This window comes from Hibiscus syriacus, unplaced genomic scaffold, assembly GCF_006381635.1.
Source record: "Hibiscus syriacus cultivar Baekdansim isolate YM2019G1 unplaced genomic scaffold, ASM638163v2 tig00011718_pilon, whole genome shotgun sequence".
Classification (NCBI taxonomy): domain Eukaryota; kingdom Viridiplantae; phylum Streptophyta; class Magnoliopsida; order Malvales; family Malvaceae; genus Hibiscus; species Hibiscus syriacus.
The window spans coordinates 626,865-767,188 of NW_024062254.1; the positions used below are offsets into that span (position 1 = coordinate 626,865).

The window sequence follows — 140,324 nt, forward strand, 5'->3', positions numbered from 1 at the left end:
AATAAATATATATATATTTAAAAAAATATAAATTTGAAAAACTTTTTAAAAAACTCAAAACGTTGAAAAACTCCAATTTCAATCCCTAAACCCATGCTGGCCGTCGAACCTCCACCAAAACCTCCACCCTACGACAAGTCAAACCTGACCATAAACGTCGCGTCTCTGACGAAGGAAATGACAAAATCGTGACCCGAAACCACGTCTTCGGTGAACTCAAACCCCCAAATTCGTGACACCCAGATGATCCAACGATGCGCACGACCGACCTGAGAGATGGCAAGGACGGTGCGGTGACGGCTATCGTGGCCGAAAAGGGAGGTTAAGGTTAGGGAAAGAAGTAGAGATTTGAGATTTTTATGGATTTTGAGATTTTTTTTTGTAATATTAGAAAAAAAATAGAGTTTTTAAATAAATATAATATATATTTTTTCTTTTAAAAAATTCAAAATTACCAGTGCATGAAACCTGCCACTTAACGAATTTTTTTTAACGGTCGTTATATCTCGGACACCTAAATTTATAACAATTGTAACGTTAGACAATTGGATAATTAAAAAAAAATTTGGACACCTATTTAAGAAATGCGATATAATTTTGACACTTATTGTATAATCAAACCTAATTATTTTGATGATTAGAAGCATCGATTTGATTACTTACTAAAAAAATAAAAGAATCCAAAAACTTTGATGTTTGCTGTCGGTTCTTTATCGTTTATGGAAGCTATCGACACTTTGGAACGAGGTGTCTCTTTATTGCTCATAGCATTGAAATTTTAGCATGTTTGGTGAAACGTTGTCTTCACTCTTCTCATTCATGTCTCAAAATTACATCAATTAATTTGTAAATTCAATTTAATAAAATATAAAAAATTCGGAATTTAAAAAAAATTGAGAGTAAAAAAAATATTAATTTTTTATTTTTATATAGTATTCATATCGAATTATCATATCGTGTTTGGTATTTTAAAGTTAAATGATAATCTAGAATTTTATTTTTTAGCTTTTGAACTTATTTATATCTTAATATTAATCTTTGCTGATGGGATCAAATGACTTTTAACGGTTATTGTCGGTTCACTTTTTTTGATTTAGACGAAGAATTATAGACTGTGGTAGATCGATTATAAGTTAATGTCCAAATACTCTGTCCCCATGAGGAGGTAGAAATTGAAGAATTAAGACAGATAATTTCATTGAGCTTGCAACTCGTCTCTCAGTCATACTCGAGAAGTTTTATAGTGGGTCTTTAATGCGTGTTAGACGTAGCATCATAATTGTTACCTACATGTTAGAAGGCCGAGCGGATAAAATCAGGTGATAGTGAACCTGATTCTATTAGGTCAAGTGGGTTTATAAGAAATTATATCAACTAGTTACGACTTCGCGAGAGGTGTTAAATATTTGAGATCTTTTTCCTGGAGATTTTTTTCCACGTCCTCTAAAGTTTTAGAGTTGGTCGGAACGAATCAAATGAATGTATAATTTTTATATTAATTAACCCAAAAAATTCAATAATAAAGGATAAAATTTGATTTAACCTCTTAATAACCGTGAAATGATTATAAAGTAGTATATGTTTATAATCTCCCTTAACCTATTAATAATGTACATATGTTCCGCACACGTAACTGTTCGTATTTAGGCCATCTAAGGAAAATAATATTTTCTTTTATCACTGACATTGCATAATAAGTGTATGATAATTAGGGGTGTTCATTCGGTTAAAATGGTGGCCGACCGAACCGAATTAACCATAACCGAATTAACCAAACTTTTTTTTTTCTTTAACCGTTAACCGAAACGAATTTTTTTTTCGAACATATTAACCGAACCGAATAAATTTCGGTTAATTCGGTTAATTTCGAATTAACCGAATTTTTTTTAAAATTTTCTAATTTATATAAAAATTAAATATTTTTTAATTCAAAAAAAGTTTATAATTAATTTAAGTAATATATAATTATAAAATAAAAATTTAGATAAATTTTTTAATTAATTAATATTGATTTAAGTTTAAAAGTTATTGGATTTTAAATTATTAATTGGGTTTTAAATGGTTTGGGCTTAACCCATATGTTATATATAATATATTTAATATTTTTTAATTAAAAAAATAGTTTACAAATAATTTAAATAATATATAATTATAAAATAAAAAATTTATATAATTTTTTAATTAATTAATATTGATTTAAGTTTAAAAATTATTGGATCTTAAATTATTAATTAGGTTTTAAATGATTTGGGTTGAGCCCATATGTTATATATAATATATTTAAAATTTAAAATTTAATTTCGGTTAATTAACCGAATTCGAACCGAATTAACCGTTAACCGAATTCTAAAAAATTTTTTAACCGTTAACCGACCGAACTAATTCGATAACCGAACTAATTCGGTTCGGTCGGTTAACCGAATTAGTTCGGTTATTTGAACACCCTTAATGATAATGATACCAGAGATGATAAAGCCGGACTATAAAATCAAAACGAGACAAGACGAACGTATTAGATCTGCAACTTCAAATTCGTTTTCATGCTTAGAGACGAAGATGGAGACCTAAAACAAGTGGCCCAAGGTGGGAAGTGGGAAATGGACAGCAAAGGTGGAGTCTTTGTCTTAATGGAACCAAATTTGTTGTCGATTGATGTGTGCTCGGCCATGTGGGTTGTTTTTTTTTTTTTTTTGACTAGCTAACAACCTGGGAAACCGGAGGGGGTTCCATTTGTTCTTTCAACTCTATGTATCATTTACTACTATTGTCAGTATGCTTTGTACTTTACGACAGGGAATGTTATTTTGTACCCATGGTGGAATGCTATTACTAGGGTTGTAAACGAGTCGAGTGGAGTTCGAGTATTGTCGAGTTCGACTCTACTAAAAAAATTCTAAAATGGAGCTCGACTCAAACTTGAAACCATGAATTGAGTCTCGTAAAAGCTCGGAAAGAAAAAAAAATCTCAAACTTAACTAGATTGAAGTTCAAACTCGAACCTGAATCTTAAATACATAAAAACCTTATAATATATTTAAAAAAATCAACACATAAATGTTAATATTATTAATAATTTATTTATTTTTAAATAAAATCTTAATATATTATATTTTTGAGTTGCTCGCGAGCTTTTCGAGTCGAGTATCAAACAGCTCGTTTTGGCTCATTAAGAGCTCGAGTCGAGTATTTATTGAGCTTTGACCGATTCGATCTCTAGTAGCTCACAATCTGTCTCGTCTTATTTATAGTCCTAGGTATTACGACGATCAGCAAACGAGATTAAGTGAACATCAAGTTCTGTCGTCTGCGGATTTACAATTGATACTATCTTGTAATTATTTTGAACCTGTTTTGTTTGACTTTCATTGAATTCATTTTATTTTAAATAATATTTTGTAATCACTCCGTATTATTAAAAAAATCTATATGTAAAATTTTATCCACTATAAATTAAATATTATAATTGATTCAGTGTTAAGTGCAACTTTGATGGCTTGCAGTAGTAGAAGTCATAGTTTTTCACCTGTAACCTTGTTTCTACTTCTCTTCTATTTTCTTTTCTTTTCTTTTCTTTTCTTATATTTTTGAGTTCCTCGCAAACTTTTCGAGTCGAGTATCAAGCAGCTCGTTAAGAGCTTGAGTCGAGTATTTATTGAGCTTTGACCGATTCAATCTCTAGTAGCTCACAATCTGTCTCGTCTTATTTATAGCCCTAGGTATTACGACGATTAGCAAACGAATTATGTGAAAACACGAATTATGTGGCATACGTATTCATATACTATTGGGATTTGAGTTCGAGCAGTTGCGTGTGCCTAGTTAATAGTTTAGCTATTAACTTGTAATCATCGTAGGCTATTCGGTAAGAAAAATGATTATGGGATATAATCCTCTCAATTCTCATTAGTCATTACAATTCATGAAGAACTTGGAAAACACGTGTTCTTGTACTCGAATTCGAGTCCGATTAACGTAGGCTACCACCACTCTTGTGTAAATGGTTCGAACTATGTACATTGGTTCTTGATTTCTGCTTGTTAGTTAGTCCCCATTTGCTTGGATTGGATGACAAAATGGGTGGTTTTACTTCTTTGAGAATCGATTTGAATTGTCTTTTGCTAGTGCAATTGAGAAGCTTTAACTTCTCTCGCACCAAGCCATCACATCTCACGCTTTGCCATAATCAAAGTGAGTTTCAACATAAATCATCTACTGGATTCAGATGCTTTGAAATAAATAACCATAAAGAAAAGTACCAGTAAAGAGGTGGGAAAAGCGAAAATGGCGAGCTATCTATGGAGAAAATATGCAGATTATGTTTACAGAAATTGGGAAAGAACGCTTCTTTGGGACATGTTAGAGCCTTACTCAAGACCCAAATCTGTTACGCCTCTTGTTACTCTTTATATTGCAGCTTTTTACACAGGCGTCGTTGGTGCCGCCATTGCCGAGCAACTCTACAAGGTATTTCCTTTCTGTTGTTTCCCTGGATTTCCTTGCACTATTATGGTAAAGGGTTTGCCTTTCTTTTTCCTTAAGTGTTGGAAATACATGTTTATTTGAATGAGTTTATCGAGACATTTGAAATGCTTGTGATTTGGAGGTCATACATGTAAACTGGAAATTTATGTATTGGGGATGACCTCTAATGATATCCTCCAAATACATAGAAAAACTTTGGAAAATCTAGCTATACCCTTGTCGGATACATTCCCATGTATGACACTTACACCCGAGTCACAGTAACTGAATTCTCAGCTTTGAGATTCTCTTTTATATATGGTAACTGAATTTCAGCAAGCTACAATTAGGCACAGTGACCCTAATGTATAGGATGTATAGCAATCTGTGGTTGAAAAATCCGATCAACCGGTTTATATTCGGGCAGGCTGCCTTGTCCGGTGTAATATTTCAACCTGGGGAGACATTGAACTGGCCTAATTAAAACCGGGCTATTTTTTATTTTCAGAATATACAACAAGATCAGTATGTTCATCCAATTCATGAATGAAGAGTGAAACATACAACACAAGCTCATTGAATCCTTGTTGGACTTGATCTTAGCTACAAAAACCTTTCAGGCAACTTTCACTCGATTTTCGATCTCCATCATCCTCTACGCCTTAACCTTGCTGGAAACAACTTCAACACCACTCTGCTTTCGTATGGGTTTGATAAACTCCAAAATCTAACTCATCTCAACCTTTCAAGCTCATGTTTCCATGGCCAAATTCCAGTGGAGATCTCGTTCTTAACAAGGTTAGTTTCTCTTGATCTCTCTTATCAAGATGGTTGCTATAGGAGAAATGGTGATGGCTATGATCATTTACTTACTCTGAGACTAGAGAACCCTAATTTGTTTCTCAAGGAGCTTTATTTGGATGGTGTGGACATGTCAACTCACAGTACTAAATGGTGTGAAACCACATCTCTATCACTTTCCAACCTGCGAGTGTTGAGTCTATCAAACTACCTAAATCAATTGGGAATCTTATGTTCTTGGAGGATTTAACTCTTGATGATTGTAATCTTTTTGGATTCATTCCATGGTCAATTGCAAATCAAAGTCACCTGGTGAACCAGGATCTATCGTACAACAATTTCAATGGTCTAATCCCTCCCTGTCATAGATTTGGAGTTCCAAATCTTACATATCTCCATTTGGAAGGGAACAAGCTCTATGGATCAATACCTTCTTTTTATTTACTCTTCATTCATTGCGGGAACTTTGTCTCGAAAGAAATCAACTGGTTGGGAAAATCGACGAGTTTCCGGATGCATCTTCTTCATCGATTGAGAAATTGGGACCGAAGAACAATTATTTATCAGGACCAATCCACAAGTCAATCCTTCAACTTCCAAGACTTGAATGGCTTTCTTTTGAAGACGATAGCTCCACATCCATGAAGCTTGACATGTTCTTCAAACTCAATAGCTCGAGGGGTCTTTACCTATTCGATATAAGCTTGTTAACTGAAAGTGACGACAAAAGTTTCACTTTTCCTCAACTAAGGATCCTAATCCTAAGCTCATGCAACCTTACTGAATTTCCAGAATTCATCAAAACACAAGACAAACTGGCCGTTCTTGATCTTTCTAACAACCTTGTTTGCCATCCCCTAAATTTGCCAGACATTTGCGCTAAGCTGTAGAATATTAAGCATGTTACAAAGGTTCGAGGAAAACTATGCTACAGATTTTGTCATTCTTAGCAGTTAATAATAAATAATAAACAAGTATTTGTCCTTAAGAAATAAAATAAAATATTCGTTCTATAAAAGAAAGGGTAAAGTATAGTAATGGTAACTGAATTTTTCTAAAGCTTTCATTTAGTTCCCCCAACTTTTAAAATTTGCAATACAGTCCCCAATCATTTAGTTCGTTTGCAATACAGTCCCTCAACATTTAGTTCGTTTGCAATATGGTCCCCGACGTAACCGGCCGTTTGACGCCGTTACACTGCCGTTAGTACATTTGCAATATGGTCACTGAATTTTTCAGGCGCTTGCATTTAGGTCCCCCAACTTTTAAAACTTGCAACACAATCCTTAAATTTCATTCTAAACCCCAAATTCCTTTTCGATATCGAATTTCCTTTTTTGCTTCTCTCTTCTCATTTGCAGCGTAACTTTTCAGTCGGGGATGCATGGGAAATTCTAATCTAACTTTGAATTATGTAGAGGTATTGACTTGAATAAGGGTCAATTGAGAGAAGACTCGAATAAGGGACTATCGGGACCATCAACGATTCGAGGTGTAATGTTAGATACATGTCATCTCAGGTGAAGTATAGATGTTTGATGAAATGCTTGTGAGAAAAAATGAGGTTAGAAATGCAGAGTTGACAAATACTACTAAGATAAACTAAGTACCATTGTTGAAAGTCACCAACAAAGCTAAAATTATTTTGTATAAATGACAAATAATAATTTCTTCGTTTAATCCTTATGGTTAAAGATTTTCCAACAGATGATAAAATATAATGAAATCCCAAACACCGCATTCACCTCTAGGGATGGCAAAAAAACCCGAACCCGACGGGAAAAACCGAAAACCGAATTAAACGGGTCGGGTTCGGGGATGATAAACCGGGACGGGGAAAACCCATTTATTTTAAACGGGGACGGGGACGGGTTTGGTAATCCCCGCCCCGATACCCGACCCGATAAATATTAAAAATAATTATATATATATATATAATATTAATAAATTTAATTTAAATAAAATATATATTTATATATTTAATTTAAATATATATATATACCCGGCCCGATTCTCGGCCCAATACCCGACCCAATACCCAGCCTAATACCCGTTTAAATAACCGTTTATGCTAAACGGGGATACCCGTTTCCCCACGGTTTTCCCCGATTACCCAACGGGGATCCCCGTTTAAATCCCCGCGATTTTTTAAACGGGGACGAGTACCGATTTTTTAAACGGAGACGAGGACGGGGGGACCAATACCCGGCCCGAACCCGGCCCGTTGCCATCCCTATTCACCTCTCACTCTGGTCGTTTGATTCGTGCTACTAAAAGAATAGTTGAATGACCAGAACGGTATCATCTTAATGATAGTCGAGTACTAAACCTCTAGCTTACCTAAAATATTTTTATAGGTCAAGGCTCTTTATGGTAATATTGAAATTATTCTCTTTTTTATAACGCATCGTGTGTGTAATCAAATCATTTTATGGCGTTACAATCATTTCAAACTATTTTATTATTTGTATATAATTCATATAGCTTTCACCAGCTATACCTATCATACTTCTCTTTAAATTATATGCCTGGGAGATCGACGTAGAACAAAGAAATATCAATGACAAGACAAGTTATAACCATGTCCCTTTGCCTTAAACATTATCTTAGGATTGTAGCCGTGTTGGCCTGAAATGTTTAAATAGTGGTCCGATCGTAATAGCGATCGTTATATAGTGATAACGGTGTTGTCTGATATTATTATTGAATGATTGCGATACCCATAATCAGTGACGAAGTTACAATTTGGTTTCATCGGTTAGTTAATTTACTAATGGTGTCTACCCTGAATTTTTTTTGCCCATCCTAAAATCTGAGTTTTCTTTGATTAGTTACTTATTTTATTAACGGTGTCAACCCTGAAATTTTATTTGTACTCACCCGATTTAAAAATATTGTGATGAACATTTGTGTGCTCACCCTCAAAAATATTTTTGAATCCTCCACTGCACGGGTTGCGACCGTAATTTAAATAACGCGGTTTAATGTAACAACATATTACAGAAGAAACAGGCGACGACATTGTTGTCAAAGTCCATTGATTTTCCAGGAAATAATCGAAGGAATACAAAAGGGTATATGCCGTTTGATACCCGAAGCTCCTCCTAGGAGTTAAATACCTTGGATTACTGATCACCAGACAAACTGGTTCTTCTTGTCTTCGAAAAGGTCAGATATTTCTGAAACTTTAAGACCAACTGTTCAACTGTTTGTTTTAATGTCTTTTTTGGTGTTGTTTCAGGTAAAACGTCTGCGATGTCGAACAACCAGCTCGGAGTCCTTCATGCCTTGGATGCTGCAAAGACTCAATGGTACCATTTCACTGCGATTGTGATAGCGGGGATGGGGTTTTTCACCGATGCTTATGACCTTTTTTGCATCTCTCTTATTACCAAACTGCTCGGTCGGATTTATTACCACGATGAGAAGGATCACAAGCCCGGAACATTGCCGCCGAATGTCGCGGCTGCCGTTAATGGCGTCGCCTTTGTTGGGACTTTAACCGGTCAGCTTTTCTTTGGGTGGCTCGGTGATAAATTAGGCCGGAAACGGGTTTATGGACTTACGTTGATGCTAATGGTGGTATGTTCCATTGGCTCTGGACTTTCATTTGGAGATAACCCTAATGGTGTCATGGCAACACTTTGTTTCTTCCGGTTCTGGCTCGGTTTCGGAATCGGTGGCGATTATCCCTTATCGGCCACGATCATGTCGGAATACGCCAACAAGAAGACTCGCGGCGCATTTATCGCTGCGGTGTTCGCGATGCAGGGGTTCGGGATTTTAGCCGGTGGGATTGTTGCTCTGATTGTGTCATTCACATTTGATCATGCCTATAAGGCAGATCCATATTGGCTTATTGGGCAAAAATCGACTGTACCTCAAGCCGACTATATTTGGCGGATCATAGTGATGTTCGGGGCAGTTCCGGCTCTTCTCACCTACTACTGGCGAATGAAGATGCCGGAAACAGCCCGGTACACCGCCTTGATTGCCCGAAACAGCAAACAGGCCGCCGCAGACATGTCAAAAGTACTAAACGTCGAGCTCAAACCCGACGAAGAGAAGATAGAGAAGATAATCACAGCACCATCGAATTCTTTCGGTCTATTCAGTAAAGAATTCGCCAAACGCCATGGATTACACTTGCTCGGAACAACTTCCACTTGGTTCTTATTAGACATAGCATTTTACAGCTCCAATCTGTTCCAAAAAGACATCTTCACCGCAATCGGGTGGCTCCCGAAAGCCGAAAAAATGAGTGCGACACACGAGGTTTATCGAGTCGCGAGGGCTCAAACGCTCATCGCACTCTGTGGCACGGTACCGGGGTACTGGTTCACCGTAGCGTTGATCGATCACATCGGTCGGTTCACGATCCAATTGATCGGATTCTTCTTCATGACCGTGTTCATGTTTGCACTAGCCATCCCATACAATCACTGGAAATCCCACAATGCAGGCTTCCTCGTCATGTACTCATTGACCTTCTTCTTCGCAAACTTCGGACCGAACGCGACGACGTTCGTCGTCCCGGCTGAAATCTTCCCCGCCAGGTTGCGATCGACCTGCCACGGGATATCGGCCGCGGCCGGAAAGGCCGGTGCGATCGTCGGCGCGTTCGGGTTCTTGTATGCTTCACAAAGCCAAACGAAACCCGATGCAGGATACCCTCATGGTATAGGAGTTGGAAAGACACTAATGGTGCTCGGTGCAGTCAACTGTCTCGGTTTTCTTTGCACTTTTATGGTGCCGGAATCCAAGGGGAAATCGCTGGAAGAGCTGACGGGTGAAAACGAAGAAGACGATGAGCACAAGCAGACAACTTCGATCGAGAAAGTTTCTGCTGCCTGACCTATGACAAATTCAACTAGGATGTTTCGGATCAAAAACAAACAGGAGAAGGAATTCAAGCAGTAAAATAATGTGAGCTGTGTTCATGTGATGATAATCATATAGTACTTTAATTACCGGATTATGTGTTTTTTTTAAAGTCTAAAGTGTGATTTGTGAGGGATCATCCCCAAATCAAAATAATAATGTGTTATTAGTATCTGTAATTGTGCTTAAAGCTTGTCTGTACAGTCACCATTAAAGCTTGAATAAGAAAATAATAAGAATACCAACAATGTCTAGTGGGATGAGACACTAGGTCTTTTAACCAAGGTCAGGGGTTCGAATACTGACGTTTGAGAATGGAGCAAACTGGTTTGGGAGGGTCGCCCTTACCTTTGCAATATCCGATCTGAATTAGTCGGTCAATAGATCGGATACCAGTGATTAATTAAAAAAAATAAAATAATAAGAATTATAAAATAGAATTGTAAGATTTTATCTGAAAAAATTTAACCAAAAAGTGTCATTGATAAAATAGAAAAAATATATATATACATATTAAGATTGGGCAACTTACCTTTTGAAAAACATACATCTCCAATTTTTTATTTCTTTTATTTTTATATAAAAATATTAAAAGTAAAATATGTAACATTAAAAATTAAAAAATTAGCTGACCCTATTCTCATATGTAATGGGGTAAGGGAGAGGTAGGGTAGTAGGTTGCCCCCAACGTCAGAATGAGAGCAGCTTCCGTGAAAGACCTTCAGAATTATAAATTGCCTACCGTGGGACTTGATCCCACGACCACAAGATTAAGAACCTTGTGATCTACCAACTGAGGTGGACACCCAATTCAAAATATGTAACATTAAAATTTACTCTAAATGTTTGCTATTAAGTATTCTACGTGAAAATTATGGATTAGTTAACGATCAATTTTTATATATTATTTTTCATCAAAATAATTACTCCTTTGTCCCATAAAAATTGTTTATTATTAATTTTTTTAAAATTTTGATTAATTATTATTTAAAACTTATAATTGATAAAAATATGTAAAAATATATTTTAAAAACTTTCAGTAGTTTTTAAATATATATTTTGTAAAAATTAATTATTTAAAATATTTAAAATAATCAAGGTCAAAGTTTAAAAATTTTGACTTTTTAAAAGTCAATGAGAGAGAGTTTTTATGAGACGGAGATAGTAATATATACCAAAATAAATTGATTTAAGTAGTAAGTAGTTTGATATCACATGTCTTTAGTTTAAGTCCATGTGTATGCAAAAAATTCCAGTTGAAAGACTCATATACTAAAGTTAGGTGTGCGACATGGGTCGATCCGGATTAATTAAGCGAAGTCTTGAAATCGAGAGAGCAATAAAATAATTACTAATATATATATAATTATTTATTTATTTATTTATTTATTTATTTATTGACCATTTGAGGTTTAAGCCTTATACTTCTGACAATCCCGATGTCTGGGCCATATATTGGAAAGTCCAATTAAATAAACGGGAATCCTAATTCGATTTGAGGAATTTTAAACCCTAAATTGGAGGGTGGAATCCACAGAATTCCAGGTAAAAACCAGAAATCAATTCTTCAAAAACAACAAGAAGAAGAAGATTCATTGCAGAGCGATGTCGGAGGCCTACGAGAGGGTGAAAGGAGGTAGATTAACCTTCAAAGGAGGAAGCTTAGCCACTCGCAAATCAATCGACAAAAGCAAGAAGAAGCACAAGAAGAAAAAGAACGCCGACGGTGATGATTCCCAGCCTGCCCTCGACGCTTCTGCCGCCGCCGATGTCGAAGGTTCCGGAGCTGGTGGAAGCGATATCTACACCATCGACGCCGCTAAAAAGATGAAGTACGAGGAGTTGTTCCCCGTCGAGACTAAGAAATTCGGCTACGATCCCAAAAACCCTAAAGCCCTGTCCGTGGAACAAGCCCTCGATGATCGTGTTAAGAAGAAAGCCGATCGTTACTGTAAATGAGGTGCCATTGTTGTTAATTTACTAATGTTTTGTATTTTCATACAATTTTAATAGAATTTAATTAAATGATCATGGTCTGGGTTTCAGCTAAATCTGGTGGTTTTAAGTGCTTTTTAGGATAAAATTGGCTTAATTGGTCATTATTTGTTAACTTTGCAGCATTTAGATTCATCTGATGAACTGGTATGCGTTGGTATCTGTTTTTAATTGTTCTTTTAGCTAAGAATGTCAATTTGGTTGCTTCAAGTGCTTTTTGAAACTACTAATCTTCAGAAGCTAGTAATTTAGCTTTCTTGCTTTTCTATGATTAGTTGATGGCAGGTTTCAAATCGGTTTCAAATCGCGGTCGCAATCGCGTTTTCGTTCATTTCGGGTTTACCGTGATTGTGGCCGTCGCGGGCGTTAATGTGGTCGTCGCGAGCGCTATTGCGGGGTAGCGGGTAACTCGGATAGCGGCGAAACTGTTATTTCTCGGACGAAATCACGTTTTCGACTGTGATTTGAAACCCTGGATAGTCGAGATCACCGCCACCAAGTTCTTCAACCATTAGGTTCATCTGTTGAACGTGCACTGTTATTTCTATTCGAATAAGAATCATTTTGAACAAAATTGAAATGTTGAAAATTAAAATAATTTAAAATAATAAATAAGGACCAAAGTGATTGCAATATAAAATTTGAGGGTAAGTTACAAATTTCTTCATTGAATTTTACTCTCATATTTTGCTCACTGAACTTTAAAAGTTTTCAATTTTATCATTGAACTTAATACATTGAGTTTTCTTGGTCATTAAACTTTACCCTCTTTCTTATTTTGGTCACTCTGTCGTTAAACAATTAACGAAGTTAAAAATGATGTCGTTTTAAAAACAAATAAAATTTTTACCAAAAAGGCGTCGTTCTGCATCTATATAAACTGTCAATTTTTAGCGCTGTTAGCTATTTGATGGTCGAGTGACAAAAAAAACCCAATGTTCAATGAATAAATTGTTAAGATTTAAAGTAGTTGATGAGTGAAATAAGGGAAAGAGTAAAGTTCAATTACCAAATTTGTAATTTATCCAAAATTTAAAGGTGAATTTTGATATTATCCCAAGAAAAGAAAAGAAACTATTATCATCGGTCAATACGTAATCTACTTGCAATTTAGAAACGAAAATTCTTCTTGCTAGGGAATTTTGATATTATCCCAAAATTCTTCCTGCAATTTACCCAAAATTTAAAGGTGAATTTTGATTTTGCCATTTGGAGTTGTGACGATTCCAAAGCAACTGGTCCGATGGATTCAATATGAAATTTTATAAACAGTGCAGGGAAAAGGTAAAAGGTGGATTAGCAGAATTGATGAACAACTTTCATAGCTCGGGGAGGCTGTCTTCAAGCGTAAACCCATCATTTATCGCCCTAATTCCAAAAATCAGCAACCCGGTGGGAAATTTAGATTTTAGGCCGATAAGCTTAGTAAGTTCAATTTATAAGATTGTTGCTAAAGTGCTTTCTAGACGTGTGTGCACGGTGCTGGACAAAGTAATAAGTGATGAACAATGTGCATTTGTGAGAGGAAGACAATCTTAGATGGGGTTTTGGTCGCAAGTGAAGTGATTCACACAATGGAACAAGGAGGAGGCGAGAACGGGGGAGTGGTCTTAAAGCAAGACTTCTCAAAGGCATATGATTGTGTGAGGTGGGAGTTTCTGGATTTAGTTATGTTGAAGATGGGATTTAGATTGAAATGGAGAAGTTGGATTCTAGAGTGCATTTCTTCTGCGAGGGTTTCGGTACTGGTAAACGGTCTCCGACTAGGGTGTTTAGATGAAAAGGGTCTTCGGCAAGGAGATCCTTTATCACCCTTTTTGTTCATCATGGTCACAGAGGTTCTCCATCTTTTACTGTATTCGGCAGAGGAGGGTGAGCTGATTGAAGGGGTGGGTGTTGATTCCATTCAGTGCAGCTGGTGTGATTCAGCACTGGAAGATGTGAATCATCTTTTAATACGAAATTGCGGGCGTTAATTTGGATCAAGGCGTCTAAGGAAGAGGTGTTGGTGAATGTTGATGGATGGTGGGACAATCCTACAGCGTGTTGCTCGGAGGTGAATAAGCAAATTTCGAACTCTCAGTCGCAGGAGGGTACTAGGTTTATAGTTTGTGGGTTCTTCACTGATGCCATTTCAGGATATGGAGGCTTATTAACAACGCCAGAGGGTGCAATCCGTGCTTTATTTGTAGGGTCGTGCCATGGAGGCAACTCGAATTATGCCACTGTACTGGCAATCAAATCTGCTTTGGCGACGTTTATTGAGGCAAACTGGATAGGAAGGTCAGGACTACGAGTGGTGTTGGATTCTAGGGTGGTGCTAAATTGGATTAGTAACCCTTTAGTTCGGCCGTGGAGGTGGTGGACAATATTTAAGGATGACAAACGGGCGGGTTGGATGCGGATACCCCCTCTCCTATCCCCGTGTCCACCTAATATTTTCAAATCCACCACCCGCTCACCACCCATGATGGGTAAATTTTTTAAATCCGCACCCGCCCACACGAGTACATTCTCAAATCCATCCTCACACCCACTACCCAATTGGAGAAGTACTCGGCTAGACCCGCCTGACAGCAACCATAAGTTATACATAAGCAACAAATATAAAACAAACACGTCCATTAAGAAACACAATATTAGTCTCTAAAATTATACCTAATATTTGGTTAAATTATAAGTTATATCTTATACAATATTAAGATTTATAAATTAGTATCTAAAATTATACCTAAATTCATAATGATCCAAAATTTAATATGTATTTAGTGGGCGGACGGATGCGGGGCGGGTAAGGTCTCAAACCCATCACCCGCCCACTACCCGCGACGGGTACCACTTTCTAAATCCACACCCTTCCACTACCCACTAAAATTATATCCATCCCCGCCCTAATCGGAGCGGATAAAGTACGAAGTCCACGAAATTGTATCAATTTGCGATCCCTAACATTATTCCTTGAGATTGACAGTTTATCGAGGATGATTTACAAAGTTCCTTGAGATGAGTGTTTGCGAGGCTATTTGGAGGGGGTGCATATGTTTTATGTGTATTTGGCGAGGTCTTCCTGTTGTATTTTATTTTTCGTGAACACTCTTTTTCTCCAATTAAGTTTAGAGAGGTTTTTAACGAGATTCTCGGTTTAACAGTTCCTAATTAATAAAATTGCTTCCTGAGAAAATAATAATAATAATAATTATTATTCAATCGTTTGATGTTTTTGATTTTTCCTTATGAAGGGTCTTGAACCAACACCGTTGGTGGTTTTCAGAAGAGTGGTTTGCTTTTGAATCAAGCAAACCTAGGTAGGGTTCATAAATCTTTTTCTCTCCGGTCAATCAAGCCGGTGTTGAAAATGGCAAGCAGTCAACCTCTCTTTCAAGTGACGGTGGATTACTCTCTAACTCCGACCAAGGCTCCTAGCAATTCCTAGATCGTGGCAAGTAGTCAATCTTTTGACCTTTCATTAATTTTACTTTTATTAATAAAATTATATTTACCGCGCCAGGGCTACAAACGAGTCAAGTCGAGTTCAAGTATCGCTGAACTCTACTCGACTCGAAAACTCGCAGACCTAAAATTTTCAAGTTCGACTCGAACTCAAAATCATGAACTGAAGCTCGTAAAATCTCAAAAAGGCTAGAAACGAAAAAAAAAAAATTTGACTCGATTGAAACCTCAAACTTAAATTCGAACATAAACCTTAAATACATGAAAACTTTATACTATAATTTTTTTAAAAAAAACTCAACATATAAATATTAATATTTTAATAATTTATTTTTTTAAAATAATTTTTTTAATATATTATACTTTCGAGATGCTCACGAGATTTTCGAGTCAAGTGTCAAGTAACTTGTTTCGGCTCGTTAAAAATATGAGTTGAGCTCGAGTGGAGTCCATTTGAATCGGCTGTTTATCGAGCTTTGATTAATCAATCTTGAATAAATCACAATCTATCTCGTCTCATTTACGGTCTTTATACCGTGCCGAAAAGATAACAGGCATTCTATAAATTTGTTTTCAAGGCCACACGTTTATTTGAGCTTCAAAATCTTTTTTTCATATATATTTAGGTATTTTGAACCGGCAAAGAAAATGATAGTATGAGATATTATTGGCCTTACTCTTAGTCTACGGCAAATGCATGTAAATGTCAAGTCTTTTTGCCCGATCACCGCTGCATGAGAATAATATTTTTATTTGTGCTTGACACCTGTATTTCCTTTTCTTTTTCGATGGTAGTTTGAGTTGGACATTAACTTCATGACTCGGATATGATAATCTTTCGAGATTCTGTAACATAATGAAAAGGACGAGTCTGGAACATAATGAGTAGTCAGATGATCATTTTGTAACTTTTAATAGTCGAGGGACTCATCAAAGCAACACCCTCTGATTGGGGGATCATTTTGTAACTTTTGATAGTCGAGTGACTCAATAAAATAATACCTTATGTCGGGGACAATTTATGTACTTTACCCTAAAAATTAAAGCCAAAGGTTTTGTTCCAGTATTCGCACCTAATGCTACTGCTATAAGAACGTATAAGAAATTTCACTGCCATTTTCATTTTCCCCTTCGTATCTCCAGAAAGAACTTATAACAAAATCCACTGAGTCAAACTCCACCGTCAATCGTTTATTTTTCCATCATCTTCTTAAAAAGATTTGATCTTTGTTTCTCTTCACTGGGTAATCAAAACCTTCCATTTTCTTTCAATGGCTGAAACAGAGCTGAAGAAGGAGCTGCAGACGGTGGTGAAGAAGATTGTCGAAGATGATGACTATGGATTTGAGACAACAATCGAAGCTATCAAAATCTTGTCTTCTTTAGCAGATTTTAAGATTAAGAAACCTCTTTTAGGTGAATTCATGGGCGACATTGTTGCTTTGGCCTCAACCCAGGTTAGATTTCAATGCTTCAAATCCTTTTAGTTTATTCTTCTCAATCGTTGACCTTGATATCTTAATTGACTTCCAGACTTATTCCAGGCCACACATGAAGAAGTGGTTGAAAGAATGTAACATAACATGGCCTCAATCGCAGAAAGAACTCTACCAGGGTGTCGATGGAAAAGCGGGCACCGAGGTCGACCCAATTTACTTAAACTCATTGCTCGGATTGATGACGTCGTCGTCGGATTCCGATCGAAAACGAGCTGCGAAGGAGCTTCGGAGACTAACAAAGAACTCGAAATCATACAGGGCAGCGATTTGCGAGTTTAAGGATGCCATCCCCAGGTTGCTAAGTCCACTATCGGAAACCAAGACCGAGTCCGATCCCGATCCCGATCTGTGTGAGGATCTGATAACCACGGTGTTCAACGCTTCACTCCATGCCAACAATAAGAAACAACTAGCGGAAAACCCTGCGGTCATCCCTCTGCTTATCGAGTACACGATGCTCGGGACCATCGAAACAAGAAGAAACGCCGCAGCAACACTCGGAAGCTTATCGGCGCTCGATTCGAACAAGTTCATCATCGGGGATTCGGGCGCCGTTGCACCTCTAATCGAACTCTTACGCGGAGGGCATCCATCGGCAATCAGAGACGCTGCCTCGACGATATACACTCTTTGTAAGGTACGCGCGAATAATGCGAAGTTTGTCGAGCAAGGAGCAGTGGAAGTGGTCCTGGAGAAGATCAATGACGGCATATTGGTAGACGAGTTGTTGGTCATCCTCGCAATGTTATCGACGAACCGAACGGCCATCGACGAACTCGGGGACTGTAAAACGTTGCAGAGCCTGCTTCGGATCATAAGGCATAGTAGTTCGGAATGTAGCAAGGAGAACTGCGTTGCGATCCTGTACAACGTGTGTTCAAAAGATCTGACTCTGCTGATGGTGATCAGAGGTGAAGAAATTAAAAAGCAGACTCTTGCAAAACTTGCAGATACAGGGACGACAAGAGCTAGAAGGAAGGCCATTAGCATCATTTTGAAAATACATAAAGCTTTTCCAGCATTATCTATAGGAAAGTACTTTTGACTAATTGAAATTCTTTTTAGTGAACTTGAAATAATTTTTAGGTTAACCAACTTCAATAACACATTTGTATTAAAATTCATGGATTTATATGTTGACCAATTTCAAATACAATTCATAAGATTTAAGTAATTGCATTTACGAATGTGTATGTGTTATCAATTCAATATGATGAATGTTGAAAAAATTAAATATTAAATTTATTGGACGTGAACCAATTTATCTCAGTAGTTAAAAAAATCGTTATTGTTCCTAGAGGTCACAGGTTGGAGCACCATCGACTGCAACATGGTAATTGAGCGTTTATTATCAAATGGATGAGAGCATTTAGAATAGATATACTTTCTAATCCCACATATTGTAATTGGGCTAATACTTAATTTTGTAATTTCATATTTTTTAAATTAATTATTGGTATTCAATCTATTGACCGACTAATTCAGATAGAGATTTGCAGAGACCCATTATGGGGGCAACCCGCCCAACCCAGTTTGCTCCATACACAAACGTCATGATTTGAACCTCTGACCTTGTTTAAGGAATCTAGTAATTCATCCCACTAGACCAATTGGTTGTTGGTTGTAAATTTCATCATATTGATCTAGTAATTTCCATGATTTCTATTTATACGTTTCTGTCATTGGAATCTATGAAGGCTTAGAACTATGATAGCGGATTAGTGTTGTCTTAGTTTAGGTTTTAATCCATTTGATTTTATTCCTTCTCGTAACTTGCTATCGATGACTTCTGTGTATCATTCTCTTTATGTTTTCTCTTTTTAAATTTAGTCGGGTCTTACGTTTTCTGTCTATATGCAGAGATTTTTTTTACGCAGGGATTTATTTGCAGGGAATACTTCCCATTATAGACGCGCATATGAAGACTGCATAAGAAGACTGTTCAACTATGTATGTATTTATTTATTTATTTATACATGCATTGTATTTTATCTTTATTTTTAATTTTCTAATTGTCGGAGATCTTCCACGGAAGCTGCTCTTAACATGGAATTGGGGGCAGCCTACTACCCTACCTCCCCCTAACCCCATTACATATGGGAATAGAGTTTTGTTGTTGTTGTTGTTGATCTAGTAAAACAAGTTTTATCTCTTCTTTGTAAATTGGGCCAAATATTTAGTTTATTTTTAAAATCTCAAAACAATAGGCTTAATAATAATTGACATTTTAATGAAATATTAGGGTTTAATAAAGTATTTTTGTCACACCCCCAAAATTGGGGCAAAATGTTTCTTAAAGTTTTAAGGGACTAAATTGTCGTTTTGTAAGAAATACTCATTCGTAATAATGGAAAAAATTTGGGGGTTAAAGTTTATTTTACCCTTTCTGGGTTAAGCCAACAGAATATAAATAAAGAAACTATTAAAAATTTAGGATTCTAAGGTTTGAAACCGTGGCCTTTTGACTTGCATAGACAGGTCTTCACCAGGTTCCCAAAATCACGCCCTTCTCCCCATTTTTCCGTTGAAGCTTTGATCTACACCGTGCGACCGTACGTGCACCATCATTACCGGTGTGATCATCGTCAATCCACGATCAAAACCTCGTTGACCCCTCACTGAGAATCGCTATCAAAAGCCGTGAATCGTCGTTCAAAGGTTCGTCGGAGTTCAATTTCCCCCCACTATTTTCGTTGTTTCGTCGCCGATGAGTTAGCAGTGTTCAACACCGCCGACACTACCATTCTCCTTGTGTTGTTTCACTTCGTCTACTCGCGATGTTATCGTCACCACCGTCGTGGTGGAGCGTGGTGGTTGTGACATTTGACCGTTTGAAGAAGTTGATTATCGTCGATTTTCGTTGCTCCCCATCGTGAACCAAGCCTACCAACTGACGTAAAATCACGAGATCTAGTAATCTAAAAATTTATGGGATGTTGAATTAAAGTTCGAGAGCGATCGAATAGGCTTTAAATGGTCGATCAATGTGGCTGAAAAATCGAGTAATACATTGTACTTTTTGTATGCTTTACGAAACACGTTGATAATGGTCATTGCATGTTTGAATATCATTGGTTAATAATATATAGATAATTATAGCTGAACTCAACTTGAATACGATAAAAAGTTCAGTAAACTAAGTAAGACTTCGATGACTCGTATAAGATATTAGAAAACTGTTATGAAATAAATCTTTGTTCAGCAATTAATTGGTATAGCAATTAACCCTTAAATACTTAAATTATGATATTCCTCGTTAATGGTTTTAATGTCTGAAATGTTTGGAAGAAATATGACGATGATATTCCTCGTTAATGGTTCTAATGTATGAAATACTTAGATGAGAAATGACAAAAATACCATTGTAATGAAAAAAGACAAGAATTGTCCCTAAAAGTAAAAATAACCTTGAAAAGTCATACTTGATCCCATGAAACCACTGATTCAAATGTTTGTTTTGTTTAGAAAAAAATCGATTGACCTCCGGGATCGCAAAGGACTTAGGATTCAGATTCTTGAATAATCACATGAGGATTATTTACCGGAAGTAATGCATATGATAGACTTGGATGAAATGATTTGAAATACCCTTGAGATGAAAAATGACATGGATCTTCCCTAAAAGTGGAAATGACCAAATAATTCATTCTTGACACGATATAACTACGGATTAATAGATTAAATTCATGATTTAATTGGAAAATTCTGAAATTGATTTCTAGACTTCGAGATCGCTACATACTCGGATATTCTGATTTCAGAATAAATACCTGATGACTAAGTTATCGGAAGTATATTATGAATTCGAATTGTTTGAAACGATCAAAATACTTTGTAACTCCGAAATGACTAAGATAATCTCGAGTACTGAAATGACCTAAATAACATCATAACATAGAAATAAGTGGTTGCCAGTCATTTGGATAAACTCTTAAAACACCAATAAACCTAAGTGTTGTGCCGTCCTTAAAGGTTTTGGAGCATGACCCAAGCACGTCGATCATTCTAGGCACCGTTACAATAACATAATTAAATAATATCATCGGAATTCATGTTCATCCTCTCGAGATCCGTTTAGTGGTGATTTTGATTGTGATCAATTCAACTAGTCCAATCAGTATTAAGAAGTGAATATTTTGAAGGATATCGGTCCGAATGATTGTTGAGTATCGCAATGTTGAGATATGTTTAATTTGATTTGATGTAAAATCTTGATAATTCAATATAAATCCTGAATACTACAAATCGTCGTTTTACACTTATTAGAGTAAGTTACTAAGAAGTCTTCAGGAATCGTAATGATTAAAATGCCCTTGATTTGCTTGAGTAACGATAACACTCTTGTTACATCCGAATCTTAAATAATTCTAATGTAAGGTTCCTGAATGTCTTTCTGATGTGCCCAAAATCATAAATGGTTTCGAAGTATAAATATTTAAATGTCTGATTTGATATGTTAATAGTTGAACCCTTTTAATAAGGATCTTGTTTCCGAAATCCGATCAATTTACAGAAGTTTCATGTTTCCCTTCCTGATAACTACCAAGCGCCTCACGAAAGATATCTGAATCCTCTAGTGTGTTCCTCAGGCATATTAATATTTTCTCTGATTTTAGAAGTATACTTTGATATTTGAAATAAAAACATTTTTTGATCTCTGGATTTTGCTCTCTGGTTTTTTTTATCTCTGGTATATAATACTAGATACATTTGGCTCCGATTTTAATATTACTATTAACATGTTTTATACTAGGATAATATCTTGGATCTGTTATGGAATTCTGCAGGTTCATCTCCGATTAAGTTGGTAATTCCTTATGAATTTAAGGCAACCCTTGGGTGGGTTCCTAGGCTCAATAGGCTAAGTGGTAAGACCTTATGGACCCCAAAGGCAATCCCTTAGGGTGACTCCTTTTCTTAGGGCAAGTCCTTATGGACCTACATTTCGGCTAGGGTAAGTCCTTATGGACCCAAGGTGTTCCCTTAGGTTGGCTCTTAGGCCCAATGCTCCTAGGGTAAGTCCTTACAGATATAGTTCTGTGGAACTGTATATCGGTGTTCGGTTGGATGGTATTTACAATGATTTTAAAAATATGTTTCCCTGAAATTAAACTACAATTATTTTTTAACTATATGTACATTATTTATGTTTTTATGGGAACACACTAGACATCTGTTTTCAATCTCCTGAACCTGACCCTCCGAACATTTCCTATGAACTGTAAGATTACCTGAAGATTTAATAGTGAAATCTCAACTCATCACTAAGACATGTATTTGCCTAGATAACTAAGGAAATTTTATGCTTTACCACATACATGCTTGTCCTTTAGCATTATCTGGTAGTTTTGTATTACTGACCTTCCCAAAGCTCACTCTATCATTCACCATTTTAGGTTAAAGGAATTGACACTGTGTAGTTGTCAACATCAGTGCAAGAGTTCCTTTGAAGTTGTTTGTAGAGTATGGTACAATTGTAATTAAAGGGCATGTAAGTCACATTGTTTTCATATGGAATCTGTAACTTGATTTGACGTACGACATTATTGAATTATGTATTGATATACAAATGTTTTTCAAAAATTGTTTTTTTATTTATAAATTGTTTTACATTTTAAAATAGTTTAACAAAAAAAATTATTTTTTTCCGGATTTTTATTGTGGGTCGCTTCGGTTGCCCTAATGCGACACATCGGATTGGATCGGGTCACCCGTATCGGTAAAAGGGTGTTCCAATTATTAACGAGCACGAATTGAGTACTATTCAACTCTTGATTGACTCGCTCGATAAATTCCTCAAATAATAACATATGTGCTATCTTATCCGAATAAAAGTGAAGAACATATAATTGTAAACGAGGATTTTTCATATGTGTTATCTTCAGTATACGGTTCCAAAAAAAAAACACACTTATGATCAGATTCCATGATCATTACCTTTTGATTCGATCCAAAAATTCGAGATTTGATCTTTGTTTCTCTTCAATGGGTAATCAAAACCTTCCATTTTCTTTCAATGGGTGAAACAGTTGAAGAAACAGAGTTGAAGAAGGAGCTGCAGACAGTGGTGAATAAGATTCTCAAAGATGAAGACTATGGATTCGAGACAACAATCGAAGCTATCAAAATCTTGTCTTCTTTAGCAGATCTTAAGATTAAGAAACCTCTTTTAGGTGAAATCATGGGTGACATTGTTGCTTTGGCCTCAACCCAGGTTAGGTTTCAATGCTTCAAATCCTTTTAGTTTATTCTTGTATTTGTTGTTTATCAAAATTTAATCATAACACCTTATATTAAGTTATAGATTTGGTATAGCTAATTGAATGCTCTCGATGGTTAAAGGGAACGTGATTCTCCGTCATTAGTTCAAATAACTACGATTACGAACATATATTATCTTATAATAACCCTAGGCTATTAACAAATTTAATCTTTTTAACTTTTCAGATTGAAATAATAATCGAATGACTAAAATGAAACAAATGTGATGGTTATAGTACTAATATGTAGTTTACCCTTAGTAGTATAATCAAAATTTAACATTTATTTTTTGGATTGGAACTAAAATTTTTAAATTTTAAAAGGTGGAATGGCTAAAAATAATTATCAAAATTGATGCTAAAAAATAGGGACAAGCACAAGGTTTTTTATTAGGGACGAACTTTTAAATTTTAGGAAGAGACGAACTTATAAAATTCCAAAGGTGTAAGAATTGTTCATATTATTTCGTAATCATTAACAACACACATCTTATAGAGACAATTGCTCGTACCCAGGACTTCTTTAACCACTAAAATCACCATATACGTCCATTTATAACTCTAATTTGAGGAGAGAAGGCACTGTGTGTTGGCTGTTGATTGCTACATGGAGCTCCAGAAAAAGATGCACGAAGAAGCAAGTGACATTTAAATAAATAAAATAAGGAAAGTGTAGTTCAATCAAGTTCGTAGACAAAGCAATACAATGACAGATTTTTTTTTTTTTTAGTTTGGCGTCTAAAAAATGTCCGAAACAACTATGGGTGTTGTGTATCCCTTTTAATAGTGAATGTTCGTATCCCTACCTACACAGTATTCGAATCCGAGACCTCAATAAATAATAATAAGTGTTTTAACCATCAAAATCATTTGGTTTGTACCCATTTCATATTATTTAATAGGCTATATAAGCCCACATATTGTAATTGGGTTAATACTTAGTTTTATAATTTCATATTCATTTAATAAAATAAATTTTATCTCCTTTATAAGTCGGTTAAATACTTAAATATTTAATTTATTTTTGAAAATTTAATATAAACTTCTTAATAATGATTGACTTATTCATTAAGTATTAGGGTTTAGTTTTCGATCGAGCAAATTTATGTGTATAAATATAGTTGTATTTTCATAAGAGTGGTTTACTTTTCAAGCAAGCAAACTTAGGGTTCATAAATCTTTTTCTTTTCCATCGATCAAGCCAGTGTAGATAATGGCAAGCAGTCTACCTTGGTTACTGTTGGGAAATTAAACGAGTAATTTCCCTATAATCATATTAGTGAGAATGCGAAATAAAAACGGAATAATAACACATGAAATTGATAACGGAGTTCAATCAATTATGTCACGTCTCCAGACTGTTGCAGATTTATTACTAAAGGGAGAAAATTTTACAGGTATTTACAAAAAACACTCACAAACTCACAAACTCAATTACACCATGAAAATTGCTCTCAATTTTCTCTCACTAAAGCTTTTCTCTCTAAACTTTTCTTTTGTGTTTCTCACTTGGATTTAATAAAGAACCTGTTGGGGTGAGCTATTTATAGATGCAGAATCCCCCTGGTTCTATTTCTACCAACTAATTCATTTAATTGGCTTTCCTTATTTTCAGCAAAGGATGCACCGTCAATTGGGTTGTTGGCTTGGCAACCAATTTCAACAAAGGATGCACTGTCAATTGGGTTGTTGGCTTGGCAACCAATTTCAACAAATGATGCACCGTCAATTGGTTTGTTGGCTTGGCAACCAATTTCAATAAAGGATGCACCTGCAAATTTGACCAACAATCTCCCACTTGATGATTGATTTTAATCTATCTTCACACCTTGATCAATGCATCAACATTTCTGATCTTGTTACTCTAGCATGCCAACTGAAGCTGAACACAACTTCAGTTTGTCCGTAGTCACCGTCTTTGTTAACATGTATACCGGATTTTGAGCTCCACTAATCTTTTCAAGTTTCAAAATCCCTTCTTTCAGAAGAGACTGGATAAAATGATACCGCAATTGTATGTGCTTCGTCCTGGAATGAAAAGACTGATTCTTCGCTAGATGGATATCACTTTGACTGTCGCAATACAAGACATTGTTTTCTTGTTTCTTGCCTAACTCTTCCAAGAAACTTTGGAGCCAAACCATCCCCTTACTGGCTTCCATAACAACGACATATTCTGCTTCAGTGTTGGAGATAGCAACTATTTTCTGTAGTTGAGAAACCCAACTCACTGTGGTATCTCCTAGAGTATAGACATACTATGTAGTTCTCCTTCTGATGTCAACATTTCTGACTAAGTCAGCATCTACATAGCTTGTCAGTATCGTATCTCTACCTTTGAAACAAAAAGATTTGTTTGTGGTACCCCACAAATATCTGAGGATTCATTTGACTACTTCCTAGTGTACCTTGCCCGGATTATTCATGTACTTGCTAATAGCTCCCACTGCTTGAGCAATATCTGGTCTAGTACAAACCATGGTATACATCAGACTTCCAATTGCTGAGGCATACATCATCTTCACCATGTATGCATGTTCTTCCTCCGTCTTTGTTGACTGTTCTTTTGAGAGTCTAAAATGAACACCTAAAGGTGTACTTATTGGTTTAGCATATTGCATGTTGAACTTGGAGAGTACTTTGTTGATGTACTCAGCCTGTGATAACATCAAAGTCCCCGACTTTATGTCTCTCTTAATCGTCATCCCAAGAATTTGCTTTGTAGCACCCAGATCTTTCATTGCGAACTGCTTCGACAATTTTTGCTTCAAGTTTATAATCTCTTGCATGTCTGAGCCTACAACGAGCATGTCATCAATGTATAACAATAAAATAATGAAGTTATTGTCGAACTTCTTGATGTAGCAACAATGATCTACTTGACATCTGGTAAAACCACTACTACCCATGAAGCTATCGAAATTCTTGTACCACTGTCTATGAGCTTGTTTTAAACCATACAAGCTATTCTTCAACCTGCATACCAGGTTTTTCTTGTCTGCCTCTATGAAGCCTTCTGGCTACCTCATATAGATTTCTTCCTCCATCACCATGAAGGAAAGTTGTCTTTATATCTAACTGCTCAAGATGTAGATTCTCTGTAGCTACAATTTTCAACACCAGTCTGATTGTAAATAGCTTCACGACTGGAGAGAATGACGATTCGACCAATATATTTCAATTTAAGGTTTATCATACGATTGAAGATGGAGATCGGAGGATGAAGAAGTCGAAGAGTTCATCATCGATTTGGGGAGATTGAGGCATTTTTCGGTGAAATGAAGGTCAGAATCACGTTCAGGGGTATAAAAGGTGCAGGCTGAAAAGTTTAGAATTCATCGGTGGACGGATGTGACAGTTGGCGAGCACGTCCGTTAAATTTTTAACAACGGGTTACTAAAATGAACAAAAAAAACTAAACATCAGGCATGGTTTTAAAAAAAATGTTTATATACTAAAATAGAACAAAATTGATAATTTAGATACTAACGCATAATTACCCTTAAAATTTTAATATAATTTTATATATTTGTATTTTTTACATAAAATCTTACGTCTCTTTCCGACAAAAAAAAAAAAGTAATAGGAGATTTTTATTAGTTAGAATTTTAGTCCAAGTCTTTACAAGCTTGCAAATGCCCTAAGTCTATTTTCTCGGCTATATCATTAATGGTGCATTAAAGTAATATCTAGCCACTTTGTTTAGGTCAACTCTTTAAGAAAAATACAGTAATTTTCTCAACTTTCTGATACAGATTGATGACACAAGGACTGAATTTTTTTTATAATATTGAGATTTTTCAATTCTTTATAACAATTATTTTTAATTTCAAATATTTTCTTTTTAAATTTTATCACATGAATCAAGATAAAGTGAAATTAAATAAAATCAATGCACAAATTAAATTATTTCAGTAGTTAAATAAATAATTGTTATTCATAAAGATTACGCGTTAGAACACCAGCAACTGCAATAGGATGATTGAGCGTTCATTGTCAGATATTTTAAAAATATTTAAAACATATATCACTTTGTAATCATTTTAATTTAATAAAAAAAAGAATAGTCAACCTCTGAAAATGTTGTCATCCGTATTGAAAACTAAAATGTCAACAAAATTAAAGATAAAAATACAACAATGAATAGATGAGTTTTTTTAAATATTATTTATAATATTTACGATAATTAAGAGTGTTTGATGAGTTGAGCAACTTATGATTTATTTGAATTCGATTCGGTTAAAATGCGTTCAACGTTTAATCTAAATTGACTCGATTCGAACTCAAACTGGACTCAATAAATTTGCGAACAGTTCGTTAAATTTTTTATAATTCTTAGTAGTTACCTTAAAAATTTGTTCTACTGAAAATAAGAAAGTATAATTGATAATTACTAATTTGTTAATAGATAATAAGAAATATCCTAAATTACAACTAATTTATTGATTTTCTAATAAACAATAAGAAAAATGCTAAATTATTAGTTAATATTAATTTACTATATTTTACATACAGTTAAAAAAAATAAGGTAAAAATCCTGGTCAATTTAACGAGCAACGACTCGAGTCAAGCAAAATTTTATCAAGCCTAAAGAGCAATGAGTCGAGTGGAGCAACAATTTTTTTTAACGAGCATGAGTCGAGCATTACTCAACCCATGATCGACTCGATCGATAAGCACCTCTAATAATAACCTATGTCGTTATCTTATCCGAATAAACGTCAAGAACATAGAATTGTAAACGATTATTTTTTTATATTAGGGATAATAAACTGAGAAGCTGATTAGAAAAGTCGTTGGTTGATAGTATATATATATATATATATGCATATATCTCTTCAGGATGACATTCAGTAAAAAAGCATGGCGTCTTTAATTTTGTTAGTGAAAGCGCTTATGATCAGATCCCAGGTCGACAAAGAAGCTGATAATGAAGCTGAACATCATGTAAGAAATCAAGGGTTCCATGGCTGCATTAGGAAGACTACGACCAAGGAGCTCGACGACGAAGATGACAACGGCGACGACGATTATATCCACAGTTGGAAAATAGCTCATTATCGTTTCATTTATGTTCGTTTGTGAGGTTGTTTTTCGTACTAGGATGTTAAGAATTTTGTGTTGTGTTTTGTCGTAGTCAGGTGTTGTGAGGTTATGTTTGTGTAGATTATATCTCTGTAACTTTGATTACTTACGCTCCAAAATGGTACGTGCTGTGTGATTATTAATGTTTATGCTCCATGTGTTGAATCCTATCAAGAAGATCTCTCGAATGAATTGTGCCTCCTGCGTGGGATAGAGCACTCAAATTGGTCAGTGGGAGGGGATGTTAACGTTGTAAGATCCCGAAGTAGGGATGGCAAACGGGCGGGTCGGATGCGGATATCCCCTCCCCTATTCTCGTACCCACCTAATATTTTTAAATTCACCATCCACCCACCACTCATGATAGGTAAAAAAATTTAAATCCACACCCGCTCACGTTAGTACATTCTCAAATTAATCCCCACACCCACTATTAACTGGAGACATACTCGGTTAGACCTGCCTGACAGCAACATGAAGTTATACATAAGCAATAAACATAAAACAAACACGTCTATTAAGAAGCATAATATTAGTCTCTAAAATTATAGATAATATTTGGTTAAATTATAAATTATATCATATACAATATTTAAATTTATAAATTAATCTCTAAAATTATACCTAAATTCATAATGGTCCAAACTCATCACCCGCCCACTACCCGCGACGAGTATAACTTTTTAAATTTACACCCGCCCACTACCCGCGACGGGTACAACTTTTTAAATTTACACCCGTCCACTACCCACTAAAGTTATACCCATCCCCGCCCCAATTGGAGCGGATACGGTGCAGAATCCACGAAATTATACCCGTTTGCCATCCTATCCCGAAGCGAAAGGAGTGGGTGTGTCGGGAAGCAGTCGGGTTCTATTCTATTCCATAAATTCATATCAAGCTGTAATTTGTTAGATTTACCAATGGTGGGCAAGAAGTTTACATGGTTCGGTCCTCAAAAGTAAAGGTTAGCGTGGTTATTAAAGATGGAGGGTTGGGTTTTTGCGGGAGTATTGTGTTCAAACGACGGTGCTGCTTTGGTTTCGATTTTTTTTTCTCTCGTCAAGATGAATTTTATTAATTAAACAAACCTACATTAAAAGCCTCGTTAAAAACCTCCTTAAACCCAATTAGAGGAAAAGAGTACTTTTAACAAGGTACAAAATACAAGTCCACTGACGCTCATAAAACGAAAACATCAAAACGGACACTAACCCCTCCACGACAATCCCAAGAACTAATTTCACAACATATCCGAACATAAAGCAAGACTAAGCATGCACTAAAAATAGCATACTAATAACAATCCTGTGTGAGGAAAAACCATCTGATGACATTGAAATAATCGAGCAGCATCCAATAATCACAAAACAAGAAATCACCCGAACTAGTCCAAATAAAAGCAAACATCGCTATGTTACAGAACAAAAACAAACAACATCCATTGTGATGTTACAGAACAAAAGCAAATTTATTTGTGTATATATATACACTTGTATTTTCAGAAGAGTAGTTTACTTTTCAATCAAGCAAACCTAGGGTTCATAACTCTGTTTCTTTCCAGTCAATCAAGCCGGTGTTGAAAATGGCAAGCAGTCAACCTCTCTTTCAAGTGACGGTTGATTACTCTCTGACTCCGACCAAGGCTCCTCGCAATTCCCAGACCGTGGCAAGTAGTCAATCTTTTGACCTTTCACTAATTTTACTTTTATTAATAAAATTATATTTACCGTGCCAGAGCTGTAAACGAGCTGAGTCAAGTTCGAGTATTATTGAGTTCGACTCGATTCGGAAACTCGAAAACCTAAAGTTTTCAAGCTCGACTCGAACTCAAAATCATGAATTCAAGCTCGTAAAAACTCAAAAAAGCTCGAAATGAAATTTTTTTTTTAAACTTTACTTGATTGAAACCTCGAACTCAAACTCGAACATAAACCTTAAATGCATGAAAATATTATACTGTAATTTTAAAAAAATCAACAAATAAATATTAATATTTTAATAATTTATTTTTTTAAAAATAAAACTTTGATATATTATATTTTGGAGCCGCTCACGAGCTTTTCGAATAGAGTATAAAGTAACTCGTTTCGGCCCAACTCGAACCCATTTTTTTTTAAAAAAAATCGACCCGATTGGTTCGAGTCTCATGTTCATCTCTAGCCACACCACTCTTAAAATGATGATTTAGCATGTGTCGCGTCATCCAAAATGACTATGTAACATATGTTATATTGTCCAAAGTGATCATATGATATTATCATATCGACAATTGAACATATATAAAAACATCATGTCGATAATATGAACTATTATTAATCAATTAATAATTTTTATCCAATTATGACTATTTTGATCGATAATTTAAACGTTATAAATAAAAAATACCAAAAAAACATGAGACTAAATGATTATTTGTGTGAATGTCGTATGAGGACACAATATTTCTTCGAATAAGTTCATCGATCCATATTTAAATAGACTTACAATGATATTAATTAAAATAAATTTAATTAAATTATTTCTTTCAATGAAGTAAATTGTAATTACTAATAAAAAGTAAAAAATATATAGGAAAAATTACACATTTAGTACTCAATTTATAAGTTTTGATTCGTTTTAATACATAAATTTTTTTTAAAAAAATCAAAAGCATACATAAAGTTTAATTTTGAAAAAATTTAAATTTAAATTTTGAAAAGATTGAAAATTTAGATACTAAATGTGTTAAGTTTTTAACGACGAGTACTAAAATGAAAACTAAAATTTAAATATAATTAAAAAAAAAAGTAAAAGTTTAAATACTAAAACATAGTATAATTTATAATTTAGGTTCTCTCCCCTAGTCGTCTTCTTTCCTTTCTTGCTGGGGATGTCTCCCGTGTCTTTTCTTTATGTTTTTTCTCCTTTAGTTTTCCTTTTCTTTAACAATAAGACGGAAAGATCCCTAAATAAATAAGTGGGAGACTGTCGTTCAATCGGTTTTGTTGAAACCCCAAGATCTGATTTGTTCTAAAGGGTTAGTTTCTAATTCACTTTCCTTTCTTTTCTTTTCTTTTCTTTTCTATTTTTTATGTAATTTGTTTCATTGTTTAACGGTAAAATATGGGCAGTTTCGTTATGGAAAATCCGTTTGATTTACTTTTTGAGGAATGGTTCTTAAGGGATTTGGTCAAATTTCAATGGGATGTTTGCTTCTTGTTGTGGGCTTTTTAAGGTTGCTACATTATGGTGTTTTTATTTCCTCAAATTTATAATTTTTATACTAATTTGCTGCCAAATTTTATTTGTTTAATGATAGAAAAATGAAATAGAAAGAAATCTAAGGTATTGGCCAGTGTCATGTTGTTTAAAGAGAGGGATTTAGTGCTATAATTTTAGGGTATCTTCCCCGAGGATTAGTTTGGATTTTTTTGGGTGGGTGGGTGAGTGATCTTATGAGATATTCACAGTTTGTACTAAGACTCAAGGCATTGATTGAGGATTGGATGGAAATTTAGGGCGCTTGATCTTTAAGAATATAGCATTGGCCAAATTCTTTTGGTAAAATGGGTTTAGGGAGGTTTGAAAGTGGTTAAATGGGATTTCGGTCTGTAAATGGATTGATTAGTTAATGACCTATTTTTCTTTATTTGCTGGAGGTTTAATGCGTTATATTCTATGAGTTAATTTCTAGAATAGACAGGTTTCGATAGGCGGTGATTCTTACTGGTACCTCGATCTCGGGATTCACTTCGAAACTCTTTAACTAGAATAAGAGGCTGCTAAATTTTTGGAATAAATCGGTTCAAATAGGTAAATGGATTGATTAGTTAATTACTTATTTCTCAGCATTCACATGGGACCTTTTAACTGAAGTTTGCTGCAGTTTCTGTTGCCGTTGTAGTATTAATAGTTCATCAAATTTGATAAGATTGGTGTGATATAGGACAAGAATTTAAAGTAAAATGATTTTATTGTTCATTCCATCTTTAGAAAATTCTATAGGGAGAATAAGTAATTTTACCTTTAGTTCGAAACTGCTCTGGAGTGTGAAGTCGTCTTCAATTGGAGAGAGATCAGTGGACCTAAATAGAGATGGAGAGCTAGAAACTTGGTTAAAATAATGTCCTTGGATTCTAGGTTTTACGGGGACTTTTACTTGGATGGATTCTAGGTATTTATTCCGGATCGCTGTTTTTGGCTTATTGTCTAGAGCTACGCCTTCTTTTGGATTCAAGTGTGTTGGTGATTTCTGTAAAACAAAAGAGCATGCCATTGGATAAGTTGAAAACGATTTAAAATACATGAATAACTGGAAAATTGCATCAGATAAATTCAGGGAATTCGGAATATAGCTGACATGAAAGATTTTTCAAGTTTCTTAACGTGGAGTTTCTGCATAAGCTGATGTCAAAGAATTTACCTTATATTGAGAGTTTTTGATAACACTTTGCTCTTATGATACTGAAGGCTAGATCCTAGGATATCAACAACTTTTATTCTTTCTATTCTTATTTTTTCCCCTTTTGGCTAGGTATGCCCCAGGGGTGGGGGTCCTTTGACCAACTAGTAAAAGGGTTTGCTTTATGTGCCTATCTCAATTGTCGTGCATATGTTGTAGTTTAATGTATTGTGGCATTTTTCTTTTAATTAGTGCCTGTTTTTTCTTGTATTGATAAAAAGGACATCTATCAGCGACATAGTTCTTGTTTATATGGTTGTCATTCTTATGGGATCTCATTATCATAGTTCTCTTGGACATTATTGCAGGGTTTGTGACAGTTGCAAAACATTTTTCCGAAAAGTGCCTTAGTTGAGGATTCAGATTTTTTTTGCAATATTCAGTATAAAATGGAAGATGGATTGTCAAGCTTTTGGGGTCCTGTCACATCCACCGACTGGTGTGAGAAAAATTATGTTCACTCGTCTTACATTGCTGAGTTTTTTAACACGACATCCAATGTCCCAGGCATTCTTTTGGCACTCATTGGCCTTGTAAATGCCTTGAGACAACGATTCGAGAAGAGGTTTAGTGTCCTTCACATATCTAACATGATACTTGCCATTGGGAGCATGATATACCATGCCACATTACAGCGCGTGTAAGTGTTTTTTTCACTTCTTACACTTGCATTTTCATTCCCCTGAAAGATTCAGATATTAGATGAATGTTGCTAACAAAAGATCCAATTTTAGGAGATATTGTTACGGTGTGTCTGTTCGAATTTCATTTGTTTGTTATTTGCTTGGGCTTTGGAGTTAGTTATTTTACCTGCAACAGCAGGCTGACACCACAACTAACAAACACAACAATTAGTTGATCCCCCTCAGGCCATCACCAAAAATAAAATAAAACAAAATAAGTGTTCTTATTACACTTTACATTATTTTGGAAGTCGCTAGAAATGGTGTGTAACTCCTTTTGTTCTACGGTTCTTTAGCACATCTTTTCAAGGAGATGTATTGGATAAATGCCTAATATTTTACCTTAACTTGAATGGGTCATGTAGATGATATATAATCAAATGGAAGGTGTTAATTAATAATGTTAAGCTTTTTCCTTTGCTATGAATCATGTATTGGTCAAATTCCAAGTATTGTTGTAAGTTCATTGCGCTCGGGAATTGCTAATTTGACTTGAAACGTGAAATTTTCGGTTTATTTTCAGGAAACAGCAAGGTGATGAAACACCAATGGTGTGGGAAATGCTTCTATACTTTTACATCCTCTACTCACCCGATTGGCACTATCGGAGTACAATGCCTACATTCCTGTTCTTTTATGGAGCTTTGTGTGCAGTGGTCCATGCCGTCTTCCGCTTTGGATTTGGCTTCAAGGTGCATTACGTCGTTCTCTGCCTTATCTGCATCCCTCGCGCATACAAGTACTACATCTACTCTAAAGACGTCAATGCAAAGTGACTGGCGAAGTTATACGTAGCGACTTTGTTCCTGGCGAGTCTTTGTTGGCTATCTGACAGGGTGTTCTGCAAGGAGATATCTCATTGGTACTTCAACCCCCAGGGTCATGCTTTGTGGCACATCCTCATGGGCTTCAATTCGTATTTTGCCAACACGTTCCTGATGTTTTGTCGTGCCCAGCAACGGGAATGGGATCCGAAAGTCGTCCGCTTCTTGGGTGTTTTCCCTTACGTTAAGATACAAAAACCAAAGAGCCAATGAAAGCTTTGGTGCATGCTGGTGGGGTAACCCTCTCTTCAACCTTGTTAACTCGGCCTGATTTTGGAACTAGATGTTTTTGGCAGGTCATAGGCATAGGAATCACAATTCTTTTCTACTTAGTGTCTTCAAAAGGAATATATATATATATATATTTGATGTAAATGATGATTTAATGTTGATATTATTGGTGGGATATTGTCTTTTATTTGTTTTTTTTGTTTACTGTAACAGTAGTCTTTTTTGGCTAACAATGGAGGATGAAAAGTAGTTGTTTGTCCCTTTTTTGACACCAAAATTTAGGAAAATAAAAGTAAATCCAGATGGACAAAGAACAATGGGTGTCCATTCGTACATAGTTCGGCTACGTGTCGTAATATGAGTGGTTAACTTTTGTTGACAGGGGTACTAAAACAGTGTAACGAAGTAAAATTATAGGTACTTATTTTGATAAATAAAAAAACTTTAGGTATCTAAAGGAAAAAAATGATATAGTTCGGCTACTTATGTTTCAAATAAGCTAATTATATAAACCTAGTATGCAAAAACCAAAAGGAAATGGTTAAGGGCTGGGGTGAAAATCTAAATTACTGGTGGCTAAAGTTTCTAATTTGGTACCTAAACAAAACTTTTTGGTTCAAATTAGTACATGAACTTCATTTCTTTATTCAATTAATTAAAATTGCAAGTACCAATTTGAAATGAAAACCAATTTCAGATGCCAATTTGAAACAACAAATCAAATTCAAGTATGTAGTTGAATAAGAGAAGTTTAGGTACCAAATTGAACATTAAAGCCAAGCTTATGTACCAAAATATATATCTATCCTATGATAAAAGCAAAAGCCTAATAGAACCCAAAAACATAATCACTGCTATTGTTCGTTTTTGGGCTAAAAGCTTGTAAAACAAATTGGAATTCAAAGAATAGCCCTAATCAAATTCACTTCAGCTTTCACTCTCTTCGTTCTTCCTCATCTTCCAGGCTTAAAGCTGCCGATTGCCGGTACCGGGCTAGCTCCTTCGCCGCCATCTCAAAGCGCCGCCGAGTTCATGTAATATAGAACAATGGCCAAGGAAAAGCCAAATAAATCTGGGCCTCCTAAAATAATTACGCTTAATAACGCATCGAAATTGGTAAATATATCTTTCTCTTTCGCATTTGATCGTAATGCATTCGATAAATTTTCATGGTTTTTGGTAAACTGGATACGAATGATGATCCGGGTCTCTACTTTTCACTATGTTAAAGTCTTTTTCATCGTTGATTAAATTATCTTCGGTGATTAGCTTACTAAAAGATTTTTTTTCAGTGTTTGGGTCTGAACAGTTGTCATTGTATGGTATAGTGCCTGGTTACTCATATATGACATGGAGATGTGGAGATTTTGTTATATTATTCATGTTTGAAGGAGATTTGGTTACTGAATGTAATAGTTTGCTGGAGACAAAAAGGCATAGAGGCCCCTTTTGAAAAGAAATCAACGTGACCCCGTATTATTTCTTATGTGGCCTCCACCTCAGAAAACAAATCCAACATAGCCTTTTGACTAATAATTTTTGTTGTTGACTGTTACGGTATTGGAGTGTCAGTTCGTGCTGATGCGGTAATCTACAGTACTGATGTGGTAGTCAATCTTCCATGTTTATCAATTTAGTCAATTTATTATGTCATCCACGTTAATTTGCCACTTTGGATTGCTATGTCAGTATCTTAAATTGTCGTGTCAACACCGTGAACTGTCATATCAGTACCGTAACGGTCAACGACGAAAAAAAGTTGGTCAAAGGGTCTATTGTATTTATTTTCTGAGTTGGAGGGCCACATTGAGAGAGAACAAATAATACGAGGGCTAATTGTTTTTTTTTTCAAAAGCACAGGGAAACTCCGATGCTTTTGTTGTATTTATTGAGGATTGTTAAGTTTTGATCATAGTTCTACTTGTAGATGTTAAGATAATGACAAAGAAAACAGCTTTGCTTATAATAACGTCATGATCAGTGTTGTTAAAGCACCTAGACGCAGTTAGGCATTGCACTCGGGCATTATCGTGCACTCTTTTTGTAAGATGATAGGTATATGGGAAGAAAGGAGATAATTGTATAGGTTGCATTTATGTTTTTCATGGTCGTATTTCACTAGTAAGAAAGGATATAATATCAAATTCTTTACTTCTCAATATTGGGATCATGATAAAATCATGCATGTTGGCCAACAGAAAGAAAATGAAACTTGTTAGCACTTTTTGTGGGATTTAATTGGGTTACTATTCATAGTTTATTATCTTATTATTCATCTTAATCTTATTCCATTTATATGTATAAACTTGCATGCAAAAAGACTTGAATACGCATACTACGCTTCACTGATTCACTCAAGTGACCGCTCTTTTTGTACCTCGTGTATCATGCAGTATAAGAGTTGTAGTGTCTGGATTGCATCTAGTGCTCTGGGCAGTTCCGGTTATGGTGGAGTTCTGGAGTCATAGATTGTTCTTTCTTCTTGGGAACCATTGACCAGTTTATTAGTTTATTATTGACACAAGTGATATGCAGGCTGAACAATGGCTAAATAAAATGAATGGGTCCGGACAAGATGAAGTAGTGGAAGCAGAACCAGAGGCTCGGCCAGAGAGGTCAGTGTGACTATCTTCTTTCATAGCCGTGTCATTTATTCATACACCATTCTGATAGGCTTTTAACAGGCTTGGACTTGGAGCAAAGGTTCCGCGGCAATCAAATGTCGGACTCTCTAATGACCCTGTCGTGAGAAAACTATCTGCCAAGTTGGGTGCTGGAAAAAGAAAAGCTTCCAAGAACCAGGACTCATCCACCCTTTCTGGTCAAGACATGGTCAATGAAGATGATGGCGATGAAGATTTAGATAGCAGAAGTAGTGCATTTTCTAGGAAGAGAGCCGTTCCGCCGACTTCACAGTTTCAGGTAAAGAAAAAACTGAAGTAGCTAAATGCTGTGTACTTTCTAGTGTATTTAATGACTTGTAGACGCTTTTCCATGATGGAAATATGCAAAAAAAAAACTAGTTCTTTTGTTATTCAGCTTAGTATATTAGTATAAACAAGATTCTTTTGTGAAGTTAATTATCATGGTCCATATGTTTCCTTTTGTCCTCATTTTTGGGAAAATGCCCTATGGTGCTTCATTAGAACAGGGCATTAGGTGACATTTGACTTCAATGGTGCCCTTCAGTGAGTTTCCAAATGAATGGTTCTGTTTGAAAAACGTTTCAGATGCCCCTTTTTTCCCCATTAATGGCTTGAATTTCATGAGTTTTAGATGCCGACAATGGGTAGATAAAGACTCGGCCACAAGGCTGTGGTGGTTGTGACAGTTCCTAATAAATGATGGGACTGTACTTGTATTTGACAGCCTTTAGGTAACATGTGCATGATGGCATGATGATGAGTTAGGTAACATATCAAAAATAGACTTATTTAGGTAATAAATGATGTCATGATGATGAATTGGGTAACATGGTAATGATAATAGGTGTCACAATCTTATTGGAAGAAAAATTAAATTAATTAAAATTATTGAATTAATTTAAAATGCGATTGGAAATTGATAAAAAAATGTGCAAGTAGTGAGGTTTAAATGTGTAATTATAACAATTTCATTAACAGTCACGTTACTTCCGTTGAATTTTTAACATCAAGTATTTTTATTAAACGAAATGAAAAAAGAACAATAGTTAAGTGGTCATACAAGTAGATTACCCTATTATTTTTAGCAATCATAGGTTCTACATGCATATACAGGTACATGCATATATTTTTGTGTGTGTGTATATATATACCCAAAGGTATATAACAAAGAAAACCAGTAAGCAAACCCTAGGAATGAATGAAATCTATCAACACCATTCACACAATCAAATCCACACCAAGCCCTAAATTCTACCAATAAGAAACAGCAGTTTTCATCACCTTGCACCAGGAGAAATGACACTGTGATGTGGTTATTGATTAAACTAAACCTAGAAAGGCCTCTGAAATCTGGTGTTGCTTTGCAATGGATCTCTGCACATGAAACATGATGCTTCGAAGTCACTAGAAAGATCTCCGGGTTGACCCGGTTACTAAAGTGTCGTCGCAGCATCCGACAAAACACGTAGGGGTGTTAAATGAAGCCCTTCTTGCTTGTTGGGACTTGATTAGCTTGCTTTGCTCCCACTCTGACCCATTGAGAGGTGCATTATTGGAATGAAGTATGAACAAAACCGAGTTGATTGCCTTCTACGAGTTGATGTCACTCTTCTAGTCCTTCGTCACGATATTCACATTCGGGACTTACATTTATGTAGCTTGTTATAGTGTCTTCGACCAAGTCTTTGAGGATGGCTTCACCAATCTCGACACTGATAAAATCTGCATCGAGTCGAAGATCCATCCATGTCCCTGTTTTGGCCAAGTCTTTTCGTACTACCCGGTCTAAAGTACGAGGTAGCGGCAATGGGAGCACATGCCAATAAACTCTTTGCTGAATCTCTTCAATGGTATTTTTCAAGTTAGGAAGAGGACAGATATTCATTTTAACGAATGACATGCCGGGGGAACCAAAATAGTACACACAAACCTCGATGAAAACTTCGTTAATGCAGTCGAAGAGCAGTTTCTTGTCGTGACAAAGTTGGTTGGGCAAGTATTCTACCTCATCAAGCAACAGAGGGTCAAGAAGCTGGTCCGAAGAAAGCGACCTAAAGTAGAGTTTATCCCAGTCGAAACTCGAGGCTTGCAGCACAGCCTTTATGTGCTCAAATATTGATTCCTTATCATCCATGCAAGTTTTAAAACCACCACTGTGATTTGCTGATGAACCATTTTCTTTGAATCGAATTCTTAGCGGTTGTATGGATGTTTCACCTGAAGATCAGTGCAAAAATCGGCATTATCCGGAATGTAGCACAACAAAGTTAAAACAAATGCAGAACATGAAAAAGGAAAAACAAAAGGATTTCTCATGTCTACCAGAAATAGATCTGATGCTAGCGGGGCTGATAACATCATCTGCGAATATCGGCTCAAGAACAGATATGGGACTCGGCCTCTCCTGTATATCACTAACACTCTCTACACCTTCAACCTTTTTGGTGACCGGTGAATTCGATGGAGATGCTAATGGAGAAAATGACTGTTGGTCCCCTTCAGATAACTCCTAGAGATCGGGAAAAAAAACGAAATATCGGTCGGATGAGATATAACATATATAATGCATACTTATTTCATTGTGTGTGTGTGTGTATATATATATATATATATATACGAGGAAGTGGCATTAGTCTACTTGTTTCGAGCAATGTGGATATTGTTTTTCATAATAAACTTCAGATACATCAACAATTTTATCTGTTGTAATGGAAGTCTTAGAAGAAGCATCCAAGACCTTAGTTTCTTCCTGAACCATAATACCTCCGGAACTCGTTACATCTTTGATAGAACAATCATCTTGATCCACTTTGTCATCATTCACAAAAGCATCGAGTTTCTCCAAAACTACATTATCACCTTGGATTTCATCGCCGGTTTTATTATCGGAAATGCAAAGCCGGGTCTCTATTTCCTCTGCTGCTCGACTACGACGGCTGACATTGTCGAGTTTATCAGAGCCACCCAATCTCATCTGTGTAGTTATAAAAGTAGGCTCCAAGCTCCTCCCATGGCTGCCAACAGGGTAAGAGTTATGATCAAGGAGAGAAAGAATCCTCCCTAACGTTTTCGGAACTTGTCTGCTTGAAAGATCCACATTGTCATCACCATCAGTTAGCATCTCGGAGAGATGTTTCTTCGCCTCGATATAGATGTTCGAATCCCTGGAGAAATTAGTCTCAAGATCAGTACCCGTTTCGGAGCCCTTTAGCTTGCTGATCCTTTCTCCTCTTTTGGCACCAGTGGAAGGTTTGGCAACTCTTTCAATAAAGAAATTATCTTTAGTTGGAGAATTCATTGTGATATATTCCTTGAACCCTCCGGTGTCCCCCAGATTTTTCGGCTCGCCTGAAACTCTTTTCGAAATTTCATTGGTGGGAATTCTACGTTGCTCTCTTCCCATAGCATGTTTCCACTTTCTTTTTATTTCAGCAAGAAAAAAGTGAGGCTCTCTATGTCTGATGATGTGCTTAGGCTCCGGCGATGAGCCTCGGCCGCTTCCGGTTTCAGGTGTTTGCAAACATGTCGTCAATCCAGGCTGCAAAACAACGATTCTAGTGGAAGCTTCGGAAATATTATTTCCGTTCGAAGAGTCTCGTTCCTGAGACTTGGACCTTCTTCTAAAAAGTTCCGCTGTTTCCTATTAACAGGTTCATTCGATTGTCTTAAACCAACAGGCACCTGCTCTGAGAAGTTGGATCCAACAAGAGGCTTCGACTCTATGTCGCGATCATCCGGCAAGTCTTTAACATATTTCACCAACATCGAGTTCGGATCTCGTAGAAGTTTCAGAAACAATTCCTCATCTAAACTCAAAACTTGAAGTGCATCCATGACTTCTTTCGAGGCTTGGAGTTCCCCACCTTCCATAAGTTGGTTCCTGTTAATAAGCTTCTGACTCACTAAGAACTTGATAGCCTCACTCAATCTTTCTTCAAAACCGGAGCTCTTCGGTTCGGCAGACCAATCATGATGCACACAATCGATTCTTTTCCGATCGTATTCATGACGAAACTCCTCTACAAGATTGTCTACATCAAGACTGCCTGGTGTTCGTTGATCAGATTTATGCTGACATGATACTTGCAATACCAAGTTCTTGGCAGCATCGACGACCAGACTGTTCCCGGAACTTTTCTTGCGAACTTTGTTACTTCTTTTCCGGCTCTTCCTTCCGCTGTCTCCTTCCCCCGAACTGAACTCTTTCGCTTCGTGTTCGGTATTGTTTACCTCTATATTAGCAACTTGCTCTCTCGACATTTCTTCTTCGAGGAGTTTCTTCACGCTTGGCTTACACGTATCCATTGCCATTGCTTTCTCTTCAACCAGACTAGCTGAACTTCCGATACCTGCACAATTAAACAAGTTCTTAGAACCGATGTACATAGCAGGGTCCGACAAGCACCGATATCCGAACAAACCAAATGATCTCTCCATGCTACAAGGACAATGACAAAGGCTAAACAAAGTAAAAATTCACTTGCAGTGGAAAATGCTTCAAAGTTTCTTAACAGAACCTACCAACAGCATCACACCTTCGATCCGAAAGCAGTCTCTGAGTCGTTCGACCATGGCGGAAATCAAACATAGTTATCAATCCCCACATACATCCCAACTGATCCTTTTCATATCGAACGGGGCGTCTATTCGATCTCTTCCCCATGATAAATGCAGTCCTTGTACGAGATTATAACGCTTCCGGATCGGAAATTTTTCGACTCCGAATCTGATAAACAGATAGAATCAACAGTTAGGACATAACAAAGAGATACAATTTCACAAGTTTTCACTACTTTAGTTCATAAATTATTACAACAATTTCACAGATGACGTGACAGTTGGGAGTTTTTCTTAGGATAAATTATACATTTTGTATATAATTTATTAGTTTTGATATATTTTAATATCTAAATTTTAATTTTTTTTAAATTATACTTAAAGTTTAGTTTTTGTTTTATTTTAGTATCTGTTGTTAAAAATTTTAATTTTTATTTCATTTTAGTATCTACCGTTAAAATTTTAGTTTTTGTTTCAATTTAGTATCCGTTTCAAAATTAATAGTTTAGGTACTAAGCGCGTTAAATTTTTAACAACATGTACTAAAATAAAATGAAAACTAAATGTTATGTATGATTTTAAAAAATTTAAAAATTTAGGTATTAAATGGATTAAAACTTATAGTTTATGTACTATATGCATAGTTTACCCATTTTATAGAATTGATTAAGGCAAAATTGAGAAAATAAAAATATAATAACATGATATATTATTAAAAATAATTTATTTATTTATTTTTATAAATAAAATCTATAATTATAATTTTGGGTAAACAGCACCTTTAGTACCTAAACTAGCAATTTTGGTATGTTTTAGCGCCTAAACTTTCAATTTTTTCAAAACCATACATAACGTTTTTTTGTTTCATTATAGTATCTTGCTGTTAAAAACTTAACGCTTTTCGTGCCTAAACTATCTATTTTGGTCCATTTTAGTACCTAAACTTTTAATTTTTTTCAAAACTTAACGTTAAATTTTGAACAATAGTACTAAAATGAAACAAAAACTAAATTTTAGGTATGGTTTTGAAAAAATTGAAAGCTTAGGTACTAAAATGGACCAAAACTGATAGTTTATGTACCAAAATTGTTATATTTTATTTTCGATAGTCATGACTGTATTTGTTCAGTATGTATTTAGCAAGACATTTGTTGATACAACTTTCAATAAATGAAATAGCATGGTTATTTAAAAAAACTAGTTAGATTTGAAATATCCAAATTTAATAAGGGTAAAGCACATAATGGTCCCCGACTATAGCATATTATTTTATTGAGTCCCTTGACTATACGAAGTTGCTTTGTTGAGTCCCTTAACTATAAAAAGTTATAAAATGGTTAATCAACTATTCATTATGTTCCAAACTCGTCTTTTTTGTTAAAAAAATTAGATGTCGTCTGAGTTATACGTTAACATGTTGACTTAGATATGGTAGTCATTTGAGAGTATGGGATCGTAGTTTACAATGTCTCAGCCAGTAGGCTAACGTACAACTCAGAATGTCGTCAAGTTTTTAACGAAAAATGACGGTTTATAACATAATGAATAGTCAAGCGACCATTTTGTAACTTTTAATAGTCGAGGGACTCAACAAAGCAACTCCTTATAGTCGGTGGACCATTTTGTAACATTTAATAGTCAAGGGACTCAATTAAGCATCATCCTATAGTCGAGGGACCAATTGTGTACTTTACCCATTTAATAATAAGGCCAATTATTTCTACAGCATTAAAACATCATCGGAGTCACTGTTATATTCTCTGTTTCTCTGTTGATTTTCATACGCGTATTATATGGTATTTTATTATAACAAATTCGAAATTTTATATAATTTATTGTTTTTTACACACAAGGTAAATTTTTAACTCTAATTTCATAAGTTTATAATTAAAAATTAAAAATTTACGTTGTCATTTTTTTACTGTGAGCGTATGAAATGATATAATTTATAATTAATATTATTAATATTAAAACAATTAAATACTATTATCTTTTAATATATAATAGATTTTATAACTTAAATAAAATGCGATTTTATATTTTATATTTTATATTTATAATGGAAAAGTTAAAAGACCACTGGGATGCTGAAATTTGTCTAAAAATACAAAAAATGATGTGACTATATGTGTATGTAGATGCCCGTTTTAGTACTTAAATTATAAGTTTTGATTCGTTTTAGTATTTAATTTTTTTATTTTTTTAAAATTATATCTAAAGTTTAGTTTTTTTTTTCATTTTAATACTCACAGTTAAAAATTCTAGTTTTTGTTTCATTTTAGTACACTCGTTCAGAATTTAACGTTAATGTTTAAGAAGATTAATAATTTAGGTAGTAAAACGGACCAAACTTGTAGTATAAGTACTAAATACGTTGTGTTTTTAATAGCGAATACTAAAATAAAATGAAAACTAAACATTATGTGTGATTTTAAAAAAACAAAAGTTTAAGTACTAAAACAGATAAAAACTGATAGTTTAAGTACTAAATGCATAATTTACCCTAAATTTTATTTAATTGTGTGTTGTTTATTAAAATTTTGAGTAAACTACATAAATGATTCTCTCACTATATAATATTACTTTGTCGAGTCTCTCTACTATTAAAAGTAACAAAATAACCTCCAACTATAAGCGTAAGCTTTTTTGTACCTTGTAGCCCCAGGTGCTCAAACCCGAAATCACAGGGACGAAGCCATAATTAAATATCGGCAGGGGCTGAAATATTAGACTATTTAAGAAAAATATAAAGACTTATTAGGTATTTAAACTAGAAATTCAGCATGAACCAAGCGACCTTAGTGATTAAGAGATTGTTGTTATCCTTGAGGTCCCGAGTTCAAATACGTATGTAGGAGTATGAGCGTTCATTGTCAAATAGTTGAAAGTCTTTATATAGATATTACCTTGTATTCACCCTACATTAAAAAAAACTCAAAAGACAACTTCTAATTTGTATAATATTTAAACTTACAATGACTTAAATTGTAATTAGACCAAAAATTGTGAACATAGACTTATTATTCCTTAGTTCGACCCCTACTTCATTAAAAATTTAATAAACTTTTATAGTTTTTAAATTTAAATATTTATTTTTACATGAACCAAAATATCATTAAACCAAAATTATATCGAATATATAAATTTTAACAGGGGTCGGGCCCCCTTGGGCCCTAAGGGAGCTTCTTTCTTGCAAAACCCCTACGAATAACATTCGTCCCTTCAATAATTGAGATCGTTTGATTCGTGCTATATACAATTTTTTTATACATGGTATAATATAATAAAATAAAATTTGTACAAGTAGAGTATTAATGCGAAATTTACAATATGATTATGGCGGTGCATGTCAATAACCATAATGATGTAAATGGTAAAGATCTCAATTTTGAATTTAAAATTGCTATAAGCACGAATCGAACTACCTCACTGATTAAATAGATTATTATTATACTACGGTCTTTGATTCGAACACTAACGACTGCATGATATTTAGCTATCAAGGCTATGTTATTACAATATTATCAGTGTTTTCATCTCCGTATTCTTTGTTCGCTCGCCTATCGATAGCTAGGAGATCATTCATGACTTAGTTTTAAGGTTAAGAAACGACGAGAAATTGGTGTAACCGAAAATATGATAAAAAAAATTTATCGTTCTTTTTAAAACCTAAAAATTTATTATAAAATCATGCGTTGGTTCCTAGACCGAACCCATGAATATAATTACCATCCCGAGGATGCAAATGCAAAAGCAACATTATTTTTTAAAAGCAAAGAGCTTTAATGGTTGACCATGGCGCATGTGATGTGAGGAGCCGGCGAGGAACATCTCGGCCGCCACCGGCTGCGCCACCCTCCCCCACTCTTATCTAATTTTATATTAGTAGGATGTTTTTCTATAGCACATTTATATGAATTATTATAAAACAATAGCTTATGTTATACCACATATTTTGAAATGTCAGTTTAGCTATGTTGTGTTTTTTATTTTATTTTATCTGATAATATTTATAGTTGTTTTGAGTTTAATATTGATTAGTAATTATATTTTTCTATCTTAATTCATGTTATTTATTTTCGACCAATGGGTTGGTTTAAGTGGTAAGCAACTTGATATCATTTAAGCAAGTCTCGAATTCGAGTCTTTGTGTATGCAGAAAATCCCCATTAGAAGACTCACCCACCAAAATCATATGTGCGACCCGAATCGGTTCAGATTAATCAAGACAAAGCTTTAGGAATCGTAAGGGCAACAAAAAAAATGTTATTACATTGCATAATTGAAGTAGTCATTACATTGCATAATTGAAGTAATAATTGAAATATATCTGGACAAGATCACACATAGAACTTATATGAAAATAAATTTTTTAAGTGAGAATCCACATTATGATAAAATTTAGATTTGAAATTCTTATATTTAAGATGATAATATAATTCAAAATTGATATATTCTAATATGATTAAACAGGGTTGAGGGTTTTTTAATTGAGTTTTGTTCGGGTGGGGTTGAATTTTATAGAGGGTGAAATCGGGTCGAGTTTGACTTTAGGGTTTTTTTTTTTAAAAAAATTAGAGATAATTGTTATAATGAGCCACGTCTTTATAGGTTTTTCAATTAGACTCATATATTTATTATATATATATATCATATTAGATTGGGTCGGATGTAGATTTTTACCTTAAAATTTTGAGTTGGGTCAGGTTCAGGTGAAGGGAATATACTTCCAAGTCGGGTGGAGAATGTATGTTTCTTGGTTCAGGTGAAGGGAATATACTTCCAAGTCGGGTGGAGAATGTATGTTTCTTGGTTCCAGTTGGATCTTAGTTGATAGTGTATGATTACCGGGTCGGATCGAATTCAGATGGAAGATATATAATTCTTAAGTCGAATCGAATTGACTAAAAATCTGACTCAACCTAACTTCTTGTCATCTCTACATATATTCTCAATACTCAAATTTACCCTTAAATCAAAGTCACATCGTTTAGAAAATATTATCTATTTTTTAGTATATCCATCTATATTTAATCTATTGATTGATTAATTTACATAAAATATTATTAGAGACTCATTATGAGATGATCCTACCTACCTAATTTTCTCCCTTTACAATATCAAATTTTAAACATTTTTATCTTATTTAATAAATCTAACCCATCGTCTTAATAGATCAATTAGTAGTTGATTTTATTTTATTTTATTTTTAAAATAAAAAATATGGTAAATTATACATTTAGTACCTAAACTATCGGTTTTGGTCCATTTTAGTACCCAAACTTTCATTTATTTTTCAAAATCATACCTAAAATTTAGTTTTTATTTCATTTTAGTACCCCATTCAAAATTTAACGTTACGTTTTGAAAAAAATTGAAAGTTTAGGTACTAAAATGGACCAAACTGATTGTTTAGGTACTAAATACGTTAAGTTTTTAACGAAGGGTACTAAAATGAAATAAAAACTAAATATTAGGTATGATTTTGAAAAAAAAATGAAAATTTAAATACTAAAACGGATCAAAACTAATAATTTAAGTACTAAATGCATAGTTTACCCTTAAAATAAAAATGAGAAAGATGGGTCCACCTATATTCACCTACTTAAACCATAACTCGCCTCAATGCAATATGTTATGAGACCAAGAAGCTGCCCCCCGGCAAGTTTTCACCCCACGTTTCTTAATTTGATATTTTTTATACTTATATCACGTGTTTATATTTTATCATATTATTGTTATTATATTTAAAATATATTTTATAAAATCTACATTAATAATTATATTATATATTTAAATCATTTAGTTATATTAATAATTCATTTATATTAAAAATAACAAGAGTAAAAAAGAAAGGATACTTGCTAAATTATGAATATTAATAGAAATAGTAGTTATGATAATGTTAATAATAACCTAATCATAAGTGTGAATTATAATACTAATACATTACTATGTGGAGGTAGACCATCACTAATGAATTATTAAGTGGTTTCGGTGGTAAAAAATAGCGTTATTCATCTTATAGGTCTTAGATTCAAGTAGGTGTTTCTGTAGGGTGTATCCGCGTTGTCAATTGTTAAGAAATATTCTGAACAGATACTACATTATAGTCATCATAGACTATTAAAAAAGGATAAATTACTCATTTAGTACTTAAACTATCAATTTTAATTTGTTTTAGTACCTAAACTTTTATTTTTTTCAAAATCATACCTAAAATTTAGATTTTGTTTCATTTTAATATCCATGTGTGGAATTTCACATTAAATTTTGAAAATAAATTGAAAATTTAGGTACTAAAATGAACCAAAATTGATAGTTTAGGTACTAAATGCATTAACTTTTTAACGACGGGTACTAAAATGAAAAAAACTAAACTATAGATATGATTTTAAAAAAATTGAAAGTTTAGGTACTAAAACATACCAAAACTGATAGTTTAGGTACTAAGTGTGTAATTTACCCTTTTTTAATAGTAACCTTATATATGAACAACTCTTGATCTAATGCGAACTTCATGATTTCATGTTTGGTATGAAATTAACTTTTTGGACTTAAGTGAAAGAAAAGTAAATTACTTTCTCGTTAGGGGACCATTAATGCCAACATTCTTAATTATGTTCACTTGGACATGCATATATTAGATACTTTCTCCTAACGTTTAGTTTTTGTTTCATTTTAGTACACCAGTCGTTAAAAACTTAAAACGTGTAGTACCTACCTAACTATCAATTTTGGTCCGTTTTAGTGCCTGAACTTTTAATTTTTTTAGAAATTTAACGTTAAATTTTTAAAGGGCACTAAAATGAAACAAAAACTAAACGTTAGGTATAATTTTGAAAAAATTAAAAGTTTAGGTACTAAAACGGACCAAAACTGATAGTTTATGTACTAAATGCATATAATTTAATTTAATTTCAGAAATATATTATACTTGAACGGATTTAATTTTTTTTAATAAAATAGCACGCACACATATATATATATATATATATATATATTATTACTTTAGGATAATTATAAAGTAATATTTGTTCAGAGTCTTTCTTAGTTATTAACAACGTATTTACACCCGCATACGTAACTGTTAAACTCAAAATTTCTAAAAAATATAATAACATTTTTTTAACCACCGAGACATTTTCACAATTATATATACTTAAAAGATTATTAAAGGATGTTGGTGGGAATAAGATCCACTAGAACCGGCAAAAATTCTCATATAATACTACAGGGAATTTTTAATTCTCAAATTAAAGTGTTCATCCGATTAATTCCTCAAATGGTGTATTTTCTACAGTAAATTTGGGATATCTCGACGTCTTCAGGGTTAACCAATTTTTTAGTGGGATCTCCCGGCGTCTTCAGGGTGTTGGATTATTTGTGTTTTCTACGATATATTTAGGATTTCTCGGCGTCTTCAGGGTGAACCAGATTTTTTTTACTCCTTGCTTGGATCTCTAGGCGTCTTTACTTTAAATCCATGAAAAAATTTGGCCTTTTTACACAAATCACCTTAACATAAATTAATTACTTGTTAGGCACTGTTTAAGAATATTTTACAGATCAAGCAAATTTTTAAATAATTTCTATAAAATTAATCATATTTTGTTAGTATTTTATTTAATTATTGTATTATTTAATTATTTAAATTTTTTATTATTTTATTTAATTATTTTATTTTTTACAGTTATAAATAGAAAGTGGTCCTTGAATAATTTATTCGGATTTCTCGGCTTTTAAACTTTCTCTCGGCTATAAATACGCTCTCAACACGTGGATATCTATACTGAAGCAACGACATTCTTCTAGTTTAGAGGATTGATGTGAATGTTTACAGGTTGAGAGCGTATTTACAGCCGAGAGAAAAGTTTAAAAGCCGAGAAATTCGAATATATTATTCAAGGAACACTTTCTATTTTATAACTGTAAAAAAATAAAATAATTAAATAAAATAATAAAAAAATTAAATAATACAATAATTAAATAAAATACTAACAAAATATGATTAATTTTATAGAAATTATTTAAAAATTTGCTTGATCTGTAAAATATTCTTAAACAGTGCCTAACAAGTAATTAATTTATGTTAAGGTGATATTTGTGTAAAAAGGCCAAATTTTTTCATGGATTTAAAGTAAAGACGCCTAGAGATCCAAGCAAGGAGTAAAAAAAATCTGGTTCACCCTGAAGACGCCGAGAAATCCTAAATATACCGTAGAAAACACAAATAATCCAATACCTTGAAGACGCCGGGAGATCCCACTAAAAAATTGGTTAACCCTGAAGACGCCGAGATATCCCAAATTTACTGTAGAAAATACCCCATTTGAGGAATTAATCGGATGAACACTTTAATTTGGGAATTAAAAATTCCCTGTAGCATTATATGGGAACTTTTGCCCACTAGAACCACATTTATATATACATAAAAGTCATTAAAATATCATTAAAAGATTACTAAAGGATGTTGGTGGGAATAAAAGTGTTTTTAAATGATCTTTCAAATGTTATAAAATAGTTATTAACCTTTCTAAATAGTTATAAAAGTCATTAAATTTCTTAAATAGTTACAAAATGGTCTTCTACAACGTTAAAATATCAATAAATTTTAAAAAGTTCAATGACCACTTTGTAATAATTAAATAAGGTTAAAGACCGTTTTGTAACCGTTTAAAAAGTTTAATGGTTATTTTGTAACATTTAAAATATTCTTAAACAAAAAGATCATTTCTATATATTTCAATGACTTTTAGTGTACTTTACCCTTTAAAACGAAAGAAAAGGCGAATTGTAAACTAAAATCTTAGGCCTAAATTTTAAATTTTGAATAAGGATGGGTATAGATCGGGCCAGGTTTTGGTCTACATAAACCCGACTTGAGAATTCAATCTATTCGACCCAACACAAATATATAATTCTCATTTTTATTAGGTAAAAAAAGACCTAATTGAATATATATATATATATATATATATATATAATATATATATATATATGAATTATTACAATTATTTTTAAACAGATAAAGAATAATTATATTATTCTCTCATATCGATGATTTTTCACCATAACTTAACTCAAATTTAAATTTTCAAAAAAAAAACCGGACCTTATAAGATTAAATCAAATTTTGTTGAATTAAAATATTAAATTATTTATTATTTTAATGTAGGTGGATGTCTAGTAAGTACTGATATTAAAGCATATTTGTCTAAACAACCCCTCATTTTTATTATTTATTATTTTACCTAGTCCAATTTTGCTTTTAGATTTTAGCATAAGAAAGTAATGCGAGGCTCCATCTAAATTGCTTTTTTGAATAATTGAAGATAAAAAAAATAATGAAATTATTTAATTTTATTTTTAATGATGTAAAATCATATGGGAGCTGATAATGTATAAAAAAATATATCGTTGTTTATATAACGGGGAAGATGTGAATGAAGAAGGAGAAGAGAGTGGAAAGGATTCCCTTCTCCGTCGTGACTGAGAGATATTTATAGTGATTTTAACCGATGATGTCAAACATGGGATAATTATGGCTACTTGTAGGTAAGCGGGATAAATAGATTTGGTTATCATAGCTTAGATTTCACTCTCGTAGATCACGTGGGCCTGTCAGAGGTCTTGTATATGCACTATAGTTGGTTCGGAAGCTATGATACTCTTGTGCCTGGAGGATATGGACTCTTTGAAAGCTCTACAAAGCGAATGAGGTTATCTAGAGTCTCGACTGGTAGAGAACTGGTAGTTTCTAGAGGTGACCTCCGGAGGTGTAACAAGTTGCCCACCTTAACCGAGGGAATGTTGATATTCACCTCTTCTGGTTTGAATGGAGAATTGCAGCCAACGAAGACTCTATCGTGAGTGAAAGTTGATCAGAGTGAGAAAAGAAAATGGAGGTAGAAGAAGATGAACAATGCAAGTGAGAGAAAGGGAAAATAGAGAATATCCTCATATCAAGTTTATCTGATAGGCTTTTATGTCGACCCTTGGACGTCTGGTATCGGACATAAGGTTATCATGTTTGTTAGTATATTGAGAGACTATAGAAATATGATTGTCAAATCATATTTAGCTCGACCAAAGGTCATGTCAAAGATTAAGGAGTATGGACTCCAGAAAATAATCCTGACGAAAAATGATTTCAGAGATGATATGATATCTTCGAAAAAGTCTATTGACAAAGATTTAGTAATTTTTTTACAATGCTCGCCAAAAATATAATAATCATAAATGATAACGTTTTTATTAATTTAATATATATATATATATAGCCATATTTTTATTTAAATTCTTTTAACTAAAATAAAAAAAAGGATGAAAAAGAATAATCTTGTTTTAATCAACAGGGTTGGTTCAAGTGGTAAACAACTTGATATCGCTTAAGCAATGTCTCGGGTTTGAGTTCTTGTATATGCAGAAAATTTCCGTTGGTAGACTCACCCACCAAAGTCAGGTGTGCGACACGGATCGATCCAAATTAGTCAGGACGAAGCCTTGGAATTAGAAAAAAAAACCTTGGTTTTAACCGTTGGCAATGTAACTTCACTAAAATGTGATAATAAAATGAGTTGAACTACACTTGCTCTTTTCTTGGTGAAATCACATGTTTGGTCCTTTGAGTATTAAACAGGTCAATTTAAACCCTCTATTAAACAAATCACCTGTTTGATTTAAACATTTTACTTAATTAATTTAATTCTAATCAAATCGTATAAAATTTTGTTTTTTAAGGCTTAAACTAAAACAAGTACTTAAACTATGTTATTTATTTTACTTTAGGTACTTAAATTATTTTGGTCAAATTAGGCACTAAAATATTATATGTAACCACTTTAAGTACCTTAACTTTTTTAGTCAAAAAATCCAAACTATATCATTTTTTACTTTAAGCCCCTAAATATTTTTTTGGTCAAAACAAGTATCTAATTTTGTATGACTTGTCAACATCTTTATTATGCACGAATGATGATTCGAACGAGCACCCGGTCCGTCCCCAAATCCGACCCGACCACCCTGCTAGAACAGATGGGATCCTCACACTTTGGCTTGCACCCAATCGCAACAGTCAACGCTGTCGACACAAGCCGTGGAGTCCCCGATTAGGCGAGTGTTCCGGGCCATATAGTGTATAGGCAGTTGCTTGTAACCGTGGAAGCAGGAATGAACCGGGGGTTGGGGCAGGAATGCCCCTAAAATTGAAAAATTACTATATATTTTAGATTTTTTTCTATGTATTTTCTATTAAAAAACTGTTTTTGCCTGGATTTTTTTAAAATGAAATTCTCTCATAACATAAAATCATGCGCCTGTCCGTTCCAGCGTGGAAGTTCAGCATTTGAGGTGTAACACATGGTGACATTATTTATTAAATCGAGATAAGAAATTTGATATTTTTTAAATAAATATTTAATTTAATATTTATTGAAAATCCTAAGAGATCATTAACCATGGTGACATTATTCACTTAATATTTTATTCTATTCTTAAGTTAGCTTATGTTTTTTTTTAATATTTACAATTTATTTGTGTCTTTGGTGTAAGTTAAAGCAGATCAAAGTAGTGATATTAAGAATTTGTATATTCGTATTGTCTTTATGTGTATATCATAATATATTTAAGATTCCTTTTATTCTATTGTCAAAATTTATCAAATAACTGCAGATTACAACAACGCTCTCATCAAGCTAGACATAACAAACAAACAAAAACACATGATGTTCCAAATTCACCATGACTGCCAGCAGTCGCGGAAATTGATGATAAATTTAAGGGTCAACTTAAAATTTTAAAAATTCAGATATTGAAATTAAATTTTTTAAAAATTTTGAAGAACTTAGTATACAGTTTCCAAAAAAATAGGGTCCAACTAAAAATTTTAAATTTTGGTAGGCTTAACGAGAATTTTTAGAATTTATGGGAGGAGATTTAATTAAGAACATTAAAAAATTATAATCTAATCTGAATTTCTAAAAAAATTCAAGGGTCTAAAATTTAATTTAAAATTTTTGAAGGTCTAAATTATATTTTTAAAATGGGGGGATTCCCCGCTAGTCCCTCTTGAGTTCTGTAACCGGCTCCAATTTCCTAAACTCGATTGAAATTGACATGTCGAATCACAAGGTGTAATGTGATGATCGATTATCTCATTCTTTATCTGACTCATTGACCGATTAATTCGAATCGAATAATGTAAAAAAACTATCACGAGAGTAACCCTTTTCGAACCGAATTTACTTTATTTACCACACTAATATTCAAACTTAGCCAGATGCTGTCCCCCAAGTCTATTATCAGAGTACACACAATATATGAACATAAGTACATATAAAAGGAAGAGAATTCTTCTTGTTTGATCAAGCATACCTAACAATGGCTACTGATCTACAAGGGATCACAATGTAGGCAATGAAACCCAGATTCATTCAAATAGTGAAGAAGTTAAAGAAACTGCTTCAAAAACTCCGTAGCCACTAACCTCCCTCGCGTACTTACCGACATTTTCAATTCGCTTATCTCTTTATCGATATCCTGAGATTTCGAAGAAAAGAAAAATTATCGACATTATCCGCCAGACAAATGATGAACTTTGATAGTGATAGGCCAAGAAATGGTTCATTTCACGACGCGGAGCTGGAATCTATGTGCTCCAATTCTTATTTTCCATGAATTATCGGTATTTCTTAAAATTCGATTACGTAAGATTAAATAGAGATCCACATTCTATGATTGAAAGAAAATATAATGGAGAAGGGTCAAGAAATCTCTTACCTCCATGAACTGCACGATAAAATCGATGAGCTTTGTTTCTGCATCTCTCACAGTGATAGTTTGTGACAAGGAAACTGATGTCATAGCCCTGCTTCATGAAGCAAGCAATTGAATAAAAATCACCAAGAAATTTCACAAGCATTTCAAACAGTGAAGACCAATTTGGGTTACATTTACGATAAACATGTATCGTAATCCAAGAACACGCTTAACGAACTTATTATTTATGACTTGAACAAAGGTGAAAGAAGGAATTACATTATGACAGTCACAAATCATGATGTTTTCTCCGCTCTCTATTTTCAATTCGTAAATGTAATTATAATGGAAATAGGGTGTTTCCAGAATAAGTACCAAAACAATAAAGAAAAAGGAAATCGAGTATGCATAAGGCGGGCCTCGATCACGAATGAAATCAAATTTTAAGAACCATGTGTAGTCAAAATCATTGCCGAAACGGATTATATAGTAAGATTATCAAGCAATATAGAGATATATGCTAAACGGGTTTAAGAAGTTAGTGTGCATTAAAAGGAAAGTATAAGTCTTTACCCCAAGTGGCAAGACATAGTGATTGTCATGATTGCTTTTGCACAATGTACACATAATCATTCTCAAGGCAAGTTGGTTGTTTAATCAATCAAGTTGTCAAGCTAAATAATTTCGAAGGCAATCAGTTTCACTAGAGACCAGAATGTTTGTACCTGAACTGGTTTTCTTCTCAAAACTTGAAAAGCTTCTGCCCTCATTGACAAAAATCTAAGGAACTTTTTAGCTAGTATATTTTCAAGTTCGTCGGCCTGTTTACCTACAAGAAGAAGAGAGCATATGCATAGGAACAAAAATGGGAGAAAATTTGCAAAATTTATCACGATACTATTAAGAATAAACTTGTGTAGAATGGTTATTTTATTTATCTTGAATCCAATAAATTTAATTAGAAAAGAAAACAGCATGCATGTGATGCTTTTTATTTAATCTAAAAGCAGGAAAAACATTCAGACCCTCTTTACAGCAATTACTTCTACCAGAAAAAGAAATATCCAGGGAAAGATTATTTTTTTCACCTTAAGGCTTATCCGTAGTGAATTGATAGATGTTTCTATTAAGCATTTTTTCAGCCTCATTTCGACATATCAAACTGCAATTGCAAATGGGCATATTAAAAGATTCACCAATTAAATCACATAAATTCGTTTCTACTGGATGCATGCATGTGATGTTATTCCTCATCATTACATTGCAGGACTAAAGGTGCAGGGCATTGATAGTTGAGAGATGGAAAATGTCAAGTGTAGAGGCACACGAGTTAGTAATGTGAACCCCTATGGCTTCATAATTTCAAGATAAAATTAAGCTTTAGTTTGTCCAATTTACATTTTTCAACCCTCCAGTTCAAGCTCAAAAAACATGTTAAAGGTACGTACAATATTAAGTGATTGATATAAAAAAAAATCCATACTAGGTGGATTCTTATTCACCTGAAAACTCAACAGTGAAAATGCAGAAACACAAAGTTAGGCTCCATTTCATAGTTGCTTTGGCTACTTGCTTTATATTGTTTGTTTTTGCTTCCTTAAATTGTTCATTTGTTACAAAGAAAAAGAAAATCGTAGAAATGAGGATAATTTATACTAGTTTCTTCTTTGCTTTATATTGTTTTTTATTCCTTAAGTTGTTCATTTGTGTATAAAGCGAAAGCAAATCGTAGAAATGAGGATAATTTGGACTAAAGATGAGCAAAGACTTAAATAAAAAACCATAAGGTATAAATTTCAATTTGGCCGTTCTTCAGTGGTGTGTATGTGTAAAAAAGCTAAAACGGAACGGAATAATCTGCCTATGTCTCTTAAGAAGATGGTTCTTACAGGATTTAGCAGAAGTTCTGGGCTTGTCCTGCAAAATATAAAAAGGAAAAACATAAAAAGTTTGCCCAGAAGTGTAGAATATTGTGGTGCAGAACATGAAGATTTTCACTGAATTTCTTCTGAGGTATCATTCATTGCACTAGAGAATTGGCCATCAAAATAAGATAGATATCATATGAATTGCTACCAAGAGTGCATGAACAAGCATACAAAAAGCTTAAAATGATTAAAATATCTAGTAAACTAAAGAAACAAATAAGAGTGGTAACTATTAACTTGCTAGATAAAGGCGCCTGTATCCCCTCACTGAAAATCTTGTTGAAGAAAAGAAGAAACTAGAATTTTCAGAATAGGTCAGAGTCTTGGGGAGAGGAGGGAGCACAGCAATCTAAATAAAAAGATGGGATAAGAAAATTCCGAGAACAAAACAACATGATAAAAGGCTAGCATACATGAATGGCCTCAAATACATGGACCAAATAACTTATTTAGCTTGAACAAATACAAATTACATGGAGCTCCCACGCCATGGCATTAGTTCTATTTAGGAAAGAGGGGAAAAATCTACAAATAGTAAATTTAAACAAGACCTTGACAATTTGGGGAGGAATTTGCCAATTAAATGTAAGAGCATTACTAAAAAGCAAAGCAGTTAATACTGGTCTATGATCAGCATATGATAATTGATAAGTAGCAAGATCATTCTAGAATGATAAATTAATTCCAAACTAAAAAAACAATGCATGAAGCAATGCCTATTAGCATTTCGCACTCTCTTTTCATATAACTTTATCCAGTAAAAACTGTCAAATTCTAAAACAAGAAAATAAAGATGAACGTGAAATCAATATACATACTTTAGTTCAACTTCTGGCTTATTATGCCTCTCATTCTTGACAAGGGAAATTCTGGTGCGTAAAAATTCCACGTAACTAGAGTACAGATAAAGTATCTGAGTGGGAACAAAAGTAATATCCAAAATTAACACAAAAACAAAGAGATTTTCAATTTTAAACCAAAAATAATCTACAACAAAAGATATAGGTTGGAATTGCTTTAAATTTTGGGAAAATGTAGAAATTGCACACGTGAACTCAAAATTGGAGGAAAAACATCTTCCTTAGTTCATTATCCACCTTGAGAAGGACTTCAAATTCTGACTCAAAGAGCTCCCAACGAACCATATTAGTCATTGGTAGCAATCAGATTTACACAGCATTTATAATCTAAAACTGGAAATATGAAAAACATCATCCATTTCTAATCATTCCAATCTCAATCTGGTTATGTTCAATCCTCAGAAGTCAGCTCTTAGTCTATGAGCATTATGTCAAACAAAAAGCTGATGGCTAAACTTCCTTTTCCAAGTCATTCTAACAAACACAGAGTAAAATATAAAACTCCAATTCAATCAGACAAAAGTCACAAAATCCATTCATAAAAGTTAAGAACGTAAATCTCAGACATTACAGTTTCTCTATCGACACTCTGTAGCAATTACTTCACAGTAAACTTATGAACTTCATTTGCATACCTGGAGACACATAGCAGCCTCGAGAGTGTTCCTTACGCAAGTTAAATACAGCTTCAACGGATTCGCCTAAAAAATTTTCAGTTCAAATCAATATGAATAATTACTAAAGAATGCATTAAGCTTTTGTGATGAAATACAGAATCTATTAAAGAATTACTAAATCTGTTTTTAAAAGAAGTTGAAATAAGCGAGAAATCAAGCAATTGGATCCAAAAAAAACTGATTTTTTCTTCAATACGAAAAGACGAACGTAAAGCACTTGATCTACAACTGATCTGTAACGTAAATATCAATATTTGTTCACTTTCTAGTTACTTTCTGGGCAACCAAACAGATTGAAGTAGAGAAAAGGGGAAATTCAGAGTTGTTACCATATCTTGAAGTGGCTGTTAGCTGTTGGATTTGGGGTTATCTCTCTGCTAATTGTTTGTTTTTGCTAATGAAAGGAAAAAAGCCTAATGAAATTAACAAAGGAAAAAAAAATGAAAAAACAAAAGCAGAAAATGTTGAATAAAAAGGAAAACTTTCTCCGACCTGCCGGATTCGAACCAGCGACCTAAGGATCAAGCTGAGGGCTTACGCCGACTACAGTCCTCCGCTCTGCCAACTGAGCTAAGGTCGGTTATATAATAAGGCCCAAGGTTTATTATTTAATTAAATACTATTAAGAATTATTATTATTATTATTATTATTTTTTGCTTTGGCCTGACTAATTCATACCAACCTGTTTCGGACATCTGATTTTGGTGAATGATTCTCCTGACAAAGATTTTTTGTATACACATAACCTCGAACTTAAGACATGTATAAATGATAGGGATGGCAATGGGTCAGGTTAGACTCAAATTTTTGGTTAACCCGACTCGAAAATATGTCTCTTCCACTTAAATCAGACCCGATCTGAAAATTATATATTCTTCATCCAACCCAAGCCAACTCGACCAGAAAAATATATATCCTCAACTCGACTCCGACCGGATCTGAGTTTTTAGTATGGATCCAACCCGACCCGGTATAAAATAAGAGACTTCATTAAAAATAATAATTTTTAAAAGAAATTATATTATTATCCTCGGGTCGGATTCAGTCGGAGTTTTTTTACCCTCCACTTGAACCCTACCTGACCTGATCTGACCCGACCCGAACACGATTTTAAAAAAAAATATAATCATATCAGATTGAGTCGGGTCATAACCTATCAAATTCGGCTTAAATTGTTATCCCTAATAAATAATATCAACTTTATTACCATATCGGATCGGGTCGAATAGGAGTTTTTAAAATGTTCATTTCTTTACTTTGCTTCCATTAAAATTTTGGTTAAACCATCATTGCAACGTAACTAAGGGTATGTTTGTTTCCCGTAATTAGAATTACAGAATTGGTTTTCCCCGAATTCTCATGTTTGTTTCACGTAATTCGTTTTCCGGAAAATGTTTTCCCGTGTTTGTTTCACGTAATTCGTTTTCCGGAAAACGTTTTTCCCGTGTTTTGTTTCACGTAATTCGTTTCCGGAATGTAATTCATTTTCTAGTAACAGAATTTCCTTTGTGTTTTCTGTAAAATGAACTTACGGATCATTTTCCGTAAGTCATTTTCCGAACTTTTCACTTCAAAGCAAAAATACTCAAATAATTTTATTTTATGAATTAATATTAAAATATTTTAATATCATTTTCATCAAAATATTAATTAAAATATTAAAATATATTTATTAATATTTATAATATATATTATATTTTTATATTATATAAAATAATCAATTATATTATAATAATATAAGATATTATATTTTTATTTTAATAATATATAATAAATTTTTTTATATATTTAATAATGAATAATATTATTTATATATTTCAATAATATTTTAGTAAAGATATTAAAATATAATAATTAATATTTTTAAAATATAATATAGTACTATTACTTTAATAAATAATTAATATAATTTATAAAAATTTATTTCACTAAAATATACCGAAAAAATGTTTAAATAACATCTTCCAAACATCATAAAACGTTTTCCAGATGTTTTCCAGAAATGTAATTCATTTTCCAGAAATGTAATTCATTTTACAGAAATGTAATTCATTTTTCAGAATTCAAATTCCAGTAATTCATTTTCTAGTAATTCAAATTCCAATAATTCAAATTCCAGTAATTCATTTTCTGGAAAACCAATTACAGCTAAACAAACAGACCCTAAGAGATTAAGTTCAATCATATCTTTTTCAAAAATAACATATCGACTATCTAATTACGATAATTTAGAACTCTTGCTAAAGAGAGATCATTTATTTTATCTTATTAAAAAATTTATAAACAATCATTATATTATAATCAATTATACTATTAAAAAAATATCACAATTCAACAAAAAGAACTACACCATAAATACTAGATAAACCCTAAATCTACAATCAAGTTGTCCTTAAAAAGTTGTCTCACGGCTTCAACAATTATCCCCATATACATGATTTAAATAATCCTTATCTTTCATCTGTCCTACTAGGGACGGACGTATGAATTTAAGTTAGGACGAACTTAAACTTATAAAATTTTAAAGATGCGAAAACATATTTTCTATATAAAATACATAGAAAAAATATATAAAATATATGATAATTTTATATTTTTAGGAGAGCAATTGCCACCACCCGTCCCACCTAGGTCCATTCCTGTGTCCTACCGTCATGACCGAGAAGCCTTGGTGGAAACAAATTCAAAGTATGATAATTAAGTTTTGGAGTTTTCATGAAGCATATATCATCCTAAAAACAGGAGGAAGTGATCCGGTACGTGATTTTTGGGTCATTTTAAGCTTAGACCATTTCAAGTTTAAACCCCTTAAGATTGGAGTCATTTTCGAATTCGATTCTTTCTGATTCGAATCAATTCGAGTTTGAGTTAATAACTTTTATGGTCAAATTGAATTATGCTAAAGATCATTTGGCTTTGCAGATATTTTAGTCGCAGTTTGGACTACACTGACAGATCAGAGGAACAAATAGGTTTGCATCAGGTGACACAAGCTTTTAATGGTCAAGTTCAACAATTGGTTTTGTATTGCTATCAACTTTCTCGGTCCCAAAGGATCTTCGGTACAAGCAGAATTTTTGGCAATAGAGTACGCTGTAAAGCTGTTCTTAGGTTCACAGTGGTTCAAGGTTGCTAAGCTCATAATAAAAAGTGACTGCGCTGTAGTTGTGAATTGGATCCGAAATCCCGCTTCCGCTCCTGCGAGTGGGTGCATATTCATCGCCCTGTCGCGCCATTAGTAGCTCAAGAGGAGTTTGAAGCTAATCAAGTCCCTAGAAACTGCAACACGGCGGCTGATCAACTAGCTAAGCTGGTAATTGGTTCATCTTCTGTCTAGGGAGGCTTTTGAAGATGATTGATTTTCGGGTTCTCCTCATTTTGGTTTCTTATCTCTTCTGGGGTCTGGTTTTGTTAGTGCAAAGGAATTGGGGTTGTTCATGGTGCGGTTTCTTTCGAGTTCCTTAAAAGTGCCGGTGTATCCTCTTGTGTCATTGCTCGGGTGCACTCTTTCTCCTCCACTCAGATGTAGGAAGATTTTTTAACGAGACCCCAATCAATATGCATCTCTTTCTATTTAGTAATAAACTCCCTACTTTTCAAAAAAAATCCAACAGATCAGCAAATGTAAAAGAAAACAACACACTAAACAAAAGCTACATAATTTTCACCTTCAAACACAGCTCTGATGAAAACGGAAACAAAGAAAAGATATTGTCTGCCTGCATGTTAGCTGTTTCTCCCACAACAATTTACACCCACCAATTTACATTACAAGCACTGATTTCGTGTTCTTTTTCTCTCTCGAATCGAAGAACAAAAGGGTTCGAGGGGGACGAACCGATGATAAAAAGACACGAATGCTACAAGCGTTGCTTTTAGCCTATGGCTTGCGTGCGCAACTTGTTCGCGACGTACAGCAAATGACTGATATTTGCGGACGGGTAGTTTTGGAGTAGCTTGAGATTAGAAGTGAAATCACCGGCAAGCAGGAACCTACGAGTGAGGATCAACATCGCACAGCACACGCGTAGCAGCGTCTCCTGCAGAAAACGCATGCATGTTTGCTTTAGAACTAGTAAACCTGATCATATACGTTTGATCAGTTCAACTGTAAAGCGTTCAAACCACGATTGGGGTATCTCATCTAGGGATAGACAATTTCTTCAACCCTGACGTGTTTTGACCCAATGCAGTTGGGGTTGGGTTTTTTCAATCGAGGTTCGATGCGGGTCAGGTGGGTTTTTTTCAGAGTTGAGTCGGGATCAGGTATCGGCAAAGCCCACCTTGCCTCGATATATTTACTAAAATATCTTTTCTCATTTTATAATTATAATTAATTTTAGGGTAAATTACGCATTTGGTACTACACTATCAATTTTGACCCATTTACATAAAATTTAGTTTTGTTTCAATTTAGTACCCGCGCATTTAGTACCTAAACTATCAGTATTAGTCCGTTTAGTACCTAAACTTTCAAAATTTTCAAAACTTAATGTTAAATTTTGAATGGGTCACTAAAATGAAACAAAAACTAAAGTTTTAAACGGCGGGAATACTAAAATGAAACAAAAACTAAAACTTAAGGTATAATTTTTAAAAAAAATTGAAAGTTTAGGTAATAGAGTGGAATTCGCCTCCTGGGTTGCGAAGGAGGGCCACTACATTATGGAAGTGGTGGTGTCCCAACTGTTTTGTGTTTTGTTTTTGGCTGGTTGGTGGTTTTTGGTATTTGTTTGTTCTTGTTGTTTCATAGGCAGGGTTTTGCTTTAGATTGTTGTTCATTGTTTTGGGCACTCTTTTTCTTCCACCTAGGGCTAGATAGGTTTTTTAACGAGACCCCTCACAATGTGTGCACCTCTTCTAGCAATAAAATTCCTAGTTTAAAAAAAACTGATAATTAGGCATTAAACGCATAATTACCCTTACTTTTATATATAATTAAGGTTTTTATTAAAATTTGGGGTTGAGACGGGGCGGGTTTGATATTTGTAAAATTTTTGGGTGGGCCGGATTATACATCCACTATGTCAGTCCGGATTAAATTATGTTGAAATCGGGATTGGGAGGAAACTCCTAACTTTTGGGTCTGGGTCGGGGGGTCAAAAATCAGACCCGCCCCCACACCGTTGCCATCAACGATCTCCTCCCCTAATTTCCCAGAGCTAAATAATGACAATAAGTGGAAGATTTGATCCAGCAAAGCTAACAATCTTATAGCAAAGTTCTAGAGAACTGAGTGGGAGATAAAAATTGCAATCATACCAGAGGGCCTTCAGGGTCACTAAGAAGCGTGTCCCATATGTGGAGACTGTCCGAAAAGTTGAATTCCTGTGTCAAGAGCAAAGTAATCCACCTAAATGCGTAAAACTGAGGGTTGACCTGTGATATTTAAACACAACAGTTAGCATTCAAGCCGAACTAATTACCTCGACACGATGCGGAAAACGAAAAAGGTGAAAGTGTTCAAAATTTTGCGGGTAAGAGGCAGGCAATGAGTCGAGATATAAAAGATGTTTAAATTTTGCAAGATATCTTACTTTAGTTGTTATCTCTAGATGACGCCAAAGCTCTTCATCGTGTTCCTTCAGAAGCTGCGACAACCTAGAAATTGTGGAACGAATTCCCACATTGCTGTTGTCGAGTTGCGGGCAGAAATGATCACAGAATCCACTCAATAACTCAACAAAACAAAAAAATGTGTCGGCTTCAGCAGCTGCCTGCAAGACTTAAAATATGGAAAATGTTGAAGAAAACCAATATTCTGATCATAAATCATAAATCTATGTTATTCTTACAATGGTTATTGACATTGTAATTGGTCTATGGCTATATGTTGGCAGAGATATTCCATAGTTGGTGCATATGACATATATGTGTCCACTAGGTTGATAACAATGATGATAAATGAACATTAACTCTTATCAAAAAAAAAATGAACATTACCCTACTGTTTTCCAAAAGCTGCAATCTATTTGAAAGTTTTTGTTTTTGTTAAACTTTTTGGGTAGCTTGGGGCAAGAAAAGGGATGGATTTGATGCAATGGAGTTGCAAGCATAAACAAGAATATCATGGAAACCTCCTTCCATATTCAATACATGAAAATCAAAATAATTACACGTTAGACATTTAATATAAAAGAACTGGTGGGGACAATAATGAGATCTTACCGCCATTTCCGCATCAGGGTCATTCTTGAATACATAAAATAGAGGTGCCAATATTTCATTCATTCCTTGAACATATCTTCTAACCGGATTTAACTTAGCAAATACGATTAGTATGTTTCTCATTGCATCCTGAACAAACAATATGCATAAGTCGGAAATTATTTCAATCCATAGGGTGAAACAATAAATTCACATTAAAGAATAAAAGAAAAGAGAGATGGTTTACCTGATTATTTTTGCAAGCTGCGAGTCCCCAGAGAAAAAGTTTATGTCTGGATGAGTGCGCATCACATCTCGGTCAATCTGTTCTATGATTTCTGACTCCTACAAATAACCACATCCCCAAAATAAGAAAACAAAAAAAAGTTTGAGAATTGAGATCAATAAATACTTCATTCATAGATTCTATTAAAAACTGAAAATCAGAACTCCCTTGCATTGCTGTCACACATGTTCTAGAATTTTGAAATTATACTCGGCTAACGTATGCTCAACTAAGCATTGATGGAAACCGAGTTGGCTGAATTGCATGGTCTGTATAATTCCCCCTCCTTTAACTTAGGTTAAGGCTTGCATCAATAGGATGTTTGTATGCTGCAGTCTTTCCTAATATATTGCTAAACTAAATTATTATTGGTAAATTATAGAAAGATCCAATGCCAAAGAAATTATTATTGGTAAAGATATACACTGCAAAGTATAAAGCTAATATTCTCCAAGGCTGCATGTTGTGCAAAATGCTTCAGAAATAGCTAGCATGAAGACTACTAGACTGGCTCATGTTTTAAAACTTGATTAATTCAAACAAGATTAACCAAGTTTTTTTCAATGTTATATTTAACACATTCAGACAATAAAAGTTTAAAAACACATGGAATGATGTAAGTCTTCCAAAATCTTTTTTCAAAAAAACCTAAGAAGGTACCTGGAAGAATTGGTTCCAGACGCTGCTTTTTCCAAGGCTCAAAGGATGCTCCCCGTGAGTTATTTGTGATCTCGACAGCAGACCCTTGCTCTCAGATTTTGATTCATCGATGTCACAAGCCACAGACTTCTCCAACCTCCTTGTGATTTTGGACTGACTAGCCACAGAAGCATTCAGAAACCCCAAAACTCTTACAGGAAAAAAAGGAAGTGAAAGACAACAACCGCAAAAGATAACACTGCTTTTCAGGAAGATAACGCAGAAAAAATAAATAAAATCATGCGAAGTCGTTCTATTATTAGGAGAGAAAATCAATGTACAGCCAGCAAGAGATGGATAAACCTCACTTTCTCTTATTAAATAGTAAGTTGCATGTTCTAGCTCTATGCTAATATCGGTTTCTTTCATCTCTTATCCACTTAATACTTTATAGATTGAGTTGGAATTTTACATTAGAATCAAGCAAAAAAACTAATTGTATCATGCTTCGGTCATGTACACTAGTTTATAAAGCAAAAGGTAAAGAAAATGACTTACAGGATTCATCAAGAGCTCTTCCTTAAAATGCCTGTACTGAGACCTTTTCCTAGCTAATTCTGAAGACCACTGCCCACGTTCAGGTGGTAAATACCCCAACAATAACTACCACAATAACCAAACAACACGGTTTTCAGTATTAATCCAAAAAAATAACCACATTTTCCGAGGAATTTCCACATTTTTCGAATTTCTCAGCAAGCAAACAGTAAAAAGGGAAAGGAAGAAACACTACCTTCCACACAGTAGATCTAATCCCTGCACCATCGGGAAGTCCCTGCGACGCAATCTTCCTCAATTCCCACATATTTATCACCTTCTTAGACAACTGAAAAAAATAGAAATTAGAAACAAAAATGAATGAAGTTAAAGGAGAAGAAGTAGAAGAAGAGAATCGGTTAATAAAGGAGAATACGTAAAAAAATACCTCGGGTAAGAGCTGAGCCTGGTGAGGGATATCATTGGGAGAAGCGTCAAAGGAGTCGCCGTTCTGATCATTACCACCGCTATTGCGGTTACTATTTTTATTTACAGGATCCCTGGTTTCGGATTTCGGAGGAACAGGAGTGGACTGAGGTTTCGAGGCGGCGGCTGAGGCGGCGGCGGGAGGAGACACTGGAGCCGGAGGCTGAGGAGTCGGCTCGGAGAAGGCGGCGGAAGCGGTGGTTGGAGAAGGGGAGTTGAGGTGCAGGCGATCGTCGGCGGGAGTTGTGGACCAGAGTGAACTGTTGAGCCAATCAGGTACTCGCTCCCTCACCATTTCAAGATTGGAATCGAGATTTGATCTTTCGAGAAATCAAAACAAATGAACTAATTAAATTAAAATTTGAGAAAATTGTGAGAGAGAAAAAATAGTAGGGGCTGTTTAATGTCGAAGAACGTTCGAGTTTCGAGTGCATGTTATTGGATTTGGAGTCACGGGACCGTGATAGAGTGAAGGTGAATGACCAATAAGAAAATGACAAATATAATTTTACTTTTTTTCATACTTTAACGAGGTTGAGTTTGTTTAAATTACAAAACAAAAACAAGTTACTTTTATTTTATTTTAGTATATAAACTTTTTATTTTTTCATAACTATATTTAATATTTAATTTTTATTTGGTATAATAATAAAATTACTCCTTTGTACAAATAAACCCTTTGCCCCATACTTTTTTTTTGAGCATTTTAGTTCACAACATTTTATTTTAAAGCAAAATGTCCTTAGATAAATGAAAAATATTAATTGACTAACTATCAACGCTTTCTATTAATGTAGTAGATTCACGTGTAATGTCACATCATTTAAAAAAAATTAAACTATTTTTAATATATTAGTCTTATTAAAAGTAAAAATATTCAAAATTACAGTAAGAATTTAGATATATCAGTGTAAACTAAATACATAATTTGAACATTTTTCTCTAATATTGAAACTAGACACTTTATATCATATAAGGACCATGCATGGAAAAAGTAAAAAACTTGAACAAAAAAATATAGCTATAAACAAATCTGACTGCATCGACAAACAAACCACAAAAGGAATTAAACTATTGAAAGACCGCTGAGATCGTAAATCAGAGCTGAGCGTCGTGAGAAACTATCCACGAACGCAAAATCACATATCCAAATTCAATCTAAAGATCTACAACAAGGAAGATCAACAATACCACGAATAAGTGACATCGTGATAAGTCGTGGCGTCGTCAAATTCAATCATGAGAAACATAAATAAAAGAAACGGCTAAACAACCGAGAGAGAAAATGAAAAACATGCCACAAAGGTAGAGATAACATAATACAATGGTATATATAACGTGTTACAAAGACGAAATAATTCTTATTAAAAAAGAAAAACGAAATAAAGACAAAGATAAACGTATTACAACGACGAAATGAGCTTTAAAGGGATCTTGAGATGATGATTGCTTTAATGAATCGCTACTGTCAGAGACGGGAGGTTTAGGGTTTTTGAATTTGGAGGAAAAATAGTTGGTTTTAGCGAGAGAAGAGTATCGTTCGAGGAGTAGACGATTACTTTTAACTTGAACTGTTGTTGATAGGCTTTGTGTAGAGGGATACATTCATAAAATCGGAGTCTTTAGGCTAAAATACACAAGTAGCCACTAAAATATGTTGAAATAGTCCTTTTAGCGACTAAAATTTTGAAAATTATAACATAATTATTAAACTTATCAAACTATTATAAATGCAGTAGAGTACACAAATGGTCCCTTAATTATAAGATATTATTTTGTTGAGACTCTCGACTATTAAAAGTTACAAAATAATAACTCAACTATTAGGAAGTTGTTGTGTTGAGTCACCCAATTATTAAAAGTTATAAAATGATCACTCAACTACTCATTATGTTATACACTTGTCTTTTCCCGTTAAAAAATTAACTGCCTTATGATTTTGACATTGACATACCGACTATGATACTCGTTTGAGATTATGAGATCATATTTTATCACATTTTAGTCCACATGTTAATGTTCAGCTACTGACTAATGTTAGCTTTTTAATGAAAAATGACGAGTTTAGAATATAATGAATAGTCAAACGAGCATTCTGTACTTTTAATAGTCGAGAGAATCAACAAAGCAACTCCTTAAAGTCAGATGACTATTTTATAACTTTTAATAATCGATGACTTAATAAAACAATATATTATAGTCAAAGGACCATTTATATACTTTATCTTATAAAATAATCAATATATGTTATAAAACAATGACACATTTTCATATAATTAAATATCATTTTATAACCGTTTAATAAGTTTAATGTTAAATTTTAATGTATATTTTATAATTATATGAGAAATTTAATGATATTTTATATCTTCTAAAACTTAAATGATTAAAATAATTATTTTACTACAATTTAATAATAATATATATATATTATCCTAATTTTATCTTCCATTATTAAAATTTATTGAAGTGTACATTATAATTATGGTTATTAATCAAAGTATAATTTTATAATTTTTAATTGAATTTAATTTAATGTCATTTCATTAAAGTATGATCGATGTAATTAATAGATTATTTAATGTTTAATATATGAAATAAAATATAATTTTATAAGGAGAATAATAATTTAATTTTCATTAAAATAAAACCATATCAATCATTTTCACCGCTTCTCTTATTTTCTTTATTTTTAAGAAGTTATATATTAATTTTTTTCATTATTTTTAAAAAATGTTCTTTAGTATTTGATTTTTAAATTTTTAAATTATTTTAAATATTATTTGGGTAAATTACATGTTAAGTACTTAAACTATTAATTTAGGTCTATTTTAGTATTTAAGCTTTTATTTTTTAAAATTATACCTAAAGTTTAGTTTTTGTTTCATTTTAGTACAATGTTCAAAATTTAACGTTAATTTTTGAAAAGATCGAAGTTCTAGGTACTAAAACGTACCAAAACTGATAAAAAAATATCAGGTATGATTTTTAAAAAATTGAAATTATATGTATTAAAATGTATCAAAACTGGTCAAATGAAAACTAAATATTAGATATGATTTTTAAAAAATTAAAATTTTAGGTACTAAAACTGATCAAAACTGATAGTTTATATACTAAATGCATAGTTTACCCAAAATATCTTTACCTACGGGTAATGGAATCCTACTTGTAATGCAATTTCTAAATCTGAAAGTGAAAATAACACGAAGCGGGAAAATCCTCAGTTCACCGCCACCTGTCATTCTCCGTCCCCAAATAAAAAAACACCCAAAACTGTTTTCCCATGCGCCTTGCATTTTCCCGAGAAAATTAAACAAATTTTACCAAGAAAAATGATTCGATCCTCGTGAAAAAAGAACTCTAAACGGTCGATACCCTGTACCATGAGGTCGATCTATGACCTCTTTTTTAACTTACAAAATCGGAAGCTTTCCTCTTCAATTCTTTCATGGACAATCGAGAACAAGAAGACCGAGACAGAACCCTAATTACCGGCCCGAAGCAAATCAACACCGAACATGAAAATTTGCAAGTAATTGAATGGGAAGATTTCGAGAACGAGCTAGCTAGATTGTGGAGTTTAAGTTCTGCCCTCAAGGAAGCTAATGAGAAGAAGCGAAGTCTTCAAGAGAAGCTCCAGTCACTCATTCAGGTAATGATTTTTTTCCTGATTAAAAATTGGTTAATTTTGTTCTTGAGAAATATGTATCAGAGGATGAAGTTATAGTATTTCAGTTGATACGATGTTTTATTTTCTGTGTTTGATTGATAACTATAGGTTATTTAGTCATGGAGCACAAAGAAAATAGATTTCTGGTGTCTATACCTAAATTATTTACTAGGTTGGGTGGCATAGGTGGTGAAATTGGTAAAGCTAATTATTGCAGGTTGGCATATTATGACTTCTGTTGGGTTGCTCAAATGCTTCAGCAATAATACTAGGCCTAGATTTTTCGATTAAGCTTTACTGGATAAAGTGAGACGGTAATTGTCTCGGTGAATGGAACTTTTCCCTTGACAAAATTTGAGTATTTAATCTGTATATTCTTTTTATTACCAAAAGAACATTGTTGATTCATTTCAGTTCCCTTATTGCTTCATTTACTTACTAGTTGTGCTTCTATCAACAAAATAAGTATATTTTTTAATTCTTATGTCCTGGTTTTTTAGAAATTGGGAATACTTGGTTCTTTTGTACTGTGTCAAAATGTTGAAATGGAAGTTGTCCTTTATTTGGCTGGATGCCTGAGCTTAATTTGACCAAATAGATTTATAGTTTTAGTAGATATGAAAATTTGAATTGATCAAGCCATATGACACTTGAAGGACCTGGTGAGCTGTAATTTAAATTTGTTTTCTTGCACCACACTCACTCTCTAGATTTGATAGCATGTGCCTAATTACTTGACCGGCTGATTAGCGGACTGGAACTTTCTATGCAGGTAAAAAATGAGTCGTTGAATAAACTGAATGATCTTGAGGAAATGCATGAGAGACTAGAGGCAAGAAAACTAGCGATGGCAAACATGTCAACTCATTGCAAAGTTACAACAGAGGATGCTAAAAAAGAGGAGGAAATGCTTAGCACTGAAGTGAGATCTTTGTTGGTTTCTGGTACCTCTCTTTCTGTAGCAAGGAAGCGATTGCAGGTGAAGGTTTTTTATTCTAAAAATGTCAATTAGCTTTAGAAATTCATTTCTATATCATCTGGTGTGTTGAATTTATGATATTTTTTAAGTTTTATTTTTATTAAGTTTTAGATGTTATATATTCTCCCCTCCTCCCCCTTCCAATCTAGAAGACCATCTCTCTCTTCCCGCATTCACCCTGTGTGAAGGTGGATAAGGGGCTTAAATCGAGATGATTCTCATTCTACGAATTCCTTTGAATAGTCAAGGATTATAGCCTTCTTGCTCTCCCACATCTTTTCCTCCTTTTTCAAATAATTGGTTGGTAGTCTTTCATGCATGGCACGGTTGATTATCTGTTGGTTTTATTACAGGAAGCAAATAGATTACTCACTGAAGAAAGGGGTTATGTTAAACTTAAAAATGTGCAAAGGAAGCTTCGAGGAAGGCAACAATATATGATATCACAAGTTTCATTACTCTATCCTGTAAAGATCTTGGTTGGACCCGCACAAGAGCAGGAACTTGAGTCCTATTCTAGCAGTAGTAGATTAGGTAATGTGCTAGTAGTTTTGGATTGCTAAACCTTTGCAGAAAAAGGCCCAACATATAGTTTTAATTGGCAGTCAATCTCCTGGGTTTAGAAAACAATTTCTCGTTCCTGTTTTGTTTGTGGTTTATTCCGATACTTTTAATTAATGTTTATCATCTCCCATATATCATCGAGAACCCAGAGTTATGATTGTTATATTTCATACTCTTCCCCTTCCGCTTGTTGAAATTTTGGATGTTCAAAATGGTTTGAGGAAAGCTTTAACGACAACACCAGATTGTGTATTTTACATAGACCTAGCTATATTAGACGGACCTATATGGTTGTTTTACTTAGACCTATTAGACATGATACGATTATATGACACAAACATATGGAAAACTGATTAAAGCATGGCATAATAACAAGAAATAACACGAACATGACATAAACACTTGAATGTCTTGAATATTGTGATTTTTTGGACGTCTTTTACTTTCTTGGTTACACTTTTTGACTCCAACAAAATGGTGGTACCTGCTAATGTGTTGTTACTAACTACTTTCTGTTGTCATCTCTAGGGAATTCTTCTGCATCTAAGCCCGTTAGTCAAGGGTCCTTGACGATTTTAGGTCTCAATCTCTCCATGCTTCCTTTTACAAAGATGAGTTTTTTCACCAACAAAAAGGAGGTTCAGAGATCTGCAAGTGCCTTAGGATATGTTGCACATGTGCGTTCCATTGCTTCTGCATATTACTGAAATGGTTCCCTTTTCTTTAATAATATCAAGCTTTATACATCAAGTTTTTTCTACCTATTTCCTGCAATTCATTGTTGCTTTAAGATGCAATAGTAATTTTAGATTGCTATGATGTAAACATAGTATCTTGGGCCTAGACTTGTTCATTCGTACTCATTCTTTCTCGTTTCCCCTTATTTCCTCGCTTGCAGGCTGTTCCACTAATTGCATCGTATTTACAAGTTCCTTTGCGTTATCCTCTGTGCTTGGGTGGCTCTCGCTCATATATTATCGACCATGTGCCTTCAGTAGAGCCTGCATCTTCTCATTGGTCATCGAATACAGCGCTTTCAGCACATGTAAAGCAAGCAGAATTTCCACTGTTTTTAGATGGTCAAGACATAACGAGAGCAGCATATGCTGTATTCTTGTTAAACAAGGTGAGTGTTCTTATATTATCAATTTATTTTCCAGGATGAATGTTTCTTTCATCGTTACGATATTCGTTATGAAATGATCGCAAACTCGTCGTTATATTTGCAGGATATAGAGCAACTTTTGAGTTTCATCGGGGTCAAGAGTTTAGGACCGCGACATGTTCTGGCAAATTTGAAGGAGCTTCTAAGGTCTGTCCAATCTTCAGAATATATCGATACCTGAATTTCGATTTTGTTGGATCAACTGTAATTAGCTATTTAATACGATACGAATGAACAACCCGGTTTTCTTTACACACACGGCACGGGTGCGGATTTTTTACCAACCCCATTTTACAAGAAAGAAACCTTGAAAAGATAGCATTTTTGTTGCTATAATAAAAAGGGGGTAAATTACGCATTTTTTACCTAAACTATCGGTTTTGATTCGTTTTAGTACATAAACATTCAATTTTTTCAAAACCATAACTAACGTTCAATTTTTGTTTCATTTTAGTGTCCCACCGTTAAAAACTTAAAGCGTTTATCAGTTTTGATATCTAAACTTTCAATCTTCCCCAAAACAATTAACGTTAAATTTTGAATAGGGGTATTGAAATGAAACAAAAATTAAATTTTAGGTATGATTTTGAAAAATTCAAAAGTTTATGTACTAAAACAAACTAAAATTGATAGTTTAAGTACTAAACTCGTAATTTACCCATAAAAAATAGGTTTGGAATTTGTTTGGATAAAATGTTTATCGAAAGTTGATTAGATTTGGAAATTAGTTTATTGTCTGGAAATGTTGAATAGAACTTTGCAATATTTTATTTGATAAACTACGATTTTGATCACTTTTGTTTTGATTTTGTGTAATTTTATCATTGAAATTTTAAAAAATGTTTTGATCAATTTATTATAAAATGTAAAACAAACAAGATACTGAAATCAATCACAGACGAAACAAACCAACTTTGATCAAATCTTCGTGACAGTTGCACACACCTCCTGCAGATGTAATTCGTAAGGAAATTGCCGACGGTCGAGTACCGACAGGCGGTGAAGCACGTCTCGACGAAAGAAAACCAAAGTCCTCGCCAATATGGATTGATGTGGAGCACAACAAAAGTCGTCAACAACATAACTGCATAGGAAACCAGAAAGCTCACACGAAAAACATACAAGTCTAGCAAGCTATCTTCTTCTTCATCGTTTGATGCAGTCGGTACGGTCGATGGCAGATCGATTTTCGAGCAACTTTTATGTATCATAGGCCCACAGAGAAAAGGGTTCCCCTCGTAACTGCTTTCATAGAAGGTCCCGAGTTGAGCTTTCTGTTCCGGAATACTACCCGACAAGTTGTTGTGTGCCACACTGAAAAGCTCCAAAGAGTCCAACTCTACCAACTGGTTTGGGATTTTACCAGCCATGTTGTAAGAAAGGTCTAAACTATCAAGTTGCTTAAGTTTGGAGAATGACGACGGAATAACTCTGATCAAGTCATTGTGTGACAAGTTCAAAGAATGGATTTGGGTCAAGTTTCCGAATTCAGGCGGAATTCGACCGGTTAACCTGTTGCAGGAAAAATCAAAACCAGCTAACATATTAAGGATTTTGCCACTATATGATAAGGATGCACTCTTTGTTGTGAACTCTACAGATTCTTCCATGTAGCTGCTTGGATACTCATCATCATCCGTACCCTTCTTCCCAATTTCGATGTCCAGAAGATCGTCGGTTCATCTTCTTCAAAAAATACACCTTGAGTTAGAACCTTACAGAAAACATGTTTTGAGAAAGATCCACGATGCTTAAGGACTGCAACTCGCATAACTCAACCGGAATCCGGCCGTGTAGTCGATTAGCTGTCAAGAGAAGAACACTTAAGGAAGAAAGTGTACTAATCAATATCGGAATACTTCCGGTTAAATTGTTTCCTCTAAGATCTAATGTCACTAACGAATCACTGTTACAAAAATCAAGTGACAGTGGACCACTTATTATATTTTCATGCAGGTGGACGTGCTTTATGCTCAGGGGATTCAAACAGGATGGCAATGAACCAGAGAAATTGTTCTGAGAAAGCTCCAGAAACTCCAATTCATTCAAGTTGCAGGATTTGATCGGAATCGAACCGTCAAAGCTGTTGTTCGACAAAGCTAATCTCGACAAAGACGACACATTCCCTATCCATCTTGGAAGCTTTCCATACAACCTGTTGTTACTGAGATCAATTTCCACTAATGAAGTCATGAAGTCAAAAGTAGAAACAACAGTATCTTTCATCTCACTAGATAAATTATTCCCATCCAAATACAATTTCTTCAATCCATTGGCGTTGAGAATTGCATGAACTACATTTCCAGTGAGATTATTATTCGATAATCTCAGAATCCTCATCGAATTCTTCATGATCAACTCTTCTGGCACTCTCCCAGCCAACTGATTGTTTGACAAATCCAAAACTGATAAATTCTTCAAGTCACTCAAACAAGGAGGGATACCACCTTCAATGGCATTCTTGGATATGAACAACCGTCTCAAATTCGGGAAAGTCGAACATATATCAATCGGGATCGGACCACGTAATTCGTTATCGGATATGTCCATCGAAGACACATTAAAACTAGGAGCTGATGGCAATGAAAGGGAACCAGAAAAAAGCATTACCTCTCAAGATCAAATACTCCAAATTTGTGTTGTTTTCCAACAACCAAACCGGGAGTTTCCCACTGAATTTGTTCCCGAAAAGATCCACATATCTCAAGTCATATTGATGACGAAGAAAGGCAAGAGATTCAACACTGAGTTCTTGAGTTGTTATGCACTTTGAGACACCGATGACATTCAACTAGAACTTTGGGATTGATGCATGGAATGATGAAGGTTCCATCACCATAGAGGAATTTGAGGTTTAGGAGGTTCACAAGTGGTACAAATGATGTTGGGATCTGGAAATGGTTCTTTGAGAGAGAGAGATGTATGTGAGTGAGTTGAGGTTTGCAAAAGGAGTTAGATTCCCAGAAAATTGATTGTTGGAGATATCTAATTCCCTGAGAGATGTCAAGTTACCCAAACAATGTGGGAACATTCCCTTGAATGCATTCCAACTCAGATCCAACACTTCCAGATTCTTTAGATCACACCATCCTGTAAAAAAAAAAATTAACGTTATATTTTGGTTCTATTTCAATCACTCGTTGTTAAAAAATGAATGATGATACGTGATATTGTTTTATTTGTCAATACTGATGTGGATTTACGACACGTCAATATCATATTCTTGTTTGGTGAACTACGTATTTAATCACCCAACTATCAATTTAGTTTCGTTTCGGTTTCATTTTGGTCATCCGTCATTAAAAAATAACATAACCACTGACATGATATTTTTTTAATTTATGTTCAATGATGATTTGATACTGGTTGTCATAATATTATAAAATCATAAGATATTGATTTTTCAGATTTACTGATAAGGAAAATGGCTTATTTAAGTCGGCTTGGAAATTCAACCATTTTATTTGAATAAATTATATTATTTTTTATATTTTAACTCACCTAAATCTGTTTATAATACCTCAATAAGCTATACTTAACGTGTGATCGTTTTCACGTAAAGAAAAGATAAGAAAGTGGAGTACGACTAACACAACTGACTACACTATTGTTATTTGTATTTGAAGTTATAAATATTGAGAAAGGAAAAATAATTTCATGTAATCTGTGTTAAATTTTTAATGATGAAGTATTAAATTGGAATTTAAATTAAACGTTTGATATAAAAAATTAAAGTTTAGATATTAAAATGGAATAAAATTAATAATTTAAGTATTGAACATATAATTTATTATAAAATTTAATGAACAAAAATCCTTTAAAATTTGATGATGACTATTCTATGTAGGGGTGTGTGCAAATTCGGGTACCTGGATTTTCGGGTACTTGATTTCCAGGTACCCAGAACTTCCGGGTCGACGATTTCTCGGCCCCGTGTCCCGATCCAGATGTTACGGGTATCCGGTAATCGGGTTTCCGGATTTTACAGGTATCCGATACCCGATTTTTAATTTTTAATTTTCAATTTATTAATTTAAAAAAATATATACACAAATTTAAATGTTCGAAACTTCGAATTACATACTCTAATATCCGAACATAAAATTTAAAAGTTCAAAATACAAAAATATAATAATCCATAATATAAATAATTCATTTATATTTTATATAATTATATATATAAAATAAAAAAAAAACTAACCGGGTACTCGGGTAACCGGGTACCCGGAAAAACTAGATTTTGTGACCCGGGCCCGACCCGGGAAATGTCGGGCCGGGTACCCGACCCGGCCGGGTAATTTTTTTTAGAGAATTACTCGGTTTTTTTAGATCCGGGTCGGCGGGTCGGGTCGGGTAATTTTACACACCCCTAATTCTATGGGTCTTTACTTTGTAGAGAAAAGAGTAGTCTTCTCTTGTACCTGAGTCGTTGCAATTATATCACAATTTGTGCCGTTCACATTGGAAATTTACTTAACAGAGAAAAAGAATGGTTTAATATAAAAATAAGTGCCTAAATTATATCTAAAATTAATTTTTGGTATTTAAAGATTTTTTAAAAAAAATTAGGTGCCTAATATTTTCTCTGTTTCACTTTTAGGTGTCTACCGTTAAAAAACTCGTTAAGTGACAGTGTCATGTTTATATATTTTTTATTTTTTTAAAAGAATAAAATATTATTTAAAAATATTTTGTTTAAAAAAAATCTGAACGTTCACTTAACTGCTTTTTAAACGGAATTTAAAATATAACGAAGAAAACATTAGGTACCTATTTTTAAGGAAAAATTCCTTAGGTACTAAAAGTTAATTTTGGAGTATAGTTTAGGCACTTAATTTTATATTAAGCCAAAAAGAATCGGTGGTCAACATACATGAACATAATATCATTATATGACCTAGTCAATAAATAAAACTAAAATATTATATGAGAAAATAATATAAACATAATATAAAAATATATATGAATTTATTAAAAGCTTTAATAATTAATGCGTTAATGTATTATTAATAAAATTTGAATTTATGGTTAAATATAAGATGAGACATTAAACTCTTTAATAATATTAGATATTCGTATTTTAATATTGTAAATGAAAAAAAAAAAATTGGACTTGGAGGATCGTCTTTATGAACAAGTCTCTTTAACGTTCAATCTAAATTAATCTATCGATTGATCAGATACTGGTGATTAAAAAAAATTAAACTTAAAATTTATATTAATAAATAAATAGTCCTAATACAATTTAATTTTAAAATAAATAAAATATTTAAATTATATTAATTATAAATTTAAGTAAATTGGTGTATGAACTTGATGAAGACTCCGGCAAGTTTTAAGTCTTGTGAGTTGTCATTTTGTGGTCAACACTTTGGACGAAAGTGTGAGTTGGACATAGAATGGTGTAGTTTAGGTTATTAATTTTTCTGGGCATAATACCAAAATTAGCCCCAATGTTTATCAGAATGGTCATTTTGACCTTATTCTATTTTTTGAAACATTTTAACCCCTAACATTTTATTTTAGGGCAAAAAAACAACTAACATTTGACGGAATAATCACTTTGGTCCACATTCTTTTTTTTAGAGTATTTTAACCCTCAAGATTTCATTTTAAGTTAAAAAAAAGACCCTATTTTAATACTTTCTATCTATAAAGAAGGTTTTTTTTCCCAAAGTGAAACGTTATGAGTCAAAATACTCCTAAAAAAGAATACGAGACAAAAAGACCTTTTTGGGTCTTAATTTTGATATTATGCCTTCTCTATATCATATTACTTGCTGCCAAATATATTTTCATACAGGTTCCTTCTAAATTTCTTTGACATGTGCTTATAGTGAATTGTAATTAGGAATGTGTATTTAATCTGAATTTGATAGGCTTTGATTCAATTCGATTTTATAGAATGTGATTTTTTTTTGGTTATACAAAATTTAGGTTTAGGTCAGATTTGGGCTTATTGTGAAAAATATGCAACCCGACCCTATAATAATAGTATAATTTATCTTTATATAGTTAGAGATGATTGATCTCCTAAAAGTTCAGTAACTGTATTGTAGGTTTTAATGGTTCGATGACTAAAATGCAAATGTCCTAAAAGTTAGGGACAACTTATGTAGTTTACCCAAACTTCGAATATCAAGTACTGACATCTATGCATGCTACTGGTAAACTTGCGCCATTAGATTCTCAAGCTGGCAATTGGAGCTTCACATTTTTCTTCCAGCTGCAGATATAGACATAACCAGATACAATCAAATTAACGACGGGGCGAAAATAGATTATAAATAGAAAAAACAAAAAGAATACATAAAATATATAATAATTTGAAATTTTTAGAGGTGGCGGGTTGGTCCGTCCCGTAGTAAACTGGTTTTTGGAGGGATATAGGTGTTTTACCTCTGGAAGTAATAGTAGAAGAAATCAGCATACAACAATGTCTGGACAAGCCCTGAAATCCAAGCTGAAAAAAAAAAGAAATCATATAAACAATGTGTTCGAAATAACATATACAACATTAAATATCGCAAATGCATGCCCATATATATATATATATACAAACATTCTTCATACACCTATGATCGAGACGAAGAGGAAGATAGAGAGAGGGAAGACATACTTATCCAGTGGACAAAATGCTCTTCGGTAAAGTACCGATAAATCCAGTTCAATATGTACAATGCTCTGTATGCACTGCAATGAGAAGGAACAATATTAGTTCCTAACTGATAATTTAGTAATGAGAAATTCGTATATCACTTCTGTCTTTAAGTTTTTTGGGATATGAATTTCGAGATTAACGAGAACTTTGGTCCGACACCATATCAACTTTTCTTGCTAAATTAACATGGAAGGAGGCAAGCAACATTATGGGGAAATGAAAGCCAGGAAGTAAGGGTCCTTCATGCAAGGTAACAAAATTACAGCAAGCCTGCAACTGATTAGGAAATATATGTCATACAGTGGAACTTTAAATTTACCCGAGGAGAAAAACATATTGTCCGGTCAAGTTGTCAATATTTCTAGTCCGTTGCAACAATACAAGCTGAGGAAGTATGGCGACAGCTTCCAAATACAAGGAAAATGTCCACATGACCTGTTCAACAGTTTTTTGTAAGACAAATAGCCAAGATATGAAAATATAGTCAGAAATGGATGATTTCTTAATGTAAACACATCGATAGTGCACGTAACTTCTAAGACAACCGGAATGAATTTATCGTATAGAATCATGATTGTAATGACTACACGGAAATGGTTGTTATATTTTCCAACAAACAGGAAGGAGCATGTTGATACCTCTTTGAAGGTGAACTTCTCATTTATAAGAAGGGCAAGAATCAGGCAAGGCAGCATAAGGATATAATGCCGAAATGTATCCTGGTCCTTATCATAAGATCTACGAACTATCTTGTGATATCGCATGTACCATACAATTGAGAAAGAGCTTCCCAGGAATATTAGCTTCATGATTGTGTTATAAGGCGAGATATAACTAGTGAATATGTCCAAGTAACGAGTAGCAAAGACTATAGCATAGAGTTCCTGCGTCTTCAGGGAAATTCCTGCACAAAAAATATAGGACGAGTGGACGACATATTATAGAAAAAAGATTTAGAGCCAGAAAACAGCTAACACATGACAAGGAGTGCGAGACAGAATCAAATCTTTCCCTTCAAATCAAATGTTGTGGCATGCCTATGAATGAATACAAGCATATAGGATTCCTACTTTTAGAGTTCCATTACATACTATTTCTTTTCTTCCTATAACAATAATCATGGTTGAAATGCTATAAGCATATCTATGCATATGTAATTTACGAAGAAAAAGCTCGAAATACTCCATCAGAATGTGATAGAACCTCCGTAAGCATATAGCCACTTAATCTTTGCAAGATTTTGCTCACTGAATCCTCAATTGATAGCATCTCTAAATTCTATAACAACAGCCTCATGTCTTATCAAAAAAATAACAACAGCCTCATGTTCCAGCAAGTAAATGGCTTTATCGACCCATGAATACTCCATCCATCGCACCTCACAGCATCATTTTAAAGTGAAGGAACCCCCCCCCCCCGACTAAGGTAGTTGTGCAAATGGAAATAATCAACTTGATCAAGCAAATAAAACTATAGGTGGCATTGCTGCTTCAAATCAACTTGTAATAGGGCGAGAAGAAAACCCTATCTCAGCTGTGGTTATAGTTTAAGGCACTCGTCGTATACCGATATAATCAAATTCGTCTCGAAACATGAGGCCAGCAAGACATAAAACCGCTTGCTTAAATTTCCCACAAATGTAATCAGCTTATCGATTTCGATAAAATTTCCAAGGCATGATAAACACTCATTGCAAACTTCAAACCCTTAAGATATTATTTCTACAAATTGAAAGAATACCAAAATCCACCAAAATCCCCTTGAACTCAACAGTGTCACTAAATCCAACCACAAACTAAACTTTAACTCAAAGTAGATTCTTCTAAACTTCCAATGAACATATAAATTCAAATTAGTAGAAATGAACTCAGAAAATACAAGAATTTATATTCCAGACACATGAAAAATGCCACATTTTTAGCAGGCTATAGTTCAACATTTTACACGATTCCGATTTGGGTATTCAATAAAATGTTAAACAATTCAGAGAAACCAATAAATTAACAAAAACCCACAAACAATTTAATCTAAATATTGATTTCTTTTCATCTTATGCAGTAAATTACTGAAGAAAAAAAGTAGAAAATAAAATGAATTGAACCCATAAAAAATGAAGTAAATATTAGGAAAAAGAACGTACCGGCACAAGATTTGATTGTGTGGATCTTGAGAAGCAAAACAAGAACACTAAGTAAATGGGTCATGTCCCCTGCTAATCTGAATATATTCATCTTCACCTTTCGTTCCACTCAATATTTCTCAAAATTTTAAATAAAACAAAACAAAATGTAATTTGACTGATTTTGCTTCTGGTTTCAGTGTGCGAATCAACCGGGAAAGTTTCTTTCTGGGAGGGGAAAAAAAAGGAAGATCTCGGATTGATCCAAAAGTTTATTTACTCCTTTGGAATCCCTCTCCTTTTCCCCAGAAAACTATTTACTCCTTTCTGAGAAGGCAGGAAAATGAAGGAAAAAAAGGAAGGTCAAATCCTGTCTTTAGTCACTATACTATTTATAAGTTATTAACTTAGTCCATGTCCTTTAATTGGTTCAATTTCATTTTTTAATAGTACATGGTGGTATGGACCAAGCGACCTCAGCGGTAAAAAAATTATTATTATTTATTGAGGTCCCGACTCGAGCACCAGGAATATCAGAGGTGTGAGTGTTCAATGTCAAATGGTTTAGAGTTATCTTTGAACAGATAATGTCTTGTACTTACAAACATATTGTAAATGCATATACTTGAATCTGAGACCTCTAGGGAGAAAAACACTCTCTTTAACCACTAAGATCGTTTGATGGATTCCAATTTTAATTTTTATCCTTTAAAGTTTTAAAAATTCAATTCTGATTTAAATAATAAAGAGACTAAATTTTAAGAATATAAAATTATTAAATTAAAAAACAAAAAAAATTGATAACTTACTCATCATATAAAATCTAATAAACTAAAAATAAATCATTATAAAAAATTAAAAAGTACATGAAAAAGTACTAAATTAAAGAGGTATTATTTTTTCTAGAGATTCCAGATTAGAACAATTGTATCTATAAGATATGCTCGTTGCAGATAATTAAAAAAAACTTAAACAAACATTACCTTATAATCATTTATATTATGTAAGAGAATATGGACTAAATACAAAACTTACATGTAGTACATGGACTAAAAGAGAATTTGACCAAAAGATTTATGTATTTCTCAAATGGGCCTTTGTTTGGGTTTTGAATGTATAATAGAGAGACTAATTTCTGGATGGGCCTTTTGGGTCTCACATTAAATGAGTTAACTAAAGTTGAGATTAATTACACATTAGGTGTCTTAATTTTCAATTTGGTACCAAATAAGTTATATTGTTAGTTTGAAATGGCTTTTATCTACTCATTGGCATCGTTAACCGGTGCCGTCTACTTGATGTATCAGATTTATGCAACCTCTGGTGTCCAATGTTCCCTTGACGATGATAGCGAACCACGGGATCACGGAACAGATCGAGAAGAAGGCGTTTGCGGCTTATAGTGCTCGATTTGCATTTCCGTCGGACGAGAGAGGATCGTCGTTGATGTCCTATTATTCTTTCAATGCAGGTGAGAGTTCAGAAGGACTAATTAGTGTATTTGTGTCGAATATGTACCCTGTATCAAGTACTCACCTGTAAAACCGAGTGCCGTAGGAGCTAATCTCTGTATTCTTTCAACAGAGGATCAATACCGGTGGTCGAAGACTGACCTTGCGAAAGAAAGTCGATAGAAGAGTGACTCCTTGGCTGGTCGCAACACGGCATCCTCCGTGGTACAGCACATGCACAGCATGGAGGATGCACTTTGAGAACTGATGGTTTGTGTGTTCATTTGGCAATAACCACCAGGTTCATGCCTACGAGAAGTCGAACCAGGTGTGTGATTTCAACTCGGATCCTTGAGGTCCCGTACATATCACAATCGGTGATGGCGGCAACGGAGAGAAAATGGCGATTACACATGCGGACGAGCTACCGTCGAAGACTCCGGGTAAATTTACGGGTGGATTTCGTGCGTTTAACTTCACATCAGGTTCAGCACCTGGTAAACTCTGCTGGGACATGCAGCCTGATTATACTGCAGATATTTCGTTTAGGTTCTTATGGATAAAATTGAATGATTTTATTCGAATAATCTTTCCGAAATCGTCTGTTCCATTCGATAAAATAGCTAAGAAAGAAGGCTCCAACCTCTAACAAAAACGCCTCTTCCCATCATGGTTTAAAAGTTCCAAACTGGGTGCAAAATAAATGATAGAACAAGTAAGATCATGATGAACATTGAGTTTTTGGTGACTATGCCATCTAATGAAGCTTTAGATTCATCTGTTGTGGGAAATGGAGGGGTGAGTCCAGCGTTATTTATCTCGGTACCGCCATCTCCGCTAGTGATCGGGGCACTTGTCGTGGTCGTCGTTGGTACATTCGGGTTGTTCCGTGACCCCGACCCCAGTGTAGCGATCCCTCCGGCCGACCTGGAAATTTCATGACCCCAAGCTGTTAAAATCATAAAAATGGTAGAAACAAGAACTACAGATAATTATAGAGCAACACGTTAAGCAATATGCACTACATTGACCCAATGCACACACAGGTAACCCAAGTACTAGTGACTGTAATTGTTTCATGGGTAAATTACATGTTTAGCACCTAAACTCAGTTTTGGTCTGTTTTGGTACCTTAACTTTCAATTTTTTTTCAAAATCACCTATTTTAATCACTCTATTTTATTTTATTAATAGTTTTATGACATGATATTTTTTATTATTTTATTAATATATAATTTAAAATTAAAAAATAAATTTGAAAGTTTGAGTGATTAAATTAGGAATAATTTGAAAGTTAATTAATTAAATTAAAAAAATAAATTTAAGTATTTAAATTAAAAAAATAAACTTTAGTGACCAAAATAGGATTGAGAAGAAATTAAGTGATGAATGATGTAATTTATCCATAAAAAAAGTGTCACGTGAAAATCACATGTTTAGTTTTTAAGAACGAGGAACTAAAATGAAATAAAAACTAAAAGTTATGTATGATTTTGAAAAAGAGTTGAAAGTTTATGTACTAAAACGGATAAAAACTGATAGTTTTAGTACTAAATTCGTAATTTAGCCTTGTTTTATCTCCGCCAAACATCCTCCGTGTGTCATTAATACTCTGCATATCGAAGCCTTCGGAAAACCTATTCATAGGTAAGATCTTAAAAAGACATATTCGAAGAAAAAACCTCAAACACTTAACATTCCTCAAGAACCTCATATGGTACGAGGAGAACGTCTCCGAAAGAAAGATCTCGAAGATCTAACTTCAAGAAATTGTGACCTATTAGTAAGAGTTTTGATAGGTCCATGTGATTTACCTGGACCAAATTTATCGTCAACCGATTATATCCGTCTAATCTACAACTATTAGACTAGTGACATTCACACTATGATGAAACTCATATTAAACCACCTCGCCCTCTATTAGAGTTGATTCAACTTTGTTTATATATATTACTATTTACCAGCACCACTGTCTGTAATCAAAAGAATGCGTGAAACTCAAGAAATCACAGCAAAATCCTTCTAAAGCCACCCAGCAAACAAAAGGAAAAGGAAAAAGAAAAGGGAAAAGGAAATACACCATTGTTCATTTCTTTTCATAATTCAAGAGAAAAAGAAACACATACCTTTGAGAAGAAGGGTACATACAAGATCCATAACCTACAAAAAAAAACCCATTCAGAAAATGAACAAAAAGAAGTAAACTTGAAGTGTTTCCAAAGAACAAACTGGGGTCAGTTTTAGCAACAGTGCCGGTGCCTGAAAAGTCACAGGAACCGGGAGCCATGGCTCGACGTTGATAATAGCTACTGAAAGCATAAGAAGCATGAGCCTGGATTGTATTCGGAAGAAAACAAAGCCCATCGGACTGTATAGGGCCACAATCGGCGCCGGAGCCGCACGCATAGTCGAGTGCGGTCTGCAGTGCCTGGTAACTCGCGTCGCTCCGAGCCACGCACCAGCTCTGCGCTCGAGCAACCGACGAGGGTTTTATCAGCAACGAGAGGAAGAAGAAGAACAATGCTGGTTTGGAGATCGGTACTGCCATGGAAGAGAGTTAATTTGGTAAAGCAAGACAGAAGTCGAAAAGAGAAATATTTTGTATTTGTATATGTTTTGGTCGGGATTTTGGCAAAGGAAAGAGAAAATATAATGTGATATTCGTAGAATAAGTATTGGATTCTCTTATTCTGGTTGGTTTTGCTTTGAATGGTTGATTGTAATTGGATCTCTTGGATTCTACTGAACTGGATTCTCTAGTGCAGTGAATCTTCAGGAGAGAAATATTTTTTACAATATATATATATATATATATATATATATATATATATATTAATAACTCAAATTTTTTTATTTATAAGTACAACAGATGGAATTTTAATAGGTAAAATATACAAATGGTCCCCTGACTATATGATATTATCTTATTAAGTTTATCGACTATTAAAAGTTACAAAATGATCATCAGCAGAAAAAAAAAAATAAGACATGCAGACAGGAGATCAGACTATCTTTCCTTGTTGTTATTGGATTAGGTTTTGCTCACTGAAGGTAGCACCTCTGAGTTGGTCTGAAAGTTCAGGTTGGAGTAATTAGAACCAAAGTAGGTACCTCCTTCGACTTTTGTCACGACACTTGCCCCTCCATAGAGTGTCCCTTTGCAGGTACGAGTAAGGAACTTCGTACAGACCTTTGGTCGCTACTAGATTAACCGTAACCTTAGTCATTGGCGGCACGGTAACCGTGGTCTTGACTTCCAGATCGGTGGACGTTTGGAAGGCCTTTCCCCACTCAACTCCCGTTCCAACTTCGGCCGACAATTCGATGCTTCCATCGGCAATCAACGGGACACTCATGTGTATGCCTGTCTTCATGCCCAAGGTTAGCGAAAAATCAGTCTTCCAAGAACTGGTCTTAGTATCTCTATATGCAAGCTTGACGTCCATAGTGGATGGCTGGTCGGTACAGTTGCTAACGGAATCATGAGACACGACCAGGACTGATTGGTTGTAAACCCTAGAATTATCGACATCATAGTTGACATCGTAAATCTCTCTTGTCAACACAGCCTTCTCCACCCTGATTTTGACTTCTTCGGTAACAGAGGTGATAACTGCAGCAAGAGCATTGACGAAAACGAGGTTATCTATCGTGTACCTCTTGCAGAAATTATTGTTCCCCAGGTTGATTTGGGCTATGGTCTTCTCGTCGACTTTGATGGGGCGAACCAAGGTGTAGACATTGTTGGTGGTTGTGTCATCGGAATCTGCTCATATCCAGTCGGAGTCTACCCTAAAAAATTTCCCAGTTTTCGAGCATTTGATGCGAATATTTCCGTCGTTGGTCGGGACAATCTCGCATGCCACGGTTTCGAGAAGACATGCTTCGAGGCAACCACACGACCGTTGAACCGAGCTCACTTCGGCTTTGGTTTGCTATGTGTGTATACGTAGTAGTGTTGATCCTAAAATTTTAAAATTATCATATATTTTAAATATTTTTATTGTATTTTGTATTGAAAATATATTTTCGTCCCTCAAAATTTTAAATGTTTATTCTCACTTTAAATTTTAGGGATGGGCACGAGATACAAACTCGATGGGTTTTGACTCGACCCGACTTGATCGGGTCAATTTTTTTTTTAAAAAAAATTCATGTTCGGATTAGGTCCGATCGATTTTTTAGAGGTTATGTTCGGGTCGGTCGGGTTTGGATTTAGGGTTACAAATACTCTACCCGACCTGACGCCAAAAAATATAATTTTACCTTATATATTTAGGGATAATTACAATAATACAACTCTATATATTATTTTTTCAGTTAAATCCCTATTTTATTGAATAAAAATAATATTTTTTTAATAAATATATTATTTCAGGTCGGATCAGATCGAGTTTGGATTTTATCTCAAAAAGTCAGATTGGTTTCGAATCGGGTGGATAGTGTATATTTTTCAGGTAAGATTGGGTCGGATGAAGGATGTATAATTTTCGAGTTTGGTCGGATTGACTGAAACCCGACCCAAATCCGACCAGTACCCATCCCTACTCCTAACATATAATGATGCTCAAGTTGGGTTCGAATTTAGGGTTAAAAATACTCGACTCAACCTGTCCTAAAAAAATATAATTTTACTTTATATAATTTAGGAAAATCGATATAGTTTGGATATTTATTTTGATATTAAGCCTTGTATTTTCTATTAAAAATCTATTTTCGTCTCACTGAAATTTTATAAGCTCAAATTTATTCCCTTTAAATTCAAATTCACCAATCTAATATAAAATTTTGCGTCAGCCCATACAGGTAAGACATCGTTAATCACATAATTAAATGACAATATGAATAATACGCACAAAATTTTATGATTAAACCGATTTTATAAACGTAATTCAGAAAACATGAAAAGCAAACATTATTTCATCTCGCACTATGAAATTTTTATTATCCTACGTGCATGCTTTTATGTTCCACTGTTCGTCCTATTTTTTTTATATATTGTATTCAATTTCGGCATTCATATTAATTTTGGCTTGATCAATTATTATTTTCTTTTCTAATTTTTCAAAATTATTAAAATATATTTTAAAAACATCTTTAAATGATGATTAAAGAGAAAATAGATGCTAGGGGTAAATGAATTATTGTTATTTATGAGGATTTAGGTTCGAGTACTATAAATATTAGGGATGTAAGCGTTCAATGTTAAAAAGATTAAAATTATCTTTAAAATATTATCTTTTATTTACTCTAAATTATTTAAAAAATATATATTAAAATTAAAATTAAATAAAATAATTGTTTGAACTCGACAACTAAACATCAATCAATCAGACATGGGCTTTAAAAAAGTATTTAAAAGTCGAAACACAAAAGAATTGTCTGAAGTTCAGGGTTTCCAGGGAGGAGGAGCAGCTCTAATCTCCGATCAGATATTGTATGGTCAGTGGAGGAAGGTAAGAGGACTAGTAGTAAAGGTGTATAAAAAATTCGAATATTTGATTTTGCGTAAAAAATACCCGAAATAGGATTTGGGAAAAATCGGTTTTTTTAAAATCGGATCAGATATTTAAAAATCGGATAGTATAACCGGTTTGGGGAAAAATTGGACGATCAGATTTTTTACCAGATTAAAAACCGGTTTGAAAAAAATTGGATAAAAAATTGGTTTTTTATCCAAAAAAATCCGGTCTGGATTTTAAAAACTAGCCGTTGGGGGGTTTTTGTGACCGTTTTTTCTATATACATCACCACCGGTTTTTTTATATCCGGTTTTTTTAAAAAAAACCGAAACTTGTTATACCGGTTACACCATCCGACCCTCCAAACCGGTTAGGATCCGAACCGATTTTTTTAAAATCCGATTTTTTAGCTAGGTGAAAAAACTGGATCGGTTTTTATCCGATCCGGATCGGTTTATTAACCGACTTTGTGCATGTCTACTAGTGGGAGCCATGATCTCCCCAAAATTTATAAAATTATAATATAGACCCTTAAAATTTTAAAAAAATCATTTTGCCCCCCAATTTTTAAAAATTCAGATTAAACTTTAAATTTTTTTAATGTTCTTGATAAAAACTCCTACCATAATTTCTAAAAATTCTCAAAACACCATTTGGAAAAAAATGTAAACTAAAACCTTCAAAAAATTTAAAGATTTTAATTAAAACCTCTAAATTTTTTAAAATTTTATGTTGACTCCCCAAAATTTATCACAAAGTTGGCCGTTGTGTGTATGGTCAACCGAATGGCATAATGAGAAGAGCTGAAAAACAAGTTCATTGGGGGGAAACTAGACTTGGCTGCTGATATAGATCTTCAGATTGTACGTATCACATCTCACCATGACCCTCGTTCATGGGGAGACGACGTTCATATTTTTAAACTGGAGAGATTCGCCGAAGGGATCACCGAAGCCACCAAATACAACGCGACCGCGTTTTCCCCTTTCGGCCTCGGACCTCGATCTTGTTTCGTAATGACGTTCGCAATGACGGGAACGAAGATCGCTCTCTCCATGCATGATTCTACAACGTTACACCATTTGCATTCAAGTAATACTCCACTCACTGCATAATGATGCTGATATAGTCTAATGCTTGCATTTGCAACATATTTCGTCACTCTTGTGTATGCGATTTCATGTATAGACTAATAGTGATCTCATCTATTAATACTCAAAACTTTTATCGAGTTGAATCAATCAGAGTTGAGCTTTTATCGAGTTTTGACCGAATCAAGTTCAACAGTTCATTAAGCATCCTAGTTATGGATGAGTATTCTTTATCGGAAAGATGGTGTTTATTCAAAATCATAAAACATCTGGTACACAGCACAATCAAAATGAAGCAAAACCAACCACACAAAGAAGAAGAGCGAAGACCAGAATCAAACACCTGAGAATGACAAGAACCAAAAGAGGAAACAACAATCGAGACTTGCAAATAAAGTAGAATCCAACAGAGAAATGAAAACATAGCAGGAAAAAAAAAAAGACATGCAGACAGGAGAAACTATCTTTCCTTTTTGTTGGATTAGGTTTTGTTCACTGAAGGTATCACCTCTGAGGTGGTCTGAAAGTTCATGCTGTAGTAATTCGAACCAGAGTAGGTACCACCTTCAACTTTAGTCACGACGCTTGCCCCTCCATAAAGAGTGTCCCTTTGCAAGTAATAGAAAGGAACATCGCACAGACCTTTGGTTGCTACAAGGTTAACCGTAACCCTAGTCATCGGCGGCACGATAACCGTGGTCTCGACTTCCAGTTCGGTGGACGTTTCGAAGGCCTTTCCCCACTCGACTCCCGCTTGAACTTGAGCGGACATTTCGACGCTTCCGTCGGCAATCAACGGAATACCCATGTCTACGGTTGACTTCATGCCCAAGGTTAGTGAAAAATCAGTCTTCCAAGAACTGGTCTTGGTATCTGTATATGCAAGCTTGACGTCCATAGTGGAGGGCTGGTCGGTACAGTTGCTGACGGAATTATGGGACACAACCAAGACTGATTGGTTGTAAACCCTGGAATTATCGACATCATATGTGACATCGTAAATTTCCCTTGTCATCACAGCCTCCTCCACCCTGATTTTGGCTTCATCGGTAACGGAGGTGATAACTGCAGCAAGAGCACTGACGCGATCATCTACTGTTAACCTCTTGCAGAAATTATTGTTCCCCAAGTTGATTAGGGCTATAGTCTGCTCGTCGACTTTGACGGGGCGAAACAAGGTGTAGACGTTGTTGGTGGTAGTGTCATCGGAATCTGCCCATATCCAGCCGGAGTCTAGCCTAAAGAATTTCCCAGTTTTCGAGCATCTGATGCGGATATTTCCGTCCTTGGTCGGGATAATCTCGCATGTCACGGTCGGTTCACCGATGTCCCCGGTTCCGAAATACATCGGCTTGCCTTGTTGAAAGCATAGGTACAAGCCGTTGTCTCCCTTCAAGGCAAGGTGCCTGGGTAGAATCAATAACGATCTCCAGTCAATAATTGTGTACACATCAGCGCCTTGCCAATCAGTCTCCTTGTAGTAACACATCATGCCCTGATCGTACTCTTGAGTTTCCGATCCCCATTTGCACACGTAGCAACCAGATTGGAAGTGCATGATTCTGAACTTGTTCTGGACAGGGTCTACAGATATAAAATTGAACAATGTGCACGTCTCCTTGGATTCATCTTCTTCCTTCTCTTTGGCCGTCGCCCAGATCCAGGGTCCGCCGGAGACGGACTCATTTCTGATCCGTTGCCAGTACTTGTTGTTTGCACAACTTCTTATATGCACCAAACCCTCCATGCTGGAATTCTCCACTTCGAACTTTGCGTAAGGGCTAGTAACCTCAATATCCATGAATCTCATATACCCATCAGCCTCTCCTTCGTCACGAATGTAACTTAAGTAACCCACATCCTGGAAAGATTTGACGGCGATTAAATTAAATTCCATTTTTCTACTCGATTTGCTCTCTTGCTGCTGTGCTTGCTTACCCAAATCTCCCACCCTTGCTATTTATACACATTTCATTTCAATATAGGGTAAACTACCCGTTTACTACTCCAACTATCAATTTTGTTCCATTTAGACGTGATATTTTTATTTTTTTCAATAATAATGTGGCACTATCTTATGGTGACAAATCGGTATCACTATTATTTTTTAACGGTTGATGATCAAAACGAAATCAAAACATAACGTAAGGTATGATTTTCTAAAAAATAATAGTTAATTGATCAAAACAGAATAAAAGTGATAGTCGGGATACTAATATTTTACTAACACTAGTGAAAAATTATAAGAATGATTACTTTTATTTTGATTTTGTCTGGTTTTGATAATTAGTTTTAAAAATATATATTTTGATAGAGATGGACTTAGGATTGTCTATAATTTTTAAAATTTCTTATATTTTAGATTTTTTTTTATTTTTTATTGCTTATCTAATTTCGCTACTCCTAAAGTTTTATAACTATGCACCCTCTAAATTTTTTAATATAAAAATTTTAAGTTCGTACCCCTAATATAAATTTTTGTATCCGTCGTTGATTTTAAACACTTAAATAATTAGTTTATTATAGTTTGATCACTAAAATATTTACTTTCATTTCTTTGATGAAAAATTATCAATTATTGGAGGAAGGAAGAGCAAAACCCTTGCTATTTTATTCCGGAGTAGAGAGCAATAACTTTTTGATAGAAAAATTATTTCTTATTAACCTTTCAGATATTTGAAATATTTTTGTTATATTTTGTAAAAAAATCTATTTTCGTCCCAGTGATTTTAAAAGTTCATTCCTACATTAAATTTTAGAAATTCATCTCCTAGCTAGGAATAGGCACGAGACTTGAACCTTACGGGTTTCCACCCGACTCAAACCAATTGAGTCATTTTTAAAAAAATTCAAGTTCAGATCATGTCGAGTTAGGTTTTTAGAGGTTATCTTCGGATCGGATCGAGTCGGTTTTGAATTTAGGGTTAAAAATACTCGACTCGACCTGATCCGAAAAAATATAATTTTACTTTATATATTTAGATATAATTACAATAATATCCTTCTATATATTATTTTTTCAATTAAATTCCTATTTTATTGAATAAAAATAATATTGTTAATAAACATATTATTTCGGGTCGGATCAGGTTCGAATTTTATCTCAAAAAGTCATGCCAGGTTCGGTTCAAGTGGATAGTGTATATTTTTCGGGTTAAATCAGATCAAATGGAGGATGTATGATTTTCGGGTCAGGTCGAATTGAGTAAAACCCTACCCAAACTCGACTCGTACACATCCCTACTCCTAACATATAACATGCTCCGTCGAACAGAGAAAGGAATCAAAGTGTTCCTACCTATGAATGGTCACATTTTTTTTAACAAAGATGAATGGTCACATTTTTTTTAACAAAGATGAATGGTCACATATAGATGATGGAAAATGATGACAAAGTTGCACCTTTCACATATCAATGACCCAAAGGGTATTATTTACGGCATGTTATCAAGGACCCATAGGGTATTATTTAAGGCATGTTATCAAGGACCCAAAGGGTATTATTTAAGGCATGTTATCAAGGACCCAAAGGGTATTATTTCGTCTCGTACTATGAAAATTTTATTATCCTACGTGCATGCTTTTATTTTTCCCACTGTTCGTCCTATTTTTTTTATATTGTATTCATTTTCGGCATTCATATTAATTTTGGCTTGATCAATTATTATTGAGTTTTCTTTTCTAATTTTTCAAAGTTATTAAAATCTTTTTTTAAATTAAAAACCATCTTTAAATGATGATTAAAGCGAAAATAGAAATATCGTTGTTAAATATTATAATTAAAATTAAATAAAAAGTAGTTTGAACACGACAACTAACCATCAACCAATCAGACATGGGGCTTTAAAAAAGAATTTAAAAGTTGAAACACAAAAGAGTTGTTATTATATTGATAGAGGGTTACACCAAATTATTGAGTTCAGATCATTATTAAAGTTGAAATATTTTTTTTAAAAAAAGCCCTTTAAAAAAAAGTTGAAATGACCATCCAACTCAGTTGGTAGAGCACAAGGCTCTTAATCTTGGGGTCGTGGGATCGAGTCCCACGGAGGACATTTTATAATTCGGAGGTCTCCTACGGAAGCTGCTCTCAACCTGACATTGGGGGCAGCCTACTATCCTACCTCCCCCTATCCCATTATATATAGGAATAAGGGTCAGCTAATTATTAAAAAAGTTATTTGTATTTCTCGAGGATTTGCCTGTAATACCCAAAAATTTAGACAATGATCAAAATGAAAATTTTGGAAGTTTGATGGCCAAAGTATAAATTTGGAAAACGTTTAGGGAATTAAGTGAAAAATTTCCTAAAAAGAATTATATTTCATAAATATATGGTTTACTCTTGAGATTGGAGTTTTATGAAAATCATATTTTTGGATTTTGAATTTTAGTAAAGAAAGAGTTAAAGCTGGTAAGGAATCGGTAAATTCCGACCGAATTGGAATTTTACAAAAATATGAAGGATGTTATAAAATGGTTGGAAATATTATTATAATATTTTGGATCAGAGAAATTTGGTCTGGAAATGTGCAAATTTTCAGATTTAATCGAAACAGTGGAATTTAGTGACTAAAATGCATGTTTTGAAATTTCATGGGAAATTTTGGAATTTAAAGTCAAAGTAATTCATCTTTGACTTTGAATTATAATAAGGATGAGTTGTCATGGTTTTATGGTAAATATGGAATTTCATTAATGGCAAAAATGAAATTTCTTATTGATTTGAATAAAAAAATTCATTATGTCATGTGTTGGATTATTTTATATTAGACTATCAATAATGGAGGAGTATTTCATCTTCTTCCTCATCCAAGCTTGACGTGGGTTTCTCCTAGGTAAGAGAAAATTTTCAACTCCATATTTTACAATAATTTACTTATTATTTTGAGTAAGTTGTAAATAGAAAATTGTTATACGTGAAAAACTCTATCTTTTGGTACCAATTTTGCATGGTAATCTTGTTGGTGTTCAAAGATCCTAAATTTAAGGGTTTGTGTTCATAAAAATGGATCATGAAATTGATGATGGATTTTGATGTTTGTGAAGTAGTTGATTCATATTCAAGCATGAAAGATGATTAGAACATGTTTAATCTTTCTAGAACTTGTTCTAACCAATTTTGGTCATGGATTGTTTGAGTGAGAAAAATTATGGAAAAATTTGATATGGTTGGAAATGATGAAGGAAGTATTCTACCAGCCTTAGAAAAATTGGGGATCATTTCGTAAGTTTTGAAAAGTTTGGGATAAATTCGTAAATTTTGAAAAATTGATGAAGAATCTAGGGATGAAGTTAAAAGAAACAGTTAGATTCTGGATTTGGCAGTAGGTTCGAAAATTCACCATAAAATATATACAAATAATTTGGAGGTTATTTTTATATATTGTGTTCATATATGGATCTAGTTTTGTTTAAAACAAACGGGGATCAATTTCAAATTGTATACAAATATATATGAATTTTTAACTGAGGAAAAGTCAGAAAAGTCGGACAGCAGAATTCTGTACAAAACAGATTTTGTTGGTGAACTTTGAAAATTCACCATAAATTGTACAAAAAGAATTAGAAGGAGTTCTTTATATGGATAGATTCGTATTCGAGTCTAGTTTTTAACGGAAGAAACGGAATTGAATTCCAGTGTCTATATCAATACATAATAATGATTCTTTAAGGGTAGTGCGAGTTGTCTGAATTATGGAAAATTAATGGGTTGTTGTGTAAGAGTTGTATAATTGATGTACTATGCTGGAAATTGTTGTTTGAGAATTGAAATGAGTGTTATATGTGAAATTGATTATTTTGGGAAGATTGAAATGATTGATGATTTAAGTACAATAATTTCATAGTTGGGGTACTTAAATGTAATTATGCTTTTGTAAAAGCATTTGAATGGAAATAATTTCAATGAGGAATTATTGGTATTAAGAATTTTAGTGGTAAAATGGTGAAGACCATTTTAAGTAAATTGGAAAATTTGGTCCCAATGTTAAAGGAATTATTAAGTACTGAATTATTTGGTGGAAATGAGTTTGAAGTATGCTATGGAATTATTTTGGGATATGGTTATGTTAGTACAATACTAACATATGTATTGTTATAAATTTGTGATTTATACATATCATAGTTGATTTGCAATTGAAGCAAGTCAAGTATAAAAAGGGTATATTATGGACAATAGTGAGGCACAAATATTTTAAAAGACATAAAGTGTCAAGGTGAGTGCAATACATGCATGAAATTATACATGAATGTTTTATACATCATAAGGAAGACTTGCGATAAGTCGACCTTGTTTATATCGACATGATTTTATATCATTTTTATAAATTGACATTGATATGTCAGAGTATGGAATTAAAATGCATTGATCATGAAAAAAAATGTGAAATTTTACCATGAATGTTTTCGGGTATGAACTGCCCAATGTTAAATTTGATAATATACTTTGCCATGGATGGATCGAATAAAGTAGACTATATGCCCAAATAAGTCATTGAGGGACAAGGTATAGTTGGCATGCCATAGAGTATAACAGCTGCAGGTTTTTAATACACTTCGGTGTATATGGTGGGCACGACCTTATGTGTAATACACTTCGGTGTATATGGTGGGCACAACCTTATGTGTAATACACTTCGGTGTATATGGTGGGCACGACCTTATGTGTAGCACTACGGTGCAAATATTACTCGAATACCCAGGGTCCTCAGGGTTGAATATTGGGCTATAGGCTATGGTTTATGGTTTATTGCTTAATAAATGGTAAGCATACAAATAAGCTTATGAGCTTTTGAAATAATGGCAAATATATGGGTAAAATAAGCTTACGAGCTTATGGAATTTAAATGGTAAGTATATTGGAAAAAAATATAAGCTTACGAGCTTATGGAATTTTAAACGGTAAGTATTTTGGTAAAATAAGCTTACAAGCTTATGGGATAAATCGTAAGAGATTTTATATTATTTTGATCATGGTAAAATATTGGATATGTTAGTAAAATGATTTTATGGAAATTTGATTTTTGATATTGAAAATCATGCATGAATTGTATTGCACTGTTAAATGTTTTAATTGCCTCACTAAGTTTATACTTAGCGTGTGATGATTTTCACCCGTAGGTAAAAAGCAAAGAATAAAAATAAAGAGTTCAGAACGACAGCAAGCATCGAGAGGTATATTTAAATATCATTAAGACATTCTATGATGGAATTTGATTTAGATAGTGTCATGTAATTTGAAAATGTTTAATTTAATTGTTGAATAAATTTTGGAAATTTTTATAGTGATGAAAGGTTAATTTTGATGAATTTATATGTATTTTCGGAAGTACTGTAGTAGTTACTGTAGTGTATCGATGCACTGTAGCAGTTGCTGTAGCGTATCGATGTATAATATTAATTCGATTTTTTGATGCACTGTTCGCGGGTACTGTTCATCACTATTCATAAAAAATCTTTCGAATTAAATTGGTTACAACGAAACGTAGTTTTTATGATATGAAAATTTTATAATATCATTTACCATTTTAAGAAAATAAATTTTAAATCGTTTTCGAATAAAGATGGTTTTAAAAAAAAAATCGGGTGACATCCATAATCTGTATAGATATAAATATACGGGTTACGGGTGTTACATTGCCCGTCCAACTCAGTTAGTAAGAGTGCAAGGCTCTTAATCTTGTGGTTGAGGGATCGAGTCTCATGGTGGGCAATTCATAATTCTGACTGCCAGAGGTCTCTCATGGAAGCTGCTCTCAACCTGGCGTTAGGGGCAACCTACTATCCTACTTCCCCCTTACCCCATTACATATGGGAATATGATCACCTAATTTTTTATTGGTATTTCTTGAGGATCTAAATTCGAGCACCAAGAGTATGAGTGTTCAACGTTAAAAAGTAGAGTGTTTTTAAACAAAACGTTGCGTTATACTTATCCTATAACACACCGAAATATCCCCAAATTGAAACCCTATAATTTGGGAAATTTTAACCTAATTCCTAATTCGAAATCAGTGTCTAAATTACAAATTTATAAAGTTGAGATCTATTTTTGCAAAATCCTATAAAGTTTAATGGCAAACTTTGAGATTAACCTAGTTTTCTTTTGATAGCAACTCTTTCTACCCCCGACATTTAAACTGTGTGGCGCCCCATTTTAATTCTAAAAGCAAACCCTAGCAGTAAACCATCAGCCCCCTCTTCAGATACCGTTCCTCTATTCCGCCGCCCTTCACGTCGATTTCTTGTAAAGGTAAGGTCGTCGATCGGTATTCAAGTGTATATCCGCCGCCCCGTCTTTCTTCGTTGCCTTTGAACGGAACTGGTTGCGAAACCCGCGAGCCTTGGCTCGCTCTCGTCGCCGTGGAGGCCTCGTGACGACCATGTGTGGGCGGGGAAGACTCGAAAGGCCTGGGTCGCGGCTGAACGGCGTTGTTTGGCCTTGGGAAGTCTCTGTCGATTGCTGCCCTTCCCATCGCCGTCGCCGCCGCCGACCGTTTAAGGCCACGGCAAGGCCGGCCGTGTCACTACTGATCCATGGGTACCACTGTCGGTGCAACCTTGACGCCGACAGCCCCTATTTCCGTTCTAACAGAATCAAATATTCGAACCAAACCACCGCCGGGTTTTCGATTGAATCGGAAATAATTTTGAATCGTTATTAACTATTATTTAGTGATCTGAAATCTCTGAATTGGGGACGTATTTGGTCGTTGAAATTTTTGCAGAGGAAGTCAAGCCGAGAATCGAATTACCGCCTCTGCCACCGTTACCCACGAATTAGGAACCGAACCGTGTAGCCTGTGTTGATCGTGAGTAGTAACCGACTAGTTTAGCTCGTTAATTTTTTGTAATTTATTTAGAACGAGTTACTCATTTAAATTATTTGTCGTAGGCACTTATTCGGATGGACCTACTGCTCGAGTTGATCGTGGGAAACGTAATTATTGTCGTTAACATTTGTCGAGGTGTGTTTCTATCCAATGCTGGTTGTTGACATGAAAAATTGAATTATGAATTTGACTGTTTTAAGTTATTGGTTGAATTTAACACATTCGAAAAATGTCGTGTTGTAATGTGATATGTTGTATTCGGAAAATATATTGTGCATTCGGAAATATTTAATTATGATGAAATGTTGAATTCGGATTATATGCTATGCATTCGAAAATTATGTAAAATCTTTACATTCGGATCATATTGGAATTTATGTACGTATCTCACATTGCCATGTCATACTGGGTTTGGATTGATAGGGTAAGTTAAGTGTTTTCACTTGGGAGTATTTTCGACAGGCTTTTTGATACCGATATGTGGGAGCTGAAGTGTTGAGAGGATTTTATGAATCTGCAACAGAATGATATAACTGTGACTGACTACGAGATTGAGTTTATGAGTTTGGTCAAGTATGCTCCAGGGTTAGCTTCGTACGATAAGGAGAAGTGTGATTGATTTTAGAGTGGTCTTCGTCCCTGTTGTATTCATGGGTATGATGAATAGAGTGTTCCAATCCTGCTGCTTTCATGGGTATGATGAATAGTGTTCAATTCTTATTTGGATCAGTTTGTTGTTGTCTTCATCGACGACATCTTGGTCTATTCTAAGTCTGAAACCGAGCATGAGGAACATCTGAGGATCATCTTGCAAACTCTAAGAGAGAATCAATTATATGTGAAGTTTAGCAAATGTGAATTATAGCTTTTGGAAGTAACATTTTTGGGACATATAATCTCTACGAAGGGGTATTCAAGTGGATCCAAAGAAGATTAAGGCGATTATGAGTTGGAAGCAACCGAAGAATGTACCGGAGGTTCGGAGTTTCTTGGGCCTAACAGGTTATTACCGGAGGTTTGTTGAAGGTTTTTATATCATCTTCGGCCCTGTCGACACCATTTTTTACATATAAAATATTATAATTCGACATTTTTTTGAAATGACGATGGGAGTCACCATTGACCATTGGGATAAGTAGGTCGAATACCTAAAAAATCTTATTAAACAATTTTGAGGAAACTCATTTTTAAGACGAAAATTAGTTTGCGTCTACCAAAGAACCAATTTTTTTAACTGCCACGTAAACACTTCCGTCCCACTTAAGCTTCTCCCTTTACCATCATTGTGTTGTTTTTTCTAATCTCAGGAAAAGTTCAATGATATAAATGATACATCGTCTAAAGTTTAATGATATCTGATGTAATTTACTGATGTTTATCATGTCTATTTTTCAAGCCAAAACAATATTTTTATGCCACAAGCACATGCCAGACAATTTTGTATATTTATTTTATTGTATTTATTTTGTATTGTTTTGATCGGTGATCTATCAAATGTTACAGAATGGTTATTAGGCTTTTTAAACGATTACAAATTAGGACCATGATTGTTAAAATAGAAATAAATTTCAACAAATTTGAGGATTATTTTATAATAGTTTGATAACTTTTAAGATCATTTTATAATAACTTGATAAATTTTAATGATCATTTTGTTATTATTTGAGAAGTTTAATTACTATTTTATAACATTTGAAAGGTCACTAATAAAAAAATCATTTTTACCAACGTACTTGATATTTATTTTTTTCAATTTTGATAAAAATAAATTAAAAATAATAAGGATTTTTAATGAAAATAAAGATTTTTAACGTAACACTTTAATAAAAAATAATTGAGTAAAAATAATTTTATCAAAAGGTTTAATACAAAATAAGGTCTAAACTATACTTAAAATTGACTTTTGATGTCTAAAGAATTTTTTGTCAAAAATAGGTGCCTAATGTTTTTTCCGTTATGCTTATAGGGACTTACCGTTAAAAAATCGTTAAGTGACAAGTGTTATATTTATGTTTTTTATTATTTTTAAAAATAAAATATTATTTATTTTTTAAAAAAATATGAATGTGACACGTGTCACTTAACCTTTTTTAAACGGTAGTTATCTAAAAGTGTAACGGAGAAAATATTAGGCACATATTTTTAACTAAAAAATTTTTATACACTAGAAATCAATTTTAAGTATAATTTAGACACTTATTTTTATATTAATCCTTATCAAAATGAGTAATATTGTTTCTTGATTAGACATTATTCGATAACTGTTGTTTTGATGTTCTATATTTTCCTTTATTGACTGTTATGTTATTGTCTATAATGTCAGATTATTTAAATTTATTGTTAGTTAATTCATATTTTAATATCATAATATTTATATAAGTCAATGATCTTTAGTGTATTTTACCTATTATTTATTTATTTATTTATTCAATTTTCATAAAAGTAATAAGAATTTTTAATGAGACACTTTATTTAAAATAATCGAGAAATAATAATTTTATCAGAATGAATAGCATTATTTCTTGAATAGATATTATTTGAAGAGTGTTGCTTTGATGTTCTACGTTCATTTATTGTTTGTTATGTTACTACCTATAATGTTAGATTATTTAGGCGTCTTGTGCTCAGGAAATAAATTATACCCTAAAATGTTAATAAATGTGAGTCATTTCTTTCGAATTATTTGGATATTCCTCTTGGAGCCTCAATAAACATCTCTATGTGAAAAACCAGTAGTTAATAAGTTTAATTCAATGAATTTTAGCATCACCGAAGCCTGAAGCACTCGCGCCACCACTTCCGCCAACACTAGCATGGCCACTACCAAAAGCACTAGCACCGCCACTTCCACCAACATTAGTTTTACCACTTCCAGAAGCGCTGGCACCACCACCTCCACCAACATTAGCATGACCACTTCCAGAAGCACTGGCTCCGCCACTTCCAGCAACATTAGCTTCGCCACTTCCAGCAACATTAGCTTGGCCACTTCCAAAAACACTAGCTCCTCCATTTCCAGCAACATTAGCATGACCACTTCCAGAAGCACTAGCTCCGCCACTTCCAGCAACATTAGCTTGGCCACTTCCAGAAGCACTAGCTCCGCCACTTCCAGCAACATTAGCATGACCACTTCCAGAAGCACTAGCTCCGCCACTTCCAGCAACATTAGCTTGGCCACTTCCAGAAGCACTAGCTATGCCACTTCCAGCAACATTAGCATGACTATTTCCAGAAGCACTAGCTCTGCCACTTCCACCAACATTAGCTTGGCCACTTCCAGAAGCACTAGCTCTGCCACTGCCACCAACATTAGCATGACCACTTCCAGAAGCACTAGCTCCGCCACTTCCACCAACATTAGCTTGGCCACTTCCAGAAGCACTAGCTCCGCCACTTCCACCAACATTAGCTTGGCCACTTCCAGAAGCACTAGCTCCGCCACTTCCACCAATATTAGCTTCACCTTTACCGGAAGCACTGGCACCGCCACTTCCACCAACATTAGCATGACCTCTACCAGAAGCACTAGCACTACCACTTCCATCAGCATTAGCTTGACCACTGCCAAAAGTACTAGCATCGCCACTTCCACCAACATTAGCTTCACCCTTGCCAGAAGCACTAGCACCGCCACTTCCACCAATATTAGCTTCACCCTTACCGGAAGCACTAGCGCCGCCACTTCCACCAACATTAGCTTCACCACTACCATAAGCACTGGCACCACCATCACCATCACTTTTAGCTTCACCTTTTCCTGAAGCACTAGCACTGCCACTTCCACCAACATTAGCTTGACCACTTCCAGAAGCACTAGCGCCGCCATTTCCACCAACATTAGCTTCACCCTTTCCGGAAGCACTAGCGCCGACATTTCCACCAATATTAGCTTCACCCTTTCCAGAAACACTAGCACTGCCACTTCCACCAACATTAGTTTCACCCTTGCCAGAAGCACTAGCGCCGCCAGTTCCACCAACATTAGCTTCACCCTTGCCGAAAGCGCTAGCACCGCCACTTCCACCAACATTAGCTTCACCCTTTCCAAAAGCACTAGCGCCGCCACTTCCACCAATATTAGCTTCACCTTTTCCAGAAGCACTGACTCTTCCACTTCCACCAACATTAGCTTGACCACTTCCAGAAGCACTTGCGCCGCCACTTCCACCAATCTTAGCTTGACCACTGCCAGAAGCACTAACACTTCCATGTCCACCTACATTGGCTTGACCACTACCAGAAGCACTGGCACCACCATGTCTACCAACATTGGCTTGACCGATGCCAAAAGCACTAGCACCACCACTTCCACCACTTTTAGCTTCACCCTTACCGGAAGCACTGGCGCTGCCATGTCCATAAACATTGGCTTCACTTCTACCAGAAGCACTGGCCCCACCATGTCCAGCAACATTAGCTTGACCACTTCCGGAAGCACTTCCTCCACCATGTCCACCAACATTAGCTTCACCACTTCCAAAAGCATTAGCACCACCATGTCCACCAACATTGGCTTCACCTTTTCCAGTAGCACTAGCACCACCTTTTCTACCAATATTAGCTTGAGCATCAGCACCAGTAGAAGCACTAACGCCACCATGTGCACCAACATTAGCTTCACCTTGGCTAGTGGCACCAACATCCCCTTTTCCACTACCTCTAACTTCACCCTTTATATTACCACCAGCACCACCATTTCCACCACCATATCCACCAATGTTTCCTTGTCCACCACCATAATGGCTAAATCCTCCTCTCAGTCCACCTTCTCCACCAACTCCTCCACCACCAAATCCGCCAAATCTTCCTCCAAATCCAGTTCGGAAGCCAAAATTATATCCACCACCCCCACCACCATAAGCACCACCACCACCATAACCACCATGATGACCTAATAAAGGTAGAAATGTTAAAGACCTCCTATAACCCTTAGTTTTTTTCGTTTCTTCGGACAAATTTGGATTTTGTTTTGAACTTTCTTCATTTTCAATGACATTTTGATTATCAGCGATCGCAAGACCATCCATCAAAAGAACGAACAAGAGAATAACTATAACGAAAGAAGTAACAACACTCATCTTACCAAGAATCTTAAGTAAAAAAAACTCCATTTTATTCTTTATTTTGTTTTATTTCGTGTTGATTAACTTATCAAGGAATGAAGTTTATATAGGGAGAGTCTGAGTTCACATCGAAGACAAATCAAGGGCCAAGCTTAAAGCAAGGTAGTAGACATTTTCAATTGCATTTACTCCCACTCTTTTCCTTAACTAACAATCGGAAAAACAATAACATTTTGTTCAATCAAAATTGAATATGATTTTAGGGTAAACTATGCATTTAGTACCTAAACTATCAATTTTGATCCGTTTTAGTATCTAAACTTTCATTTTTTTAGAATCACGCCTAATGTTTAGTTTTTGTTTCATTTTAGTACCCCCATCGTTAAAAAATTTAACGTGTTTAGTACCTAAACTATCTGTTTTAGTTTGTTTTAGTACCTAAACTTTCAACTTTAAGTATAATTTTGAAAAAAATTAAAAGTTTAAGCACTAAAACGGACCAAAATTGATAGTTTAGGTAGTAAACATATAATTTACCCTTGATTTTATCATCGTCTCTTTTGCATGTCAAAACAAGATCAGGTCAATTACAATGTTCTTATGCCACGAGCACATGCTGAACAAATTTGTATATTTATTTTATTGCATTTTTCTTGTTTTGTTTTGATCGGCGATCTCTAAAATGTTAATGGTTATTAAGCTTCCTAAACGATTACAAAATAGGACCATGAACGTTAAAATATAAATAAATTTCAATAAATTTGAGGATTGTTTTTATAATAGTTCGATAATTTTCGAGATCATTTTATAACAGTTTGACAAATTTTAATGATCATTTTGTAATTGTTTGAAAAATTCAATTGTTATTTTATAGCATTTGAAAAGTCGCCGACTAAAAAGATCATTTTTACATAATATAATTACCTCTAATGTACTTTACGTTATATTTATTTGTTCAATTTTGATAAAAATAAATTAAAATAATAAAGATTTTTAAGGAGACACTTTAGTCAAAAATAATTGAGTAATAATAATTTTATCAAAATGAGTAATATTATTTTATCAAAAATAATATTGATTATTATGTTACTATCTAAAACGCTAGATTATTTAGATTTATTGTTTGTTAATTCATGTTTTATTATCATATGAATTATATGTTGATATTTATATAATTGTTGATATTTATATAATTGAGTGACCACTAATGTATTTTATCTATTATTTGTTTATTCAATTTTAATAAAAATAAATTAAAAATTAGAATAATTTTTAGCGAGACACTTTAATTAAAATAATCGAGCAATAATAATTTTATCAGAATGAGTAACATTATTTCTTGATTAGACATTATTTGAAGAGTGTTGTTTTGATATTTCTAGTTCCTTTATTGATTGGGGTAGTTCTGCTGTATGATAGTCTTAATATACGGTTAAGGAAATGTCCTATCGAAAACATTATTATTTTTTAATATTTATGGTAAAGCGTTACCTAAAACATTATATTTTTTACCGAAATATTATTTTCGCTAACTAATTTCCGGTAGAACCCAATATTACCATTTCCTGTAGAAAAAAATAATGTTTTAGGTAGTGTTTTACCAGAAATGTTAAACATTTTAGGTAGCACTCAATATTAACATTTTCGGTAGAAAAAATAATGTTTTCGGTAACGTCTTTTCTTAACTGTATATTAAGACTGCCGTACTGAGACATCCCTATTGATTGTTATGTGACTACCTGTAATGTCAGATTATTTAGGCGTCTTCTACTCAGAAAATAAATTATACCCTAAAATGTTAATAAATGTAAGTTTCCATAAAATGATGTCACACTAATAAACGAATCAATGATTGCATGTATTATGTTGTCTAGCATGTAAGTTTATAGTTTACGTAGAGAATTTATAGTTTACGTAGAGAAGTTTTAGTGTTGACGTGATTTTTATAAGAATTATATATGATTCTAGCAAGAAATTAAAATGATTAAATGAAAGGTCCTGATCATATCCTTTGGGTTGGTATCAGGTTTGAAATTTAATCTTAAGAAGACAAATTTTTCTATATCATTCTCGGATTAATGCGTAATTTTTCTAACACAGCGGTCTATTGTCGTCAGGCGGGAGGCTGGCTCAAGTCAAGTCTGTACTGAATAGTCTTCTCATATGCTTCCTATCTCTGTTCCAAATGCTTATTGTCATTAGCAACGGTTTGAACAAGATGATCGTAAAATTCATTTAGGGTAAGATTGTCGAAAGCACAATCCATTGAGTTAAATGAGAAGCTGTGTGTAAACCAGTGTTGGGGGCGGTTTAGGTCTGATCGACCTAAGGGTGAAAAGTCGAGCTCTCCTCGTAGAGGCGGGGCTAGAGGCAGCAAAACTTGTGCAACCGAACAGGGCCTGTAATTGCAAGGGCAAAAAAAATAGATTTATTACAATAAAAATCTCTTTTTTTTGGGTCTAACTTCACTTTACGAGAAATGAACTCATCTTCATAATCTCTCTATCCTACACCGTTAGGATTTGAGTTGGTAATATCATCTATCTCCCTATATATACTGCATTCAAGCTTTGTAATTTTTACTAAGGGCCTTTTTTTTTAGAATTTAAAGACCTCTTTTTAAGAATATGCACAGGGCCTTCAACGTCCTAGCCCCGACCCTGTCTCCTCAACAAGCGGATTTGACGTTCGAGTTGCGAGCGGGATAGTCTGTGGAAGAAAGTTATTCCCCCAAGACCAAACAATCTTCATATTCCTTGTCGTCGAAATCCGTGGAAGATTGCTTTTCGATTAACAATTTGCTTCAAGATAGCCTTAGGTGGAAGATGAATCCGAATGGGGTTTACTAATCGAAAGAGTTCTATGAAAATGATAGATTTCAAGTTTTATGGATAAAAAAGGTCCAAATCAAATATTAATATTAAGCTTAAGAGCAAAAAATTAATGGTGTTTCTAATAATATGTTTAAGAGCAGATGAAAAGTGCAATAAAACATTGACTTAATCTAAGTATTGTGAACTTCTCACCAACATTAGCATGTCCACTGCTAGAAGCGATAGCGCCTCCACTTCCACCAACATTAGTTTTACCTCTGCCAGAAGCACTAGCGCTACCACCTCCACCAACATTAGATGTTCCACTACCAACAACATTAGCACCGCCATTTCCACCTGTTTTGGCTTCACCCTTACCTGTAGCACTCGCACCGCCAACTCCACCAACTCCACCAACATTAGCTTCTCCCTTTCCAGAAGCACTAGTGCCACCTACAATGGCTTGACCACTACCAGAAGCACTAGCACCGCTACTTCCACCGACATTAGCTTGGCCACTTTCGGAAGCACTAGCACCTCCACTTCCACCAACATTGACTTGACCACTACCAGAAGCACTAGCGCCACCACTTCCACCAACATTAGCTTGACCACTACCGGAAGCACCGACATTGCCACCTCCACTATCATTAGCTTCTCCCTTTCCAAAAGCACTAGCACCACCACTTCCACCTACATTTAGCGCGTGATGATTTTCATGCGTAAGTTAAAATAAAGAAAAAAGACATGAAGTGAGAAGCTTTCCTAGCATCTTTTGGAAATCAAACCTACCGACACTATCAGTAAGATATCGTATCTTAAACTTATTAGTAACATGTACATTATATAGTTGGTTTACTTTATCGAATTTATTTTTAAAAAAGTATGTAATAGTAAACTAGAACATTTTATTTTGGGTAGTTTATTTATGTTCGTATTTACGATTAAGTAGTTTATATATAATACTATGTTATAAATGGTTTTCAAAATCAAGCAGTGTTTAGACAATTTCATATAGTTTATGAATAACACTAAACTGCCTAATCGCTGCTTGAAATCAGATTCGTTTTCAATAATTAAATAATGTTTTATGTTTTTATACGATTAAGGAAAAAGTTTAAAGTTGAAATAGAAAATATTTAAAAAAAACAAAATTTTAAGTATTTATGTTTAGCAAAAGTCTGTTAAGTTGATGTGACATATTTAGCTTGCATTTCGAGACATATATGGTCTATGAGTGTTACACAGGGGGTCAAGATGAACATATACATGAAATTTGAGATCGAACGACTACCATCTACGACGAGCGACCACCTTCTATTTTATTTTATATTTTCAAATATTTTATATTAAATAATAATAAAAAGTGCCACGCCATGTCAAAATAATAATAAAATAATTTGGAATGGTCTAAACAAGATTAATGTCAAAGTTTAATAAACAAAATAAAAAATTAAAAGTACGGTGAATAAAATAAGAGAAAAAATATAGTTTAATAAGTAACGATGTAATTTTAAAAAAATAAAAAAAGAAAAGAAAAAGAATTTTTTTTAAATATAATATAAACTTTATTTTTTTAAAAATATATAATTATAAAAAAATGAATTAAATAACCGAATTATGAGTAGAGTTTAAGCAGATGTGAGGTGCAGGTGCCAACACGTAAGCCCTATCTTTTTTTTAACCCTAATTTTCTTTATAAATAGTCTCACATTCCAACTGATAGGTAAAGCCTAATGTTCTTTCATTCTACAGATTATTTGGGGAAAAAAGGTTCAGCCGCCGGAGACGTAACCTATTTTAAGCGTTGATCTTCATCCCGGGGCGTCGAGGAGGTTTGAATCGTTGGGTTTAGATTCAATGCGGTCGGGGTTAGCGATAGGATTATGGATTTGTTTGCTGATAGTAGTATTGAATTTGTGATAATGTTCTTGAATCTTCTTATGAATTTATACCCACCATTAGATTCAATCCTTGTATTGTTTTTAAATTACAGTGTATTATTATATATGCTTGATTTTTTATGAGTTCAGTTTGATTATAGAAATACATTCAAGTGTGGTTGATCTAAATTTAGGTGCGTTTTATTTCAATGATTCACTTATGTATTTGAATTACTTGTCTTTTGCAGCCTGGCCACACGTTACATACAAATGTATTCAGTCCGCCTTACAGGTAAACGCAATAATATATCATAGGAGCAATATTTGCAGGAAAATCTCTTGGATAAGTGTTGGGAATTTGGGGAATTATGAGGATACCATAATCTTTTGTGTAGAAAGTTGTACTTGGACAGATACGTGCATTGTGTTTTCTGGAAATTAAGACGGCTTACAGAATAAGATTAAGTGAAATATATAAAGTTAAATCCCCATTTCTAGAATACTTGCATAACAAATAAGTATTTAAAGAATATACTTTTTTTCATTTAAGTAGTCAAAGTTGTCTCCTTGGTCAAAATAGGTACTTATTTTGTCATAAAATACTTGGGTATCTATTTTGATAAAAAAGATAACTTTAGATATTTAAAAATACTTTAGGTATTTAAATGAAGAAGAAAGTATACTTTAGGTATTTACTTGTGTATTAAGTCTTTCTAGAATTTAGAAGTTTGAGTTCGTGTACAGTAAGAAACTCATGATCTTTAGTTTATTAAAAGTACTCTTCCATCCAAATTAGTTAGTAGTAAAAGTAATGGTTAAATCAATTAAGTATAAACTTAAACAGCACGTGCCGTGCATGGTATAGTTGTAAAATATATTTGTATCCAACACGAATGTAGTTATGTTTTTCAAAGTTATTTTATATATTTAAAAGGATCCTTGGAATAAATCTCTCTGTATTAAAGTGTCGTACACAAAAACTAAAAAATAATTAGTTTACACAACATAACAACTGTGGTGACATGTCCTATATTAAAGGTTTATTTATTTTTCAACACTATCATTTTCCATGCAAAACGACATAGTATGTGCCATAGGAATGATGTTATAGCTAATTTATTATTTATTTGGATTCAAGTGTGCATCTAGGTGTTTGACCGCTAGGGTTCTGCACAAAGGACATAATATATATTTAATTATAAACAATTTATTCAATATAGACAATAGTGAACATGATGCTTAGAGTTGATGTGGAAGTTAGTCGAAAGTTACTTGTAGATTTGGTGATAAAGTTAGTGATGAATTTGATGACAAAAAAGGCTGACATAAATTTTGTCATTTAATTTGTCACTAACTTTGTCACTAAATTTATAGTCTTCTACTAATTTTACCATCACATTTGTCATCAACTAAGAATGCAATAATGCTTTGGTTAAGCGGTTAATTGCACTTCAAATGTGAAATGATATCTTCTAATTGTATTAACTGTGTTAAGTTGATAGCTTCTAAAGAAGAGAAGTTAAAAAACAAATGATCCTGTCCTTTGAACCAAATTGATTTTACAACCTTAAGGACGCTTATTTTACACCACGATGATTAGTGGGAAAGAATCCACGTGTTGGGCCCCGCCTTTGTTTACTGGGTTTGTTTTGGCCTCTGTTTTATTGTTGTTTTTATTGTCTTGCATATTTTTTGTTCCTCTTGCCACTTTTTACTTCTAGTAGGTGCCATGAACATTGCTGGGAGGCCAAGCTGAGATTTATGCTTCGTGGTTGAGGAGTTGCAAAGCTTTTATGAGATAAGAAAATTTAATGAATTCAACGTGCTAACATACTATTGATTCTTTTTTTATAAATAATTTAACAGAATTAACGACCAGGTTATTTTATTTAACATTCATCAAATGCAGGCATCAAAAGTGCAACTCTTTATAAATGCAGGTACTGATTTAATATAAATATATAAATACCTCTTTTATAAAATATGATACATTGAAGTACCAAATAATATATTAAACCTATGTATGTGTGTGTGTGTATGCCAATGTTCCAATTTCTACGAAGTTGCTTGTTTACTCTATTCGCCCTACCAATCTCAGCCCTTGCAAGTCTCTTAGAAACAGAAGTATTTTATTTTTATTTTTTGCAATGTTTGAAGGATGAGGGCTAGATTAATTATTGTCAAATTTGATTCTATTACATATATTTGCTTATTGTAATTTCTGAGCTTTAATTTTTAATATTCTTAATATTTGATACACTGATAGCTCCACTGGGAAGACAATGGCGGAAAACGTACAAACCTACCTTGTTTTCCTGATGGACAGGTTGTTACTGTTGATTTACCACTGAAAAGGCTACCCTTGTTTATCTTCGATATGCCGTGAATTGAATGTGCAATGAGTCTAATCACTACCCAAAAAATCATTTCCAGGAAATCATGAAACCAGTTTTAACCCTTCAAGGAAACAGGGCACATCCAAATAGTAAGAGGGTATCTTGCACCACCAGAGGGTATCTTGCACCAGAGGGTATCTTGCACCAGCTGGTATCTTGCACCAGAGGGTTCTGGAGCAACAATTACCTATTAAATTCTTTAGTCAAAGCAATTTAACACTTTTGGACAAGGCTAAGAGTCAATTTGTTGATAAAATCAGTTAATGTATATTTTAAAAGTGTTTAGAAAGAATTTAACAAATGCTAATCTCAATTTGGTTAATCAAACTCTAGTTAAAACAATCAAACTGTGGGAAACCATTTGTGTTTTAACTTAAACCAATATCAGTACGACTATTTTTAAGGGTAAATTACAAATTAACCTTTTTTTGTGTAATCGTGTTCTACACGTTGGGCCTTTGTCTATTGGGCTTGTCTGGGTCTCCGTTTTATTGTTTGTTTCCTTTCCCCTCTGATCTTTCTAATCCACATCCATCTTATCTCGAGTGACCCCACAGCCGTCACCATGCAAGCCACTTGTCAGAGCCCTCAGGCCACCGCATTTCCGTCCCGGAGTTCCGCCGCCTTTCTAACCCGGCGAGCCTCCTCCTTCCCCACTTTAAAGCCATTCGCCGCCCCTCCAAACCATCGTCATTGTTTTCGAAACTTTCAGTTCCCTCCCTCATTTCCAACAATTCGACTCAAAAAACACAGCTCAAGTATAGCGGATTCGATGCCACAGGCCACGGTGTACGGCTTCGGATCACCGGAAGCTGACTTGCGGAAACCCAAAGTCGGAATATACTCGGTGTCCTGTGCGGGGAACAAGTGCAACGCGCATTTGTTGAAGTGGTCGGAGGAAGTGAATCTGGGCGTTAAAGAGAGAGAGATGGTTGCCTTTAGATCCAATACGGGCGAGGTTAGCGATGCGACCACAATGGGGAATAGAGGGATGTGCAACGGTTTGCAATCTAGGGATTTCATTGCTGATAGCATTGCAGCGAGGTCGAGGGCTGGGCAGTATGACGGGAATATCTCTATTCCTGGTTGTGATGAAAATGTAAGTTATATTATTCTAACTTTACTCCTTTTTAAATTCAAAGCCGCACCGTTTGATTTTTGTTGATTTGTTTATTTAGGTAATATCTAATAGGTGGGAATTTGTTGAAAAGCAAAAAGATTGGTGGCAAGTTCAATGGTATAAGTCATTTTCAATATAACATAGAAAAATTGCCTTGGGAAAATACTAGGGGAAAAAAGGGTGTTTTTGTTGTATGCCCTATTGATTTTAATTGTGAGAAGGAGGAGAGAAGAATAGGGTAGTAAGCTGCTTTTCTCTTAAAAGTGGTCTCCTTATTGTTTCAATGGATAAAGCTAATCAAAGTGATCATTTAATTCATTAATGCTACTTTATGAATGGAGGTAAGGATTATTGCCATGTGAAATCTAAATGCAATCTTTTGTTTGGTTTGAAGATGTCAGGTGCAATTATTGCAATGGGAAGGCTCAATCGCCCAAGTATTCTGATTTATGGTGGAGCCATCAAGGTTTGCTGTTTTGCTTTGTCTGGCAGAACTGCTGTACATCGACTAACCTTCTTTAGTTGCAAATGACTCATATAGGCATTATATCCAATTAATATTGTTCTTATAACATTCTGTTGCAAGTTTTCTGTGGAAGATCGACAGACTCTTCAATATTCTTTATTGAATACACATTTCACCCCTCTTATGTTAAGGATTGGTTTCAAAGTGGAAAGCACTCTGCCGAATGAGTACTTGTATACTTTATAATCTGCAGCTTGCATTTTATATGTAAAAATTTTCCTGTCGATTCACACCCACTATAAAAGAAATGAACGTATGCATGGCTTAGTATGACATGTAGGTGTGTTGGCATTTGGCAATTTGATTACATGTTATGTATTGAATGAAATTTGTACAATTGGTTGTTCTGGTTCTCTCCGTTGTTTCTTATACATGATTACGTCAGATTTTCACATAACTGTAATTTATCTAAATTTGGGTGGTGGTGTCCTATTCAATGATTTATTTATATACATTTTTTATACTTGTCTTTTGCAGCCCCATCATTTTCATGGCAATACAAATGGTATAATATCTGACTTGCAGGTAAAAGACAATGATATGCCGTATTATTGTTATGCTAGTTGATTACATTTTTCATTTTATATCTTCATCTTAGCTGGATATTTTGAAAGGTATTGGAGTTTCTGTGGCTCTCTGAATATTTTTTGCTTTTAGGAGTGATGATTGCAAGAAAATTTCTTGTATTAGCGTAAGGATATTGAGAATTATGAGGATAAATACACTCAATGTTTTTCATGATCTATGGTTTTTATGGCAAGTATATGAGAATTGAAGTAATGACAGTGAAAATTTGGAGCCCTTGTTACATTGTTTTGGTTTTACTATTTCTCTGAACTGACTTGGTACTCACCCTTGAGGAGCAATATTTGCTTCTTTGCTTTCATTTTCTCTGTTTATCTTCTTCCCTTGTTTTACTTTTTATGAGTTGGAGGATTAAAATAGGGACCAACTTACTGTTTAAACTTTAGAGCTCTTACATTATTTTGGTTTTACTCTATGTCTGAACTGAAGTAGTACTCACCCTTGAGGGGCAGAGTTTGCTTATTTGATTTTGCTTTTCTCTCTTGTTCTTCTTCCATGTTTTTATGAGTTTGGAGGATTAAAATAAGGACCAACTGATTGAACAAGTTTTCTCAAAATCAATCAATTTCGTTCGAATGTCTACCTAGAGTTAATATGTTAAGATTGACTTTTATTTCATTGGTTTATCTGAAAATACTAGTACTTTTTCTCAATTATGGTAACCTTGTAAGGTTGGTTTTTTTTTCTTTTTTTGGCGGAACAGTGCTCTAGAGAGTATGTAAGTGGAGAAATAAGTGATGAGCAGAGAGCCTCTGGGGGAAAATATGCTCCAAATACCCTGGCATCTGCAATGGAAGCTTTGGGAATGTCTCTTCCTTACAGGTAGAACTATGCTCACTCAGGATAATTTCGGTTGTGATTTTGAATTTCTGCAACATTTTTCAATTACTATTTTTTGTTTGTGCCTGACTAGGTCTTCAATATCTGCTGAAGACCCATTGAAATTGGTTGAATGCCGTTTGGCTGGAAAGTATCTACTAGAATTGTTGAAAATGGATATAAAACCTCAAGATATTATCACCCACAAATCTTTACGTAATGCAATGGTTATTGTCATAGCCCTGGGTGAATCAACTAATGCTGTGTCACATTTAATTGCCATAGCAAGGTGAGAACTTATGCCAGATATCCCTTGGGTCTCAAAACTTTTTGAAAATTTGTGGAAGTGAATATTGGAATTATTCATGGCAGGTCTGTTGGGTTAGAATTGACTTCTGATGATTTCCTGAAGGTTAGTGATGAGGTTTCATTTCTGGCTGATCTGAAGCCCGGAGGCATATATGACAACATGGAGGATTTACACAAGGTATAGGTTAACTACAGATCTTTTTTCCCGCTAGAAACAGGAACTTAAATTGACATAAAAAGTAATACTTCATACAATATTAAGATAAATAGGCTGGGTAAATGCATCAACCAAAAGCAGCAGCACCAATATAGAGTTTGCTGGTGAATTACAAACATAACGAAAATAAAAAATAGCACAATTATTTGAGGAAACAATAGGTTAAAATTTAGTTTCTAGTTTTGCCAGGGCATCGGTGCACTGGTTGGCCTCCTTGAACATGTGCTGAAAGGTCCTACTCAGTATTGTATTCAGGAGTTTCCTCCTATCATTTATCAAAGTGGATAGCACAAGGTTAGGATTCTTTCAGTTACAAAATAAAGCTATTAACTGAGGCAACATCACTTCTTTTTCTAGTTTATCAATTCCTAGGTTCCTAGTCATCTCTAACCCATCCCTCAAAGCCCAAAATTCTGCTTTGATGCTAGTAGCATTCGAGATGTGTTGAAACAAACCAATTATCCTGGTCCAGCCTTCCCTAGGTCTCCTAAATAGGAGCCATCTGAATTAAGTTTCTTCCAATCCGTAGCAGGTGCCTTCCATTGAACAGGGGAAAAGGATTGGTGTAAGAGCAGTTTTATGGGTGGAAGTAAAGCAGAGAGTTCTGCATCTTCTTCTAAAGGCTTTTCGGGGGATGTTCTCTTGCGTGCGGGCATTGCGTGAGGTCCAATGTTACCACATCATTGATCCAAAGATCAAGCACCAAGGAGTTTTTGGTTTAGGAAACCAGATTTTGGAGTTAAGGTTGCTCGAGAGCCATCCTTCCCATCTTCCATTTGATTTTGGAAGCTAGGAATTGTTGATTCGGAAACTATTCCACCAAGAAGAGTCTTGTCAATAGGGCACGCAGTAAATATTTGACGGTTTCCTGATGGTTTAGGCAAAATGGGCGGATATTTCTAGTACTCATACCTCTAGCATCAGGTAATTCCTCATGGGCAGGACTTTAAAAGAACATTCCCATAAAAATATTTTATGTTTGGGTTGGATCTTGGACTTCCAAATATGGTCTTAGAAAAGCATCAATAAAATAGTTTGGTAGTTGTTGGGGAAAGGCCAAGGGGCTGATACTGTACCAACATTCTCTTCTCTGGTGAAGTGTCCAAGTGTTGCCCATGGCATTTAGGGGACCTGTGAATTGGACATGTAACAAACCATGTATAATCCAATTCCATTCTATAAACTTGGCAGTCCTTCCATCGATGATAATAAACCGAATCCCTTGCTCAAGTAGAGGGCTAGTTTTGCGGAGTGCACTTCATGTAGGCGAAATATCACATATCTGGGTCTTCGATGTGTTTCCTGGGAGGTTCTTTGAGAGTGATGTAGCTACCCACCAGCTATCTCTTTCATGAATGATCCTCCAACCCAATTTCATAATCTGGGCTTGGTTTTGGAATTTCTGTACTTGACCCAATCGCCCTTCAGATTTTGGTTGTATGCTTTTCTCCCAATTCCCAAGACAGTTTTCTTGTTTCTTCTTTGCCTCTAGAAGAGATTGTGGTTGATTCGTTCAAGTGGTTGCCAAATAGTTGTCGGAAGGTGGCATTTCATATAGTTTGTGGGAATGGTTGCAGTGGTTGATTGGATTAACATGAGTGATCTTGCTGGTGAAAGTAGATTTTCTTTCCAAGAGCTCAATTTGTCTTTTCGCTTTTTTTTTGAGTGGGTAATTAAGGCAGTGCCTCTACAGCTTAAGAGGTATCCCTAAGGAGGCCATTTATATCACAGTGTAAGAAACCCTGAAGAAAGGTCTGAACAGGGCCAAGAAATGAGTGTGCTGAACTTTGCTGACGAGAGAACTTGGTTAGAGCATCAGCAGCTCTATTGGCTTCGCGACGAATGAGTTTATAATCCACAACCCATGCGCGGTCTTGAAAAGAGGCGATGACTCTGACAATGTGTGAGGGGTTTGAGCATGCATTTGAAGAAGAAACCATGAAGTAAACATCTCTATTATCGAGTTGACACTGAACCTTTTCAAATCCTTGAGTTCATGCTAGCTTTTAGGCCTTCAAACAAACCCCAGAGCTATGCCTGGAGGACAATCGTGAAAATTCTCCTGAACATTCTCTTGATTAAAAGGAATAGGTATCTCATGGCAGTGTTTATGGGGATGACCTGTTTTTCCACGAATAAAACATAGCTCATCTATCATTCATATTAAATATCCTTTTTTACCCCTTCGACATAAATTAATTTCCTCAATGATTCATCTAAGCTCACCTAGACAGAAACAAGCAAACTTGCCTTTCTCCTAGTACTGGTTGCATTGTCAACTCTGGAGAGGCATCCCTTGCTCTTTCCTATTTGAGTGAGAATCTCAGAATCATAGTATTCAAACGCTGATTCTGGTAATCTCACCCATACTGCCACTGGAGCAGCAACAATAGGGGTGGTTGCGAGGGACCACCACGGATTGGTTTCTGCTGGAGTAGCCCGTACACTAGAAGGGGTTCAAACTGCTGAAATGGCTGAAGGACAAGCCTTCATGGCTGGACTCTCTCGCGCACAGCTGAAAAGGGTTGGAATCAGGTAGTCGTTGAGGGAGACGTAATATCTATAGTGAGTTGTCTGACCAACCCCGTGGTTGATATGTCTCTAGGCAGGGTAAATCTGTGAGAAGCCAGCTCTCTATTGGCACGACACCCTGAAATCCAAGTCCTTTGTGAAGGCACAGCGAACAGAGTAGCTCATACACTTGCTGAATCGGCCTTGTAATCTGTCTTTGGAGTTTTGTTTTTTCCCCCCCGAAAATTTGAGCATCATTAAAAACCCCTTCTAGAGTCTATAAGGGGAAATGACAAACGATGTATTGGATGATGCCTTTTACGGTTAATATATGAAACTGATTTTCTCATAAAAAATTATCTGACATTTATGTGTATGCTGAATATATATGTTTTGATTCTTACCAAAAAAAAATTATATAATGTTTTGACAGATTGGAGGAACACCTGAAGTGATTCGTTATCTTTTGGAGCTTGGGTGTCTTGATGGGGATTGCATGACAGGTATGTCAATCTGGATTCTACTAAGATTTCTTTATTTACTGCAATTCTAGAGCTTTTAATTTGCAATATTCTCAATATTTTCCACAATGATTTTTCCACTCTAGTGACTGGGAAGACAATGGCAGAAAATGCACAAAGCTACCCCCTTTTACCAGACCGACCGGTTGGTACTGTTGTTTTATCCCACTGGGAAAGGGTAGGTTCCTTCTACATGTTAGATTTGAATGTGTATCTTTCCGTCAAGAATACGAGTTTGAATTTGCTTTCCTTGTATATCTGCATTTTCTAAACTCTGAACTCAAAAATTTCCAGGAAAATGTAGCAGACAGTAGAGGGGAGGGACCTAATTGGGGATCTCAAATGTTGACTCTAGCAAGTGTAGTGATGGGAGCAATTCTTAGTAAGGTACTGTGATTTGGAGTTGATGGACTGTTTATATTTTTCAAGGTTTTAAAACCATCATTTTACATTTGAAGTGCATTAATTCCCTAACTAAAGCACTTCTGCATTAGGAAACTTCGGTGGATTATGCGGTGAAGTTGGTACTGAATTCGGTGACAAAGTTTCCGATAAAATTAGTTGCGGAATTGGTGAAGGTAGTAATGAAATTGGTGAGAAATGCACTGACAAGATCAGTGACAAAAGAGTTACTGACAGAGTCAGTCATAAGGTTTGTGGCACCACTAGCTGCATATTTGGTGAAATGGTTTGTGGCAGATTTGGTCGAATGGTTCGTGACAAAGTTAATGACAAAATTAGTGGCAGAGTTTGCGATAAAATTAGTGGCGGAATTGGTGAAGAAGGTAGTAACGAAGTTCATGAGAAATGCACTGATAAGATCAGTGGCAATAGAGTTACTGACGGAGTCGGTCATAAGGTTTGTGGCACCACTACCTGCATATTTGGTGAAATGGTTTGTGGCAGATTTGGTCGAATGGTTCGTTACATATTTGGTGGAATGGTTAATGGCGACGAGTTAGTGTTGAATTTGATGATGATCCATGTCATCCTTGGCATCTAATGAAACAAATGTAAGGATAGTTTTGTAATAAGGTCAAATAAGCTCTAGTATATTTTGTTTTATATTTTATTTTATGCGTGGACTGTTACAATTAAGTAGGGCTAGGGGTGTAAATGATCCTGGCTTGAACGAACAAGGTTATGTTCGTATTCGTTTGTTTTTTTAAAGGTATTCATGTTCGGTTTGTGTTCTGTTAAATTTTTAATATCGTGTTCGTTTATTTATTTTTGAATGTGTTCGTTAGAGATGACCATAGCCAGATTTAAATCCGATCCGGATCGGATAAAAACTGATCTGGTTTTTTCACCAAGTCAAAAAATCGGTTTATAAAAAAATCGGTTCGGATCATAACCGGTTTGGAGGGCTGGATGATGTAACCGGTGTAACCGGTTTCGGTTTGAAAAAAACCGATTTTTAAAAAAATTGGTTTTTAATCCGGTAAAAAATTCGGTCATTCAATTTTTTAAACCCCATGCCAGATTTTTTTCGGATAAAAAATTTCAAACCGGTTTTTAATTCGGTAAAAAATCCGGTCGTCTAATTTTTTTCCAAATCGGCTATACTATCCGGTTTTAAAATATCCGATCCGGTTTTTAAAAAATCGGTTTTTCTCAAATCAGGTTTCGGATATTTTTTACGCAAAATCAGATATTCGGATTTTTGTGTACTTCTAGTGTTTGTGTTCGTTTATTTATTGTTTGCGACCGTGTTTATGAGTTTGTTTGTTTAGCGTTCATTTAGTGTTCATTAGCTTTTATTTAGTTTTTGTGTGTCATTCATTTATATATTTAGTTTTTAGTTTCATTTGCAAGAAAAAATAGTAAAATTACGCCACTAATATTTAAACTCTTTAAAATTCATAGTTTAAAATTTAACTTTTATTATGTGTCTAATTTAATCTATATATTTATCAATATTTAGTATGTAAAAAAATCATAGGAGAAGGAGAATTGAGTAAACGAGTTTGTTTATGAACATGAATGAATGAGTCGATAAACGAGTTTAAAAACAAGCTCATAAACAAACTTGTTTATGAACATAAACAAATAAAAAAGTTCGTGTTTGTTCATTTATTAAAGAGCGTAAATTTTTTTTGTTCATGTTCGTTGATTTAGTTTATAAGCGTACATAATCGAACGTTATATAAATGGGTTCACGAATAGTTCACCGAATGCTTTATTTATTTACACTTGTGATTAGGGGTGGAATTTAGAATTACTTTTAATTTTATTCTAATATTAATATTTAGAAAATTATTATTTTATAAATTTGAGTCATCAAACTTTTAGTTCATTTTTATTTTGATTCATGTCGTTACCTTCCGTTAGTGTTTACTGACGTGACACTTAATCCCGTTGATTTTATGATATGGCAACTTCTTCTTCCTCTTCTTCCTTCTTTCTTTTTCTTCTCACACACCCTCAATGATATCTCAAATCCAAAACATAGCCGTTTCTTGAGTTCTCTCTCTACTTTCTTGGGAAAATCCAAAAACCAAACTGGGCCCTTGGAATTAATTTATCTCTCCCAATGATCAAACAAAGGGAAAAGAGGAGTGACCTAAAGTATAAAATGTAGTACACACAAAGGCAAACATATGAACGATGATCACCCCTACATATGCTATGAGTCTGATTAGTTTGGATATCAATTCCTTGTGCAGATGATTCACTACTAAAGAGAACTTTTTTCGATGAAAATTCCGTCAAACAGCATCAAAGGTATTTTAAATCATTGATATTTTGTGCGGATTGGTGGGCAGAAGATTGAGATCCAGGTCTCAAGAGGAGGGCTGCCCCCTCAGGGAACAATTAGGGAACATAAATATTATATTGTGAGACTAAAGACGGGAGCGGTCCATGGTTTCAACTAAGAGATGTATAAATTCCAAAATTGCAAGCTCATTCTGCAACATTGAAGAAAAGAGCAGGATAAAGATGAATACAAGTCGGCGACCAAAGTTTTGTTCGAATCAAAATGGAATCAACAATTGAGGCATCCACCCTAAAAATTAGGGTTTTCCCGATAAAGTAGAGAGAAGTTGAATCTTCTTGGGAAAATATAGAGAGAAAAAGAATTCAAGAAATGGCAAGGTTTTGGATTTGAGATTTCATTGAGAGATTACGTGAGAAGAAGAAGAAGAAGCTGCCACATCACAATAGTTAATAAGGTTAAGTACCACGTCAGTAAAAACTAAGGGAGGAAACGGTAGGAACCAAAATGAAAATAAACTAAAACTTTGATGATTGTATTGTAAGTTTCAAAAGTTGAATGACCAAAATATAAGTTCCCTAAACATTAGCGGACTATTATATACTTTACCCTAATTTTAATTTAAAAAAGATGACGGCAACTTAGTAAAAGGTCACGTGATGTTGTCTGTCCATCGCCCTTTTAGCCCAGCGGGAAAAATTAAAATTTAAAATTTAAAAACCTCGCGCCAGTCCGTTTAGCAATTACGGCACAGCAATTATTTTGCTAACTTTTCAAAAGAGGGCTAATCTAGTTTTGGTCCCCCATATTTTCCATTTAGTTCTTGGTTCTGCAGTTTGCAATGCATTTTATACAAAATAAAACTGAATAGAACGCATCGCTTGACATGCTTAGGAAATTTAGCAAGATAATTTTTTAAGAGTTAATTGTATCATATGTCCCTAAACATTGATATTTATTTCAAATTGAACCCTAAACTTTTGAACATTCTAATTTCATCCTCAAACTATGCTTTCATTTTAAATTAGTCCCCAAACTTTTGAATATACCAAATTCATCACCAAACTATAACCCTCATTCTATATTGATCCCCAAACTTTTAAATATTCTAATTTCAACTTTGAAGTTTTGAATGATTTAGGGGGATATTATTAGAATATTCAACAATTTGAGGACTAATTTAGAACAAAGGTCATAGTTTACGAATGAAATTAAATCTGATTTTTTCCAAAAAAATTTAAAATATAAAATTTTAAAAATAAAATATAAGCAAAAGAGTATGTGAGACCCTCGTACTTTAAAAAAAACTAATGTGACCCTAGTACTTCTTTTTACATTCAATATGGCCCTCAAAAGGGTATGTGAGGCCTTCGTACTTCTAGTAATTTAATTTTTATTTTAATATTTTCTCTTATATTTGTATAGTTTAAATTAAAATTTTAAAATATAAAATATTTAAAAAAATCAATTAAGCTCTTGATTTTTTTTAAAAAATATTTTGATCTTCGAACTCGACCAAAAATACCAATTTCATCTGTCACATCATCAACCACATCACCAACAATCGTTGATTATCATGTCAGCACCGTAACAGTCAACAACAAAAATTGTTAGTCAAAAGATTACATTGTGTCAATTTTTAAGTTTAAAGGTCATATTGGGTGTAAAAAATGTACGAGGACCACATTGAGGCCTCACATGCGTTTTTGTCTAAAATATATAATAATTAATTAAACAAAATCTATACCCTAATTTCTCCAATAAATAGAGTCTCGCGCATTAGTCCTAATAGCCGACGCCTAAGATATTGTAACACTTGAGGCTTTTTGGAAAATCTTCCGCCGTCGGGAATACCTCCGTTACAGGACATTTCGCCTTGGTTATGTGTTCGCCGCAATCGGTGTTTCATGAAGATAAAATGCGAACGGTGAGAAATGTCGATCTTTTTCATCCAAACTTTTAGTTTGTATTAGAATTACCATGCGCTAAGATTCAATTTTTGATTTATTTATTTGATTATTCCTATCTGTTTGTGAAAGATGTCGTCTTCTTCATTCAATTAGGAAATTATCCCAATCTAATGGTGGGTAGTTTTGTGCGGATAATCAGTGCTGCTCTTTAGAATTATTAAACAAATACACATTTCACCCCTAAAATATTAGATAAATCTTTAAGAATAGCACTTCGAAGCCGAAAGCTCTCATTCCATATGAACCAAAACACAAATACAACAATAGCTTCGGCTTGTTTACAAGCATTAATAATAAAGTTTTATTAAGCTTGCTCTCACACGAACTGAGTGACCTTCGTGGTAAATAAATTGTTGGTATTCCTCAAGTTCGAGCACTATGAATGTCAGAGTGTGAGCCTTCAATCTCAATAGGTTGAGAGTTATTTTGAACTGATACTGTTTTATACCTACCCTAAATTCATTGGAAGAAAAAAAAGCTCTCTTAACTTGACTCATGAATTTTAGATATAATGAATATATAATTTGATGGCTGTTTCATCATAAAGTGCTATGAACTTTACAAACCTAGTCAAGAATGGAGAACCCTTCGAGTTCCTTTAAAAATAAACCACAATAATATTTTTATCATTATATGCCTTTTAACATAAAGACATTAAAAATCTAAATCTAAATCTTTTGTGTAGAAAGTTACACTTGGACAGATACATGCATTGTTTTTTTCTGGAAATAAGAGGGCTTACAGTATAACATTAAAGTGAAATATATAAAGTTAAATCCCCATTTCTAGAATTTAGAAGTTTGAGTTTGTGTACACTAAGAATAAGAAACTCGTGATATTTAGTTTATTAAAATTAGTCTTTCGTCCAAATTAATTAGGGGTAAAAGTAATGGTTAACTTATAGGTAACCCAAATGGTAAATTTATTAAGTATAAACTTAAACATCACGTGCAGTGCATGTTATGGGACCCAGGTTCGAACATAATAGATGTCAGGGGTCTGACCGTTCAATGTCAATAGGTTGAACCAATACTGTCTTGTAATTACCCGGGATTAATTAAAAAAAAATCCTTGGTGTAAATCTCTCTATATTAAAGTGTTTCGTAAACAAATACTAAAAAATAAATAATTTACACAACATAACAACTTCGGTGACATGTTATCCTATATTAAAGGTTTATTTATTTTTCAACACTATCGTTTTCCATTCAAAACGACATAGCATGTGCCATAGGAATGATGGTATAGCTACTTTATTATTTATTTGGACTCATATGCATCTTGGTGTTTGACTTGCACAAATACATTATATATAAGGGTAAAGACTTAAACTATCAGTTTTGTTGCTTAAACTTTCAATTTTTTCAAAATTATATTGAAATTTTAGTTTTCATTTCATTTTAATATATTGTCGTTAAAAATTGAAAGCGTTTAGTACCCTTAAAACTATTAGTTTTGGTCAATTTTAGTACTTAAACTTTTAAATTTTTTAAAACTTAACGTTAAATTTTGAATGAGTACTAAAATGAAACAAAAATGAAAATTCTTAATGGTTAATACTAAAATGAAACAAAAACTAAATTTTAAGTATGGTTTTAAAAAATTAAAAGTTTTAAGTGTTAAGTGGCCTTATGTTTCCTTTTTTTGTATTATATAATCTTTTTTTATACGTTACCTTTTTTGTTAAAGTGTTGATGCCTTTTTTGCTTTTTCCTTAAATCACGAGATTTTAATCTAATTTCTTTTCTATTTCTTTCTTCTTCCTCCTCCTCATATTTCTTTGACCATTTTCTTTATGTTTGGGAAGTGATGAAGGCAATTGTCTGTTCATTCTTTGATTTTAGGAATGATTTTTTTAATTAATTTAGACATTACATACTTTCCTTGTGTATCTAATTTAGACCATTGGCTTAACTCTGAATAGTTGGTTATGCTGGTATATTTTCAGGGAAAAGTAGCAGTCATTAGAGGAGACGACCAGGGAAAGTGCAGCAATGGATGAGGTAAATTTGGTTTTGATGTTTGGGTGAGTTGGTTGCAAATTTCGTTTTGAATTGGACCACAAAGTCTGTGGTAAACTTGATGCTTAGAACTGATGCCAAAGTTGGTAGAAATTTGCTTGTAGATTTAGTGATAAAGTTAGTGATGAATTTGATGATAAGGAACGATTGACATAAATTTTGTCATCTAATTTGTCACTAACTTTGTCACTAAATTTGTAGTCTTCTACTAATTTACCATCAAATTTGTCATTAACTAAGAATGCAATAATGATTTTGTTAAGGGCTTATTCACACTTCAAATGTAAAATGATAAATTAAAAAAAAACTCAGAAGTACCACATTTATAAAATATGTTAAATTGAGGTACCAAATAATGTATTTGCGAATGTTCTTATTTGAACAAAGCTGCTTGTTTACTCTATCAGCCTTATATATGTTAGCCCTACATGTCTATTACAATAGTTTTGTAATTTTCCATGTTTTTTAAAATTGTGAAATCTGTGAAGGATGAGGACTAGACTAATTATTGTCAAATTTGATTCTATTAAATTCCTTTGTTTATTGTAATTTCTGAGCTTTAATTTTCAATATTCTTAACATTTGATACGCACTAGTAATTCCAGTCTAGTGACTGGGAAGACTGCGAAAAATGCACAAAGCTACCCTCGTTCACCTGTTGGACAGATTGGTACTGGTGATTTTCCACCATATAGGCTAGGCTCCATTTATATGTTAACCTTGAGTTGCCATGAATGTAATGTGTAATTTATCTGGCTAGTACCCCAAAAACATTTCCAGGACTTACTGGAAAAGGAAGGCACATCCAACTAATAAGAGTGATTCTTTCACAGGAGGTTTCTGTAGCATGGATTACTGGAAAAGAACTATATTTCTTCTTCTGTTATCAACTTTTGAGCTTCTTGGTAACTGTACTGTTACAATTTTATTGCTGAGAATGTTTTCTGCATCCATACATAATGATTTCTCTATGATTGTTATGCTCAATTTACTGCGATAACGAGTTCTTGTAAATTTTGTGCCTTTGAAAGTGGTATTTTAGCTGTATGCTGTGAGTAAATACTGCAGGATGCTTCTTTGCTCACGGATGGTAGGTTTTCTGAAGGTTCAAACGGATTCTTTGTAGGCTCATATGCCCAGAACCACAGGCGCGGTAATTTCTTACTAGAATTACAAGAGAATTTTTCATTCCAATGAAAGAATGAGGGTAAATTACACGTTTGGTAACTAAATTTTATTCTCTCTCCTATTTCACTCATTGTAATTTCAATTTTTTCAATTTACTCACTGAACTTATAGATTGAAATTTTTGGTTACTTCGTTGTAATTAATTAATGGCGTTTGTCGTTTTGAATTCTTGAAAAGGATTAAATTTTAGATTGAAACGACGCTGTTTTAATTAAAATACGGTCTTGCCGTAATGCTGCTAATTATTTATCGTTTGAGTGACCAAAAAGTAATTTCTATAAAGTTCAGTGAGTAAATTTTAAAAATTAAAAGTATGATGAGTGACATAGGAGAAAGAGAAAAATTTAGTCGACAGATGTGTAATATACCCGAAATACTAAACATTTTTGTCTATGTGGTATCAAGTTTATTGATTTTGTTAATGGTAACAAATTAAATGGAGAGAAGTGTGTAACTTTAGGGTTTTTACCATACATATCATCTTTACGAGGGTTTTTACCATACTCACTCTAGAGGTTGTTGAAAGTAATCAAAGGTGGGGCCCAACTGAATTGTTTCTCAACAGAATTTTCAAAATTGAGGGGGGCACCGCACATTCTCATTGACAAAAGGGGCACCGAATTCGATGCCCCAATATTAAATTAAAATAAAAAATAGTTAAATCACACATTTAATTACTGCACACTTTAGGATATTTACAAGATTAGTCCTAAGTTTTAACTATAAATACCCTAGCTCATTTAGCTTCAAAATCATCTCAAAACATTTCTTTTTTCCTATACTAGAGAGCTTTTTTGTGAGTAGTGAGTGTTTTGTAAACACCTGTAAATTTTCTCTCTTAGTAAAAGATCTGCTGCTGCCCGGAGACGTAAGCATAATTGGTTGAATTCCGTTATCAATTTTCGGGTATTATTTTTTCGCTTTTATTTTGCATTCTTACAAATTTGATTATAGGGAAATTACTTGTACTCGGTTTATTTCTTAACAACTGGCATCAGAGTTTTTTGGTTGTGAATTCTGCTAATTTTTTGCGAGGTTACTATTCGGGTTACTATTCACGTGAATAGTGAATTTCGTGAATAGTGAAATTCGGTCGACAATACGAGTTTGTCGACGGAGGTGTTTTAATACACGGTAGTTCGCAGAAATTGTCAGAAACGATCCAAACGAAGCCAGATTCGAGTGGGAACGATGACTGTAGACGAAGGGAAGGTGAAAATTGAAAAGTTCGATGGTGCTTACTTTGGATTTTGGAAGATACAAATTGAAGATTTTCTGTACCAAAAAAATCTATATCAACCCCTCTCAGGAAAACAACCAGAGGGCATGAAGAATGAAGACTGGGCTCTTCTCGACAGACAAGCCTTCGGAGTTATCCGACTAACGTTATCCTGCAATGTTGCTTTTAACATAGCAAAGAAAAAGACCACGGCGGGTCTTATGGCTGCTCTCTCCAGTATGTATGAGAAGTCATCGGCCTCAAACAAAGTTCATTTGATGAGACGATTATTTAATTTGCGGATGGTGGAAGGGGCATCGGTGGCACAACACCTAAATTAACTCAACAAAATCACAACCCAGTTGAGTTCAGTGGAAATTGAGTTTGATGATGAAGTTCGAGCTTTAATTCTCTTATCATCTTTACCAGACAGTTGGAATGCTAATGTTACAGCAGTCAGCAGCTCGTCGGGGAACATTAAATTGAAATTCGACGATGTTCGGGATCTGGTATTGAGCGAAGAAATTCGACGGAGAGAATCGGGTGAAGCATCAACCTCCTCAGCCTTGCACACGGAGTCCAGAGGGAGAACTTTAGAAAGAAATTCAAATCGTGGCAGATCGAAATCCAGAAGGGGAAAATCAAGAACAGGAAATAAAGATTTTACCTGTTATAATTGCGGCAAGAAGGGTCACTTCAAAAGAGATTGCCGAGCACCGAAGAAAAATACCGACGCACAGGAATCTGCCAACATGACAGAGGAGATAGGTGATGCCATGATTCTAAGCATCAACAGTCCGATTGAATCATGGATCTTGGATTCAGGGGCATCTTTCCACTCCACCCCATGCTAAGAAATCATGGAGAACTATATTAGTGGTGATTTTGGGAAGGTTCATCTTGTTGATGATGAAACCTTGAAGATCGTCGGAAAAGGAGACATCCGACTAAAGCTGCCAAACCAGACCACCTGGAAGCTGACAGGAGTGAGATATATTCCTGGCCTCAAAAGAAATCTGATTTCTGTTGGATGAAGATTATAGTACAACTTTTTCAGGCTGTGAATGGAAGATTACCAAAGGAGCACTCGTCATTGCTCGTGATAAGAAGACTGGTACTCTCTATGTAACCTCGAATTTAGAAAATATCATTGCAGTAGCAGATGCTGACGGAAAATCAAACCTATGGCACCAAAGGCTTGGCCATATGAGCGAGAAAGGGATGAAGATACTTTTGTCAAAAGGGAAGCTGCCGGATCTAAAGAATGTAGATGTCGGACTATGCGAGGATTACATCTTTGGTAAACAAAAGAAAGTCAGCTTTACAAAGATTGGCAAGACTCCCAAGGCAGAAAGGTTAGAATTGGTTCATACTGATGTATGTGGACCATCCCCAGTTCCATCTTTTGCAGGCTCACTATATTATGTCACCTTCATCGATGATTCAACAAGGAAGGTGGGTTTATTTTTTGAAGAAGAAATCAGAAGTCTTTGATACCTTCAGAAAATTGAAGGTCATGGTGGAAAATGAGATTGGTTTGAAAGTCAAGCGGTTGAGGTTTGACAATGGAGGAGACAATGGAGGAGAGTACAGAGACAGTAGATTCAGAGATTTCTGTGCAAACAATGGGATCAAGATGGAGACAACAGTTCCATAACACTGCAGCAAAATGGCGTAGCAGAGCGCATGAACAGAACTCTGAATGAACGTGCCAGAAGCATAATGATACATGCCGGATTGCCCAAATCTCTATGGGCTGAAGCTATCAACACTGCAACTTACCTGATCAACTGTGGGCCCTCAGTTCCTTTGGATGGCGGAATACCAGAGGAAGCTTGGAGCAAGAAAGAAATAAACCTTTCACACTTAAGAATGTTTGGTTGTATTTCTTATGTACACATAAACTCTGCTGAAAGAAGTAAACTTGATGCCAAGTCCAACAAATGCGTCTTTGTTGGTTACGGTGGTGATGAGTTCGGTTACCGGTTTTGGGACTACAAAAATTGAAAGATCATCAGAAGCAGAGACGTCATTTTCAATGAAAATGTGATGTACAAAGACAAGTCAACCGTAGAATCAAGTAATACCGAAGCTAAAACAAAGGAATTTGCTGAGTTCGAGGAGATTTCTGGAAATGATGTTCAGATCAGTCCTGAAGCAGTTCAAGAGGAAGAATCAGGCACACCAGAACTGAGACGCTCCTCCAGAATTCCTAAACCAACCCAACGATATTCGTCTTATTTGCACTACTTGTTGCTGACTGACAATGGTGAACCAGAGTGCTATGATAAAGCGATGCAGGTGGATGATTCAGTCAAGTGGGAGTCTTTCATGAAAGATGAGATGGACTCGCTTATGTCAAATCAGACGTGGGAATTAGCTGAATTACCACCAGGCAAGAAAGCGCTCCACAACAAGTGGATTTACAGGATCAAAGAAGAGCACGATGAGAGCAAACGCTACAAAGCAAGATTGATAGTCAAAGGTTTTCAACAAAAAGAAGGTATTGACTACAATGAAATTTTCTCTCCAGTAGTAAAACTGTTTACAATCAGACTGGTGTTGAAAATTGTAGCTGCAGAGAATTTACATCTTGAGCAGTTAGATGTAAAGACAGCTTTTCTTCATTGTGATTTGGAGGAAGAAATCTATATGAGGCAGCCATAAAGCTTCAGAGAGGTAGACAAGAAAAACCTGGTATGCAGGTTGAAAAAGAGCTTGTATGGTTTAAAACAAGCTCTTAGACAGTGGTACAAGAAGTTCGATAGTTTCATGGGTAGCAGTGGTTTTACCAGATGCCAAGCAGATCATTGTTGCTACATCAAGAGGTTCGACAATAGTTTCATTATTTTATTGTTGTACGTTGATGACATGCTCGTTGCAGGCTCAAACATGCAAGAGATTATACACTTGAAGCAAAAATTGTCGAAGCAGTTTGCTATGTAGGATCTGGGCGCTGCAAAGTAGATTCTTGGGATGAGGATCAAAAGAGACACAAAGTCGGGGATTTTGATGTTATCACAGGCTGAGTACATCAACAAAGTACTTTCCAGGTTCAACATGAAAGATGCTAAACCAGTAAGTACACCTTTAGGTGTTCATTTCAGACTCTCCAAAGACCAATCACCAAAGACGGAGGAAGAACGTGTACACATGGTGAAGGTACCGTATGCCTCAGCAATTGGAAGTCTGATGTATGCCATGGTTTGTACCAGACCAGATATTGCTCATGCAGTGGGAGCTGTTAGCAGGTACATGAATAATCCAGGCAAGGTACACTGGGAAGCAGTCAAATGGATCCTCAGATATCTGCGGGGTACCACAAACAAAACACTTTGTTTCAAAGGTGGAGATACGATACTGACAGGCTATGTAGATGCTGACTTAGCCGGAAATGTTGACATCAGAAGGAGCACTACAGGGTATGTCTATACTCTAGGAGGTACTGCAGTGAGTTGGGTTTCTCAACTACAGAAGATAGTTGCTCTCTCCACAACTGAAGTAGAATATGTCGTTGTTACGGAAGCCAGCAAGGAGATGGTTTGGCTCCAAAGTTTCTTGGAAGAGTTAGGCAAGAAACAAGAAAACAATGTCTTGTATTGCGACAGTCAAAGTGCTATCCATCTAGCAAAGAATCCGTCTTTTCATTCCAGGACGAAGCACATACAATTGAGATATCATTTTATCAGGTCTCTTCTGGAAGATGAGATTTTGAAACTTGAAAAGATCAGTGGAGCTCAAAATCCGGCAGACATGTTGACAAAGACGGTAACTACAGACAAACTGAAGTTGTGTTCAGCTTCAGTTGGCATGCTAGAATAAAAGAACAGAAATAGTTCTGCATTGATCGAGGTGTGAAGACATATTAAAATCAGTCTTCAAGTGGGAGATTGTTGAAAGTAATCAAAGGTGGGGCCCAGTTGAATTGTTTCTCAGCAGAATTTTCAAAATTGGGGGGGGGGGCACTGCACATTCTCATTGACAAAAGGGGCACCGAATTCGGTGCCTCAATATTAAATTAAAATAAAAAATGGTTAAATCACATATTTAGTCACTGCATACTTTAGGGTATTTACAAGATTAGTCCTAAGTTTCAACTATAAATACCCTAGCCCATTTAGCTTCAAAATCATCCCAAAACATTTCTTTCTTCCTATACTAGAGAGCTTTCTTGTGAGTAGTGAGTGTTTTGTAAACACCTGTAAATTTTCTCTCTTAGTAAAAGATCTGCAGCCGCCCGGAGACGTAAGCACAATTGGCTGAACTCCGTTATCAATTTTCGGGTATTATTTTTCCGCTTTTATTTCGCATTCTCACAAATCTGATTATAGGGAAATTACTTGTACTCGGTTTATTTCCTAACAGAGGCAAGTCAGGTGTTGAAACTAGTGTTTAGTTTCTCTCAAGTAGCTATCTCTTAACCACTTAAGTCCCTCCTTTCATCACCATCATTCATTATCCTTTCCATACTCCTTCCATTCACCGACGTGGTTATTGATCAATATATCTCAGAATCGTGGTAATCTGACGGTCAAATATTGAAATCGATAAAAGAGAACGATAAAAGTTTGGAGGCTTTTGTGAAGTTTGTATGAGAAATTACTTGTAGAGTAAAAAAGAAGAGTCAAACAATACTATTGTTGGCTGAAAGTGATGTCTGAGCGTGGTAGTTCGATGACTTGGACTTTTTTAACATTAGATTTGTGGAGTGTAGATTATTTTTCGATTAAACGGTCATCAAATTCGCCTTTGGGAGGGTAAAAAAAAGTTATATGAAAAATTTTTAAGTTCATTTTATCATTGTCGATGATGGATTGTATAGATTGAAAAGGAGATGAAGAGAAAAGGAGGGAGAACGAAGAAAAATGGGGATTTAGTTTTATATGGATCCAAAATTATGTCGTTTTGACGTAAATTTGACTTTTTTGAAACAATGTCATTTTGGTATTGTATGTTATGACATAAAATTGTTAACTATTTAATTATAGAGTGATTAAAACATGAGCATTTAGAAAGGTTAGTGAATAAGTTATAAAATATTAAATTTCAGTGACCAAAATAATAGAAATGTTACACTTAAGAACTGAAATTTGTAATTTACCCTTATTTTAAATGAAAGGATGGTTTTGTTATTTGATTTGTTTTCGATTGCGTCCTTATATTTGTATTTTTTTAAAAATAAATAATTTGTCGATACTATAATTTTTTAAGTAAGAGTTAGACTTCATAAATATTTTTCAACGTGAGCACACATATCTTAACAACATAAGATTTTCAAATGGGATAGATACGAATAAAATTTAAGGGTGGGTATTGTCCATAAAATAAGTAATTAATTGAAAAAAACTCAGATTTCAAGGTGAGTACGAAATAGTGGATACTATCGGTAAAATAAATAACTAATCGAAGAAAATTTGGATTTTAGCTCCGCCACTGAATAGATTGATATCTTTAATCCCACACATGATTCAAGCAAAACAAAGAGTGTTACTAGAAAATGAGTTGCATTCAGGTTCGTGTTTCAGATGTTTATTCTATTGATAAAATTGTTTCTGAAAATGATTTGCAGAAGAAGAATAGTTTCTGAAAATGAAAATCGCAACACGAAAATGACTATCGCAACGAGAGAATCGCAACGCGAAACTAAAATCGCGTTGCGATTTGCATTTCGCGTTGCGATTCTTGGTTGATTTAATAAGCAATCTAAGTGAAATGGTTAATCTATTATTGAAATTACCAGTAAACTTATCATCAATTTCAATATGAAAAACCTAATAATAATGCAAAAATTTCAAAAAGAAAATAATTAAAAAAACTAACCCTCGTTGGTTGATTTGGTTGATTTTCCATTTCTGATTGTGAGGGTAGCTCTGAGAGATTTAGATAGACGGATTTCGCCGAAGATGGGGACGGATTTCGTCGGAGATGGGTGAGAGAGTGAGAGATGGAGATGGGACTGAGTTGTGATTTTAGGTTTTAGGTTATGAGTTGCGATTACGGGATATACTGTGGACAGTTCAGTGTTCCAATATATTAATATTCATGTTTGGAATTTAAAAATAAAATACTTGGCCAGGATACTAATGGCGCTTTGAAAATCGCATTGCGATTATGTATTATTGCGTTGCGAAAGACAGTATCGCGTTGCGAAAGTAAGTATCTCGTTGCGATTTTTTATTATCGCATTGCGATAGTCAGTATCGCATTGCGATTTTCCCAATTCGCGTTGCGATTTACTTATTCGCATTGCGATTTTCCCAATTCGCGTTGCGATTTACTTATTCGCATTGCGAATTGGGAAAATCGCAACGATACTGTAGACCATCGCAACGCGATTTTCAACTATCGCATTGCGAAAATGCAACGCGAATTTGCGATAATGGAGATCGCGTTGCGAATTAGCGATCGCATTGCGATTTTGTTGGTCATTTTGGCAAATCCGGAAAAAGTTGGTTAAAATCGTATATTATATGGGATTTTTGGTCACTGGGGTTATTTTCTCTTAAAAAAATGGTTAAATAAATTCATTTTTATTCATCAACAAATTCGTTTGTTAAAATGTTACTAGAAAATGTTGTGATGATTAAAGATCTTAAAAATATCTATGGAATACATACAAGCTAAAGCGCGATTTTGATTTTTTTTTTACCTTGTTAAAAGTTTGGAAAGAGGAAAAGAGTGCCCATATAATTTATTGATATTAAAAAACAGTACATTATTTGTTCAATATAAGCAATGACCCTGTTATGTTGATGATTTCGTCCAAGGTCATGCGGTTTTGTCTTGGGCACAACCGAGCCCTGGAAGTTGATATTGATGATGAGGATGAAAAATTGCATCTCCCATTGACCCTACTTGTTGCAGTTGTTGTTGATGCACTGGAGGGGTTGGCTGTAGATGGCTATGCAGAGCGGCAATATGTAAACTCTCACCATCAACAAAATTTTGGCAGGATCTCTTGCTCGTTGAAGGCCCTGCGATTTCATCTTCGGCATCGTTGATATGTGGAAGCTGATATTAAGATTCACTCACTAATGCCAAATGTGCGGTCTGAGTCTATCTTTAATAAACACGAGGGTAACCAAGAAAAATGAATTTTTAAGGACTTAATGTAAAAACTCCTCGTTCTTGAAGCATTGAAATTTTTGGAAAACAACTTGTTACTCCATTCTTGAGGTGGGAAGATTTCCGAAAAACAACTTGCTTCGCCATTCTTATGACATTAATACTTCTGAAAAATTATTTACTCATCCCTTCTCGAAGCGGTGAGACATCTGAAAAATGAAGCATTCAAGTTTTGTAAATCACTTTATCATGTTCAAAATCTTGACATTATGCTTGAATGTCTTATAGATAACCTGAATATCTTAATATCGAAGAAGGAGAATGCCAAAATTATTTCATTAATCGATAGATAAAGAGATTCGGTGGCGAATCCAAAAATATTTTTCAGCGTGGACACATACATGTTAACAACATAAAATTTTTAAATGAGTTATGTACAAATAAAATTTCAAAATAAGCATCGTCCTAACTAATTGAAGAATACTCAGATTTCAAGGTGAGTACGAAAAATTTCAGAATAGACACCACCGATAAAATAAATAACTAATCTTCACTTGGCCACTCGTTAAACACATATTTCTCTCAAATTTACTAACTTTTCTCATTTTATATGTATTTTTTTCCTACGATTTATCTCATGAAAGCCAAAACAAATTACAAAAATGAAAATGAATTTTAAAAATCAAAATAAAAACATTTATTTTAAAAGAATATATAATAATATAAAATATTAAAAGTGAAATACATAAAAAAGAGTTAAATAAAATAAACCATATATTCATTTTTTAATGTAAACACTTTTTCTGTTATAAATACTTTCACGTTGTCCCATTAAATAAAACCTAAGGTTTTCTTAGCCGCCGGAAGTATCTCCGCAAGTTCGTCGCCATCGGGGTTTCTGGAAGAGAAAATTTGAACTGTGATAGATTCCGGGTGCAAACCTGCATTGTCTATCTTTGCTGTCTAGGATTGCATCCAGGATGGCAGTCGTTGAAGCTGTCGGAGAGAGTGAAACTGTTCGTCGAGGAGATCGGAGATCGGGAAGGCTGGGTTTAGAGTCAGTACGGTCGGGGTTAGCAATGGGGATACAGTTTGCAGTCAATGGAATTGATTTCCGATAGCATTGAAACTGAGGAGATCTCGGTGGTAAGATGGGAAACATCTTTATTCCTAGTTTTATGCTTCATTATTCGAACTCAAGAATCTCTATTCCGTAGGACATTTCCAGTTTCCCTTGCATCGATTGTGGGAAACGACATGTGATGCGGAGAATCCTGAAAAAAAAACATACAATATAAATTCTTGTTGGAACAATCTGATGTGATGAGGAGGAGAAGTTGGAGCTGAATCAGAATGGGTTTCGGCCAAAATCACAGGTGAGGACTGCAGTGCTTTCTCTAGCAAACGGGCTTTGACTTCTAGGAAGAGGAAGAGGAAAATCTATGACGAGGTGAGGAATAGTAACACTCCGCTTGAAAGGCTTGATCATGATGAGGGAGAGGAAAATTTATGACGATGTGAGGAATAGCAACACTCCGTTTGAGGAGGAGGAGGCTAACGTGCCAAAATCAGATAAAACTAACAGTAGGTAATACCAAGGACTGGACTGAGAACAAAATAAAATTTTGGGGACTGTATTGAAAGTTTTAAAAGTTATGTGACCAAAATGCAAAATATCTAAAAGTTTGGTGAATATTTATGTACTGTGCCCTTAGTTTTATATATTTGAATGATCATTATAGTATTTTAATACTTGATATTATCCGCTTTAAAGGATTTCATTTCGTAATAGCCGTAAGTGGCAACCAGAATACCTAACACTCAACATAACTACCGCTGCTGCCGCCGACTCCACCGCCACCGCCACAATGCATGCCTCTTTTCTGAGCCGACCAGCCACCGAATTACGAACTTGGCGAACCACTGCCCTCACCAATTCAAAGCTAGTCGTCGCCCCTGCAAACAGCCGCAGATGTTCTCAATCCGTACAATTCTCTCCCTCTGCTCGAAACACACGACTAAAAAAACCTAGCTCAAGGGTAACGGAAGCGAAGACACGGGCCAAGCTGGACGACGTCGGAATACATGAAGGTGACTTGGGGAAACCCAAAGTGGGAATTTCGAGGGTATGGTGCGAGGGGAACACTTGCAACATTCATTTGTTGAAGTTGTCGGAGGAAGTGAAATGGAGCGTGGAGGAATGTGGGTTGGTTGGGTTTAAATTCAATACGGATGGGGTTAGCGGCGGGATCTCGATGGGGACGAGAGAGAGTGGAAGGGTTCTCAATCAAGTGTTTTGATTGCTGGTAGAATTGAAACAGTGATTGGGGCTCGGCAGTATGTTGGGAATATATCTATACCTGGCTGTGATAAAAATGTAAGCTTTATTATTCAAACTTTACCCTTTTAATTACTGCTATGCTTATTGCTTTTAATTGCGAGAAACAGGAGAGAAGACTGGGAATTAATCTATATTTCTCATACTGTTCTCCTTTTGGCATGAATGGCAAAAGCTAATCAAACTGATTGATTGATTATAAAGTTATATATTTTATGAAAAGAGGTTAGGATTGGATTGAATTTGTATGATCCTTTATTTAGAAGGCCTTAGAGGAAGAGGTGGAGCTCCAATCTAACTGCAATCTTTTGTTTGGTTTGAACTATTTTACTTTATTTAGTGTTAGAATGCCCTGGAAATTAAGCTGAAATAAAATTTTCTTTTCTTCAACTTACCTCCTCACAGTTGAGAAATTTGAGGGTTGATTTCCATGAGCTACGTTAAATGTTGGTCCTTGGCATAACAGAAGTAGTTCTTTTAGTTATTTATTTGATAATTCTGTTCTGTTTCACGAGAACTGAACAACAGTAAATTATAATGTCAAAATTTTTTTTCTTCATCTTTCAATTATGAAACTATCTCAAACTAATGGTAGGTAGTTCCGTAGGTTCCAGGTACAATTATTGCAATGGGGAGGCTCAATCGTCCAAGTGTTATGGTTTATGGTGGAGCCATCAAGGTTTGCTGCTTTGTCTATTATAACTGCTGTAGATCGATTGCCTTTTTTCTTTAGTTGAAAATGTATCATTTAAGATTTATATCTGATCAGTTTTTCTCTTATCGCATTCGTTGCAAGTTTTTTTTCTTAAGTCGGGGCTGCTCTTTAGAGTTATTAAATAAATACAAAATTCACCCCTATAATATTAGATAAGTCTGTAAGAATTGGTTTCGAAGTGGAAATCACTTATTCGAATGAATGTGTATTGTTCTAGATTCTAAACAGAAATGTATTAGAATGCCTTAAATGAAATTTTTACAATTTGTTTCTCTGGTTCTGGTTCTCCCTTTGATTGTTTATTATACGTAATATATTCATTCAATACATTCAAGTGTAGTTAATCTAAATTTAGGTGGTGGTGTCCTAAAATTCTTTGATTTTAGGAGCAGCAGATGCAAGAAAAATTCTTGGATTAGCTCAAGGAACTTGAGGATACCATGATTTTGTGTAGAAAGTTATACTTAGTTAAATATATGCAATGTTTTTCTGGCAAGTACGAAGGCTTACTTTCCAATTTAAAATAAAATAAATTAAGGTAAATCCCCATTTCTAGAATTTTAGAAGTTTTTGTGTTTGTGAACAATCAAGAACCTCATTATGGTGTATATCAGATAAGTGCCTACCTTTTTAAATATTATTTTGGTTTGTAATGGGTGTTTCGGTGTTTACCTTTTGCTATTAACCTAAAATTCTGCTCTAGAATTGAAGTATTGACATAATGTTTAGGTGTAATATATTGTTAGTCCACTGAGTTCGTCCTTGGTGCTGGCACAACGTAACTTTTCTGTACTTGCTTGTTTCATTCATTCCCTGTTATAGTTGAAGAAGAAGACGAAGAACGAAGGAATGAGCAAGATTTGGGAATAGAGAAAGGAGGGTTAGGGATTTTGGAGAAAGAAGGGTTAGGGATTCGGGAGAGTAAATTGGGGATTGAAATCAAAAAAGGAATTGAAGCATGAGGGGAGTTTGACTTATCTGATGAAGTGGAGGCGGGCCAAGGGAGTTTGGTGCGAGATGGAGCGGCCCAGTCAATTGGCCCAATACCTGAACAACAAAAGGAATCAGTTTGTTAAGCATTCAGTTATAGAGAATTGCCAGCTGGCATTACTAGATTTACCTGTACGAATTTGTAACTAAATAATACCTCTTGTAGACCACATTTCCTTTTAGGACTTGAATGAATGCGAATTTCCTGAAATCCCTTTTCTTCTTCTTCTACAACCTTTCTTCTTCGATAATTTCTTCTCTTTTATCCTCAATCTACAACAAATTGGTATCGAGAGCCTCGGTTCTGGCAAGCAGTGGGCATGACAAAGAAGACTCAGAACATGACTGAAGCTGATCTATCAGACCTACAAAATCAGATGGAGGAATTAACAACATTAGTGAAGCAGGGACAGGATGAGACTAATCCACCTAAGTGGTGGAAACACAAGAAACAGAATCACATCATTGGAGTCAAGGATGGCTACTAATCAAGGATATGTTGAAGAGTTGTTAAAGATTCTAACAGGCAGAACGGGGGAGCAAGAACATGCTGATGGTGAACAGGTACAAACTCCTAATGCTTCTAAAAATGGAGAGAAAAGTCCTGTTTTGGTAACTGTGGTAAAGGACAAATCCAGATTTACTTATAAAACAGATGAGTCTGGGATATTAAGAACTAAACCTGATGATTGTTTAGCCCTTAAGAATAGTTCTAGACATGAAAATCTAAAGGGTGAAAACAGTGAATCTAGACCTATTCTGTTAGGTCAGGAAACAGAGAAAAAAAGCTCAGGGGATTCATTTAACAACTCAGGTACTATGTGGCATAGGCCTAAAATAGAGCTACCATTCTTTGAGGGGGTTAATCCTAGGGGATGGATTCAGAAATGTCTGAAATATTTTTCCATTTGTGGTGTTCCTGTTGAGCAGAGAGTAGAGGTAGCTACTATGTATTTAACAGGCAAGGCTGAAATATGGTTTGATGGGTATATTATGCAAAAACACCATGTTACATGGCATGAATTTGAGGTTGATCTCTGTCACAGATTCAGTGACAGATCTTTTTCTGATATTGTAGAGGAGTTTACTAAATTGACTCAGAAAGGGACTGTAGAGGATTATCAGGAGAAGTTTGAGGAGTTACAACCTCATATGCTCTTGCAGAACCCTACTTTGACTGAGGAATTTTTTGTGTCACTTTTTATTAGTGGACTCAGAGATGATATTAAGCATAGAGTCAAAGCTTTAGATCCTAAAAATTTGTCTGAAGCATGTAAGCAATCTAAATTCTATGAACTATCTGTGGAGTTTGAGAACAAAAGGTTGAGGCCTTCTTTTAAATCCCCACCCTACCCAAACCCCATTACTGTTTCTAAAACATCTTCACTGCCAGCAACTACAAAACCCAGAGCAACATCAACCCCTAAACAGAATCTTATTGAGTACAGAAGGCAGAACAATCTTTGTTTTAAATGTGGTGAAAAATACCTCCCAGGCCAACAATGCAAAAATAGACAGCTGAACATGATTACTGAGGAAATTGATACTTTCCTAGTAGAATTTTTGCCTACAGACTCAGATCAGTCTCCACAAACAGAAGAAGAAACCTTAGAAATCTCTATGAATGCAATTACTGGTTCTATTGGTCATACTACATTGAGAATCAAGGGCACTATACAAGGAAAATCATTAAGTATCCTAATTGATAGTGACAGTACACACAGTTTCTTGACTCCTAAATGGGCTGATGTTGGCATTCAAATTACTACCCCTTATCCTTTGGCCATCACTGTGGCTAATGGCCAACAACTATTTAGTATTGCTAGATGCAATCAAGCACAGTGGCAAATGCAGGGACGTACTTTTTTGCATGATTTTAGATTACTTAAACTGGGTGGAAGTGACATGGTTTTAGGAGTGGATTGGATGAAGTTATTTAGTCCAATATTAATGGACTTCAATAATATGACTTTAAGTTTTGATCATGAGGGAAGCAAATTTGTATTCAAGGACAGCAACCCTTAAATGAATTGCAGCAAATTTCAAGGGCTACATTACTAAAAATCAGTGCAGGGGATTATGATATTATGGGCCATATTATCCTATTGACTATGGCAGAAACTTCTTATTCTATTCCTATGGAACTCCAACATGTGTTGGAGAAATACAGTTCAGTTTTTGCTGAACCTGAAGGCCTACCTCCTCAGAGGTCTCATGATCATTCCATTCCACTTAAACCTAATACCACAGTTAATCTAAGGCCTTACAGATTTTCTCACAATCAGAAGGCTGAGGTGGAAAAACAGATAACTACAATGCTTTCTTCTTCTGTCATTCAACTTAGCAGGAGCCCTTTTGCCTCTCCCTGCCTTCTTATTAAAAAGAAGGATGGCATTTGGAGGTTTTGTGTGGATTACAGACAACTAAATAGTCTGACTATCAAGGATAAGTTTCCTATTCCTATTGTGGAAGATTTGTTGGATGAGCTACATGGGGCTGTTTACTTTTTAAAAATTGATTTGAGGTCAGACTATTGGCAGATTCGAATTAAACCAGAAGATATCTATAAGACTGCATTTAGAACACATCAAGGCCATTATGAATTTAAGGTAATGCCTTTTGGCCTTACTAATGCTCCTGCTACATTTCAGGCCCTTATGAATGAATTGTTTAATTCTTTCCTTAGAAAATTTGTTTTGGTTTTCTTTGATGATATTTTGGTGTACAACAGCAGTATGACAGACCATGTTGAACATTTACAGTTAGTTTTGGAAGTTTTGCAAAAGAACCAATTATTTGCAAAACTTTCCAAATGTTTTTTGGGAAGACTAGTGGAGTATCTAGGCCATATTATCTTTGTTGCAGGGGTGTCTACAAACCCTATAAGGTGGAAGCTATGCATACTTGGCCCAAGCCTAAATCCCTTATATTTCTTAGAGGATTTCTTGGTCTGACAGGGTACTACAGGCGATTTATAAAGAATTATGGTATTATTAGCAGACCATTGACACATATGTTAAAAAAGGATGGGTTTCAATGGAATTCTGCTGCTTATACTGCTTTTGAGGATCTTAAGAAAGCTGTGTTCTGCTCCAGTTTTAGCACTACCAGATTTTTCTAAGACTTTTTATCTAGAAACAAATGCTAGATCTGGGGTATAGGAGTTGTTCTTTCACAAGAGGAAACCTATTGCTTATTTG

At 34.5% G+C, this 140,324-nt stretch overlaps 12 protein-coding genes, 2 long non-coding RNA genes, 1 other non-coding gene and 2 pseudogenes across 17 annotated transcripts; 8 read left to right on the forward strand and 9 right to left on the reverse strand.

The window, feature by feature from the left end:
- Window positions 1-8,495: 8,495 nt before the first annotated feature.
- LOC120204858 (probable inorganic phosphate transporter 1-2) lies at window positions 8,496-10,313 on the forward strand. Its single transcript, XM_039204869.1, has one exon. The coding sequence runs from the start codon at window positions 8,518-8,520 to the stop codon at window positions 10,114-10,116; it is 1,599 nt and encodes a 532-aa protein (XP_039060800.1). The 5' UTR covers window positions 8,496-8,517; the 3' UTR covers window positions 10,117-10,313.
- A 1,309-nt stretch (window positions 10,314-11,622) lies between these two features.
- LOC120204859 lies at window positions 11,623-12,190 on the forward strand. Its single transcript, XM_039204870.1, has one exon. It carries the CDS (start codon window positions 11,749-11,751, stop codon window positions 12,100-12,102), a length of 354 nt encoding a protein of 117 aa, XP_039060801.1. The 5' UTR covers window positions 11,623-11,748; the 3' UTR covers window positions 12,103-12,190.
- Window positions 12,191-16,859: 4,669 nt separating this feature from the next.
- LOC120204779 (U-box domain-containing protein 9-like) lies at window positions 16,860-18,132 on the forward strand. The gene is made up of 2 exons (XM_039204799.1): window positions 16,860-17,045; window positions 17,122-18,132. Exons 1-2 carry the CDS (start codon window positions 16,860-16,862, stop codon window positions 18,130-18,132), a joined length of 1,197 nt encoding a protein of 398 aa, XP_039060730.1.
- A 14,985-nt stretch (window positions 18,133-33,117) lies between these two features.
- On the forward strand, window positions 33,118-34,893 carry LOC120204862 (annotated as a pseudogene).
- A 573-nt stretch (window positions 34,894-35,466) lies between these two features.
- On the forward strand, window positions 35,467-37,708 carry LOC120204863 (uncharacterized protein PB1E7.01c-like). Its single transcript, XM_039204872.1, has 3 exons — window positions 35,467-35,731; window positions 37,151-37,230; window positions 37,300-37,708. The coding sequence occupies exons 1-3, from the start codon at window positions 35,663-35,665 to the stop codon at window positions 37,556-37,558; spliced, it is 408 nt and encodes a 135-aa protein (XP_039060803.1). The 5' UTR covers window positions 35,467-35,662; the 3' UTR covers window positions 37,559-37,708.
- Window positions 37,709-38,683: 975 nt separating this feature from the next.
- LOC120204780 lies at window positions 38,684-41,980 on the reverse strand. Its single transcript, XM_039204800.1, has 5 exons — window positions 41,796-41,980; window positions 40,875-41,698; window positions 39,899-40,824; window positions 39,583-39,769; window positions 38,684-39,477 (listed from the first exon to the last, which is right to left on the reverse strand). Exons 1-5 carry the CDS (start codon window positions 41,921-41,923, stop codon window positions 38,864-38,866), a joined length of 2,679 nt encoding a protein of 892 aa, XP_039060731.1. The 5' UTR covers window positions 41,924-41,980; the 3' UTR covers window positions 38,684-38,863.
- A 12,158-nt stretch (window positions 41,981-54,138) lies between these two features.
- On the reverse strand, window positions 54,139-56,130 carry LOC120204781 (annotated as a pseudogene).
- A 332-nt stretch (window positions 56,131-56,462) lies between these two features.
- On the reverse strand, window positions 56,463-58,462 carry LOC120204865. Its single transcript, XR_005523984.1, has 4 exons — window positions 58,371-58,462; window positions 58,000-58,065; window positions 57,323-57,373; window positions 56,463-56,493 (listed from the first exon to the last, which is right to left on the reverse strand). It is a non-coding gene; the product is annotated as an uncharacterized LOC120204865 (long non-coding RNA).
- Window positions 58,463-58,527: 65 nt separating this feature from the next.
- Window positions 58,528-58,621, reverse strand: TRNAY-GUA. The gene is made up of 2 exons: window positions 58,585-58,621; window positions 58,528-58,563 (listed from the first exon to the last, which is right to left on the reverse strand). It is a non-coding gene; the product is annotated as a tRNA-Tyr (tRNA).
- Window positions 58,622-61,705: 3,084 nt separating this feature from the next.
- LOC120204864 (TBC1 domain family member 13-like) lies at window positions 61,706-66,541 on the reverse strand. Its single transcript, XM_039204874.1, has 9 exons — window positions 66,100-66,541; window positions 65,908-66,000; window positions 65,673-65,777; window positions 65,136-65,288; window positions 64,446-64,534; window positions 64,211-64,349; window positions 63,580-63,759; window positions 63,305-63,421; window positions 61,706-62,082 (listed from the first exon to the last, which is right to left on the reverse strand). Exons 1-9 carry the CDS (start codon window positions 66,430-66,432, stop codon window positions 61,918-61,920), a joined length of 1,374 nt encoding a protein of 457 aa, XP_039060805.1. The 5' UTR covers window positions 66,433-66,541; the 3' UTR covers window positions 61,706-61,917.
- A 2,849-nt stretch (window positions 66,542-69,390) lies between these two features.
- LOC120204861 (UV radiation resistance-associated gene protein-like) lies at window positions 69,391-72,835 on the forward strand. The gene is made up of 6 exons (XM_039204871.1): window positions 69,391-69,792; window positions 70,583-70,789; window positions 71,143-71,323; window positions 71,882-72,030; window positions 72,252-72,479; window positions 72,583-72,835. The coding sequence occupies exons 1-6, from the start codon at window positions 69,589-69,591 to the stop codon at window positions 72,697-72,699; spliced, it is 1,086 nt and encodes a 361-aa protein (XP_039060802.1). The 5' UTR covers window positions 69,391-69,588; the 3' UTR covers window positions 72,700-72,835.
- A 601-nt stretch (window positions 72,836-73,436) lies between these two features.
- On the reverse strand, window positions 73,437-75,125 carry LOC120204783 (probable LRR receptor-like serine/threonine-protein kinase At4g36180). The gene is made up of 3 exons (XM_039204801.1): window positions 74,233-75,125; window positions 73,641-74,030; window positions 73,437-73,602 (listed from the first exon to the last, which is right to left on the reverse strand). Exons 1-3 carry the CDS (start codon window positions 75,123-75,125, stop codon window positions 73,437-73,439), a joined length of 1,449 nt encoding a protein of 482 aa, XP_039060732.1.
- Window positions 75,126-78,543: 3,418 nt separating this feature from the next.
- LOC120204866 (ER lumen protein-retaining receptor) lies at window positions 78,544-81,597 on the reverse strand. The gene is made up of 6 exons (XM_039204875.1): window positions 81,320-81,597; window positions 79,818-80,083; window positions 79,499-79,614; window positions 79,138-79,211; window positions 78,918-78,981; window positions 78,544-78,744 (listed from the first exon to the last, which is right to left on the reverse strand). Exons 1-6 carry the CDS (start codon window positions 81,408-81,410, stop codon window positions 78,708-78,710), a joined length of 648 nt encoding a protein of 215 aa, XP_039060806.1. The 5' UTR covers window positions 81,411-81,597; the 3' UTR covers window positions 78,544-78,707.
- Window positions 81,598-83,356: 1,759 nt separating this feature from the next.
- On the reverse strand, window positions 83,357-85,337 carry LOC120204810 (PLASMODESMATA CALLOSE-BINDING PROTEIN 1-like). Its single transcript, XM_039204825.1, has 3 exons — window positions 84,979-85,337; window positions 84,876-84,909; window positions 83,357-83,676 (listed from the first exon to the last, which is right to left on the reverse strand). Exons 1-3 carry the CDS (start codon window positions 85,295-85,297, stop codon window positions 83,424-83,426), a joined length of 606 nt encoding a protein of 201 aa, XP_039060756.1. The 5' UTR covers window positions 85,298-85,337; the 3' UTR covers window positions 83,357-83,423.
- A 12,142-nt stretch (window positions 85,338-97,479) lies between these two features.
- On the forward strand, window positions 97,480-98,413 carry LOC120204811. Its single transcript, XR_005523982.1, has 3 exons — window positions 97,480-97,556; window positions 98,032-98,115; window positions 98,199-98,413. It is a non-coding gene; the product is annotated as an uncharacterized LOC120204811 (long non-coding RNA).
- Window positions 98,414-100,871: 2,458 nt separating this feature from the next.
- On the reverse strand, window positions 100,872-107,312 carry LOC120204784 (spidroin-1-like). Its single transcript, XM_039204802.1, has 5 exons — window positions 107,285-107,312; window positions 106,421-106,708; window positions 102,585-102,682; window positions 101,891-102,008; window positions 100,872-101,602 (listed from the first exon to the last, which is right to left on the reverse strand). The coding sequence occupies exons 1-5, from the start codon at window positions 107,310-107,312 to the stop codon at window positions 100,887-100,889; spliced, it is 1,248 nt and encodes a 415-aa protein (XP_039060733.1). The 3' UTR covers window positions 100,872-100,886.
- Window positions 107,313-109,330: 2,018 nt separating this feature from the next.
- On the forward strand, window positions 109,331-118,085 carry LOC120204806 (dihydroxy-acid dehydratase, chloroplastic-like). Of its 3 annotated transcripts, XM_039204819.1 has the most exons (12): window positions 109,331-109,838; window positions 110,165-110,224; window positions 110,332-111,393; window positions 111,809-111,880; window positions 112,418-112,465; window positions 113,229-113,347; window positions 113,439-113,633; window positions 113,717-113,831; window positions 116,815-116,884; window positions 116,989-117,080; window positions 117,197-117,289; window positions 117,397-118,085. In XM_039204819.1, exons 3-12 carry the CDS (start codon window positions 110,860-110,862, stop codon window positions 117,862-117,864), a joined length of 1,806 nt encoding a protein of 601 aa, XP_039060750.1. In that variant the 5' UTR covers window positions 109,331-109,838; window positions 110,165-110,224; window positions 110,332-110,859; the 3' UTR covers window positions 117,865-118,085. The 3 variants fall into 3 exon arrangements, with proteins under 3 accessions (XP_039060750.1, XP_039060752.1, XP_039060751.1); XM_039204821.1 differs by having other exon boundaries at window positions 110,165-111,393; XM_039204820.1 differs by lacking the exon at window positions 109,331-109,838 and having other exon boundaries at window positions 109,925-110,224.
- The last annotated feature ends 22,239 nt before the right edge of the window (window positions 118,086-140,324 follow it).

Bases quoted from the DNA above. Each gene is read 5' to 3' on its own strand.
- LOC120204858 (XM_039204869.1), top strand. From the start codon at position 8,518: ATGTCGAACAACCAGCTCGGAGTCCTTCATGCCTTGGATGCTGCAAAG.
- LOC120204859 (XM_039204870.1), top strand. From the start codon at position 11,749: ATGTCGGAGGCCTACGAGAGGGTGAAAGGAGGTAGATTAACCTTCAAA.
- LOC120204779 (XM_039204799.1), top strand. From the start codon at position 16,860: ATGGCTGAAACAGAGCTGAAGAAGGAGCTGCAGACGGTGGTGAAGAAG. The intron at 17,046-17,121 runs GTTAGATTTCAA...ATTGACTTCCAG, and splicing joins TTGCTTTGGCCTCAACCCAG to ACTTATTCCAGGCCACACAT.
- LOC120204863 (XM_039204872.1), top strand. From the start codon at position 35,663: ATGGCCAAGGAAAAGCCAAATAAATCTGGGCCTCCTAAAATAATTACG. The intron at 35,732-37,150 runs GTAAATATATCT...AGTGATATGCAG, and splicing joins TTAATAACGCATCGAAATTG to GCTGAACAATGGCTAAATAA. The intron at 37,231-37,299 runs GTCAGTGTGACT...GGCTTTTAACAG, and splicing joins CCAGAGGCTCGGCCAGAGAG to GCTTGGACTTGGAGCAAAGG.
- LOC120204780 (XM_039204800.1), bottom strand. From the start codon at position 41,923: ATGGGGAAGAGATCGAATAGACGCCCCGTTCGATATGAAAAGGATCAG. The intron at 39,770-39,898 runs GTAGACTAATGC...CCCGATCTCTAG, and splicing joins ATCCACATTGCTCGAAACAA to GAGTTATCTGAAGGGGACCA. The intron at 39,478-39,582 runs GTAGACATGAGA...ACTGATCTTCAG, and splicing joins TAGCATCAGATCTATTTCTG to GTGAAACATCCATACAACCG.
- LOC120204864 (XM_039204874.1), bottom strand. From the start codon at position 66,432: ATGGTGAGGGAGCGAGTACCTGATTGGCTCAACAGTTCACTCTGGTCC. The intron at 64,535-65,135 runs GTACCTTCTTAG...GGTTATTTGTAG, and splicing joins TCTGGAACCAATTCTTCCAG to GAGTCAGAAATCATAGAACA. The intron at 64,350-64,445 runs AATAATCAGGTA...CTTATGCATATT, and splicing joins GGGGACTCGCAGCTTGCAAA to GTTTGTTCAGGATGCAATGA.
- LOC120204861 (XM_039204871.1), top strand. From the start codon at position 69,589: ATGGACAATCGAGAACAAGAAGACCGAGACAGAACCCTAATTACCGGC. The intron at 69,793-70,582 runs GTAATGATTTTT...CTTTCTATGCAG, and splicing joins AGCTCCAGTCACTCATTCAG to GTAAAAAATGAGTCGTTGAA. The intron at 71,324-71,881 runs GTAATGTGCTAG...TGTCATCTCTAG, and splicing joins TTCTAGCAGTAGTAGATTAG to GGAATTCTTCTGCATCTAAG.
- LOC120204783 (XM_039204801.1), bottom strand. From the start codon at position 75,125: ATGCTTTTTTCTGGTTCCCTTTCATTGCCATCAGCTCCTAGTTTTAAT. The intron at 74,031-74,232 runs GTTCTAACTCAA...TTCCTGCAACAG, and splicing joins CAAAACATGTTTTCTGTAAG to GTTAACCGGTCGAATTCCGC. The intron at 73,603-73,640 runs GTATGTTTTTCG...TTTCCTATGCAG, and splicing joins GAAGATAGCTTGCTAGACTT to TTATGTTGTTGACGACTTTT.
- LOC120204866 (XM_039204875.1), bottom strand. From the start codon at position 81,410: ATGAATATATTCAGATTAGCAGGGGACATGACCCATTTACTTAGTGTT. The intron at 80,084-81,319 runs GTACGTTCTTTT...TTTTTTGTGCAG, and splicing joins CACAATCAAATCTTGTGCCG to GAATTTCCCTGAAGACGCAG. The intron at 78,745-78,917 runs GTAAAACACCTA...CTATATCTGCAG, and splicing joins TTCTACTATTACTTCCAGAG to CTGGAAGAAAAATGTGAAGC.
- LOC120204810 (XM_039204825.1), bottom strand. From the start codon at position 85,297: ATGGCAGTACCGATCTCCAAACCAGCATTGTTCTTCTTCTTCCTCTCG. The intron at 84,910-84,978 runs GTTTGTTCTTTG...TTTTTTTTGTAG, and splicing joins TGTTGCTAAAACTGACCCCA to GTTATGGATCTTGTATGTAC. The intron at 83,677-84,875 runs GTATGTGTTTCT...TGAAATTTCCAG, and splicing joins ATGTACCCTTCTTCTCAAAG to GTCGGCCGGAGGGATCGCTA.
- LOC120204784 (XM_039204802.1), bottom strand. From the start codon at position 107,312: ATGGTAGTCGTTCGATCTCAAATTTCAT. The intron at 106,709-107,284 runs GTATATGTTCAT...CGCTAAATGTAG, and splicing joins CGTTCGATCTCAAATTTCAT to GTGGAAGTGGTGGTGCTAGT. The intron at 102,683-106,420 runs GTGGAGTTGGCG...TTGGTAGAAAAG, and splicing joins AGCTAATGTTGGTGGAGTTG to GTGGTGCTAGTGCTACTGGA.
- LOC120204806 (XM_039204821.1), top strand. From the start codon at position 110,860: ATGCAAGCCACTTGTCAGAGCCCTCAGGCCACCGCATTTCCGTCCCGG. The intron at 113,832-116,814 runs GTATAGGTTAAC...ATGTTTTGACAG, and splicing joins ACATGGAGGATTTACACAAG to ATTGGAGGAACACCTGAAGT. The intron at 117,081-117,196 runs GTAGGTTCCTTC...AAAAATTTCCAG, and splicing joins TTTTATCCCACTGGGAAAGG to GAAAATGTAGCAGACAGTAG.